Source organism: Prionailurus bengalensis, chromosome B2 (genome assembly GCF_016509475.1).
Source record: "Prionailurus bengalensis isolate Pbe53 chromosome B2, Fcat_Pben_1.1_paternal_pri, whole genome shotgun sequence".
In the NCBI taxonomy this organism is placed as follows: domain Eukaryota; kingdom Metazoa; phylum Chordata; class Mammalia; order Carnivora; family Felidae; genus Prionailurus; species Prionailurus bengalensis.
The window spans coordinates 71,424,666-71,568,844 of record NC_057349.1 but is presented as its reverse complement, the minus strand read 5'-3'; the positions used below and the strand labels follow the sequence as shown (position 1 = coordinate 71,568,844).

The 144,179-nt window shown below is 40.0% G+C and overlaps 1 protein-coding gene, 2 long non-coding RNA genes and 1 pseudogene across 3 annotated transcripts; 2 read left to right on the top strand and 2 right to left on the bottom strand.

The window, feature by feature from the left end:
* Positions 1–45,821: 45,821 nt before the first annotated feature.
* Positions 45,822–47,355, bottom strand: LOC122490491 (annotated as a pseudogene).
* Positions 47,356–74,194: 26,839 nt separating this feature from the next.
* Positions 74,195–135,026, bottom strand: SH3BGRL2 (SH3 domain binding glutamate rich protein like 2). The gene is made up of 4 exons (XM_043591875.1): positions 134,700–135,026; positions 99,423–99,608; positions 82,257–82,337; positions 74,195–79,302 (listed from the first exon to the last, which is right to left on the bottom strand). Exons 1-4 carry the CDS (start codon positions 134,742–134,744, stop codon positions 79,291–79,293), a joined length of 324 nt encoding a protein of 107 aa, XP_043447810.1. The 5' UTR covers positions 134,745–135,026; the 3' UTR covers positions 74,195–79,290.
* Positions 105,508–125,339, top strand: LOC122489721. The gene is made up of 5 exons (XR_006298980.1): positions 105,508–106,846; positions 112,730–112,799; positions 118,060–118,173; positions 122,835–123,123; positions 124,808–125,339. It is a non-coding gene; the product is annotated as an uncharacterized LOC122489721 (long non-coding RNA).
* Positions 135,027–135,032: 6 nt separating the features above from the next.
* On the top strand, positions 135,033–135,772 carry LOC122489722. Its single transcript, XR_006298981.1, has 2 exons — positions 135,033–135,149; positions 135,492–135,772. It is a non-coding gene; the product is annotated as an uncharacterized LOC122489722 (long non-coding RNA).
* Positions 135,773–144,179: the final 8,407 nt, after the last annotated feature.

Here is a 144,179-nt window from a genome sequence, read left to right as displayed (position 1 = left end):
AACCTGCATGAACCAAACTCAAATTTGTATACATCCAATTATTGAAAAAATAGCCCAGTCATGCAGATTTCCATTCATTTAGAGCATGCTTGCTTTGTATACCCCTTAAAACTGTACCTAAAATTTGTTGCTCATCGATAAGATAGGGGACTGTAGTTAGAAGGCCCTTCAGAGCTCTCTGACCCAGAGACTTTTCGCCATGCTGCTGAACGATATCACCCAGCCACATAAACCCCCTAAACTCCTGTTCCCTCCGCCCTGCCCACCTCCCAACCCCCACTCCATCCCTGGAGCTTCCTTTGCCCTCCTTTCCATCTGGGTACTACTCCCCTCACCACAAATCTCTGGATGGTCTCACACTGTGAGGAACCTCCTTCTCATGCAAACCCGTCTAAGTGCCACCCAGTAGGGCTTGTTGTATGTATGCCTTGCTCACAGTCATCTTTTTCCTTGATCAGCCCCCAGATTCCTCTAATTCAACCCCTACAGCCTACTACCTTTATGTATTTTCTATCTTCTTTTAATAGAACATAAGTCTCGAAAAGCAGGACCTTTGTTTTGTTCAGTGATGTGTTCCCCCCACCCCATCTGCAACATGTCTCCACATTACTAGCAGTCATTTAATACATATTTGTTGAAGTAGCAAATGAATGCATGAGTCATCACTGTTCTGCATTTCCCTTCCACCCAGCCACATTCTTTTATACTCATGTATCATCAGCCTCCAAAGATCAACTTTTTTCACAAAATAGCAGAGGACGTGCCAGCATATTTAGTGGTGAAAGATAAGGGAATAGCAATAGGGAAACCATTCCCAGGTAAAGAAAACTAGACCCAGGCCTCCCTATACACAGTTCTGGATTGAGATTTCTCTACTCCACCTTGCCCCTCCCAGCAATACTTCCTTCCTTAGAGTCAGGAGTTGGCAAAAGAGAAATGGAAGTTGCTAGCTCACAAACCTTCTGCTACACTTCTCTGTGACTTCAACACCTCCACACAGCCTCTCACCAAGATTTACATAAATATAGACAGGCATCATCCTTTTAGGAGAGAACAAAATAATCCACCTATTATTAAGAGAAATGGATAGATTGGTGGTGAATTTAAGGTCCCTACTATTTGTATGTATAATTTTATTTATTCTATAATATTTGTCGTCAGGCATTCACGCATTCCCAACTGCTTTAGGGAGCATGCTAAATTCTATTGTGCATTTGTTGGTAAAGCTTGAGAGAAATTTCCTGTACTATTCAATATAATCTGAAACTCCTTTCAGAAGAATGCAGTGGTAGTTGTGATTTGCTTGGGCATGCACCGTTTGTCAGCCCACATCAGGCCATTTTTAGAAATTCACTCCCAAGGGCACACTCTTTTTTTTTTTTAAGTTTATTTATTTATTTTGAAAGAGAGAGAGAGAGCAGGGGAGGGTCAGAGAGAGAGGGAGAGAGAAAGAATCCCAAGTAGACTCCGTGCTGTCAGCTCAGAGCCCAATGTGGGTCTCGAACTCACAAACAGTGAGATCATGACCTGCGTGGAAACCAAGAGTCCCAGATGTTTAACTGACTAAACCACCCAGGTGCCCCCAAGGGCACACTCTTGACTTTGTCGTCACTTTGAACTATTCCACTAATGACATCTCAAATTCTAACCCAGGTACCTATTGCATATCCACTGAATCCTCTCCCCTTTCCCACTCTGACAACTTCTACTAAGCTTCCTTTCCCTCTTGTCAAGACCTCCTGGTTCCTTCTGCCCTCCTTGTGTACTTGGAACACAGGATCACTCCCTATCATCAGTTCCTTGACTCATGCATCAATTTCCTTCAATTTCTTCCCACATTACCCCTCTTCACCCCTGCACTATACTACCCTGCCCAACCATCTCATCTTTTCTCTCTTTTCTTACTGAAGCATCCCATATTCTCTAGGAGTGACAGTAACATGCCAGGCAGTTAACTGGCTGCTCTCTCTGCTGGACTGCTTGCCACCCATGCTCCAGCACCGCCCCCAACCCACACCCCATCCCAAGTAGCAATATGGCAAACTCCATCACCTCCTTCAGGTCTGTGAAAACAATGAGGACTTCCTGAACATCTGATTTTGAATTTTAAGTCATAACTGCCTCACCACCTCCCCAACATCTGATGTCCCTTACCTTGATCTATTATTTTCATAACACACATCACCTTTCCTTTCCACTTATTAATGAATTATGTTCACTCTTTATTTTTAGTACCCCTCCCCAACTAAGAATATTTCCCAAGGACAGAGAGTATTTTCTACTTTGTTCACTAATATATCCCCACCTCTTTTTTTTTTAAACATGTATTTTTGAATTTTTTTTTAACATTTATTTATTTTTGAGACAGAGAGAGACAGAGCATGAACGGAGGAGGGTCAGAGAGAGGGAGACACAGAATCCGAAACAGGCTCCAGGCTCTGAGCAGTCAGCACAGAGCCCAACGCGGGGCTCGAAGTCACGGACCGCGAGATCGTGACCTGAGCCGAAGTCGGACGCCCAACCGACTGAGCCACCCAGGCACCCCCCCACCTCTTGAAACAGTATCACAATAGATGTGCAATAAGTAGTTCTTATATATGTAAATGAGTGAACAAATTGGTTTCCAAGATCACATGGGCCCTTGTGCAAGACTCAGCCAACTGGCCTCTCCCTCTGCAGTTTTCCTTTTCTGCAAATGTGCCTCATTCTTACTATTCTCCTCCTCATTTTTGGACATGACATCTATGTCCATTTCATAATGAAAATATGGAGGGAAACTGGTCCCAGGTCTCCTCAATTCCCTTTCTTTTGCCCACCTAACTTCCTTATCTCTTTTCTCAGAAGGAGAGCTATGTGTCCTTCCTTCTTTCAAAGTTTGACCCTTCTATCCAGACTATCTTCTGCCCTCCAAATTTTTTAGGGAAGGGCTTGATCAGTCAACGTTCTGACAAACTGGAGTTTGCACCCTGAAAAAACACCTTCCCTCTGTGAGAAGAACTAAAAAAAAAAAAAAAAAGGTGGGGGGAGGATTTCCTGTACTCTGGGGTTAGGAAGTAAAGCTCTAAATAAGAAGGGGGCAGCGCTATGGGGCTCAGAGTTTATGCGACTGAGATAGGCTCCCTGAACCCCGCTAGGATTGGGAAGTCCTCCTGGGGGCAAGTACAAGCCTGGAGGTTTCATAGTAGGATTGCTGAGAGCAGGCTGCTCAACCACAATGGCGCAAGTCTCAGAGAGAGACTCCCTGAATGCAGCGAGTCAGGAGAGCCTCCAGAGAAAAGAAGCAGCAGGACCCAGATCTTCAGACATCCTTTCTTCCTACAGTGGCGGCTGCACAAGAGTGGGGACAGAGGTGGAACCTACCAGCAGCCTCCCAGGAGTGTGCTGCTTCTACCCAGCCCCACTTCCGCCCCACCCCCCAAGGTCAGGGATAGCGTTGGCCGCCGGAGAATCAGTGCCACCTTGTGGCCACAACAGCAACAGCCACAGAGCCCAGGATGGCCCTGCAGACAGCTGGCTGCTCCTTTGTTCCCTTTGCTTCCTGCCACTGTACCCAGGCTTGGTAACCCCAAGTTTGAGTAACCCCTGGAGAGTTTAGTTTGATCCCTGGAGGTAGAGGAGGAAAGGGGAGGACCTGGAAAGGAAGAAAGGCATTATTGTAGTAGCCAAATGGAGACTTAAGCCATTTTGAATATTGAAGGAGCAGTGACATTTTGTACCAGTCGCTCTGGTAACAAATGGAATAATTTATAGTTCCATCTTTCTCTCAATCTGCAGTTTCTCCTTTCCACCAATTCCTCCCATCCCGCCTACCAGGAACATAAGCCAATTCCCTCCACTCTAAAAAAAGAGGGAAAAAAACCAGACTCAGATGACTACCACTTAAAACTGCCTGGTCTTCTTTAAAAAATATATATATGGTAAAATATACATAACATAAAATTCACTATCTAACCATGTTTAAGTAGAGTTCCATGGCATTAAGTACGTTCACACTGTTGTGCAACCATCACCACCATCCAGCTCCAAAACTTTTTATCCTCCCAAACTGAAACTCAGTACCCATTAGACACTAACTCCCCAGTCCTTCCTCCTCCCAGGCCCTGGCAACCTCCATTCTGCATTCTGTCTCTATGAACTTGACTACTCTAGGTATCTCGTGTGAATGGAATCATGCAGTTTTTTCTTTTATGACTGGATTATTTCACTTAGCATAACGTCTTCAAGATTGATTCATGTGTAGCATGTTTTTAAATTTCATCCCTTTTTAAGGCTGAACAAAACCTCCGTTTTATGTAGATACCACATTTGATCATCCATTGCTGGACATTTGGACTGTTTCTACCTTTTGATTATTATGAAAAATGCTGCTATGAACATGGGTGTACAAATATCCGTTCAAGGACACCAAGGTCAATTCTTTAAGGTATATACTCAAAAATGGAAATCATAGAGTTAGAAACATGATAAATCTATGTTTAATTTTTTAGGGACCTGTCATACTCTTTTTCTGCAGTGGCTGCGCTGTTTAGCATTCCCACCAGGAGCTCACAAGGGCTTCCATTTGTCCACATCCATGTCAACACTTGCTATTTTCTTTTCTTTTTTTTTTTTTCAATAATTGCCACCCTACAGGTATGAAGTAGTACTGCCCTCTTTTATACTTTAAAGCTGAAACTTCAAAATGCAATCTACATGAATTATCTACACCCCCTCCTTGCCATTCACTTACTGTAGTTTGGACTCTGCCCTTACTACTGTGCCCCATCCTCCTGTCCCTAAAACCATCTAGCACTTGGATAACATCAGTCTCTGGTTTCTTCTCAGTTCTCTCTTACCTGACCTCTACTGATTTGGCAGTTTTGATCACTCTCTCCATTAAAATTCTTCCCTTGGCTCCTGCAATACCTAATACAGTACCATTTTTCAGTTTATTCCTCACTCCCACCCCTGTAAACTTCTTTCTCTAGATTCCCTTACTCATTAGCTTTGGCTTCACTATCCAACTACCCTTCCAAACTAGAAACTGCCATCCATATTCAATTGCTCATCAAGACAACTGGCTTCTATCCACAAAATGCTTTTGAAATCAGAACCTTTCTCCCTATTTGCAAAGTAAGTGGGCTCATCCAAATTTCCTTGAGTCCATCTTGATTGCGCTCAAACCTCTCGAATCATCTCCACGTGTCCAATCTTATTTCACTATGTTTATCTACCTGCTGCAAGAGGTATCTATATAGAAGAATCCCACAATTTCATTGCTTAAAAATCCTTCTTCAATTCCTTCCTGGCAGAAGGTGGCAAGGCACCCACAGCTATTGACAATCTGGCTCTACTTTCTCACCTCATTTCTAGTTACTCCACTCCCTGCAGCCCACATCTCAGCTGTACCAACCTACCATGTTCCCCCCAGCTTGCCATGGTTACTGTGACTCTGCCCCTTTGCTCCTGTTCATCACTATGTCTAGAATATTTATCTTCCCTTCTCCATCTCATGAGCTCTTATTCATCAATATTGCCTAATCTTCGAAGGTTTCCTGGAGTGTCTGAGAGTTATTAAAAGTTTCCCCTGTGGTAGTCAAAATTATCCTTGATACAGAAATGGATTTATTAATTTAACAAGCGCTTATGAGTGATACTGTATGTTAAGCATGTTCTAGGTCCTGCCATTAGGAGACAGGTGAAGCATTTGTCCTCAACTGGCTTGCACTATAATAGGGGTGGAGGGACAGCTAGAAAATAAACAAATAAACACAGAGTGCAACAGATGCTGAGAAGTGCTATGGAGGAAAAAGAAAAAGCAGGGTGCCAGTGTGGGAATGTTGCTATTTTGTAGAGGGAGAGAGGCTCCCTGATAAGGCTGAAGGAGAAGCAGGAACAATGCACACAGATTCTGGGGCCAGAGTGTTCCAGGCAGAGGGAACAGCAAGAGCCAAGGTCTGTGTGGCACAAGGATGCTTGTCATGTTCATCAGGGCCAGGGTGGCTGGAGTAGAGCTTTTGAAGGTAGAAAGGTAAAGCTGAGGTCAAGGAAGGAAGTGATGCACAGAGAAGTGCCCAAGGTCACTTATAACAAAGAGCTGAAAGTCAACCTCAAGTTGGCCTGATTCCAAAGCTTATATGCTGCATGACATGGCGGCCATTTGGCCTTTGATCATTCAAATATTGAAACAACTATTGGGTGCCAGGTGCATGGCAGGTTGTATTTTAAATGTTGAAGACACACTGATGAAAAAAATATATAGTGTTTTCTTTCAAGAAGCCTAGCATAGGAAGGCAGATATACATACACATTCATGTGGCATAGTTTTAGTTACAAAGGCCACACTGTGTCCAGTGGACCCATAGAGGTAAATTCTACCTAGTATGTTCAGGAAATGTTTCCTGGAGGGGTCAGTACCTAGGCTGATCTTGAACAAGATTCAGGGAACTTCTTGAAATAGTTGTCACACTGTCAATGTGGTTATTCCTTGAGGCCTATGTATTCATTTCCAGGGCTGCCTTAACAGCATACCATAAACTGGGTGGCTTCCACCAATGGGTGATTTAAAATTTATCATCTTACAGTTCTGGAGGTTAGAAGTCTGAAATCAAGAAGAGCCAAGCTCAGTCTTCAGGCTCTCGGGGAGGTTCCTTTCTTGACTTCTGGTGGTTGCTGGCAATCCTCAGCATTCCTTGGCTTATAGGTGCATCATTTCAGTATCTACCACGGTCTTCACTTGGCCTTCTGCCCTGTTTGTGTCTGTGTCTGTAGATCATTCTCTCTTTGTAAAGACACCAGCCTCTGGATTTAGGGCCCATCCTACTCCATTATGACTTCATATTAACTGATTATATCTGCAAAGATCCCCTATCTTCAAATAATATCACATTCACAGATTCCAGTAGTTAGGATTTTAATGTAGATTTTAGAGGGACAACACAATTCAACTGATAACAGCCTGTATGGTTTGGTGTTTTTTACAGTAACGAGTATGCATTACTTTTATAATCTTAAAACATATTTCCATTAAAAAGAACATGAGAGATCTTTTTTTAACCTATTGGATTGCTGAAGATTAAAAAGACTGTTGATACCAACTAATGATAAGCTAGGATAAAATAAGAACTCTCATACACTGAGGAGAGAATAAAGATTGCTTTGATCATTGTGAAGGACAGTGTGGAAACAAATTTAAAAATTTTTTATTTTAAATGAGCACATATCTGCCCTTCAACCAGAAATGTCACTTCTGAAAATTTAAATTAATTAAATAAACAAATGTTCAAAAGAATGTGTACAAGTCTATCCACTACAGTGGAGTTTTATGAAGCAAGTGAAAAATTGGAAGCTACTTAAAATGGTTATTTTTTTAATTTTATTTTTAATTTTTTTTAATTTACATCCAAATTAGTTATCATATAGTGAAACAATGATTTCAGGAGTAGATTCCTTAATGCCCCTTACCCATTTAGCCCATCCCCTCTCCCACAACCCCTCCAGTAACCCTCAGTTTGTTCTCCATACTTATGAGTCCCTTAAGTTTTGTCCCCCTCCCTGTTTTTATATTATTTTTGTTTCCTTCCATTATGTTCATCTGTTTTGTCTCTTAACGTCCTCATATGAGTGAAGTCATATGATTTTTGTCTTTCTCTGACTGACTGATTTCACTTAGCATAATACCCTCCAGTTCCATCCATGTAGTTGCAAATGGCAAGATTTCATTCTTTTTGATTGCTGAGTAGTACTCCATTGTATATATATACCACATCTTCTTTATTCATTCATCCATCGATGGACATTTGGGCTCTTTCCATACTTTGGCTATTGTTCATAGTGCTGCTATAAATATGGGGGTGCACTTGTCCCTTTGAAACAGCACACCTGTATCCCTTGGATAAATGCCTAGTAGTGCAATTGCTGGGTCGTATGGTAGTTCTATTTTTAGTTTTTTGAGGAACCTCCATACTGTTTTCCAGAGTGGCTGCACCAGCTTGCATTCCCACCAAAAATGCAAAAGAGATCCTCTTTCTCTGCATCCTCGCCAACATCTGTTGTTGCCTGGGTTGTTAATGTTAGCCATTCTGACAAGTGTCAGGTGTATCTCATTGTGGTTTTGATTTGTATTTCCCTGATGATGAGTGATGTTGAGCATTTCTTCATGTGTTGGTTGGCCATCCAGATGTCTTCCTTGGAGAAGTGTCTATTCATGTCTTTTGCCCATTTCTTCACTGGATGATTTGTTTTTTGGGTGTTGAGTTAGATAAGTTCTTTATAGATTTTGGATACTAACCCTTTGATATGTCATTTGCAAATATCTTCTCCCATTCTGTCGGTTGCCTTTTAGTTTTGCTGATTGTTTCCTTCGCTATGCAGAAGCTTTTTATTTTGATGAGGTCCCAGTAGTTCATTTTTGCTTTTGTTTCCCTTGCCTCCAGAGACTGTTAAGAAGTTGCTGCGGTCAAGATCAAAGAGGTTTTTGCCTGCTTTCTCCTCAAGGATTTTGATGGCTTCCTGTCTTACAATGAGGTCTTTCATCATTTTGAGTTTATTTTTGTGTACGGTGTAAGAAAGTAGTCCAGGTTCCTTCTTCTGCATGGTCACTGTCCAGTTTTCCCAGCACCACTTGCTGAAGAGACTGTCTTTATTCCATCGGATATTCTTTCCTGTTTTGTCAAAGATTAGTTGGCCATTCATTTGTGGGTCCATTTCTGGGTTGTCTATTCTGTTCCATTGATCTGAGTGTCTGTTCTTGTGCCAGTACCATACTGTCTTGATGATTACAGCTTTGTAGTATAGCTTGAAGTCTGGGATTGTGATGCCTCCTGCTTTGGTTTTCTTTTTCAAGATTGCTTTGGCTATTCGGGGTCTTTTCTGGTTCCATACAAATTTTAGGATTATTTGTTCTAGCTCTGTGAAGAATGCTGGTGTTACTTTGATAGGGATTGCATTGAATATGTAGATTGCTTTGGGTAGTATCGACATTTTAACAATATTTGCTCCTCCTATACAGGAGCATGGAATCTTTTTCGATTCTTTTGTGTCTTCTTCAATTTCTTTCAGAAGCTTTCTATAGTTTTCAGTGTATAGATTTTTCACCTGTTTGGTTAGATTTATTCCTAGGTATTTTATGGTTTTTGGTGCAACTGTAAATGGGATCAATTCCTTGATTTTTTTCTGTCACTTCATTGTTGGTGTATAGGAATGCAACCGATTTCTGTGTGTTGATTTTATGTCCTGCAACTTTGCTGAATTCATGAATCAATTCTAGCAGTTTTTTGGTGGAATCTTTTGGGTTTTCCATATACAGTATCATGTCATCTGCGAAGAGTGAACGTTTGACCTCCTCCTGGCCAATTTGGATGCCTTGTATTTCTTTGTGTTGTCTGATTGCAGAGGCTAAAGCTTCCAATACTATGTTGAATAACAGTGGCAAGAATGGACATGCCTGTCTCGTTCCTGACCTTAGTGGGAAAGCTCTCAATTTTTCCCCATTGAGGATGATATTAGTGTTGGGTTGTTCATATATGGCTTTTATGATCTTGAGATATGTTCCTTCTATCCCTACTTTCTTGAGGGTTTTTATCAAGAAAGGATGCTGTATTCTGTCAAATGCTTTATCTGCATCTATTGAGAGGATTATATGGTTCTTGTCCTTTCTTTTATTGATGTGATGAATCACGTTAATTGTTTTGCGGGTAGTGAACCAGCCCTGCATCCCAGGTATAAATCCCACTTGGTCGTGGTGAATAATTTTTTTAATGTATTGTTGGATCTGGTTGGCTAATATCTTTTTGAGGATTTTTGCATCCATGTTCATCAGGGAAATTGGTCTATAGTTCTCCTTTTTAGTGTGGTCTCTGTCTGGTTTTGGAGTCAAGGTAATGCTGGCTTTATAGAAAGAGTTTGGAAGTTTTCCTTTCATTTTTATTTTTTGGAACAGTTTCAAGAGAATAGGTGTTAACTCTTCCTTAAATGTTGGGTAGAATTCTCCTGGAAAGCCATCTGGCCCTGAACTCTTGTTTTTTGGCAGAATTTTGATTACTAATTTGATTTTCTTACTGGTTATGGGTCTGTTCAAATTTTCTATTTCTTCCTGTTTCAGTTTTGGTAGTGTATATGTTTCTAGGAATTTGTCCATTTCCTCCAGATTACCCATTTTATTGGCAGATAATTGCTTATATTTTCTTATTATTGTTTTTGTTTCTGTTGTGTTGGTTGTGATCTCTCCTCTTTCATTCTTGATTTTATTTATTTGGGTCCTTTCCTTTTTCTTCTTGATCAAACTGGCTGGTGGTTTATCAATTTTGTTAATTCTTTCAAAGAACCAGCTTCTGGTTTCATTGATCTGTTCTACTGTTTTTGTTTGTTTGTTTGTTTTTTGTTATTTTTGGTTTCCATAGCATTAATTTCTGCCCTAATCTTTATTATTTCCTGCCTTCTGCTGGTTTTGGGTTTTATTTGCTGTTCTTTTTCCAGTTCCTTAAGGCATAAGGTTAGGTTGTGTATCTGAGATCTTTCTTCCTTCTTTAGGAAGGCCTGGATTCCTATATACTTTCCTCTTATGATTGCCTTTGCTGTGTCCCAGAGGTGTTGGGTTGTGGTGTTATCATTTTCATTTGACTTCCATATACTTTTTAATTTCCTCTTTAACTGCTTGGTTAGCCCATTCATTCTTTAGTAGGATGTTCTTCAGTCTCCAAATATTTGTTACCTTTCCAAATTTTTTCTTGTGGTTGATTTCGAGTTTCATAGTGTTGTGGTCTGAAAATATGCACAGTATGATCTTGATCTTTTTGTACTTACTTAGGGCTGATTTGTGTCCCAGTACATGGTCTGTTCTGGAGAATGTTCCATGTGCACTGGAGAAGAATGTGTATTGGTCTGCTTTAGGATGAAATGTTCTGAATATGTCTGTTAAGTCCATCTGGTCCAGTGTGTCCTTCAAAGCCATTGTTTCCTTGTTGATTTTTTGATTAGATGATCTGTCCATTGTTGTGAGTGGGGTGTTGAAGTCTCCTACTATTATGGTATTTCTATTGATGAGTTTATGTTTGTGATTAATTGATTGATATATTTGGGTTCTCCCACATTTGGTGCATAAATGTTTACAATTGTTAGGTCTTCTTGGTGGATAGACCCCTTGATTATGATATAATGCCCTAGATTGTCTGATGTAAGTATGGCTACTCTGGCTTTCTTCTGTTGACTATTAGCATGATAGATGGTTCTCCATCCCCTTATTTTCAATCTGAAGGTGTCTTTAGGTCTAAAGTGTGTCTCTTCTAAACAGCATACAGATGGATCTTGTTTTCCTATCCATTCTGTTACCCTATGTCTTTTGATTGGAGCATTGAGTCCATTGATGTTTGGAGTACTAAAAGATATGAATTTATTGCCATTATGATGCTTGTAGAGTTGGAGTTTCTGGTGGTGTTTTCTGGTCCTTTCTAATCTTTGTTGCTTTTGGTATATATATATATATATATATATATATATATATATTTTTTTTTTTTTTCCATCTTTCTCCCCTCAGAAAGTCCCCTTAAAATTTCTTGGCAGGGCTGGTTTAGTGGTCACAAACTCCTTTAATTTTTGTTTGTCTGGGAAACTTTTTTACTTCTATTTTGAATGACAGTCTTGTGGATAGAGAATTCTTGGCTGCATATTTTTCTTTTTTTTGTTTACCGTTTATTTATTTTTGAGACAGAGAGAGACAGAGCATGAATGGGGGAGGGTCAGAGAGAGGGAGACACAGAATCTGAAACAGGCTCCAGGCTCCGAGCTGTCAGCACAGAGCCCGATGCGGGGCTCAAACTCATGGACCATGAGATCATGACCTGAGCTGACGTCGGACGCCCAACTGACTGAGCCACGCAGGCACCCTGGCTGCATATTTTTCTGATTCAACACACTGAATGTATCCTTTCTGGTCTGCCAAGTTTCTGCATATAGTTTCTGCAAACCTGATCTGTCTTCCCTTGTAGGTTAGGGACTTTTTTCCCTTGCTCCTTTCATGATTCTCTCCTTGCCTGAGTATTTTGTGAATTTGATTATGATATGCCTCGTTGATGGTCGGTTTTTGTTGAATCTACTGGGGGTCTTCTGTGCTTCCTGGATTTTGATGTGTCTTTCCCCAGGTTAGGAAAGTTTTCCACTATGATTTGCTCACATAACCCTTCTACCCCTATTTCTCTCTCTTCCTCTTCTGGGACCCCTATGATTCTGATGCTGTTCCTTTTTAATGAGTCACTGATTTCTCTAATTCTTAAGTCATACTCTTTTGCCTTCATCTCCCTCTTTTTTTCTGCTTCATTATTCTTTGTAAGTTTGTCCTCTATATTGCTGATTCTCTGTTCTGCCTCGTCCGTTCTTGCCACTGCTGCAAGGATGGATGCCTCTGCATCCGTCCGTGATTGCAGTTCAGTTATAGCATTTTTTATTTCATCCTGGCTATTTTTTTACTGCTTTTATCTCTGTAGAAAGGACTCCAATCTATTTTCGACTCCAGCTAGTATTCTTATTATTGTGATTCAAAATTGTGGTTCAGACATCTTGGTTGTAACTGTGTTGGTTAAATCCCTGGCTGTCCTTTCTTTGTGCTCTTTCTTTTGGGGTGAATTTCTTCATTTTGTCATTTTGAAGGGAGAAAAGGAATTAATTAGGTAGAAAAATTGAAATAAAAAATTAAAATTAAAAAAATGTTAAAATAAAAAATTAAAAACACAAATTAAATAGCTGATGCTAGATCCTAGGTGTGTTTTGGTCTGGGTGTTGAAAGTGGTTTGACAGATTATAGAAAAAATAGGGGGGGAGGAAGAATAAAAAAAGAAAGAAAATTGTTTGAGAATTTGAAAAATATGAATACACTGAAGTAGACTAAAGTGAGATGATGGGGGTAAAATAGAATTTGAAAAAATATACACAAAAGTAAAGAATATAGTAGAAAAAATTAAAGATAAATATTTTTAATAAAAATTAGAAATAAATATGAATTTTTTCTATTTCTGTATTTAAGAAAAAAGAAAAGAAACAAAAAAGATTAAAAAAAGATAAAAAAGAAAAAAGAGAAAAAAAGAAATCGTTTGAAAATTTGAAAAAGTGAATACACTGTAGTAGACTAAAATAAAATGATGGAAGTAAAATAGATTTTGAAAAAGTTTCCAAAAAGCAAAAAATATAGTAATAAAAATTAAATAAAAATATTTTTAATAGAAATTGAAAGTAAAAATGAAGTTTTTCTCTTTATGCATTCAAGAAAAAGAAAAGAAAACAGAGAAAAAAGGAAAAAGAAAGAAAAAAAGGAAATTGAAAATTTGAAAAGGTGAATACACTGAAGTAGACTAAAATAAAATGATGGAAGTAAAATAGAATTTGAAAAAATTTACACAAAAGTAAAAAATATAGTAATGAAAATTAAAGAAAATATTTTTAAGAAAAATTGAAAATAAAAATGAATTTTTTCCCTTTCTGTATTCAAGAAAAAGAATTGTAAAAGAGAAAAAGAAAAAAAAGAAAGAAAATTGAATAGATGAACCTGCTAACAGATTGAAGTAGGGCTGAAATTATTTTGTTTTCCCCTAGAAGTCAGTCTATGTAGTTCTTTATAGCCCATAAACTAAGCAGGTGGTGAGACTGTGTTCTTGAAGAGCAAGGTTGGCCCAGCTGGGCGGGGCTCAGTGTAACAGCTCTGTTCTCCACTAGATGGCACCGCAAGCCTACTGGGGTGGATTGTTGCAGCGCTTGTAGGTGTGTATGCGCATGCGCGGGAGCGGTAAAAAATGGCGCCACCTACCAAGTCTGTTCTCCCAGATCAGCAATCACACACCTGTCCTCTGTCTTCACTCTCCTTCACTCCCCACTTTGTCACTCTCCGTGACCAGGCCCCAGGCAGTACTTCTCTCCTGAGTTTTGTCTTAGATGCGGCTGTTTTCCCTGGCCCCTTATTTCTGAAGGACTGCGGCTTTGACCCGTTCCGTCCCCCTGCGGGAGGATCTCGCTGAGCAATGCCGAATGCCGGCTGCACCCAGGAATGCCTGCTGGACCCTGCTACTGCTGGTGCCCCAAGACTGTGGCCAGGTGCCAGCCTGCCCCAGAAAAAGTTTGTGAGATAGTGTAGCAGCAGCGTTTCAGGGACCATGGAAAATCACAACACACATCTGGCACCAGGCTTCACCCTCAAAGACCTTGCCCCAGCACCAGCGAATGTGGCCGCCTTCCGGGGTCTGCTGGGACCAGGTGGCTTCAACAGTCCCTACCAAAGTCCCTCCAGCAGTGAAACCGCTTTTCCCCGTGTGGCCCGAGAACGTCCCGGACCCCAATCTGTTCCTGGGGATTCATCTTTCCCACCAGAGCACCGCCAGGTATGGAGCTGTGGAGTTGCAGCCTTTGCATTTCCCTTGTTTACAGTCTTAATGGAATTTAAACCCTCTCCTTTCTCCTTTCTCCCTTTTTAGTTTAGTCCCTGCGGCTGTTTCCAATTTTCCACTTTCTCTCCAGCTGCTTTTGGGGAGAGGTGCTTTTCCTGTATTCTCCCCTCCTCCCCAGTTTCCATCCTCTCTCTGCCCGCAAAAGCGGTCCCCTACCTTTTGCGGCTTCTTGCTCCTCAAGTTCAGTTGTCCGCGCCACGTACCTGCTGAATTCTGTGGTTCAGGTTGTGCAGATTGTTGTGTTAATCCTCCAGTTTTCTAGGTGTGTAGGATGGCTTAGTGTTGGTCTGGCTGTATTTCATGGATGCAAGACACACAACAACCTTCCATGCTGTTCTGCCATCTTGGCTCCTCCCCTACACCTTAAAATGGTTATTTTTTGAAACAGGTTATCAAACAGCATTTTGTTAAGAGAGGGAATACGTGGCATGAGTGTGTTTACAGAGAGAATGGTATAGAAGGATATCGATTAGAATATAAATACTCACAGGTGTGCAGTAACTAAAGGTTAAAAGTGGGGTGAGAGGAGCGAGGGTCCAGATTACCTGATCCTTACCTGAAGTCATTCTGTGACTCACTTTCCCTGCCCCCTCCCATGCACGTCCTGCTCCGGAAGGCTGGTCCCTGTCCCTCTCCCAGGGCAGTCTACTCACCTGCCATGGCTTTGCTGCAAAGCTAGGATGGGAGAATTTGCTCACCCGGTTCTAGGTTTGTTTCTGGGTGGTGGGTTTAGGTGATCTTTATTTCTTTATTATACTTCTCTGTACATGTTGAATTTTTTTGCAACAACTTTTTTTGCTATTTTTGTAATAGGAAAAGCATGATGGTCTTTGGAAAAAAGAGATGGGTAGGTGTTTACCAGGCAGATGGCTGGGGACAGGTGGGGGAGGGCACTCCAGGCAAAGGGATTGGCAGAAGCACAGATGGACTGGAGGAACAGGGAGAGTGGGGTGACATTTTAAGTAAAGTGCAATTTGATCCAGGAGATTAGAGTCTAGGGGATTACAGTGGGGAAAGAGGGATGGGGTAATCAGGCAGAGGTAAGACCTGGGAGGCTTTGTTTGCCATGCAGAGTCTCCCTTTTACCTAGGCCATAGGGAAGAAGGATTTTAAACAGGAGAGAGAACTGATCAGATATTGCTTTAGGAATAAGTCTCAGGTGTATGGATTGGTACAAGTGGATGGGGAGGGAGAGGAATGTGAGAATGGGGGGAAGTGGGGAGGCTACCGTAATGGACCAGGCTGTGAGCGGGCTGGAGGCAGGGAGAAGTAAATGCATAAAAGAGGTAGTAAGAGGGGAAATCAACAGAATCAGGCAAATGCTAGTCTGGTGAGGACGGGGGGGAGAGGAGGAGGTGGGGTTTGAGTGACTGAGTGGATAGTGTCAATCACTGAAGTAGAGAGTAGAGGAGGGGAGGGAGTAGATTAGGGGAGAAAGTCTCCAAGTTCACTTGGGATGTGTTGGGTTCTGGGTTCCTGGGAGCCATCCAAGAGAAGCAGTTAGGTAATCATCCATGCAGGTGGGGAGTTCATGAGGGAGCTCCAGGCTGAAGACACACAGGAGGTGTACAGGACATACAGGAGTGGCTGAGGCCATGGGAATTGACGGGTTGTCTGCGTGCAATGAGGAAAGACCTCAGGGCAAAATCCTAAAGTATCAATTAGAGTTCTTCAGCCGTAAGGAATAGAAAACCCAATCTAATAAATGTAAGCAATAGAAAACAAAAGAGCTCATTGGATGCATGCTGAGTAGGTCACGGAACAAATAACTGAATAAGTAGCCCTCGAGGAGGACAAGAAAGAAGGGCATTTTTGGGTCCCAGGGTAGAATCTGAGGCCTGCTGGCTTTGTTAGGTCGGGCTGCTATACAGGAATATCAGAGACTGGTGGCTGAAATAAGAAACCTTTATTTCTCACAGTTCTGAAGGCTGAGAAGTCCAGGATCAGGGTTCTAGTGAGAGCTCTCTCCCTGCTTGCTCACACAGAGGAGAGAAAAAGAGGAAATAAGCGCTCTCCCTCTCTTGTATAAGGGAGATGTCTCTTCTTCTAAAAGTGCTCACCCACTGGGCAGCCTGGAACTCCCCTGCACAGGCTGAAACTGCCGTCCATATGCAGGATTTCTTCTTGTTGCAGGGGAGCCTCAGCCCAGAGTTTAAGGCTTTTCAACGGACTGAATCAGGCCCATTCAGATGCTGTAGGATTATCTCTCTTCTTTAGAGTCAACTGATTGTAACTTTAATCACATACAGAATACCTTCATTATAACACCTAGATGAGTGTTTGGTTGAATAACAGGCCGTAGCCTAACCAAGTTTACTGCATCAAAAAGATCATCACATGCATGTTCTAAATATTTAATATTTAATATTTAAAAATGTTTATTTATTTTCGAGAGAAAGAGAGAGAGCATGAGCAGGGGAGGGGAAGGGAGAGAGGGAGAGACACAGAATCCAAAGCAGGCCGTGAGCTGTGAGCACTGAGCCCTGACACAGGCCTTGAACCCACGAACTGTGAGATCATGACCCGAGCTGAGGTCAGGTGCTCAGCCAACTGAGCCACCCAGGTGCCCCACGTGTTTTGAATATTTAACATACTCTAAACATTGTTCTAAATATTTTAGCTAGAAAGTTCTTTTGAAGTTCTATGGTGACCCCACTTTTGCAGATGAGAGAATTAAAACCGTGAAGGAATTAACAGCTTGCCTAACATTTTGCACTAGTAAAAGGTGGAACTGAAGTTGGACCCAGGTAATCAGACTGTACAACCAACCAGGTGAAGCCCTTGCCCTGTTGTCTCCTTGGAACAGAAGAGAATTTAAGGCCTTGAGAGCAGAGACCAGCTGTACTCTCACTGTTGTATGCTTAGCGCCTCGCCTGGAAAATAATAGGGACCTAACTGTTGGATTAACTAGTTAAGGTATAAGATTTAAAATAGCCTGTGTATACTCAAGAGAATGTCAATAAAATCTATTTAATGCGTTCCTCAAACTGCAAACTCCTAAGACCAATTTTCTTAATTTCTATTTAAGTGTTCTTTGGTTATCTAAAGAAATTAAGCAGTTATTTAGCTCAGAGCTGAAGATTTTAAGTAAAATACTTCAAGCGAGATTTTTTTTCTAAATTGCTCCTTTAATTTTCTACAATGTGCTTTTATCCCTTTATGCATGATATGAAGCCAAACTCTATATTTAATTAAAATTCAACACCTTTATGAGAATACAGGAGGTATTTTCTTCATAACTTCTTTCTTTGGAAACTAAATAGGACATGTTTAAATTTACTTAGTGACAAAAATTAAATTTCTGTGTTCAATATTTAACTGTTTTACTGACATTAGATCCAAACATAATTAAATTGCAAAACAGAATCTGTGTAGCCCATAAGATTTTTTTTTTGATCAAGAAAAGTTAAAAAAAAAAAACTACAATATTTCAAAATTTTGGGTAATCCAAGTAGAAAAACACTTCACAAAAGAAGTTAAGAAATGGAGCATGTAAATTATATTGTATTCGTGAGGCTTCTCTTAAAAATCAACAATAGCTGATGTTCTGTGATAATATGAATCTGAAAGAAATGAAGTGGATTTGAGAGAATCCAAAACTTTAGCACTTTCAAACCAGAAAGGGACCTTAAGTCTACTTGGTCCTTTCTAGGGCATTTGGCACATAAGACATAGAGACCCAGGAAGGTAAATTAAGTACATTCCCCAGAGGCATGGAGCAAGAGCTATTTGAGGGGTATCAATGTATACCTTCCAGTCCTGCCCTGCGAGCCCTCTGGTCCACCTAGGATGGCTCCTTTGGGAGACAATGTTGTAGGCAGGTGTCCACAACTTCCCCACCAACCAGCCATTGGCTCTTAACTCATCTGTAGCTCCTCTTTCCCCCCTCCTTCAGATTCCTGGGCCTACCCCAGCCTTACAGAGACTCCCACACCTCCTCACTGTAGGACTCAGCTTACCTGTTTATGTTTTAGCTCTGTTTTCTCCCTTGGCATTTAGGGTTCCTAGAGGCTTTGGATGTGAATTCTCTGCTTCCTCCTCTGAACTTATGGACAGAATCAGACCTTACAGGGCATGGGGAATTAGAAGTTCAAACACAGTGCTGTAGCTCATATTTGAGATTAAACTTGGTGAGGAAATCTATTTGTGAGCTAATGCCCGAGCTAGTTTCCAAAGGGAATGGCTATATTTTCAGTGTCTTGTGCTTTATAGTTACCACAGAAACCCAGATTTAAATGGGCCTTTCAGTCTGTCTACACCTTGTGACACATGATTTATAGCATACAGGTTGAGGGGTCAGTCAGTAGTTGTTTGAACAAACCCAGTGTCCAGGAACATCAGCCGATTCACCTTCAGAAAATTCCGGCTCTTAGCAACTTAACCTTGAGCTAAAAACCTGTCCCTCTGAGGGACAGATGATGTTGAATTTTACCTGAGGCCTGTGCCCCTAGAAATCAGTTCCCTTCTCCCCTTTGCAACAATTCTTAGGAATAACCTCTGCTTTCTAAGTCTGGATTTGCTTTTACTTGAGAGAGTGACTCTAATCACCTCAGCCTATCCCTACCTCTCAGTGGGGGTCATATGGCCTCCAAGGAGAGGAAAAGTAGTTCTTAGGGAGAGACAGCAAAAGAAGTCTTGTTCTTTTTATGTATCAAGCACAGAAATACATAGAGTACATAAACACATGCATCGTGTATATGTGGTACAAAGATTTCATGGTGAGGGTGAAGCAGTTAGTATAAAAATCTTTAAAAAGGCGGTTATGAAAAAAAGGGAGGTGGTTATGAAAAAAAGTTTGAAAAACACTGATCTGCTCTAACTCTTCCACATGAGAACCCTTCACATGTTTTGGGACAGCTCTCCTATTCTCATAGAGGGAGGCTGGGAAAGTGTGTATCGGGTCAGTCTGCTTGGTCAGTTCCACTCTTATCCGTACTGATTTCTCTCTATTGGCTTTGAGTGTTTCCTTCTTTCAAGAACTTACATTTGTTGGAATCCTGCATCGCTTAATGATTAGTTCTATCAACAATAACTATATATGTCCTTTAAGTCTTGCATATTTGAAAACACAGACTGTGGCATAGAAAATATCTAAAAAAGAAAGCAAGAAAAATGTTTTTCAATGAAACTACTAAACGAACGTGGAGCTCCACTCTCTTAAGTAAGGACTATGCATTTCTTGTTGCTGTTCTAATTTATAGGCTATGAACCAACCTTATATGTTGTATATGTGAAGGCTAACTCTTTTTTTTTTTTTTTGGTCGAAATGGCACCCAAAGATTTAGAGACAAAGTCAGTGCCATCTCGGTTCAGAATGTAAAATTTCTTTTCTTAAATATCTTGACTTCAAAGGTGATCAATTCCTATTCTATCCCAGCGCTGCTACCTACTGATCCAAATCATTTGAAGGTGGAAAAACAAGTCTCTTCTGTAGCCACTCAGTGAAGAAGCCTCCATCTCCTCATCCTTGGCCACAGCATTTAATCTCCATCCGACACGATAATATGTGTTGGGATGCATTATTCTCTGAGAGAATAGACGCTGAGCTTTTCTCTATTCATAAACACCATCACACCACCACTGAATTATCTCTATTTTCTTGACTTCCTCTACATTCCCCGGGAAGGGACTTATTATTTGTTAATGTTAGGCACAATTCAATACATATGGTGCTTTTGATGATAAGAAACAGGACAGAGTTATAATTTACCTCAAGATGGAATGTAATTAAAATTACTACATCATTTTTTTACATGTCTAATCTATGCCATGTGGGGTTTTGAAACAATCGATAATTCCAAGAAAATCTGAGATAGAAGTCTGAATTACCACAGCATTCATTTTCAGGGCTGCCAGAAATTACAATTTCAGGTCTTGGGTCCATGGGTGCAACACATTTATGAATAGAGAAACTTATTTAAGGCCCATCAGTCTACTTCCCAAAACATGATCCCGTGTTTCTCTTTGGACTGGTCCTGTCTACATGTCACTGTAGAGAAAAGCAAACCTGTCTGCGTGCAAACCTCTGAGGAGAGAAATGCCTTCCAGGGATTCCTATGCTTTACCTCAAGGGGCGCTGAGGAGCCAGTCATCCAGGTAGTCGATCAAGAGGGAACCTGAAGACGTGGTTGAAGGCTGACGTACCTCACGTAAAATTTGCCAAGTAATTCTGCAAATAGCCAGAAACGTATGACGCTCTTAAAGCAAAACCCTGACAACTTAATTTTTCCAGAATGAAGTGCTTTTCTCATGGATTTTTTTTTTTTTTTTTTTTTTTTTTTTTTTTTTTTTTTTTTTTGCACAGAGCCCATGCACATGAAGGCTTAATACCTTTCTGGCATTTTAACAGACTTCCAAACATTTATCTATTTAAACGTCTATATCCTTTAAAGTAGCAAAAGAAAGAGTCACTAATTAGGTACGCTGAAGGAAAATTCAATTCATTACAAATTATCTAGTTGCTGTATGCGCCATTCTGGCTATGGAGAATCAATCCTTCTCAGGGAACTAATGAGTCCTGGCTTCTGCATTAAATTGGTGCCTGTCATTTAAAATTATACACGGATGTATACATACCTGCATGCAGGGTGAGTTATCTACATGCAAATAGCACATAGATCCAGTTTTTCTAAAAAGCAGTTCTTCACTGCAGACTTTAAAATTTGTCTTCTTGTACTTTTAAAAATATTTTATCAGAGCCTGAATTTAAAGCTATTTTTTCGATAGCCTAGTGACAGTAGCATGCAATCCTTGAAGTGACGTGTGATGCATAAATAACACGACTTTCACATAATTGAATCATATCTGTGTTTTTGATCCCAAGCTTACATCTACCTTCAAATAGCAAGAGAACGCCACCCCACCCCTCCACCGAAGAGTATTAATGTGTTCTATTCTTTTTCCATTTTCCTTCATCAGCGCTGACACACAGCTTCCATCACGACTATTAGGGCCACTGAGCACAGCCACATGACAGAATTTGTAGACTCCCAATGACTCAGACGAAAACAAAAGCATAAATTTAAAAAGTAGACTGCAATTTCTTTGGTCGGGATGGGAAGGCTGGGTCCCTTCACGGGAAAATTGGAACAATTTGGCACGCTGATGTTAAGATCAGAGTCCCCCAAATCGAGATTGAAACCTCTCAGAAATGGATGTTTTTGTTTATTTGTTTGTCGGTTGGTTTCCATTCCCCTCTGCTTAAAAATGCATACAACTCCCTCTCCTCACCATATTTTTAAAACAATTTTAAAATGCCTATAAATGGGGGTGGGAGGGAAATGCTGGTCAGTGCTTCTTCCTCCAGGGAGGGAGCTAGCTAGCTATCATCTATCTATCTATAGAGAGAGAAATCTGTGCAGTTGCAATATCAATCATGTGCTTCCTTTATGGGCACTGCCACATGATTGGCCACATGATTGGATACAATGTGTATCCACCCAGATGTCCAGGCAAATATTTATTCCCATAATTTACAATATCTTTGAAATGTGAAAGCCTAAAAGTGAGAGTGAATAGAAATATTTAATGTAATGCCTCTAATGAGAAAGCCTGGGTCCGGGTAGGGGGTGGAAATTAGAACAAAAACGTATAGGGCAATTTTAGGAACAACCTGAATTCTCAAAGATCTATATTCAGCTGACTCTGACTTCACAGTCTTCACTGTTACCATTTAAAAATATCCTTTGATAGTGGAGTGACAGGTTGGTGTCAATATACTAAACACTTCTGAAATACTTGGGTCTGCGTTACACAAAATTTTGTAGGAGTTAAGTTTACCTTTGGGGGCCCCAGCTTCTTCTTTTGGGGGCTTTTTCTCTGTAGGTCTGTAATGTCTTCTGTTTTCAAGTTTATTTATTAATAAATCTTAGAAAAGGAGCTGATAAATTCCATCACAGTAAGGTATAAACAACTGGAGATTTACCCCAACACTAAAAAAAAAAAATAATAATTCTGATAGTGGAATTTTAACCAAAATCATGATAACAACCAGAATTTAAATTTAAAAATATTAAAGACTGACAGTTTTGCCCCAAAGTATAAATAATGTACATGAATAAAATACCTTGGCTAAATTCTATAATGATAAATGAATGTCATCTAAAATTCATATTAGCTAGGACTGGTCATTTAAAATTCATATCAAAATTCCATAGTGAGCCAAAGCCATTTTAGAAAATTATCTCTATCCTCAGTCAGATGCATGTGGTAACATATAAACGTATGTTTAGATTCATTACAGCAGTATTTGTAACAGAAAAAAAAAAAAACCTGCTAACAGCATAAATGTCCATCCATAGAAGAATGGTAAAATGATCAAAATATAAAGAAATACCATGCAGAGCACCTGGGTGGTTCAGTTGGTTAAATGTCCAACTTTGGCTCAGGTCATGATCTCATGGTTTGTGGGTTTGAGCCCTGTGTCAGGCTCTGTGCTGACAGCTCAAAACCTGGAGCCTGCTTCAGATTCTGTGTCTCCCTCTCTCTCTCTTCCCCTCCCCCACTTGTGCACATGCTCTCTCTCTCTCTCTCTCTCTCCAAAATAAATAAATATTAAAAAAAAGAAAGAAATGCCATGAAACCATTTTTTTGTGATTTAAAAAATTGAGGTAAAATATACATAACATAAATTTCCCATTTTAATCATTCTTTTTTTTTTTTTTTGAGAGAGACAGAGAGACAGAGACAGAGCACAAGTCAGGGAGGGGCAGAGAGAGAGGGAGACACAGAACCCAAAGCAGTCCCCAGTTCTATCAGCATAGAACCCACCACAGGGCTCCAATCCACAAATTGCAAGATCATGACCTGAGCGGAAGTCAGATGCTTAACCAACTGAGCCACCCAGGCACTCCCTACTTTAATCATTCTTAAGTATGTGGTCCAATGACATGCATACACTTAAAACTCAGGTTGATTTATATATGCTAAAATGATTTAAACTCTCCAAGATATATGGTTAAATGGGGGGGAAAAAAGTACAGGGCAGAGCAGAATGTATATAATGAATCTACTTTGCTTTAAAATCTTTTTTGAAATGTATTTAAAAAAAAGTAATGGCACCTGGGTGGCTCAGTTAAATGTCTGACTCTTGATTTTGGCTCAGGTTATGATCTCACGGTTTATAAGATCAAGTCCCCATTAGACTCTGAGCAGACAGTGTGGAGCTTGCTTGGTCTTCTCTCTCATTCTCCCTCTCTCTCTACCCCACCTGTGCATGTGTGCTTTCTCTCTCAAAATAAATAAACATTAAAAAAATAAATAATGTACAAAGAATAAATTTCACCCATGAACATATCCCTGAAACTGGTAATTCGTAACATTGGTCATATTTCCTTCAATGTGCCTGTATGTAAAAAAATTCCAAATTCCCTTTGTCTTTCATCCTTTATCCCTTGAACCTTATTCATCTCTTGGGAATTACATGAATTTAGTGTGTATCTGATTAATTTATTTTTATGCTTTTTCATGCATACATAGGTAACATGAATTCAGTATTATTATTTTTTGTGACCTTTTAAATTTGCCTAAATGTTATGACCTTATCAACTTGCTTTCTTATTCCTCTATCACTCTGAAGATTGTTCTCTTCACTCAACATCACTTTTGAGTGTGAATTCCCCTTGTTTCTCTTGTTGAAAGGGCACATGCCTATTCTTGTTTTTGCAAGATAGCTTCCTAGAGATACACATGAGACAAAGCAAGGAACACTGGGAATCAATGGAGGGAAGTAGGATTTTTACTTTTCATTTTATACCCTTTCAAAAGTGTTTGAAATTTTACTAAAGTTGTTATTTTGTAATGAATAAATAGTGTAGAGATGTAAAATTTATCCTGTTCATGTGGCAAGGGATACAAACATACCATGGCAGCTTGTGTGGGTTAAACGATTTTTCCCGTTTGACACACTATATTTCCCAGGTGAAATGGGACTGTACTGATGTCATGCATTATGATGAACTTTTATAAAAGTTACAGGTTTTAGGGGATAGGAGGCTGAGAGGTTACACAGAAGAAGACATGTAGCTCAATGGGTTTAGGAAAAGTGAAGGAAATATGCCATCTGGAAATGCACTGAATAGGAACAGAGAAGATGACCTTAAGGACCACCAACACAATGGAATGAGAAGTCAGAGGAAACACATTGGAATCGAAATAAAGAAATCAGATTTCAAGTCCTGGTTCATTCACTAACAACCACATGTTTTAACAATTCACTCAAGACTCATTATAATAGTTTCCCTCCATAAAATGAGAACACACAGATTTCTCATTCATTCATTCAGTAAATACTGATAGAACTTCTAGTAGGTGCCAGGCACTGCTAGGAATTTCACTACTAGAAATACAAAGGTAAACAAGATGGAATTCTTAGCCTCACAAAAAAGGCTGCCTGACATTTTAAGAGTCTACCACTGAAGGCTAGAAATAGGCAGAGTGACAACCTACAGAGGCTGTCAGTTCTGGGTATTTCCCTGGACAGACTCACAGGTGCTAAGTCAGAGACCAGATGACCTATAAGAGAATAGTTACCCCAACGGCCTTAGTGGGAGCCCTAATGCCAAAACAGAAAAGGTCCCCATTTTTCTTGGGACTTGGGGAACTTGACTTCAGCTGAGGATCAGTACGATGAGTCAGAAGAATCACAATCTGGACTATACAGGGCATCTGGAAGAAGAATATAACCATGAGTGAGTAGAAGAGGATATTGGCTTCTTTTAACTGGGATCAAGTTGAAAGAAGATGTGAAACTTACTCTACCTCTTAATGGTTTATACTTTGAACTTTTTAAAGTTTATCAACTTTAAAATGGTTGACTACCTAAATGTCACAATGGATCATATGGGAGATCGTGGAACTTTTGGGGACAAAATCTCCCTTTTCATATGCCAATATGGTCACTATAGCAATACCATCAGCCATGCTGAGGTTTCTGTGTGCTGGGGCTGAGGAGTATTCCAGGAGGTTGTCCTAAAGTTTCTCAGGGAGAGATCTATCCACCAGAAGTAAAGCCAAAGTTGTGGATGATCAGAAAAGCACTGACTGACCTAGGATAAGATTTTGAGGGATACCATATTAGGAAAGTAAATGAGTATCTCATAAAGTAAGGATAATAATACCTACTTCAAAGGGTTACTGTGAAGAGGAATAAATGTTAAGACATGAAAATATGATGTAAACTATAAAGGACTTTACAAGCACGAGACAATCATCATTATTTTATTTGAAGATCTAGAAGATATAGATAGTATATTTCCTAGAAATTGTGTCATTCCCTAAACTTATGAAAAGGTGCCAAAAGCTCAATTGGCCCAATCTATCGTAAGTCTTATCCTGTAGACAGTCACCTTGTCTCTTATTTGTGAGAGGAGTCTCATTCCTAAAGAGCGTATTTTGTGATCAAGTTTTACAGAGGTCTGACCATTAGGGAAATATGATCCTTGACGGAATCCAGGAGGGGAACTCAGATGGGCATTTCAATTGAGAAATACACACACACCCAAGCCTTAAAAGCCCTTATGCCAAATGAGGAATGACAAACTCTGCCTTCCTTGGATCCTCCTCTATCATTCCTAATTGGAGCAAATACATTGTCATAAGTATCTAAAAAATAATTTTCAAAGTCTTCCAAACTAATAATGGCTGTGATAAAATTTGCCTAACATCTCTTTTAGAATAGCCTTACAATCTTTGCCACAAAAGATACAGTGCTCAACAGCTACACATTTAGAGAGAAATAAGCCCAAAGATAAAACACTTTGAAATAGCATAGTTCTTTTTTTTTTTTCTGTAAACACATACAAGAAAAACAACTTCTTAGCCCAATACAATCAATAGCCTCAAAAGATTTTCCAGTGTTCCAATGATGGAATACTTTATGCATACATAACTCAAATTTAACAATTTCTAGCCATTATTCAAATGAGAAACTTGAGTATGTTAACAATTTAGGAGATGTTCACATGAAAAGAACTCATTTAGACTTTATAATTATCCAGTTCACAAGAAAATTATGGGGCACTCCTCTGGGAAATACAGAGCAGAACAAATAAGAAAAAGAAACAGAATATAACAGAAATTTGGAAAACAAAAAGGGGAAATCATGTTATTTGAAGAAGGATGAATTGCCATGATTCATGCAATAGCTTTTGGCTACTTTTTCAGAGATTTTTGTGCCTGTTGGACCCATGCACATATCTTTGGAAACAGCTCCTGAACTAAATGGTTCTCCACTGGGATTCTTGAAACCTTAGGTGATGTGGGGATAAACTCAAAGCTTGAAAGTTAATGTCAAAGGGAGCAGAGCAAATCTCTGAAAGAGAGTCATGGGCCATGTCCTAGAAACAAAAGACAGTTAGAACAGGAACCCAGTCAGGACAACATTCTCTAGGTTTGCACCAAGCAGTGGCAAAGGGACAGAAGTGTGTCAGCACAACAGAATATAATTGTTATTAAATGGCCCAGTGAGGAATCTTATCCAAGTACAAAAAATTTTTTCCCAAAAACTTCTACTAATTCAGCTCTATTGACATCTGGCTTGCATATACTTATCCCAGTAGGTAATAGACTCCCTCAAAGACATCTTAGACTGATTCTATAACTTGTCAAGCATTCTTGGTTATTAAGACAGGGTCATTTTCTTTGTTAAAAGTTAATCCTTCCCCACTTAAAATTTCAATCTTCTGTTCAATTTAAAAGTCTCTTTCCACCCCTCCCCCTTCTCACCCCTATTACCTAGCATAGACCAGCTTGAGGCTCCAAAGGCTTAGATGGGAGGGCATGGGAAAGCTGTTCCATCCTTATGATGCTACATGAGCTAGTTGGTTTCCTTTTTTTGCTACAAGGGGGCAGCTCTTTGTCCATGGTAGTGAGGTTGCTCTTCCTATTCTTTTGCTAATATAGTTGCATTATCTAGACTTATTCCAAACAACTTCCCTAGACACCATGACCCAACTCTGAGGCCTCAGTCACAGGCACACACCTGAAAGTATGGGGACAGTCCTGTCCTTTCTCCAGCAGGCATGCCACTATGGCAACTTTCTTTCTCGCATTTGGAAACATCAAAGCATGTTGGTCAAGCCAACATGCAAACAGGAAACAACAAACCAGTTCTGCCTTTTTAAGTAAGACTACAGGACTTTAAAATGATTCTCTTGGCTAGAGAATCACTAGAGACCAATGCTGTTCCAAGAATAAAATCATGGGAGGGGTCACCTCCAGTGCAGGAAATAAAGAATACATTAACCATAGAGAATTTGAAAGCAATAATAAAACCAACTGTAAGTCAGTATGCATTTTATCATCACCTCACACTGGCAATTGTAAATAATATCAATGATAAAATATTTCTCCTTGTAAATATCTCTTGTTTGCATAAATTCTAAACAATTACTGGTGTGTGTGTGTGTGTGTGTGTGTGTGCGTGCGTGCACATGCATGCTTCAAATTGATACATTTTTAAAAATTTTTTTTTTTTTCAACGTTTATTTATTTTTGGGACAGAGAGAGACAGAGCATGAACGGGGGAGGGGCAGAGAGAGAGGAAGACACAGAATCGGAAACAGGCTCCAGGCTCTGAGCCATCAGCCCAGAGCCTGACGCGGGGCTCGAACTCACGGACCGCGAGATCGTGACCTGGCTGAAGTCGGACGCTTAACCGACTGCGCCACCCAGGCGCCCCCCAAATTGATACATTTTTATTGCTTATCCTTTAATAAATACTTATTCTATATGGAAGTTAATTGGGAGAACTCTCCACTGGTCAGCTAGCTGCCAACACACAGGGATTTTGTAGCGTGCATTCCTTTTGGGAATAAGGTTGTCATGGTTCAATTTAGAGACAACCACTATGGTACTCCACATTCCTACTTTTAACCAGTGACTCAAAGTTGAACAATGATAGCACAGAGACTGTAAAGGGAAGGAAACAGAATTGGAGAACTTCAACTCTGTTACTCCATGCTGCCACTTGGAGTTTTTGTTTGCTTAAAATGTAAAACAGTGAAACTGCAAAGTGTGAGGTGTGATGTAGCTGTTGGTATGTGCACATCTTAGTGGGTACATACAATAATTTACTGAGTTTGAATACTATCTTTACAGAATTGAAATAAATTCCCCTTTTTAAATTGTTAAGTAAAGAATGAATCAAGAAAACAAAGCATTCAATCAGTTGTACCTTTCAGTAGAAGCAGATATGTAAAAACCATAATACTTAGGAATTAATTTTGCTAGCAGTCCCCATGTTTCACACACTGATCAAATGTGTAAAGTGGTCAGATACATCCATACTGAAGATGATAAAGTTTAAATAAAGGAATAATTCTTGGGCTTCTTTGCTATTTCTGGAACACTGTTGCTGAGCCCACAGAAGCGTTGCTGAAACAACTAAATGGTGACAGATGGGCATCATCATGGTCAATCTGTCATAGTCGATGATACGACAAAGCTGAAACTATGACACATACTCACAGTGATGTCAGGCACCAATCAAAGAAATTACTCCCGATCCTTATGTAAGTCTTGTGTAAAGCACTCCTTGAAACTCTTTAGAGTTCACTTCTGTTGGAATGAGTGCTTTATGTGTGAATCTTTTGGAGCTTTGAAAAAAAAAGTATTCATTCATTAAATTCTCACCTCACTGATGGAAAACAGAGCAGAATGTGTGTATAACAGTGAAAAGATATTCCAGATTAGATGGCATATTCATCATGGAGCTACACAATCAAAAGGAGTTTGAAAGTTCATTTCAATCCTCAAAGTACCATGTAATCCAAAAGAAAATGTGGACCCAAGAGGATTAGTTTAAAATATATTTTTGCTGCATGCCATTTTCCTTCCTTGAGTTATCTTTTTTCCGGTTGTGAAGTTTTAGATGAGGTTAATCGGACTCCAAAATATTTGTAAGCAGCCAAAATCAGCCTTGAACAATGTACAGGGAAATAGCAGGCTTTAAAATTGTTGCTTGAAGGTCAGCACACAGAAATTCTGAAGAAGGCTGTGTTATGCCACATAACACTGAAAGGACCAAAGGCCTACCCAAATGTTACTGAAGTGAAAACATCTGAGCTACAGAGATGCAGAAAGAAATCTTATCTGAATTTCCCTTATCTGACTAAAGCAGAGCTTTATGAGAATCATTTGTCACAGAGGCAACTCTCGTTTGGCACAGTTGCTTTTGGAATTGTCCTTTGGAATATCCAAAACATTGTGTAAACAGCCCTCATCAGAACCTTCCACTCTTTAAAGCTCTCAGTCCCCCTCCCCTTATTAAGCTGGTAGGTAAATCTTTATCCCTAGATGTCTCTGTAGAGCACAATACATTTTTGTCCTATTCATCTGTCTATTGTCAATTAATTTGCAAACCCCTGACCATTCAGACCTAAGCTGGTAGAGAAAAAGGTTTTTCTCCCAATAACAAACACAAAAATATATGGATATTTACCTAGAAAAAAGTCAAATTTTAAAGAATATCAGGAGAAATAACAAAACATGTTGATCTTACATTGCCAGGAGATATAAAGAGGCTGGGATTGAACCACTTCATTATTCTTTCCAAGACCCGGACATTTGCTGTAGAGCAAGGGATAAAATAATGTCCCTGATTTTTGCAGATGGAAAACTTCGTAAGTTTTTATGGAATATGATATAAATTCTTGTTGAATTTACCAGTAAAGACAAGTGAAATTTTTTTGATTGGAGACATTTAAAAGCTGCTAGAATAGATCCCAAAGAAACAATGACATGTTTATTTAGTATTGCAATTGCTGGAATTTTATTGTGAAATGGGATTTTTATGAATCTCTACTGAACTTATGCTTAAGACCTTTCACTGCTATTTGTATATGTATTGTTTCATGTGAAAAAAGCTTTTGAAATTAAAATCAACAAAAAAGTAGTTCTTCATCCAACCATGAGGGAAGATAGGTCAACAATCATGAATATGTGAAGATCTGTTTCGACAAAATTAAGGTTTGAAAACAGAAACTGTAATGTTATTCTTTACTGTGCCAGATCAACATGAAGGAATAAATTTTTCCCTTTTTAAAAAAATGCATTATTATAATTAAAAATATATTAACCCATTACTTTTCCCTTTTTTTGCAATATTTTTGTTAATTTTTTTATTATTTTTTACTGGCATGATTATATTTACAAAAATCAATAAAGCGTCTTTCATTGTTTACATCTCCTTTCTGTTATTATTACTAATTCCAGTTTATGATGATTACTGAAATAATTTTGTGATAGCGAGGAGGGGGGCGTGAACTATTCATTCTGGGTGTCAAATACCCTAGGTGGGCCTCCAGGTACACCACTGCTTGAGCCCCCTCCTCCTCAGCCTCTCCTCACAAACTTGCCTTCCACCCAGCCTCTCCCACTTCCCTCTGGGCCAACTCATCTCACCTCAATCCGGAGGCCAAGGTTAAATGGAGATTTTGTATCAGTAAAGTCAATCAGTGAACCCTTAGATACACCTCTAATTATTCCTTGAACTAGAATGTGGAGGTACTTAATAGCATTTGTTCTCAGAATTGGCCTTTGTCTTCAATTCTGAAAAAGAAAAAGGATTTTGATCACCCCCCTCACAATGGCCACACATTTTAGAACCAGTTCTTGAATCACTTCTATTAAACATGATCATACCAGATTGGCATTGCTTACTGTGAATACAAAATGACTTTTCCTAATAACATTTTATTTTTTATTTTTTATTTTTTATTTTTTTCAACGTTTATTTACTTTTGGGACAGAGAGAGACAGAGCATGAACGGGGCAGGGGCAGAGAGAGAGGGAGACACAGAATCGGAAACAGGCTCCAGGCTCTGAGCCATCAGCCCAGAGCCTGACGCGGGGCTCGAACTCACGGACCGCGAGATCGTGACCTGGCTGAAGTCGGACGCTTAACCGACTGCGCCACCCAGGCGCCCCTTCCTAATAACATTTTTTAAAGTTTTCAGCTTTAACTTTAAATATTCTACATCCCTTAAACTTGTAGTTTCAAAATAGACTAGTAGAGAAATTTAAAATATGTGATAATATAACTTTATTGCACAGGAGAAAAAAATAAGATGGGGATTAACTTCTACCCAGCTGTTGTAATACTGACAGGATTTGCCAGTAACGGGAAACTTTGTTTCCGTTTCCAGTTGGAAAAGATAAAAACGGTTCTGATATGCACAGTGTTATTTTGCAAAGAAGACGTATACTTATTAAATTAGGTTTAAAAACTTGAGAGTACATGACATAAATCCTCTCTGAAATTGTTCAGAGTTGCTCTCAGGCAAGTCATATTCCAATTTCTTCATCTGCTTCTGCTTCCCCAGGCTGGGAAGTATGAGAGTTTGAGGGTGAATGATTCTCTTTGTGGTTCCCTCCTGGGAAGAAGTCATCAATGCAAGACCGCGAATGAGCAGCCGAGGCTGTGTTTCTTGGTCGATGAGCCAGAAGGCTGGGCAAATGGAAGCCAGCTTTTGTTTTTCTTTCCCTCCTGATAAGGTTGGTAATTTAGGCACTTGCGATCAGCGTGTTTGTGGTCTACTCTGTGCAAGCTAATCCCTTCAGGTGGAGCCCTTGCAGTAATATTGCAGAATGGGAAAGAGAAAGATGAGATAACGAAGCTTATGTGTCTTGCTTTGGAAGAGGATTTATACCTTGTTTTATGATTTCTTTATAACATTCACTGCAAGAAAATAGAAAAATTAACACTTTTGAATATCTGTCTTCTATTTAAAGAGAATGGTTCTAATTCATTGACACAGAGGCAGGAAAATTAGTAAACTGAGTTCAATCATCATTAATTAATGATAAAGCTGATTAATGGCTTCCTGGGAAAATCTTTAAAATTAAACATCTTTTATCTTCTAACAAGAGAGTCTATCTAGATTTGATTTTTTTAAAAAGAATTCCAAAATGTTTAAAGATTGGTACTTCAAAGGAAAAAAGCTTGATTACAAAGGTGATTCTACAGGGCTTGATTTACATAATTTTTATTTGAGCTTTTAATTTGTCTTTTAATTCCAGTCTTTTAATTTGAGCTACACAAACAGCATTAGGCTATTTCCCTTTTATCGTTTTTTTGAAATATCAATACTTCAGTGAAATCCACTGGGACCTGAAATAAATATTTTCACACTTAATTAAGATAGGCTACCAGTCCTACAGACCTCATGGGTGAAGTGCCTCAAAACCTTGTTTTAATGCCTTTGACCTGCCTTTCAAATCCAAGTTTGCCTTGTGTAAGGAAACAGTTGTGAAAAGAGATGTTCGCTAGATATTGTGTTAATTTTATTAATAATCTTAATAATTTAATTAATGATTTATTAATTTATAGTTAAGCCTGCAACTGGATTTTGCCTGCCCAAAGAGCTTTCCAATCCCATTCTTCTCCAAACAGACCCTAGTCCTTTGACCACAGAGCTGGGATTAGCTATCCTTGTGCTTCTTCCTTCTTGGCTACAGTGATTGATCAAGGTGTGAGCCTATGGCCACAAAGGTCATCGTCTTTCCCTGCAGTTGATAAATAAACACTTAGGGGGGGAAAAAGTTCTCTCATTCTCTGAGTTACTAAATTGGGACTGCCAAGGGACAGGTTTCCTGCCACAAGGAGATCGATAGGAGAGAGAAACCAAGAATGTAAGACCCGAGAGCAAGGCAAGAGAAAGAATCCTGGCTGCAATGATCTGTGGGTCTCATCTCTCAGCTCTGGTTTCTGAAGGCCAGCCTCTGGGTTTGTCATTCACCAAAGTAGCTCTTCCAGCTGAGCAATGAATCATCTCTTTCCTTTTCTACTTAAAAATCATTTGAGTTCCTGCAACTTGTAGCCAAAAAATCCAGACTAATATATGTGCCATTTTTACAGCACTTATTTTTGCCTCTTTTTTTTTAAATTTAGTTTTTAGTTTACATACAGGAAAACTCGCTTTTTTTCTTTTTTGGATGTGCAGTTATATCAGTTACGTTAACTTTAGCAAATGCAGACAGTTGTGTAACAACTACCATAATAAGATACAGAATAGTTCCATCACATCCAAAAATGCTGACTTATTATATAGTCAATCCCTGTAACTGGGTCCAACCCTTGGGAATCAGTGATCTGTTCTCCAACCCAATAACTTTGACTTTTCCAGAACTTTGTATAAATGGAACCATATTACATGTAACCTTTTGGGTCTATCTTCCTTCACTTAGCACACGGATTGGTAAGCATTTTCTGTAAGGGCCAGATAGTAAATATTTTTTGCTTTGTGGGCCATATGGTCTTTGTTGCAACTATTCAAATCTGCCATAGTAACACAGAGAGACAAAACACAAATGAATAAATGTGGCTGAATTTGACCTAGAGACCAAATGGTTTGTTGACTCTTAACTTAGCATAATATATTTGAGGTTCATCCATCTTACTGACTGTATTAATCATATTAATAGTATCAACAGTTATCCATTCAACTGAAAGATATGTGTGTTGTTTCCAGTTGTTGGTGATTATGAATAAAACTATTAATGTTTGTGTACAGGTGTTTGTATGAACTTGTTTCATTTTCTTAGGTAAAAAATACTCAGCTGGGCTGAATGGCTCTTGCATGTGTAGTTTTATAAGAAATTGCCAAATTATTTTACAGAGTGGCCGTACCATTTTGCATGCCCACCACCAATATATGACAATTCCACTCTCTCCTTTTCTTTGCTAGTACTTGATACTTAGGTGTTCTTTTTGGTTTTGTTTTTTTGCCACCTTAATAGAAGTATAATGGTATCTCTTTCAATTTGAATTCCCTAAAGAATAATGATGTTAAAGTATCTTTTCAGGTGCCTATCTATCCTTTGGTGAAGTGTCTACTCAAATCTTTTGCCAATTTTTTACTGGGTTATTTGTTTTCTTTTTGTCAAATTTTAAGATTTTTTTATATATTCTGGATACAAGTTATTTGTCATATGTGCACTTAATCAACATTTTCTATCAGTCTGTGGCTTGTATTTTCAGTTTCTTAACATTGTCTTTCAGAGGGCAAAAGTTTTTTAAGTTTTGATGAGATCTGATTAAAGATTTTTTCTTTTGTAGTCATGTTCTTGGGGGTGTATCTAAGATATCTTTCCCTGATTCAAGGTCACAAAGATTTTCTCTTATGATTTCTTCTAAAAGTTTCATAGTGTCATATTTTACATTAGGTTTATAATCTATTTGGGGTTACTTTTTGTATTATGTGTATAATGTCCTGGTTCTTTTTTTTGCATATGGCTGAATGACTATTCTTTCTTTGTTGAATTGCCTTTGCATCATTGCCAAAAATCAGTTGACTATATTTCAGTGGGTCTATACCTGGCATCTCGATTCTGTTCCACGGATCTACAGGTCTATCCTCTTGCCAATATCATACTGTGTTGATTATTGAAGCTTTATAGGAACCTTGAAATCAGGTAGTATGCATCCTCCAACTTTGTTCTTCTTTGACAAAATTGTTTTGGCTTTTCTAGTTTCTTTGCCATTCTATATAAATTTTAGAAATTTTTTTCTATCTTAAAAAACTCCTGTCAGAGTTTTGTTTAGGATTTTGTTAAATCTATATATCAGTTTGGAGAGAATTAACTTCTTTTAAAAAAAATTTTTTTTTAATGTTTATTTATTTTTATTTTATTTTTGGGACAGAGAGAGACAGAGCATGAACGGGGGAGGGGCAGAGAGAGAGGGAGACACAGAATCGGAAACAGGCTCCAGGCTCCGAGCCATCAGCCCAGAGCCTGACGCGGGGCTCGAACTCAGGGACCGCGAGATTGTGACCTGGCTGAAGTCGGACGCTTAACCGACTGCGCCACCCAGGCGCCCCAATGTTTATTTATTTTTGAGAGACAGAGTGGGAGTGGGAGAGAGGCAGAGAGAGAGAGCACAGAATCCGAAGCAGGCTCCAGGCTCAGAGCTGACAGCACAGAGCCCGATATAGGGCTTGAAATCTCCAACCGCTAGATCATGACTTCAGCCGAAGTCGGACGCGTAACTGACTAAACCACCCAGGAGCCCCATTAACTTCTTAACAATACTGAGTCTGCCATGAACATGACACCTCTCTCTATTTACTTAGGTCTACTCTAATTTTATTTATTAGTGTCTTATAGTTTTCAGCATAGAGAATCTGTGTATATTTTGTTCAATTTATACCTAGTGTTTTATTTTTTGGTAAAGGACAGTTTTCTGTAATTTCGATTTTCTATTGTTCATTACTAGTATATAGAAATACAATTGATTTTTCTATATTAACTTCCTATGACATTGTTAAACTTACTTGTTCATTCTAAAATCTCTTTTGTAGATTCCTTGAAGTTTTCCACAAAACAATTGTTATCTTTGTATAGAGAGAGTTTTATTATTGCCTTTCCAATCTGTATGTCTTTTATGTTTCTTGCTTTATTACACTGTTTAAAACTTACAGGATGATACTAAGAGTAAATATGGTGAGAAAAAACATCCTTGCATTGTTCCTGATCTTAGGGAGGAAGCGTCCAGTCTCATGTCATTAAGTATAATTTTGCTGCAGGGTTTTTTGTAGATGCTCTTTACCACGTTGAAGTTCCCCCTTTACTCCCAGTTTTATGAGAATTTTTTTTATGAATCATTTGTTAATACAGTTAATTACATTGATTGATTTTCTGATGTTGAAACAGCTTTGTGTCATAATGAGTCATCCTTTTTATATAATGCTGGATCTTATTTGCTAATACTTTGTTGAAGATTTTTTACATCTTGGTTATGAGAGATGTCATTCTGTAGTCTTATGTTCTTATAATGTCTTTGTCTGGTTTGGTATCAGGATAACACTGGCCTTGTAAAATGTGCTGGGAACTGTATCTTCTTCTATTTTCTGGAAGCAAATTGTAGAATTGGTATAATTTCCTCTTTAATATTTGGTAGAATTTTCCAGTGAAAGAATTTGGACCTGGAATTTTCTTTGTTGGAAACTTTGCAAGACAAATCCAACTGTTCAAAAGATATGGTGCCATTCCAGCTATTTATTCTTCTTCAATAAGTTTGTGTAGCTTGTGTCTTTTGAGCCATTGGTCTGCTTCATCGAAGTTACAGAATTTATGGGAATAAAGTTGTTGACATAACTTTTTTTATTTTGTTAATGTCTCCAGGGTCTGCAGAGATACATCCTTCTCTTATCTTTATACTGGCAATCTTTATATTAGAGGCTTATCAATTTTATTCATTTTTTCTAAAAACCTAGCTTTTCACTGCATTGATTTTTTTTCTTTGTTTTATCTCTTTTCAATATCACAGATTTCTGCTCTTTATTATCCCTTCCTTATATATGCTTTGCATTTGTTCTTTTTAGTTTCTTCAGGAGAAATTATAGAGCATTGATTTGAAATTTCTCTTCTAATATAAGATTCAATGCTATAAATTTCTCTGTATGTGTTACTTTTGTTGCAGTCAAAAAGTTTGACATGGTATCTTTGCATTCAGTTCAAAATATTATCTAACTTCCTTTGAGATTTCTTTTTTGATCCATGTATTATTGAGAAGTGTTTTTTTCTTAATTTCCAAATATTTGGAGATTATCTGTGTCTTCTTATTAGTGATTTCTAGTTTAATTCCATTATGGTCAGAGTACATATTTAGTATGATTTCAATTATTTTCAGTTTGTTATTTTTATGTATTTACTTATTTTTGGCCAAAGATATGGTCTATCTTGGTGAAGGTTTCACGTGCCCTTGAGAATAAAGTGTATCCTATTGTTGAGTATAAAAATATTTCACAGGGTATAGAATTCTGGTTTGATAGTTGCATTTTTTTGGCATTTTTCAATGAAAAATCTATAGTTCATTTGGATTATTCAAGTAGTCCAAATGAACTATAAATTTTTCTCTATAAATGTGTCATTTTTTTCTGGCTCCTTTCAAGATTATTTTTCTTCATCTTTGGTTTTTAGCAATTTGATTATGATGTGGTTAGGTGCAGTTTTCTGTGGTTTTATTTGGTTTGGAGTTCACTGACCTTCTTAAATATGTAAATTTATGTCTTTCACCAGATTTGGGAAGTTTCCAGTCAATTTTTTTTCACATATATTTTCTGTACCCATCTCTTTTTCCTTTCCTTCTGTCACTCCATTGGCAATAAATTTGACCATTTGATATTGTCTCACACATTTCATGAGGATTTGTTAAGTGTTTTAAAATCTTTTGTTTTTTCTCTCAGTTCTGTCCTTTAATAACTTTTTTTACTTCAGATATTGTATTTTTTAGTTCTAAAATTTTCATCTTTTTTATTGTTTCTATTTCTCTGCTGATAATTTACATTTTTCTATTTATTTCAAAAATGCTCACCTTTACTTCACAGTACACATTGGCTATAGTAGCTGTTTTTAACTCTCTAATAATTCCCACCTTTTTATCTTTTTGGGGTTAGTGTCTGTTGATTATTATTTCCCTTAAGAATTATTCTGGTTTTCTTGGCTTTTTACATGTTGAATAATTTTCTAGGACATCTGTGTATCCTGGACATTTTGAATATTATGAGACTCTATCTAGGTCATGTTAAAATTCTTTGGATAGTGTTGATTTTGTTTGTTTTAGCAGGTAAACAACCCAGATAGGACCTGATGGCAAGTTTTGTCTCAGTCTGTGGATAGTAGGCCCAATATTTGTTTTTTAAAGCCTATGTGCATGAACACTGAAGAGTCAGTCTGAGACTAGGGCAGCAATTATAGATCATAGTTTAGCTCTCAAATATTCTGCTAAGCTTCTCTGAGTCTGGTCTACATGTGCACAGCTTGTGGAGGCAGCCTGTGACTTGTACACACAGAGAATTAAGGGGTCTCCTTCTCTCAGGGCCCAACTCTTGGTGTATTTCAGATATATATCTTAGCATGCTTTAGCTATTCATTGGACAACTCCTTTCTCCTATTATTTTTATCTGACTTGCATTTTTAATTTTTTCAACAAAAATTAGTAGATGCTGTCTATTGAATAACTATTTCAGAATTATCTTAATGCATTTGTATGGTAAATTTTCTTTCTTATAACTCAGGCCTTATGAATTCATTTCTTTTTTGCATAGTATATCCTTTAATAATTCCCTAGTGAGGGTTTATGGGCTGTACACGTTCTTAGTTTGGGTCTAAAAATATATTGACTTTTTATCTCAGTGTTATTAATTTACCTAGGCTTAATAAAATTCTAGGTTGATACTTATTACCTCTTTAGCACTTTAAGGATATTAGTATATTATTCTCTGTCACTCATTGCTGCCAGTGGCAAAAAAGCTGTCAACTAGTTGCCATTCCTTGTTAATAATAGCTACCATATTTTGCTGTGTGCTAGTGGGCTAAATACAAATATGAACTCACTTGTACTTCAAAACAAATTTACGAAGAAAATATTAATATTTTGTGGTATATATAAGGAAACCAGAGCACCTAGAGTTGAAGTATCACTGTCCGTGTCCACAGCCAATTAGTGATACAGCTGGAAGTGTGTATTTTTATCTTTATCATGCTCAGTACTCTGAGTGTGCTCTTGGGTCAGTAAATCATGTTTTTCAACTCTGGAAAATGCTTGACTCAAACCTCTTCAAATACTGATTTTCCACTATTCTCTAATCCTTATCAAACCCCTGTGTTGGCAAAGGCACTAGTGTATGGTTGTATGGGTAACACACAGCACAAATCTAGCACCATTCACACCAGAGGCTTTGAGCTGTTTATTTTCAACTTACTTTCAGTCAATTCACCTAGAGAGATTTTTGTCGATTTTCAGTCAAAGAATTGATGTTTAAATACAGACATTTCTACCATATGTTTGTAAATTAGCTATTACTATCTGGTGCTCTAGGAAGGAAGATTGTTTCTGAATTAGTTGCCAAGTACTTAAGGTTTACCTCAGCTTTTAAATGATAATCATAATCATAATGTTAATGATAATACTTTTATGTGTCATGCTCCACTGTCTTAAAAATGATTTATATAACATTATTTAACCTAATTCTTACCACAGTTCCATAAGATGGTTTGGGAGTATAGTATCATTACCACATGGTAATGGACCCATGACCGGACCCATGACTAAAGTGTGAAGCAGAGGCACCACAGATAAGACTTTCACATCTTGGCTCCTCCTCCCATTTCTCAAGTCACTTTTCTTATCTGCTCCAGGCACTATAATTTTTCAACATTCCTAAATACCTCAAGCCATTTCAGAGCTGACATTTCTCTTCTCTCTGGTTTCTACCTCCTCTGCCCATCTGTGGAGCCCTGGGGGAGACTACCCATGAGGCTACCAGAGAGAACCTCATCTATGACTTCTTTACCAAATCTGTCCTCTTCTGTGCCTGCTTCTTTCCCACTAAACTGTGGACTCCTGAAAGGGTGGTGGGGGCTGAGGGTGTTGTTCTTATTTGTCTGTGAATTCACACTTCTTACCACAGGGCTTGGGCTGTACACAGTGAATGCCTAACATTTTGTGAATGAACGAATAAATCGAAACAAAAAGGACTTTCAGGTATAATATTTCTATGAAGATTTATAGTTTGAAAACACTTTTATATGTCAATGCTTAACTTTTTACTTTCAAGCACTCTGAAAAATACCAAATGCTGCATTAACATGTATCAAATGAATAATGAACAAATTATTTAAGGAGTTAGTGTATCATAATAATAAAATAATACCCCCATATGTGTTTAATAATAACCACTCTCACTTTAAAATTTAATGCAGTCAGTTTCATGTGCAATTAACTCTTAACCTTTACTGACATTTAAATCTATAAACATTTGTGCAATGTAAAATGTTTTAAAATTTGTCAGGGAACCCAAATGAAAAGTATGAGCAAATATAAACTTGCCATGTTAGATATTGATTTCATCACTCCTGACCTGGGAAAATAAAATCAATATTTAATATAGCAGCTGATGACAAATGTGGGGGGGGGGGTTAAATGAGCTTCCTGTGTGCATTCGTTCAGATGATAAGTGAAACAAAAGGGATCCACTGTGAATTACGTGTGTGGCGAAGTTGATTAAACCTGCCTGTGCAGTCGCAGCGTGACTGAAATATCACTGGATCTGTGATGAGTTGCTCCTGCGGATGCTGTGTGCCTTGCAGGAGAAACAGGCAGGCAGATCTTCCTCAGTTCAGTGATTTTACTGCATATATACAATTTCAGCCAAGTGCAACAGAAAATAGTTAGAATAAGGGTAGCACCAGAAAGACACCCAAGCCGTAAATGATAGAATGGCTGCTCCAGAGAGCCCTGATGCAAGGAACAAGGCAGCCTGATAAGCGTTAAGAAAGGAGCAATGGGCGTCAGGCATTTTATTACACTGTCAGAGCCAGACTAAGAAGATCACGTCTCTGCTGGCTTTCGTAAGCATGCAAGGAAGGAAAACTACAAGCAAATATTCAAGAAGAGGAAAATGTAAAGGCACTCGTTCCACACCTGACCCACGTACATCATGCTACATTAGAAGAGGAATCTAAGAGTAGTCGGGGGAGGCACTACTGCAGAGATAGAAAATTCCATCGTGTAGCTGTTTGTGCCCGTCTACTTCCCTTCTCCATTCAGCAGTTATTAATAAGGATCTTGCTGAGATATGTAAAGAATGCAAAGGGAATAGGTCACATCTGTGCTCAGGTAACCTTGTTCAGTTAAAAATGCCCTTTGCCATGATTATGTTGACTGTAGTTGGAGATTATGATGAAGAGCGTCTGGTTCTTGCATGAACACATTTCCCAACAGAATCAGAGAATTTTATATGACACTGGATTTCATTATTATTATGTTGTCATAAAAATATTTACTTTAGGAGGCATTTAGCATATTTTGGGCCATAGGAATGTTGTTTAAGAAATGATTTCTTCAAATGCCTGCGCATGAGTAGCTATTTCAGCAGAAGGTAAGAGTTAGGGGTGTTTTATTTATTTATACTGTGTGTTCAAATTCAGCAATTATTTCCTAAGGTAATCTGGTATTCTCCCAGGCTATTTTAGAAATCTTTTTTAGACATGTCCTTTAAAACTGAATTATACTTCTTCAGCAGGCAGATAAGTGACCAGGTGTCACTTATTTATAAAGCTTTTTCAGCTTTGATTCTATCATAAGCATGAAAAGAAACATGGGTCCAGAAGATCATAGGCTAAAATATCTACCAAAAGGAAATGGGGGGGGGGCAGTTGCCTCTTGTGGGGCTCTGTATTTGTCAAAGGTTTTCAGAGCAACTAGCTGCAAGCAGGTTAATATAATCACTTCACAAGTTGAACATGAGAACTGGGGGAGTTGTGGGGAGCATTAGCAAATGTAAGTATGATGCATTTTGGATAGCTTATGCTGTTTTAAATAATTCTCTGAAATGTTATTCTAAGCTTAATAATGACAAGCAGCCTCTGTCTTGACAATATTTGCTCAATTATTCGGCATTTGGAACAAATGCTCCATTTTACATTACATTTCACTTGTTTAATTCAATTCAATAAACATTTTAAAGCTTCTACTTAATACTCTTTTCAACTGAGAAAAGTGTATCCCAAGGGCCATGTGCTAGAAAGTCTAACTGGATAAAGCATAAACTGTGAGGTGGTTTCTGGAGTCTAAATTTTATGCGGGAGTCAATTTAAACATTTTTATATTAAAATTACCAATACTACATGATAGATTTGAATGTAACATTCACATGAATTTTTAAGAGAAATCACAGCTTCAAAGAAATTCCATCTTAAAGCAGTCTGAAGACATATACTCTTCTGCTATAAGTGGTACCTAGGGGGAAAAATGTGAAAACATTCTAGGCAGGACAAGTTATTAGGCACGTAGCAGTGGGATGTACACAGAGTCTAACCCTAGTCCTTTTACTCGGGGCTTATTGTTAGGAAGCAGAAAATGTGTTCACAATGAACACAAACAGAAGATGTAGAAAGACATGAAGGAAAGATCAATTCTAACTAGTAAAAGTGCCGTGTGACTGTTAATTCTTGGAAAGGGCCTAGAAATCCAAGTAGAATTCCAACAGGTGGGATGTGTGTGAGAACTTTTCAGGTGAAGGGATCAGCCTGTGCAAAAGCACAGAGGCATGAACTGGCATGGTGCATTTAAGAACAAGAAACCATGTCATGTGGCTGGAACATAGTTACAGGGAAGAAGGAAGAAGATGTATCAGAAGTTGTGCTTATGTATGGTTTTTTCCGTGTTATTTTAGATAAACCAATGTCCAGCCTTTAAAGGAATCTTCCTGTGAAGAATTAACCTTATGAAAGTGAAAATAATTTCCCCATTTATCTGCAAAAAAGATTGGATTTTAAATTCTTTTAGATTGGGGCATAACTATATATGATCACCTTTTATAATAGATTGGGTGAGCATTTTTCCCCTCATTTACTCACAGAAGGATTTTGCTGATTTTCACATACGTGTCTACCACTGGCTGGAAACAACTGGTAAAGATTGCCTCCATACTCCAAAAATAAGATAGAAAACCTTCTCTGAAAAAAGGCACTAAAACCAGTTTTATCCAAACAGTCTTGCTTCTCTGAGCCTCAGGGGAAGGCCAAGGTCTGTCTCAGATGTTGGGATGATCTGAGAGAGAAGCTTCTGCCCTGGGTGAGGCCTGCTGTATTCCTTTTACTAACACATCGCAGCAAAGTTCCTGAACTTGAGTCACCAGAAAACCAGTCATCGTGATGCCACCAATTATAGATAAGAATTCCCAGTATTCTCACAAACTTGGAATAAAGCAAATAAATCTCATTGACTTAATACCAGCATTTCTTCCCCAGCAGTTGAAGGATTTCCATAGAGGTCTCTCCTTATTTCCACTTCCCCACACTCAGAAATGAATCCTTCCTTTCCTATGAATGCTATCTAGGAATTCTAAATTGTGAAAAATCTGGAATCATGACCACATTTAAAACTCTTCATTGGAGTGAAAACAGCTGTGGAGATGGGAAATTATGTCAGTGTCAAGAAGAATATTAACACTGACCCACATTAAGGTCATATGATGACAGATAGAAAAATAAATCGGGGCCTTGTCAGAAGAATTTTGTGGTGTGTGAGACAGGTCAAGAGGGATGAGGTAGGAAGACTGAGCAGGCCAAAGGGCAATGCATAATGTGGAGATTCCTTGTTATGGTCACCACAGCTAAGGTCTGTGCACCAGCTTGCCAGGGTCAGGAACTGAATTTTGCCAGTGCTCCCAGAGTTCTCAGGATTGAGTGATACAAAAGATAAAAAGGCACAATGTGCCTTATGTATTAGGCACAATGTCAATTCATTAATCGTGGGCTTAATAGTCAGGTCACATATTTCTGCTACCCAGAGCACCCCTTCTCACGCCAGGATCCCAGGAATGCATTAGAAGCCTGCACAGCAAGCTTGGAATTAGAACAAAGGAAGGGGCAGTCATAAAGGTAAATCATGAGAGTCTCACTGAAGTCCCACAAAAATGCCCTTTGCTGCAAAAGAAGCAGCAGCATAGGGGGCACCTGGGTGGCTCAGTAGGTTGAGCATCCAACTTCTGCCTAGGTCATGATCTTTCAGTTCCTGAGTTCACATGGGGCTCACTGCTGTCAGTGCAGAGCCCGCTTTGGATTCTCTGTCCCCCTCTCTTTGCCCCTCCCCCAATTGCATTCTCTCAAAAATAAGTAAACATTAAAAAAAAAAAAAGCAGCAGCATAGTGTTGAGTGTATGGATTTGGGGGTCAATCAGATCTGGGTTTCAGCTCAGCCTGGTCAACCTCTGGTGGTCTCTCTTACAGCTTCAGTTTCTTTATCTGTAAAATGTTATGTAGATAAGAGCAACAGCTAACTTTTTTTTTTTTCTTCAATGAGTTTATGTAGACAAATTTCACATCCAAGTCCAGGGCAGAGGGGATGGGGCTTATAAACCTGGAAGAGAGCCCAAGAATTTAGGGTGACAACAACATGGGTGAAGGTGGGCTACATTAAAATACTATTTATTTATGGGGCGCCTGGGTGGCGCAGTCGGTTAAGCGTCTGACTTCAGCCAGGTCACGATCTCACGGTCCGTGAGTTCGAGCCCCGCGTCGGGCTCTGGGCTGATGGCTCGGAGCCTGGAGCCTGTTTCCGATTCTGTGTCTCCCTCTCTCTCTGCCCCACCCCCGTTCATGCTCTGTCTCTCTCTGTCCCAAAAATAAATAAATGTTGAAAAAAAAAATTAAAAAAAATAAAATAAAAAAATCCTATTTATTTATACAGATTTATTCATAAAGAGCTATGGGGGACCCTTCTCCACCCTCCATGTCCTAGGAGGAGACAAGAGAAAGCCATCTCTCCCCATTGTTGGCCCCATGGGAGTTGCCCTTGGAGAAGTCCTGGGGGAGGTAGAGATGAGCATCTCCCGTGAGGGCATCACCTGCTCCCTAGGCAGTTACTGGCCTAGAGGCATTGGGTAGTTTCTAGAAAGCTGTGTTGAGGGAACTTGAGGGAAGGGTTTTGGTCTGGGCAAGCTTCCTGGGTGGACCAGGCCTGGTACGCCCACTGAGTACAGTCCAGGATCCAACTGGCTTCATGGCATCTGGGGGGACCCAGAGCAGGGGTGCCTGGAGCTCCTCACAGCACAGCTCCCACCCAGGTCTGAGGAGATGGAAAAGAAGAGTTGGGGGTTAAAGAGAGAACCTGGCATCTTCTGGCATCTTGGAAAAGCTGACCCCCAAGGACACCCAGCCCCAATTGTGCTGTGCCCAAGAAGGCAGCTCAGATACCAGGACTGGGCACCAGGGCCCAGAGAGGAAACTCCCAGAGGCCATTCTGGAGGGTGATTCCCAAAGGAGGCCACTCCCCAGGATGCTTCGGGAAGGGTAGGCCATGGGGAATGGTCTCCTGGGGGAAGTACCACCAGGCTCTGAGGCAGGTGGGAAGAGGCTGGGCCTCTGGGCCTCCAGACTGAGGCTGGGAGTCATCTTAGTTCCACCTGCCTGGCCTGCTCCCCAGTCAGCATGGCAGTCAGGGCTGGGCCAGGTAGGCATTATACGAAGATCTTGGCAGGGGTGTCAGTGTCCACACTGGCAATGAAGGCCTTGTTGGGGTGGCTGGTGACAGACTGGATAGCCTCCTCATGCTTCTTGTGATAGGCCATGATCTCCTGCTCACATGTTTTGTTGTCCAGGCTCCACAGCGATTGGTCATGACTTCCCAGCATCAGAAATATGCCATTAGGGGCGCCTGGGTGGCTCAGTTGGTTAAGCGGCCGACTTCGGCTCAGGTCATGATCTCGCGGTCCGTGAGTTCGAGCCCCGCGTCGGGCTCTGTGCTGACAGCTCAGAGCCTGGAGCCTGTTTCAGATTCTGTGTCTCCCTCTCTCTGACCCTCCCCCGTTCATGCTCTGTCTCTCTCTCTGTCTCAAAAATAAATAAACGTTAAAAAAAAAAATTAAAAAAAAAAAAAAAGAAATATGCTATTAGGGTCCATGGCTAGTGATCATGTCCAAGTGGGAGACCATGGAGTGCACAGATTTCCCTGTCTGGTTGTCCAGAAAGCAGATGTCTCTGTTGTCATGGCAATGATGATGAGGGGTTGCTTTGAGTGACTCACCACCTGGTTGATCTGGATTGGGCTGCTGCTTCTCCTCAACTCCAGTATGAGGAAGACACTACCAACCTCCAGGTCATAAAAGTGGTGTTTTGGGGTTCCACATCCTCTTAGAGACGTCTTTGCTGTCAGAGAGATCACAGCTGAGGTCATTGTCATTGGTGATGGTAAGATCCGGCAAGTTCCCCAAGCTACCTCCCTGCCCCTGATCCTATTCATGATGAAAACGTCTTCATGTGGCTGGGGACTGGGGTGTGCCAAGAGGCGAACCAGTTCCTTTGGGGGACACCCCATCCACATCCCAAAGGTTGGCCAAAATTCCCTGGAGCTGGGCTCCTTGGTTTTCCGACTCATGGTGGGTCCCTCTCCAGTGCATTGTTAAGGGTCTGGAAAGAGCTCCCAATCCTCTCCTGAGCCCAGAAAATCGAACTCATGGACGGCATCCTGGGAGTCATACTTCCTCTTCATCCTCATCCTCATCAGGCTTTGGAGGGCAGCTTCACGTGCTGCTTCTTGTGCTGCACACTGTCCAGCTCACAGTTGTTCTCATGGCTGTAGTCCTCCTCATGGTCCTCATGGCCATCCTCCTCCTCCTCACAATTCTACAGAAAGGGAATCTGCTCCAGCACCCAGCCACCCAAGTGCTCTTTGCCATCTTTGCCTGTCACATTCCTCTTGGTCTATTCGTGCTTCTCTTTCACCATCAGTAACTTGCTACCACGGAGCCCTCCAGGGGCCAGCGTGGCCCTGCAGCCCCCTTCACTGGACTCCGTGGCCCTGCTGAGCTCCAACAAGTGGCCCAGTAGGGACTGCACTCGCCTGAACCACATGTCCAGGATGATGTCTGTGTAGCGCACCTATTCCAAATACTGTCGGAGAAGGCGCTGACCGTCCTACTGCACCAGCGGGCTATTCTCCAGTGCGACTGACTCCAAAGGGCCATTGGACACTTGTTCTGACAGTTCTGGTTTCTTCTCCCCGTGGTTTAGGTCTGCACTAACTTTATCATATTTGGCCCTCTCCTGCTTCAGCGCACATTTAAAGTCTTGATCCACTGCACCGGGTCTGGACATTCCTTTGCCCTTTCCCTTCCTCCGGAGGAAGGTCACCTGAGTCTGCAAGGGGGCACTTTCCACGTGCGAGCGGGCCTTCTCCGCTCCAAGCGCGTGGACTCTTGCTGCATAAAGGGCGGGATCCAGCGCAAGCACAGGGGTCTCTGGCCGCCGCGGTGGGCCCGGGTTGCCTCCGCCTCCGCCTCCCTTACCAGCTGGGCCCCAGGACAGGGGCAGGAGGCCAGAGCCACCCCATCAGACCAGCCTGCGCCAGAGCCAAGCCAGTGGCAGGAGCTGGCAGCCGCCACAGTGGGACCAATCCCTGCTGAGTCACGGAGGCGTGGACCGCCCGCACGCCTGCTGTCGGCATTAGCTAACTCTTAATGAACAGCCACATGGACCAGGCTATGTGCCCAGTGCTCTACAGACCTCTCTCAGCTGACAATAGTCCTCCGAGCTGAGTGCTATTTCCTTAGCAGATGAGGAAACGGAGGCACTGTTGCCCCTACAGAAACGGTGAAGGGTCGTCTCCGCCCTGATATCTTGTAGCCATCCAGTTTCACGGTGAAGGGTTTTACTTCTCCAGGTTTCTCTTGACTTGCAGAGAAGTGAGTAAGCTGTTCTCTGGATCCATTGACCCTTGAGGGGCAGTGGGGTCTGGTTCTGTGACACAGAGCAAGGAGGATCAGTGGAGTATTCCAATTTAGCTTGGGGCTCCTTATCTCCTAAACTATGTAAACTGAAACACATCACACTGTGAGATATAATTTATTCCTGCCCCACTCTCCAGATCTCCATCTGGCCCATGAATGTGATTCATATTCCTTGTATTTAAATATTGTTACCCTTATTATGTGCCAACTAATACTCCTGAGTTCAGTTTATTGAGTGCATTCACACCTTCCCTTCTCTGTGATGCATTCTTAAGCATTCTCATTGACTAGCAGTGAGGGGATCATGCCCAAATCATGGCCCACTTCTCCTTTTCTTTCTCTCATGGCTATAGAAGAGGCTTCGATACAATTCTGTTTCATCCATTTTACCCTATTACAGAAATTCTTTATCTAGTGGCCAGAATATTAATATTTGCATAAAAACATGTTTTTGCTCTAACAGTATGGGACAGTATGGACAGTATGGGAAAACACTCGTAAGTTCCTTTGTAATGTGCATCCCAACACAGATAAGAAGAAACCTGGCTAAGGTCTCTTCTTAAACATAATCACCAATCATTTTAAAATAAAGATTTTGTTATTATTCAGGTATGGCAAAACCAAAAGATCAGGGGAAAAGTGCCATAGAAAAAAGTTTGTATACTCACAGTTCCCAAGAGGAGGGGGCATACCACGCCATGGGGGGCCACGTAGGGAGGCACCAGATTTGGTCAGAAGGTGAAGGGGTCAAGGGGAAAATGTGGGGAGTAGCCTTTGTTGTGATTTCCATGGAAAGGAAACAGGATAAATAGCTTTAGGGTTGACAAGTTTTAAAATTATCAGGCTCTAGGGGGTGCATAGAGGGGTGTTCCTGGTTGTCTGTTATTTGACTGGGGGGTGATTAGGGCAGAGGATAGTGGCCCCGAGTGTGAGAGCCCAGTAAAAGATATGGTTGAGGGCTGTGGGCACTAAATTGGCTGGTTTGCATGTGAAGTGTTTGCTCACAGGCAAGTTGTTTGCTATCTCTAGGAATTATCTCCCTCTGGGGTCAGCAAGGTCCCAAGATGTCAAACTATCAGAAAATAGACGGCATGGTTAATATGCCAACTGAGTGAGGTCAATCTGATACAGACATTAATATTCCTAGAGTATTAATTAGAGGAGTCCATTAATCCAACCCTTAATAAAGACCACAAAAGAAGTAACTGAGGGGAACCTGGGTGGTCCAGTTGGTTGAGCATCTGACTTCATCTCAGATCATGATCTCGCAGTTTGTGAGTTCAAGCCCCACACCGGCTCGCTGCTGTCAGCCTGTCAGGGCAGAGCCCACTTCAGATCATCTGTCTCCCTCTATCTGCCCCTCCCCCCCTTACGTTCTTCCTGCCAAAAAAGAAGAGATGGTAATGATCATTAAAGGCATCGTTAAAAAAAAAAAAGTAATTGAGAATAACTTAATGAAGACCATATTAAATAAGAACTGTAAACAAATTACTCTAAATTAGCTTGGACATAGTTCTTCACTACAAACTATGAACACTATGTTCTGTGGTATTTATACTAATTTCCACTGTTATCCCACTGGGAATCCCTAGAACCCTTAGCAGCATGGCTAAAGGAAGCTTTTGGGTTTGGTCTTCTCTACTTCAGTCCTGATATCTCCTCATCTGCTGGCCCTCTCTTTTAGGATTCCTTTCAATCTGTTGGAATGGCCATTCCATTATATTTCTTATAACTAATTTCAAATTTTTAAATTCTCTTGATCTATAACCATTGGAAACTTAGATTTTAGGAAAACATGTGTTCTCCAATTGTACTTCTACACCTTTGTAGAAGGTAATCTATTAACTTTTTTTTAATTTCAAAAGTTTTTTTTTTTTTTTTGTGAAAAATCCCATTAACAATTTCCTACCTGAGAATCTTGCTGAAAGGCAGAGTGACAGAATCCCTCTGGTTTGTGTTCTAAGAATTTTTTTATCTAATACTTGGTCATGAAATAAATAACATTTTCTTCGATTAGCCTTCAAGTTTTACCTTTCATCTTTAGGATTAATCCTCTTGGAGTCTACCTTGTATGATCTGCTTTCCTATGATCCATATAGACTCACTCTACCTGTGCTGAGCTGTGCTAATACGTGGAGGGTTGAGTGTGCTTTCACAGGGTGACAGGCTTTTGTTGGAACATTATTGTGTTCTCCCAAGTCAAACTCCATATTCCAATTCCATTTCTGCTATTTACCAAATGTCTGACATTCACCAAGTTAACTTAATCTTCGTAAACCTGTTTATTCCTCCATAAAGTGAGTTCATAATAATACCTTATAAGGTTGTTGTGAGGATAAATGAAATAGTGCGTATAATGCACTTACTACAACACCTGATACATCATAAATGGTCAATAATGGTTATAATTACTATCACAGATATCCTAACTTGTCTCTTCCTGGAAGCTTCCTGCATTTTAAGTAACTTCTATAAATTATTGTTCTCATTCACTGTGTTGATTTACTAGTTTAACTCTCAATTGTAACTTTATTTCTATGTGTCACCACTAAGTACCAACTACTGAACCTAGAATGAAAAGGCCCTTACAGACTTTCCTAAGTTTTACCTATTTGGAAGTATTATAAATTCCTATACATCAGAATCTATAATGGACAGGGCTGCATTACAACCATGAGCCCTTTCAATTCTTTTAAACAAAAAAAATTAAAATTATATTTTATGACAGAATTGGTATGAAAACTATAATCCAAAAACAAATCAAACAAGTTATTATTATAATTCATCATTATTTTGTTCATGTTTTATTCTGATTTTAAAAGAAATTAAAGCTGAAACATTTTAGTTTTAAAACATTTTCATGAGGGGCGCCTGGGTGGCGCAGTCGGTTGAGCGTCCGACTTCAGCCAGGTCACTATCTCCCGGTCCGGGAGTTCGAGCCCTGCGTCAGGCTCTGGGCTGATGGCTCGGAGCCTGGAGCCTGTTTCCGATTCTGTGTCTCCCTCTCTCTCTGCCCCTCCCCTGTTCATGCTCTGTCTCTCTCTGTCCCCCAAAAAATAAATAAACGTTGAAAAAAAATTAAAAAAAAAAAAAACATTTTCATGAGCCCTAAAGGTGTTACGAACCCTAGTGTCTATTATGTGTAAAAGATGAGTCAGCCCTGATTTAACTGTGGACTCAGACCACAGTGAAAGTCAAGGAATCCCAGTGACACTGTTTCCTCAAATGCAGCTAAAGATAGGGCTAAAGCTGTTTTGTTAATAGGGTTGATAAAGCTATTACTAAAACCATTCTTGTAGTGAAATATTATAGAATGACAAAGTGTCATACTGCCTTGAGACCACCTGCTTAAAGACCCATTGTTCATAAATGAAAATTAAGACTCAGTGTCCAAGTGTTCAGTTTGGATCCAGAGTTGGAGCTAGAACCCAGTTCTCCTGATTACCAGACAGTATTTTTTCTACCACACTATCCATTGCTCTTTAAGGCTTTATTTGAGCTTGGTTTTTAATTTAAGGTCATGTTTCCTAGAACCTTTCCTATAAGAATTTTTGTGTTCTGGGTTTATAATACTTATGGTAGAGAGGAATACCATTTCCTATTGCTTGTGACCTTGTTTGAAACAGTTTGGTTAGAGCCATTTCTCATCTCTGTCCTGTCTCACAATCCCTCCAGGGCACCTCTGCTCCAGGGAGGTGAAATTTATGGTCACAGCAGCCTTGGGAGAGGGCTCCTTTAGATAACCACCTCCCTGGGAACTAAAGTCTCAAAGGCCAGGGAACAAAGTAGGGGAAAGGGGAACTAAGATTTGTCAGGTGCTTATTATAAGACAAGATCCTAACTGTGTATTGTATATCTACTCTATCTTTTAATGTGGAAAGTAGTTATCAATATCTTGTATCTTGAGTCCTACCAATTGCTAAGTGACTCAAACAACTAGGGAAGGCTAAATATAACTGGTCTCCTGAATATGCTGGCCCTCTTAGATTATGTCTTATTTTGAGCCATACTTTTAGAGTGCATTCCAACACTAACTCAGTCTTTGGGGCTGTAGATCCAAGCTTCTTCAAGATCTACATGTATCTGAATATTATACTCTCTGGCAGAATGTTGCAAGTGACCTCATAACTATGACTCCAGCTTTGCTATAATGCACAGGTTAATTATATCTTTGTGACCATGCCAAAAGTGTGGCTTCATTGCCCAAGGGATTGTTTATCTCTGGTGATTAAATTAAGTATCCATCTACATTTCTGAGAAATGCTCCAGCACTATTTTGAGCCTTCCTAATCTAGCTAGATTAATCCTCTTTTGTACAAACCATCAGTATTTCCATAGGATAGTTTCCATATGGATCGTTCCCATGTTAACATATTAAAACGGTATTTAGGATGAAATATTTAGCCTAAATGGAGAGGCATTAAAAACAAAGACCAGCTGTTGTGTCTATGTACTTGGTAAAAAAAAAAAAAAAAAAAAAAAAAAAAAAACAGCTGGAATCAATATAGCATTTGGACACATGGCTGAAGATGTGTTTTGTGTGAGGAATGTGCCCTTGAGGGAAATGAACCTTTGCATTTGTGTGCAACTGAAGTGGAAAATAGGGGAGAACCTTGAAAGCCAGGGACTATCTTCAGTGACATTACATGAGTGAAGAGCGAAAGCTTTAAACATTATTGATTAGAAGACAGCTACGATAAAACATAGCATTTTAATTAAATCCTGCATGCTGGCAGTGAAGGCCCAGTCCCAACTATGTGCTAAATTTTAGGAACTGAGTATTAGTAGAACCTCTTAGGGTATCTAAGTGGCCTGCACATATTAGATCTGTGCTATCTAAGATGGTAGCACTAGCCTTTCATGACTATTTAAATTTAAATTAATTTCAATAAAATACAGTTTCATATTCAGTTCCTGGTCTCACTAGGCACATTTCAAGAGCACAGTAGTCACGTGTGATTAGTTGCCACTGTATTGAATAGTGCAGATATAGAACATTTCCATTGTTGCAGAAAGTTTCTTTAGACAACACTGTAGTACACGTTCAATAAATACATGTTGAATGAATGAACGAATGAATGGCCAAAATTTGAAAGGGGAGATAATATACTGCTCTCGTAAAAAGTTGAACCAGTCCTCTTTAAAGAAGACATGATATGGGACGCCTAGGTGCCTCAGTCGATTAAGCATCCAGCTTGGGCTCAGGTCATGATCTCACTGTTCGTGAGTTCGAGCTCCACATCCAGCTCTCTTCTGTCAGCACTTTGGATCTTCTGTCTTCCCCTCTCCCTCCTCTTCTCCCTCCCCCTCCCATATGCAGACTCTCTCTGTCTCTCAAAAATAAGTGTTTTTTATAAAGCATAAGGCTTTAAGAAAAAAGACATAGTATTTATTTGGGGATAGTGGGGAGTGATAAAGGGATAGAATGACCTTTTAAGAATTGCAATGTCCAATTCCATTGGCATAACTTAGATTTCTGTGACAAACTCCTCCTCTAAAACCTTCAGTAAAGTCTATTTTGTTCATGAGGACTTGTGTGGGTGGAGATTTTTGAGGAGCTCAGCAAAGGGGCTTTATTTCCTAGGGAGGTCAGCATGGTATACAACAGAGACCAGACATAAGGAAGAAGGAACAAGAAGTAGAGGATATCGTATGTCCATCAAGAACAGACAGGACCCTTAGGGACAGATCTGAAATTCCATAGGCCAGGAAACCAGGCTCAAGTCAATTTTACCTCTAATTAAAGTAACCTGGCTGATGATGTCTAGGTTGCACTTTAATATACTCTACCGATACTGTGTCAGGAGTTGGCAGGCCAACTCTGGCCTACCATCTGTATTTGTAAAGCCTACCAGCTAAGAATGGTTTGTACACTTTTCAGTGATTGTAAAAAAAAAAATCAAAAGAATAATACGAACACATGACACATGAAAATTGTATCTAATTCAAATTTCAGCATTCATGAAAAATTTTGTTAGAACACAGCCACCTCATTCATTTACGTATCGTCTATTGCTGATCTTGTGCTACAATGGCAGAGTTGAGTGTTTGCAACAGATACCAAATGGTCTGCAAAGCTAAAAATATTTATGCTCTGGCTTTTTATAGAAAAAGTTTGCCAATCCCTGTACTATATCACCAGTATAGTGAGAGAAGGGATCTACATATCAGATATTACAAAACATTCAGGCCAGGAATGGGTTTCACTGAAACATGGCTGCCTCATGGGGAACCATAACAAAAGAGGTTTTGGAAAATTAGGGATAATGAGAGGAGTAGAGAATTACTTAACAGGAAGAAAACCTCTACATCAAATATAAACCACTACATTTTTATTGCTGATGATAGCAGGAAATTGGGCAGATAAAAAGAAAACTGTTCGACCTAAGGCAATCAGTCGTCTAACCTTTCTGAGGATCAGTTCACCATCAGGCAAGTGTCCATCTGTGATACAGAATAGTCCAGCACCAGATGGTTCAACAAATGCCTATTTAGTGCCTCCTATAGGAAGACCCTGTGCTAAAGTAAATGTGGAGTAAGGATGGGAACCCTAAATTTTGGCCCTTATTCTCCAAAAAATACATAATATCCTAGGGGAGATAAGGAAAGATATTGGATCATTGGTTATAAATGTGGCAAATGAGAAATTTTGGAAATAAGTTTTAGAACCATTCAGAAAGAGATGAGCTAAAATCATCAGAAGTCAAGAAAGACATCCTAAGAAGGAAGGAAGGAATTGGGTTGGAGCTTGAAGGCTGAGGGGGAGGGGAGGGAAGAAAGGGATTTCCAGATAGGGAAATGGACAAGCCATGGCTGGGCATTAGGTGGGAGAAAGATGGCCTCTTTTGATTTCTCCAAAAGAGAAGAGATCAGCTAGGCTGAAGCAGGTGAATATGATGAGAAGCTGGAGATAAAGAGAGTAGGGAAAGGACAGGGATCTGGGAGGTTTTTGAAAGCCAGGATAAGGGGTTTCCCAGATTGACAATGAGAAACACAGTGTGTTTGTATAAAGAAAAGGGGTAAGAAATTGGTATTTGTCAAAGCAACAGCACAGGAAAAAGTTATGTGAGCACAAAGAAATCAGACAAGTTGGATGACATTCCAGTAAGAAAGAGAAGAGCAGTAAGAAAAAGTGTATACCTTAGACCTTACAAGATAGGAAAGATATTATCCTAACAGACCCATCATCTAGAGCTTCCAAGGACAAAATATAACAAGAGTCCAAGAATAAAGTTGGAAATTGTGCAACCAGATCTGTGAATTTAGGCACATTATGGAGTAACCAACTGCTGGCCATACAGCTAATGGCTTTATTTGCACAAAGATCTGGTGAACTTCTTTGAAAAGATCTTTGAAAAGACAATAAGCATTGGCACAGACAACTGGCTCCTTAAAAAGTGCCCTAAACAACTGAGGAAACACAGATGTCCCTTGCTTTTCTGAACAAAGAATCAGAATAAAGAAAAGAAAGTCGTTCAAGAGGTGAGAGATTCAGAGAACATTTGTTAACGCTATAAAGCCTGAATGGGGGAAGAGAGACATTTTGAGTAGAGCCCTGAGTAATGTTATTATCTCCTGACACAGCCTTTCCAGAACTTCTCTCCAAATTCCTGGAGAGAAGGCAGTAGAAAAAGTGTAATGATCCATAGTGAATCAAATAAAATGTCTTTACTATTGGTGACACTGCTGAAAATACACCACATAGTTACCATCTTTTTTTTTTCTTTTTTAATGTTTATTTCTTTTTGAGAGAGAGAGACAGAGACAGAGACAGAGACAGAGACAGAGCATGAGTGGAGGAGGGGCAGAGAGTGAGGGGGAAACACAGAATCCAAAGCAGGCTCCAGGCTGTGAGCTGTCAGCACAGAGCCCTATGTGGGGCTCAAACTCACTAACTATGAGATCATGACCTGAGCTGAAGTTGGATGCTTAACCGACTGAGCCACCCAGGTGCCCCCATCTTTTTTTTTTTTCAAACTTCTTTCTTGACCATTTCAGTGTGGCAACAATGAGAGTGAACTAGTGGTCACAACAGTGACCTCTGCAGCTAATAGTGAGCATATCCCCCTTGATAATGCTGAGAAACAGTAAACAGAGCCACCGATCTTGGAGAATACCATCATAAGGGATGCTCAGTGCACATACGAAAGTCCATGACCCCTTGTCTGTGCTGATGATAAAAGGAACCAAAGGACTTCCATTGCAGAGACTGCACTAAAATGGCTACTGGCAGTTGCTACTATCTTTATATTGCCCGTAAGTACCAAGATTTTTATAATTTTGATTGGTGACCAACCCTAAAAATCTTGACTCTTACAATAAAATAAAATTACTTTTAATAAACTGAACAATAATAATTTTGTTAGTTTTACAGGTAGCTGTAGCATTGTGTATGTTTTTTTACTAGGAGTCACTGATTCCCAGTGGTGATGCATTGAAGAAGAGTGAGCCCTGATCTGAGCAGATTAGATGGGCTTAGAATGAATAACTGAAAGGCAAGGTGTATCTAACCTGGAGGTTCTTGTCAACACTGAACATAAACATACTTATTGTTTGCATGAGAATAAACTGACTGGAAAAAAATAAATAAGTAAAAACTATTGCATGATTAAGATGGCTTCTTGTAGGTGTAAAATTGAACATACCTCATTACCAGATTGACCTTGCACACTTGAGAAAGGGTCTTGTTAAAAAACAAAAAGTTAACAAACACTTCAAACCACTATTTCTTGGTAAACAGAATTCATTGTTTCTATGTATAAGTGAATTTAGTGTGGACGGTGAGAAGACATAGACTACATGGTTTTATATTTACACATATCCAATATATTACGGATATCCCAAACATCTAAATCTGTTGTTAGTTAAGTCACAACTACATGAGTGACAAGAATAAACAGGAATTGATGGCACTGAAATTGAAACGTGTTCCTAGACTAACTTCTGTAGAATAGAGTGGTTGCACTACTAAATAAACTAAATTCTATAAAGAATAAGGATATAATTATCTAATTTCACATGATTTATTTCTGCCAAAAGTGAGGGAAGGTGGATGGATAAACTTAAAAATAAAATGTAACCATGCAACTGGTTTCTTGTAAAAACTCTTCCATTTTCCATAAAAAAAAATAACTTCTGGATTAAATTTTTCCCACTACATTTTGATGTAATTCTTAGGCAATTAGATTATAAAAACTCTAGGAAACTCTCCCAAAAATAAATAAAAAACAAAACTTCAAAAGAAACCACAAATTGCTAGCTCAAAAAAAATTATCTGTGCATCTTTCTGATGAAAATAAAACACATTTAAATATCCAGTTTATTTAAAAGGTTATTTTAAAATCATGAAGTTCAAGGCAGTTCCTGCAGTGAATACTAATAAGTGGTGAATAGTTTTTCTGGTGCTTAATCCAACTCCATAAATTCAACAATGGTGCAATGTCAAAATAAAGGAATATTTTACTCGTCTACTGGGAGCACCACTTCCTGAACCTTAATTAGAGGGTGATGCATAAAACATTTTTTGTTAACTAACCTAACATATTTGGAGTTGAGATACTGTCCAGGGAATATACATTCAAGTGAAAAGAACTTATTTTGGGTAATGATTATTTTTGATAATTAAATGCCTCTCCCTTCTCTGCTTAAAATTGAATTACTCTGAGACAAATGCTCTTTTAAAGCAGAAAATCAGGAAAATGAAGGTAAAGACAGTAAAGTCCACTGTTTGTGGGGTGAAGATATACTTGTAGGTGGAATTTTAACCTAAAACGTATTTAATGCTCACTTTGGCCAGGAAAAACTAAAAAAGAAAAAAGGAGCACCATCTTTCCTTTCAAGTAACAAGTGTTTTGAACACATGTGGCACAATTGCCGAACACACTCGAGATCTGCATAGGACAATGTAGTGATCTGGCCAGCCAGTGTGATGGCCTTCTGCACAGCCTGGGAGCCTCCCCTCCTACGGCTCTGGGAGAGCTGTATCTGTAAGCCCAGAAGGCACCATCTTTGAGCATCAGTATGACAGTTATACACCCTAACATAAAGCTTTGTTCTTTTGGGGGAACAAGTTATTTTTATTTAGTTGAACTAACTGAGATTTTCTTCTACTATTCAGGGGCTGAATCAAATATTATGGAGCCAAGAGCTCATACAAAATTAGGTTTGAAAGTAAACATTGCTTTGAGTAAGGGAAAATACCACATAAAACACAAATTTTTAAAAATTAATACCAACATTCCCAAATCTAAAAGAAAAGCCTATTTCTTATCATTAAATGTGTAACACTTACCTGTAATACATTTTCCTACATTTTTGGTTGTATGTTCTTTGATCACTTCTTTATATGAAAATTATTTTTTTAATTCAACTTTCTGTAGAAAAATTAGAAATAATTCACTCTTTATTCTGGCATCATTCTTTGAACCTTTAAAAAAAATTATAGTTTAGAAAAGCTTTTTCTAACTATAAAACCCGTTGTTAACGGCCTATATATTTGTAGAAAATTTCTAGCAAATTTCTTCCATATATGTGCTGTGGAATTTCAGGGCATTTCAAATTTTTTTATGCAGTGAGTGACAATCTTAAATATTATTTGAACTGATAACACTCAGTTATTTGGGTCATTTTGTCTGGAACCACCAGACTATGTCAGGACAGCCTGTATCAAAATTGCTAAGACTACATCTGATATGTCAGGATGAGTAAAATATGTAATTCATGTACAGATATCCTCACTAATCTGCTTAGGTTTGTACTTTCGAATATAGGAATTCCATTACCTTTCATTTTGTATAATTCTCATCAAAAAATGAAAAAAAAGTGTGTGTTGCTTTTATAACTATATGTGCTATTTGTTGCCTACTTTCCTGACCAGAAAGAACTTTTTTGGCAAGGTATCAGTGAGAACTGAATCCTCTGTATGCCCTGTTACACAGTGATGATAGGAAAAATTTTCCACAGAGTAGCTTATGGCTCTGTATATCACAAACCTTGTTAATTTTTGATTCTGTGCCCATCTGATTCAATGGCATCTGCAGTAGGACATGTTTATAGCATGATTCCACCTCTGGTCCTGCATCATTGTGCTGTGATGCAGTGAATCAGCACGGTGGGAAGTAGGAGTGTTCTCGGGGCCCATCCCACACCAAGCCGGCTAGCAGTAACTTCCCCACACAAAGAAGTGACTGCCAACCACACAAATATTTCTCAAACTAAATGTATCCCCAATTCAGCTTCCCCTTAGCCATATTTTAGCCCCATGCCCACCTGATAAATTTGACACAAGAGAAAGAGTGACAGAGAGTATGTCAGAAGAGAAAGAGACAGCAGACTTGGCCAGCCATATGGTTATTTTTATACAAATATATGATATGGTAGCACATTGCTATGGCCCCTACCCATCGCCTTGAAAGAGGGGTGTGCAAATGAAAGGCCCTGAAGCTTAACACTTGTGACTAAATTTGCCTCTGCAATTATTGGACGATCCAACCAGAGCCCTCTTGGTTCTCTAGAAAGAAACTTATTAGTCAGTCTCTCTTCAAGCCTGAGTGAAGTTGAGCCTAAATCTGAAGAGCTTTCTCCTAAGGTGTTCTAAGTTAACATCCACTTGTACTTCTATTCAGAGTTAGTGTGGGACCAACCCTGAAAGAGTAGACATCATTTTAGTAACCTGAAATTGAGAACGCCAACTGGGGGGAGGGCAGATAAAGTTAGAGCATTACTGTTCTTGACCAAAGTAGAAAAAGTTGTTGCACTCTATGCATTTTCTGACCAGTTATTTTAGTGTCTCTAGCCTTTCACATGACAGAGAAATAAACTTTCATGTTGTTTAAGCCACTGTAACTAGGGCTTCATCTAGTAGTTGCAGCCCAAACTATTCTTATAAGTACCACACACTAACTGTGCCACTGGAGCCGTGCTAGCCCAGACTATTCTTAACGGAGACAAGGTAGTATCAGGATTACCTAGAGAGATTTCCTGAGTTATTCCTTCCTCCGTTCTGCTGTCTTCCAGTGCAGGACAATTTGCTTAATAATTTAGTAATAAACAATTTATTATTTCCAGTGATTCTATGGGATGGATCGGCTCAGCTGGGAAGTTCTGTCCACACAGTGTCATTTGGGATTACAGGGGTGGCTGCATGAGCTGGGTACTCAGCTGGGGCTGGAACACCCAGGAACACCCAAGATGCCTTCACTAAGTGTCCCACATCTCAGCCGAGCGCTGGCTGGGTCTCACCAGGTGTTCTGTCATTATTCAGTACTGTAGCCTAAGTTTCTTTTATATAGTATCTAGATCCCATCAGAGCAAAGCAGAAATTTCCAGGCCTCATAGAGCCTATGCCTGGAGCCAGTCCAGCCTTGTTCCCCCCACATTGCGCTGGGCACAGGAAGTCACTAGGCCAGCACAGATGTAAAGGCAGCGGAAACAGATTCTACCTCTTGACAGGACAAGTGGTCTGGAGGTAGAGGGCTAGAAAATGTGTTGGTAGCCATTTTTGTAGACAGTCTACATGCAAAGAGATGGATAGAGAAGTAAGATGACTCCTAAAAGGACAAAAGAGTAGGATGGAGTAGGAACTCAGGCGTTTTCTCTTTTGGCACATAGAACGCAATGCCTCTGTCAGGTTTCAGCCAGTCTGTCTATTCAGTCACTTCACCCATTTAATCACTTGACCCCATAGAAAACTGATACTGCTGGGAAGAGGGATGCTCCGTGCTTTCTTAGACTGGGAACTCAGGATGGAGCAGCCTGTGGGGACCATGTTCTAAGATCTAGCTTTCATAGTACAAGTCCCCACACTAAAGTTTTTCAGCATATGCTGAGCTGAGCTGATTCACTGAAACAAACACATTACACACAAATACACGTACATGTGACAATCGGATTGTTAGTTTATTAATTTGAAATTGGAAATAGCTGCTAAGTATTACAGAATATTGTGTCTTCTGATCTGTACATTTTTTCCTAGAAGTTGGACAATGTCCTTGGAAAGCCAAATCATTTCTGGAGGTTGCATTCTGATTAGAATCAGAATGGAGGAGTTAGATTATCTTAATATAGTGTCCTCTTCTATGAGGCTTGAAGGAAGTGCCTGCTAAGTGGGCAGTTAGCTAGAATGCTGGTCCCCTGGCTAAATCAAATCTGTAATCTGTTTATGCACAACCTTTGAGCTAAGAATGAAAGTGTCATAAAGAAAAACAAAGAAATACACAACAGAGACCATATGTGACCAGCAAAGCTTAAGATATTTACTATCTGGCCTTTTACAGAAAAAGCATACTGAGCCTTGAGCTAGATAGTGAATTACTTGGCAGAAGGTATTCTCTATTTCTCCTAGAATAGTGTTTACAAAATGCATGACACAGTCCAATATGGGGCTGTGAAACTAAGTTACTGGGTAGAAATCTGTATGTTGTAGGCTGAATTGTGTACTCTAAAATTCATTTGCTAAAGTCCTAACCCCCAGTACCTCACAATGTGATTATATTTGGAGTCAGGACTTTTAAAGAGGTAATTAAGTTAGTATGAGACCAGTAGGGTTGGTCCCAACCCAATATGGTCAGGGTCCTTATAAGAGGAAATTTGGATACAGACACATACAGAGGAAAGACCGTGTGAAGACACAGGGAGAAGATAGTCATCTACAAGCCAGGAGAAAGGCCTCAGAGGAAATCAGCCCTGCTGATGCCTCCATCTGAGACTTTTAGCCTTCAGAGCTGTGAGAAAACAAATTTCTGCTGTTCTAGCCACCAAGTCTGTGATAGTTTGTTATGGCAGCCCTGGCAAACTAATGCACAGGAATTTTAGAAATATGCAATAGACTGAATGGAAAGTGTCAGGGAGCACTGTATATTGAAAGAGTGAATATTGTTTAATATAGTTTTATTATAATTATATGGTGTGGGGGGTTGTGGGTTGATATGTATTTCTCAATGTAGCACATGGTCAAAAAGTTTGGGAGCTACTGCCTTAGAATATAGTTAGGTACTCAGTGTGTTTGCTAAGCAATAACTTGTATCATCCTACCAGGGTCCTATCTGGGACTCACTGATATTTCTGCTCTTTGTCTTTCTTTTTCTGTGAGGACTTGTCTCTTTCTTTTCTTCTGGTATCGTGTTGTGATCACTTAGGCTATGATCTTTCACACTGTCACATCCCCTAAGTCTACCTTAAATCACTGCTCTTCACAAGGTCTTATTGCTTCTTGATTTGTGTGGCTTCTGATCATTTTCAGAACATCTCCAAATGGCTAATTTCACTCATTATTTGGGGTATATCAGACATCTGTTTTTTTCATCTGACCAGCATGGCTATTGACAAGTGGCAGTAGGCCCCCAACTTTTCTTTTGGGGAACCATCTCTCCATACTCCACGTGGTTCTGATGGGCTGTTCTGTAGGGTGGATATGTGACCCAGACTGGCCAAGGTCTTCCCTGAGATTTGACATATGGTTTTTAGTTGTAAGGATTATGGGGACCCAGAGTTGTTTCTCCTTCAGCAGGGAAGACACTCTGTGAAATGAAGCCAGACACAGACTCAAGCAGAGAGTTGGAGAGAAAGAGCCCTACCATCATGGCTGGAGTCCCAAGACCCAGCCATGCCTAACATGTTAACTTCAGTTCTTCAATCAGTATTCTGTTATCACTGCTTGACTTTAGCAAGATGGGCTGGTCCTAGTTGCTTCACATCCAGGTTATCCTTGGGCTATAGTTGGCTACAAGCACTGGTTACATGCGCTGATAATAAACACCAGGTTACCCAACGAGGAGCACTGGTGTGACGATAAACATAGGTTTAAGGAAAGATGATGGAATCTGGATTCAGTACTGAGTGAATTCAATTATGTACACTATGCAAGTGGAAAGGAGACATGTAAACTGGGGAAGATGACCGTAAACAAATAGTGTTAAATGAATGAAGACCATGTATGGGAGGTCCTCCTGCACAGCTAACAACTGGACCGAACCAACTGAAACGAACCGGCACATTAAAAATCTTTCAGGTTTATGATGTTTTGGTTATAGGAGGAAATTGTTGTAATAATTGAGTAAAAATAAAGGCTCCTTTAATTACTCTCATTTTCAGATTTAATTACTTCTAAAAAAAAAAAAACCCCACGAAAATTATGGAAACAAAAGTGTAGCTTCAAAATCAAGTTTTAATGAGCTATTCTAGAATAGAAGGTAAAATTAGATATAGTAGTCACCCATGTGTCTGTAAGGATCTGCCATTCACCTACGTACATGTCTTTCTGTGGGCTTTGATTCCTGAATAGAACAAATCCCCAGAAGCATATATTTTTTGACAACACTAAATAAATTACCATGATAAAAAACATCTCTGTAGCTCATGGACTTTGAAACATTAAGAAAGTACAATAACTTGATGAAACCCACCCCACTTCTAGTGCACTAAAAAATTATACCTAGGGGCACCTGGGTGGCGCAGTCGGTTAAGCGTCCGACTTCAGCCAGGTCACGATCTCGCGGTCCGTGAGTTCAAGCCCCGCGTCAGGCTCAGGGCTGATGGCTCAGAGCCTGGAGCCTGTTTCCGATTCTGTGTCTCCCTCTCTCTCTGCCCCTCCCCCATTCATGCTCTGTCTCTCTCTGTGCCAAAAATAAATAAACGTTGAAAAAGAATATTATGAAAAATTAAAAAAAAAATTACACCTAGAGTGAAATACAGAAGAGGAATAGGGGGCCTCACGTATGGAGAGCTTCCAGAATGTTGTATAGCATACCTGGCCAGCTGAGAAGTTATTAGTGATGCAAGGCAATAAACAGGCTTAACTCCATACACTTAATGAGAGAGCACAAAATTGCACACGCTTTCATTGACCACAGTTTAAAATAGTCACCCCTGTCTCCATCACTTATTTCCAACTTTCTTCTCTGTTTTCCTTCTGTAAAAATCTCCATAGAGCCTCTAACACCTCTGATCTCCATTTTCTCAATTTTATTTCTTCTTTTTGGGCTCCCTGTGCTTCAATTGGTTTTTATAAGATTTCTGCTGAAGTATTCTCCTTTTCAAGTGGCTTGCCTGCTCCCGTAAGAGTCCTTAAAATCATACTTACTACTACAAGTCCACTTGGCCCAACTTACGATTTTTTTCTTTAGTAACTCTCTATACTCATTCACTGGTCCTATTCCATTTCTACTATCTCTCAATTTCAGCTATTTTTGCCCACATTTTTTTGGCATATAGATTACTTAAAGAGCTCACCCAAAACTTCCAGAATGTCAGAGCCAAAGGATGTGTTTTAGTGTTTGACCTTTCTTTGAGACTATTCTCCCTCTCAGCTTTCCATATAATGTTTTCCACTGTTGTTCCTATTTCTTCGGGTGGTCATTCGTTTTCTGTTCTCCAGGACTTCCTGAGCCATCTCATCCCAGCCACTGTGCTGTCCAATGGTGAATTTAATCACCTGGGTGTTTCACCACCTCAAACCCAGTGTCCAAAAGCAGCCTCATTATTTCCCCTATTTCAGTTAATTGCATCCACCAACAAAACCAGAAAATGTGGGTGTTACCCTTCGCTTCCTCTCCTCAACAGCTAATGAGGCCTCTCCATGGCCATGACCCTGGTTCTAGCCCTTATCAACCCTGAATTAACTTTCTAATTGGTCTCCCAGATCACCCTTCCCCACAGCCCATCTCACTGCCAACTCTGTGATTTTAAAAATGCAAACATGACACTTTGACATTCTTGCTTTAAATCTTTCAGTGCCTTCTAGTATCTACAGCGGTGCTTCTCCAAGCGCAGTGTAGCTCTGAATCATGCAGGAGTTTGTTCAAATGGGATTTGGACTGGGGTTGGGGTGCGGCAGGCTCCGTGTATTGCTGCTGCTCCTTGGATCACACTTTGAGTAGCAAGAGTTCTACGTTCGTGTCCAAATCCCATAGCCCCTGATAGTCTGGTCCCTGTTTGCCATCACACCTATAGTTCCTGACATTGCCAGGAAACACCCATGATGCTGCAGTCACTCCAAACCTTCATTCCACCTTGATCCACTGACCCTCACAGTTTTCTAGCCACATTTCTCATTTCTTTTGTAGGCCAATGAAATAAGCACCAGCTGGGGATTAGTCAATATTCAAAAGATAAAAATCAAATAAAATTTCCATAATAGCAGGGAAATACATGTTTTACAAGCTCTTTAGTGTGAAATGGTTCAATAATATCACATTTGTTTCACATTTCTTAACAATTCACCTTTGGGTCTTTACCATGGTAATCTTTTTTTCTTAATGAAAATCTCACTAAAATTTTCATGAAGCCAGCTGTGAGAGAACAGAACTATATTAAGAGTCTTATGAAAAATATATTATACATCTTACTCTAGATATTGTCTTTTAATATTTTCATCAGATTATCAATTGCTTATCTTCATTCTAGCTTTATAGCTTTTTCTTTTATCATTAGTAGTGGCTAATAAAAAGGTAGATTAAAATACATTTGGCTATTTGATCAGGGTTGAACATAATTTCCTACACCACAGACACGGGGAAGTAATGTTTGTGTGAGAGAAGATCAACCTCCTCTTTCTTAGAGCCCAGAAAAGGTATTATCGTAGGAAGAAGAATCTCTCATAATGTGGTTGAGCCATTAGGTTCAGCCTCATCTCCTGCCGCTTCCAGCAGCACAGACCGACATCTTATTAATCATGGAAACTGCTAAGCTATTTCGTTTCTGTACTTTTGCATATGCTATTTGCTTTGCTTAAAACTCCCTTTCTCACTCCCATAGCTAAGTCTCCTTTTCAGAATTAGGTCAAATGGCACCTGGATTAGGAAGCCTGAACTGATTACCTCAGCTGAGCTAGCTTCTCATTGAGTTACTTACAATAACCACTTGTTTGTCCTGCTGAAAACTCTGATTTGTGCAACCCCCATCCCCACCCCATTAGAGATGGGGTCCTTATATCTCCTGTACCTGGCTAGCATGTGTTCACCTAGAAGATGCTTGTGGTAGGCAGAATAATGCCCTCCTCCTCTCAAAGATGTCCACGTCCCAATCCCCTGAACCTGTGAATGCGTTGCTTTATATTGGCAGAGGGGAATTTGCAAATGAAATTAATGATCATGAAATGGAGAATTTGTTTTAGATTATTATGAGTGGGCCCAATGTAATCACATTTTAAGAAGGAAGAAGGGTCAGAATCAAAGGAGATGTCAAGTGAAAGCAGAGGCCAAGTGATGTAGCCCTGAGCTAAGGCATGCAGGCAGCTTCTAGAAGCTGGAAAAGGCAAGGAAATGGATTTTCTCCTAGAGCCAACAACAGAAAGGAATGCACTCCTACCAACACCTTGATTTTAGCCTATGATAACCCATTTTGGACTTCCGACCTCCTAAACCCCAAGGTACATTTGTCCTCTTTTAAGCCACTAAGTTTGGGTAATTTGCAGTAACAGCAGCAGTAGGAAACTAATACGGTGCTCTATTAATGTTCTTTTACAGAATGCATGAATTAAAAAGCGCCTCAGGGTCTTCTTCTCTGTCCTTGCATTCTTTCCATCTGCTCTTTCTCCCTGAGAAGGCTGCAGATAATGGCCCCTAGGAACTAACCAAGGGTCCTTTTTACACCCAGGACTTGTGCTGGCCCAGCTGGGTCAGGGGCTCCCTGCTATATCACTCCACCAAAATGCAAAGTCATGTTTAATTACTTTCTACCACCTATTGGTGCAAGATCCTGTGGTTGGTGCTATGCAAAATCTTACTTGGTCTATAGCTTACTTACTTTTAAATTCCCTAGAACCCTTGGACAATGAATACTGCTATAAGGTAAATTCAAACACAACACCTCTGGTTATCCGCTTCTGCCCTTCCCCAGGTCTCCCCATGCTCCCTCCCTGCCCTAAAGGTGCAGGAATGCCTACCTCCTTTGAGATAGCATGTTTCCGGACCCACTTAGGTAACTTGCAGTTTCCCCTTCCCCAGGCCTTCATTTCCAATTTAACATATGTAAATATATGCTGAAAAAGGCTTTTTAAAAGGTAAATTTCCTTTTCACCATTATCCTCACAGGTCTTTTTTTTTTTTTTTTTACGGCCAAGTTAGTTAGCATATAGTACAACAATGATTTCAGGAGCAGATTCCAGTGATTCATCCCTTATGTATAACACCCAGCTCACAGGTCTTTGTAAACCACTATGGTGACTACTCTCACTATGGTAAAATTCAAGTCTACTCTGTAACTTGTACTCAGCTGTCAGGCCTCTAGGTGTCGCCACCACCCAAGTCCTGCTGAAAGGTGCCTGGCCCTGTATATACACTTACTAAGCATGCAGTAGTTTTTCAAGATGATCTAGGGAAAAAAAACCCACAAAACATGTGTGTGTGTGTGTGTGTCTGTGTGTGTGTCTGTGTCTGTGTGTATGTATGTATATTTCATTCTAGCTCTAGTTTTCTGTGCAGAATTCAAACTAAGAGAATAAATGATACATGTGGCTACTTTTTAATTTTATTCTTTTGCTCTATTTGCCACAGCAGCACTGGAACGTGCTGGATTTTGTCTGAATCTCAGGATATTTATTAAAGGTGCACCCAGTTCCATAAACACACAAAGAAATTGTTTTTCTTGTACAACATTGTTTTAATGTTTTCCCTTCCTTTAGATTTGCATACAGTTTCGGAGACTCCTGTGACTTGATTTGACTTTCAAAGTGAGTGGAAGGCAGAAAGCACATGGAAGAGCGGATGCATTTAGAGTTCTGGAAATACTCTGAAAGTTTACTAGTCACTAATACTCGGTTCTTCCCCATTCTGAAATTTTGCAACTTATAAATGTAAATGTATGGTATTTTAAATTTGAAATAAGAATTCTGGGAAGGAGAATTTAGAAGGGTTCAGAAAGATTGAAACCCTGCCCTCCAGTACTGTTTCTGATTTTATAGTTTTTTTCCCCATATTGCCAGAATCCAGATTTATCTGTCTTGACAGACTTTTACAGAAATTGTCCGTTCAGTTGTTTTCTTTTTTTTTAATTTTATTTATTTTTGAGAGAGACAGAATGTGAGCAGGGGAGAGGTAGAGAGAGGGGGAGACACAGAATCTGAAGCAGGCTCCAGGCTCTCAGCTGTCAGCACAGAGCCCAATGTGGGGCTCGAACCCATGGACCGCGACACCATTACATGAGCTGAAGTCAGACGGTTAACCGACTGAGCCACCCAGGGCCCCCCCACATTTCCTCCTCTGTTCATGTGCCCTTATTTGTGCCATGGGACTGCCACCACTTCTGCTATTCTATTTGTGGCTCTCTCCCTACAATTCTTGTTCCTGACTTTGTAATGATTGCAGCTTACTTTTGATGCCTGCTAGAGGTCACAGTTCATAGGCTAGGCCAAGACTTAAATCGAATCACTGGAAAGAACATTCTGTCTAAAGATACTTCTTGCCTCTTCTTTCTTTAGGCTAAGATTTAGTAGGACTAAAAATTGAGACAAATCTGCACTGAGATATATATGGATGGATGTGTATACATATAAAAAAACCACACACATACACACACATACACACACACACACAAAAGGAGAGGTTTCCAAATCTTGCATTTAATATTTATATAGGCATTTTCTGAAAGCTTTGAATCTAACCGAAGCTACCGGTTAGGCAAAGAACTTTGACTATAATGAACGTTATTGTAAGACAAGAGAACATGCTGTTTTTATCATCCACCCACTTGCTCTCCCCAAGAAAAATACTGAACAGCAGTTAGCTCATTTCAAGGGCTATATCTAGTTACTGCTAAACTGGCAGACTTCTGCCAGGCTTCTAAAAGCAATTCGTATTGATTTCTGACTTTAGGGCTAAAATTAATAAGGAGCCCAGGAAGGCCAGGGTTTTTTCTTGAACAGAGAAACAACCCAAAGGTTATGTTAGTGACTGAATTTGCTGTGCTAGTTAGGGATTTAAAAAAAAAAAAAAAGTATGTATATAAAAGAACATCAATCACATTGGAAAAATGGGTAGTTATAATAAAAGTGTGTTTTGGGTATGTTTGTATTGCAAGCCAGCAGTGACCCTTCCATTTGCCTGTTAGAGAGATTAGAATGTTTTGTTAACTAATGCTTTTGTAAAATAATAGTCCCAAACCTCTCTGGCATATGTATTCATGAATGACAACATCGGGTTTGTGGGGTGAGTGTAATTACTTCCTAGAACTAAGACCAATGTTACTAATGATTTACAGACATTTGTAAATTCTGTACCATACAACCCAATAATTAAAAGGGTTTAGAGTCTCTCTAGTGTGGCTCCTGATCGCTGCAGAAATTCTTTCTACAGGTGGGCTTGGTGGCAATATAATGACATCAACACTGTAAGCTCCTAATATGACAGAGCCACACTGGAAGCTGCTTTTATATTCCCAGCCAAGTCCAGAACGGTGTTGGTACTCTGAATACCTATTCATTATTCTTGATTTAGTATATATGTCTCGACACACAAATCCCTCAAATACTGATGAGAAAATCAACACAGAAAACAGGGGCCAGCCAACATTCCAGCAGCAAGACTGGAGATGCAGGTAAGGAACAGTGTCCTGGACCAGCTGTCTTTTGAAACCAATTACTTTCTCAGAAAAATTAATTTTTCTTTCACTTCCAGCTCACGTAAAAGTTAATAAAGGAAGGATATCTGGCAGGATCATCTCTCTCTCCATCTACCCACCCGCTTAATCACTAGCCACCATGAAATGAGTCTGGGAATGTACATAACCATTGGATTTAATTGGACCTGGCATGTACTATTTCCTAATAACCTTCTGCCTTGTCTCCCATTAGAAGTGAGATCTTTTAGGGTGAGTGAATAGGTCAGACCTTACAGAAAAGTTTTTCAATTTTCTGTTTGCCACAGGAGTCAATTAAAAGCAAAAAGAGAAACAGCCAATAGCTAGCTATGTGCTTTAGGGGAGTACTGGGTTCTGGGTATTTATTGTTGAGGAATTAAAGAGAAATTCTACTTTGAGGCTAAGACCAATGTTCTAAACACAGATTGGTGCATATCCTCTGATAACTGGTTACATCAAGAGTCCTTTCTAGAACATTTAAGCACATATTTCAGCTTTATGCTTTTTTCTTTAAATAATATTTCATTTTCAGCAGCTTTATAAAACTGAGAGCCACAAAGTAAGGATGACTAGAAGTCATGGTTACATCCTGAGATCTGCATCTTCCTGTAACATTTATATTTGTGACATGACAGCACCTTACTTAACAACTGAGTAGCCAACTTCCCACAATGAAGTTTTGGATACTTGACAGCAAGCCATCAGTATTGCTTGTAATGCAAATTTTCACTTAAACTGCCTAAACTTCACAAAACACTGATAATCCTTTTGCTCTTACTGAACATGGCTAATTCCAGATGAGAATTCTTCTATGATACGTGCCAGGTATCAGCTTATCATGCCTTACCTCCAAATTCACCCTCCACCACATGCTAATAGTGGACAGAATTCCTTTAAGCAGGTGTCGCTCACGAGTAGGACGTGAAGCTTTCTCAGTTGGAGGGTGAGGGAGGGACACCACAGGAGGAAGGCGGCTCTCCTGTGCAGTTGCTGCATAGTGGGTCACTGGTGTGGGTCTGATAGTGCCGCCTTAACTCAAGGCACGTGGCCCCAGAGCACATGGCCCCACATCGACCCTGGGCTCTGGCCTGGCAATAACCTCCCTGCAGCCCCCTGACATGGACATGCTCCAGGTCTTCTGTCTGCAGTGGCATCTCCACTCCCTCTGCAAGCACACATGCCTGGCCATAACTCAAGGTAGCTTCCTGTTGCGTGGTGACTGTAGACTTGGGGAAACCAGTGAACCTCTGTGCCCTCTAGTGAGCTGCAAATATAACTTCTCCAAGGAGCTCTGAGGCCCAGCTTCTCTTCCGAGTTTGTCCTTCCTTGGGTATTCTCCCTAAGCCACAGGGTACGATATGCTTTCCTTGTATCTGATAGTCACTCCTTTATCACTGTTTGGTGATTCTTTATATTTAACTTACTGTTTAAATAACCATGTGGTGTTTATCTCCTGGTTGGTAACGGACTGATAAAACACATTTTACTTAGCAACTGGTAACTGTCAGCAGAAAGGACACAAGGAATAGAAGTTACTAGTGATACAATAAGAAAACTAGACTTTTCAGTTCATGGCCATGTTTTTAATTACCAAATAGACTAAACACATACTAAAATAGACTAAAACACATACTAATAAGCCATGTATTTTATTTGACTGAAAGGACAGGTTTTATATAACAAATTTATTTATACAAGTTAAAAAGGACATACACTAATTCCTCTCTCTCTTTTTATAATTCCTCTCTAACCTGACCCAAATCAAATGGTATACAGTAGAAAAACACTGGGGCGTCTGGATGGCTCAGTGGGTTAAGCGTCCGACTTCAGCTCAGGTCACGATCTCACAGTTTGTGAGTTCCAGCCCAGCATCAGACTCTGCTTGTCAGTGCAGAGCCTGCTTTGGATCCTCTGTCTCCTCTCTCTGCCCCTCCCCCACTCATGCTCTCTTTCTCTCTCTCTGAAAAATAAACATTAAAAAAATAAATATAAAAATAAAAATAAATAAAAACACCAAGAAAAGCAACTTCCGAGATACTAAACAGTGAACATTTACAAAGAGTTACAAAGAGTACCACACTTTCATCATCATGCAAACGTAAACACTGAGTCTCATCAAACTCACACACTGGTCTTAATACAGGATTAGAGACAACGGATCTGGTTTTTATAACATCGTATTTGGGCTTAACTGGTGACTGGTGGTTATATCAGTGAGATACCCTCACGGAAACAGGAAAGTGCTATTCTCTCCTTTCTCAGATGTTTACCAGGTGAAAGATACAAGCTGACATACCAATTAAAATAACAACAACAAAAAAATGACTTCCTAGCACACAGAATTCTTGGGCTTTGGCTGGACAGCTTATTTGGTGACTCTTAGTTCAACACAAATCATGCAAAGGATACTCTTCCAATCAGCAAAAAATTAGAACGTAAATTAGAACTATACTGAAAATATTACCCAATAAAAGGTTATTTGCAAAGAGAATGCAATAAACAGTTTTCAGCAATGGTGAAAACATTGGGGAAAAACAGACCTTCACCAACATTTGAAATCTATTTTCTGCTAAAATTACCCATTTTCAGGAAGACAGCCAATTCTTTAGGTAGATACCACTTCCACCCAAATTCCGCTATCACAACTTGTCATTTTGCCTGCATATCCATCTACTACTAATTCCAGTAGTACCTCTGTCCACCCTCCCTGTAGATGTTTACGTTTTGGGGTTCTAGAGGACTGAGTCCTTATGGAATCGTCTCAGAGGTACCCTGGTCCCCAAATGAGTTAATGATAGGGAACAAGTTTCCAGTTGTCATTCAGCAACCACCCACAAGTCTGGATGCTGTAGTCATTTCACCTGCCAAATATGTAACTGTTACAATTCTGTTTGCCCAGTCACCTCATGACGAGGCTGGGAAATCTGTCAATATTCAGTTTATCATTTATGATTGCCATAGTGTAATAATAAACGCTTACTAGGCGTGTAGCATAGTACAGTGAGGGAAGCTGCAGCTGGAGTCCCTCCTGGGGAGTAAAAATATTGCTGTCGTCATCACTTCTGCTACCCATACCAGTTGGCCATATCTGTGGCCAGGAGCAGATTGTTTAAGAGTGATTTACCACTAAAGATAGGCAGGGAGAGAAAAAACGGTAAGTCTGGTCTAGGATAACAGAATCAATGCCAAATTACTGGTCTTTTTGCCCCAGCTATTGATCTCAGAGTCATCTTTGAATCTAGTTATAGGCTGTCCCAGAGCCCAGAATCTGTATTGCAACCTAGTGATGTGATCAGTACATGGAATGAAATGGACTGATAATGGAGAAAAATACTATCCCAATTTAACAGACTTGGGATAATAACATCAATAAGCTAAGTCAAATTAACATGAAAAATGTTCATCTATAATGCATCTCAGACAAATTATGGAGTTATTCCATCCATCCTCAAAGGATAAATCCTACATAGGTATTGTAGTTCAGGAGAATGACAAATAATGAGCCCCAAGGCAACACACAAAGCAGCTACATGAAACACAGTTGGCATCTCTTGACTTGCAAATTCTCCTACTTAACAACTGTCACCATCAATTATTTCAATAACAAATAATACAGGTTTTCTCCAAAAATTATCTTGCTAAGAGTAGAAACAAGAAAATGGTTTCAAATCCTGGGCAAAGAAAGGCAGATCTTTTTCCTTAATACTCCCATTCTGTTTTAACATTTGGCAATGAGCCCAGAAAGAAACTTTCAAAAAGCAGATTATCCATATATTCTTATGAGCTCAAATGAGTTTTACAGATACAGACAGTTAACATTTTAGGTAAACTAGGATAAAATCCTACTGATATTCATCACTGTTTTGCAGATTATAGATGCATCTGTCTGGTTCATTAAATTCCCTCTTAAGAAAAAGAAAACACACACACAAACCACCATGCCTTTGTTCACAGATGTGAACCAATTCAATATGAGACACCAACTTTGTAAGACAATAAACGAACAAGAGGTTGGATACACAGAGAGATGCCCCCATATTACAACACACACAGATTACTCCTCTTCACTACGAAAGTGCTTTAAGCTAGAAGGGCAAAAAAGCAAAATGAGAAAAACATTTCTCTTGGCAGAAGGATTAGAAAATTCTATTCCAAAAGATGTTCACATTTTCTTTCATTTTACAAACGAAGGAAGGAGATATTTTGCAGATTTTGTAAATTCTATTGTAAATTCAGGTAAAGAGGCTGGTACAGAACAGTACTGTCCAATAGAACTATGATGCAAGCCATACATGTAATTGAACATTTTATAGTGGCCACCTTAAGAAAAAGTGAAATTAATTTTAATATTTAATTTAACCCAAAATATCCAAAATATTATCATTTAAAAATGTAATCAATCTAAAAATATGATAGTTTACATTCTTTTTTTCACACTAAGTCTTCTAGTATGCCCAGGTCCTTAGTCTATTAAAAATGCTATCTACTGGTCAGCAGAAGCCTCAGAAGACAAGACTACATTGTAATTTCTTGTTCTTAATACCCACCAGTTTATACACACAAAAACAAGATATACAGACAACATACTGGGTTATATTCACAGGATACAGATCTATCTCATTCAGCTTAAGGATTATTTAATTATGAGTACAGGTTCGAAAACAATCTCCTGTGACTTAAACCTTTCTAATGTCCTTTTAAGTATAACATCATTTTGGCCTAGTGTTAAGTCTCTATATGTTGGTATACCAAGGAACTGTGCATATATAAATATGCAGTCTATATAAAGATTTCCTTTTGATAAAATCTTGTAGCAGAAAACCAAATAGGACATTAATTTCCTACCAAATAACTAGAATTGATGAGCCTTAAAATAGCTTCAGAGAAAGAACCCTGCTAGAGCATAATAGTGGTTTCCAAGGTATGTCTTCTCTTGGCTAACATGTTGACAAGCTGAAAATTAGCACACAATCAGAACACACAATATATACATTTAGCTTTATTTTTTCCAAATAGAATAAAATTTCACATGCTTTTCATACTTCTGTAAATAGCTTCAGAAGATTTTTCTACTCTAAATATAGTTTCTCTTTACTTTAATAGTTAAGTAAGTGTTAACTGATAAAAGGTAAGTATAAAGAACTTTTAAAAACAATTAAAAACAGAACACAATAGGAAAAAGGGTAAGAGACATGAAGAAGAATTTCCAAATTCCTACTTAGGAATTACCATAATAAAACATGTTCAGCTTATTAGTAATCAAATATGTGCAAAATGAAACCACAACAAGATACCATTTTACACTTTTCGGCTTGTCAAAAATTTGATTCTGATGATCCCAAACACTGGCAATAATCTCGAATACTGAAAATTCTAGGATACCAGTGAAAGTGTAAGTTGGTACCATGACCTTGGCAAACAATTTGGCCTTATCTATTAGAGTTGATAATGTGCTTTATTGTACGACACAGCAATACTACTCAAGGTAATACATTCACTCTTGGGTATGTGCACCAGAAGTCATAAAAAAGAATGCTCCACTGCCTTTTTCTTTTTCAAAGAAAGATGTAGTTCAATATCCAGCAACAGGAGAAGGGAAAAACTTTGATATAGTCATACAATGAAGTAATACATAGCAGTGAAAATAAACAGGATACTTGTTACAAAATGATAATGCCCAATTGCAATGAACATACAAATGACAGAAGAATACAGTTTAATGCCATTTATTATTATTTAAAGGTATATACATGTAGGTAAAATGATAAAGGACAGAAAGGCTATGATCAACAGAGCTCAAGACAGGGGACCCACTCTCAAAACAGGGATGGGATAGGGCCAGAGAAGAGCACACAGTGCCTCAAAGGAGAGGCAATGAGCTGGTGGCAGGCACACATGGGTTTTTTTTATTACTCTTTATGTTTGTGTGTGTGTGTGTGTGTGTGTGTGTATTCTATTGCAGGAAACAATTTTTAAACCGGAAAGCATTCTAACAAACACAAAAAATTGCACGTAATGTTTCAGAAGACAAACTGTCATCTGGAGCGCCATAAACTGACCTTGACTCTATCATTCACCACTTGTAGTAACTGCTGCTCTTGCTTCTCTGTTTCTCTCCTCCTTCAGGATGGAGACAGTGCCACCCAGATAGTGCCCATTACATTCCAGGGGCTCAGCAAATGCTGACTGAAAGAATGACCAAACTAACCTGACCTGCATTTCTAGAAAGACCAGGGAAACTGAAATGTGGGCTACAAGTGGGCAGTGATTACTTTGGCTTATTTGTTTTCACAATTTAGCACATTTCCTGCAAACTGACAGCCTGTTCTCTTTTATCTTCTCCTTCACCCTCCTTCTGTCTTGGTGTTTAAGGTTTGAAATAGCTCAGAGATGAGATCAGCCTCAGACTCTGCCTTCAGAATGCTTTCTTCTGCTTTCAGAGAGGGCTGTATCAGAGGGGGCGTGCTATTTAAGGGTTGCAGCAACACTGTACTTGGTTTTTTGCACCCAATTAAGGGAACAAGTCCACCAATCCAGCTTCAGTGTATTAAGGAAACCACAGTCATCTGTTGGAACCAACCAAGGGAGCAAGAGATTTAATGCCGTCCTGGGTCACTGTCGGAGATGATTCTGTGATCACCTCCCAACACAAACACACAGAGGACCACAAACATGAATGTCTCCTCGAATGGTCAGATGATCCATCTGCATTTTCCCAAGTAACCCATAGCATTCAGGTATGAGATTCACAAATGGGGGTAGAAATATAGCATCCCAACTAAACAGGAAGTCTTCAACCAAATACAGAACTAAAATTAGAAAAGGTATAAGAAATGGTAGGGAAGGGGTGCCTGGGTGGCTCAGTCGGTGGAGCGTCCAACTTTGGCTCAAGTCATGAACTCGTGGTTCATGAGTTCAAGCTCTGCATCACGTCAGGCTCTGTGCTGACAGCTCAGAGCCTGGAGCCTGCTTCTGTGTCTCCCTCTCTCTCTGCCCTTCCCCCACTCGCACTCTCTCTCTTTCTCTCTCAAAAAATGAATAAACATTAAAAAAATGGTAGGGAATAAACACTCCATTTTCAGAATACATGTTTCCTGGAATTTATTCCTTTTTAATGCTGAATAGAAAATCTAAGATTTCACCAATGCCTTTAGAGACAAACACATACACATTGAAATCTAAAAACAATAATTATGCAGATCAAAGTAGGCCCTGACACTTAAGAAAAGCTGTTAAATGAAAAGCATTTCTAGAAAAAACAAAATGCTATGTAGCAAAATCAAATTAAAATAAAAAAACAGAAAGAGGCTTTGGTACCTTTAAATAACAGAGGACAAAAATAAGTTTAGTTCATTAAATTCATGTAATATAAAAACATCTAGGTGTTTGAAGGAATCTATAAAACAGAAACAAATCTAAAATGTATCAGAGCCTGAGAGACAAAAAAAAAAAAAATCTTCCTTTTATCCCTTTGATTTTAATAGAACACCAGAATTTGGAAGAATTTATTTTCCCAACTAAATTTTCTTTTGGTCTGAATATACCTAGCAGGATGGCACTCTGTATTTGATCTAATTTTAAAATGGCATTTTATTTTTAGCAGCACATTTCCTTTGTCCCAATAAGCCTACTACAGGAAATAAAAATTCTGTCTTGAAATGCCTTTGATACTACATCTATGTCTCCAATATTCCCACCTAGTTCTTTCCTAGGTTTTCAAGACTGTGAATATTCAAATCTAAAGGCAGTTAGTTAAAGAAGGTAACAAGAATCATTACATGTTTGGAATTTAGCTGGTAAAACAGTACAAGTAAAGAAACAATATTCTCTGAATACAATGTGGTCCCAGAGGACAATACGTCATTACTCTGCAGAGCCCAAGTATTGCGGTAAATGCCATACCGTGTGCTTTTACCTCACTCATAACAAGTACAATACCAGCCAGGACTGGTCTCTCCTAGTTCTGTGCTGATTAAAAAAAAAAAAAAAAAAAAGGTGGGGTGAGCGTTAGACGATGTATAACTGGTAGCAATTTAGCACTACTATCCATCTAGTCCGTTCAGGAGAGCCATTCTGGTCCTACTGTGACCACAGTAATTCAAAAGTTTCAAGATGAACAAACGTGAGTAGCTGTCTTAGTCTAGCAAATATCATGTTGATCCCACAACCCCAGAATTTCCCTCAATCTTACCAAGTTGGTTCTTAGCACTCACTGGGAAGAGAAGACTAATGTAAGTTAGCTCACTGTAGCATTAAACTTTGAAAATTGTTGATATCTGAAAATGAAAGTCTAGGTCTTATCAGAAGACTCATTTACTCAAACACAGTATCCAGTTGAAAAAAAAGTTTCCTGGATAGTCCCTGGGATTTAGCAAACGGAATATGACCTGGAACTTATTTAATAATGCCAACTAAACAGTAATACCCATAATTTCACAACAGCTTTCCTTGGAGAGAAAATCGTGGATCGTGTATTTGTTCTAGTCAAGTAGAAATCTGTGGCATGCTTTTCTTCTGGTTGTAGTCCTGGGCTGCAAATCTCAGGCTGGGATTTCAGCTTTAGCATTCAACAAGTCCTTTAGAGTAGTCCACATTTAGTTAGTTGGAGGATGAAACAACACATGTGACAGGGCTTTCTTCTATTCTTTCAATTTCTTACATCCTGCTCAGAATCTGACCAACAAGTCCTGCATTGGGATGCTTAGAACAGCAGGATATTTTAGGCAGCCCTCTTGGAATTTATCCTATTTAAGACTGCTCATGTTTGGCAATTAAAAACTCTAAAGACTGTAAGCAGGGATAAGGATGGAGAAAAGCAGCCTCTGCCCTAACGGAGTAGACATGTTCAGCATCCACTCCAAAGGGAGTAGAGATTTTACATGCCAAGTACAATTCAGAGCTACTCTCTGACAGCCTCTTTCTCATATACACTGCTCTGAAAGCCCACTGGAAGCCATATATGGAATGAGAACATGGATCTACATTACTCTGAAAAATCTGGGACCGTACATTGGTCAGATATGTGAGCAAAGCTAGAGGTTCAATGAAAAGCAACACAGGAAAAAAATTAAATTGTACCACAATATTAGTATCTTTTAGTAAACCTCATCAAGGGTTCACAAAATATATCCAACCAAGATCTTCCTTTTCTCAAAAAAATATAATCCATTCACAAAATAGAATAAGCAGCTATTAGTTAGGGAAACTGCATTTAAAAATATGCTATTTATGCATAAATAAGTTGCTAGAGCTGAAAATCCCTTCAGATAGGAGTCAGGTAATTTCCCTATAAATTTACTATCTAATTAATTTGTACACCTTCTAAAATATACCTTTTAAGCTGTCTTATATATTTAAATGAAATTTTTCTCTTGCAAGAGATAAAGAAGCCTATCTTTTACAAAATAGCAACTATTTTTATCCCTGTTAACTTGGTCCCAATCACACATAGTTGCAGCAGTGATTTTTGGAAACATCTGTAGGAATTTGGAGGATTTATGGAAATCAATGTCCATCACCAAAGGCGGCCAGAACATCTAACTTTTTCTATAGGTGCTATTACAAAGCACCAGAATCGTGACATTTGTGATTTTGCAGCAAATTTTTCAGCTCTTTGTCAACCAGCAAATCTTTCTTTCTGATCAAAAGATTTCTAATAGCCTGGCAAACTAATTTCGAGGATACAATCCAGGCAGCTTAAAGAGAGGCCAGTCTGAACAATACTGGCATCAAATACAGCAGGGGGCAGATCCAACATTTTCTCTCCAGTGGTCCCACCCACTTATTTTTCAGTCATTAAGGAAGCACACCTGTAACAGGTAAAATCTAGTACCTCCAGGTGAATGAGGCAGCTGCAGGCAATTCTGAAAATAACAAAAAACCCACCACAGTCCTGATTTGGTTTTAAGCAATCATGCAATCCCCCATTATACCCATGTCTTCCTAAAACACCTCTCCATGGCAAGCAAAGTTACTGATGATGCATGTGGCTTTAGTCACAGTGATGCATTAGGTAAGCAGGTGTGTGCTGAGTACCAGGGGGTGCTCCAAAATGCATCTCCGTCATCTTCCACTTGTCTTCTCTAAGACTCTGTCTATTTATTAAAAAAAAGAAAGAAAAAAGTCAGTTATTGCATTGGGTTGACAAGAAAATTAACCCTGGCAATGACATTTTAAATGTCAGGAATGGCGATGTTGGAAATCATAATAATCACCCCCATGTGATTGAGGAATGCAAATCCTAGGATTCAGGATCAGCACAGATTTATGATATCCCACCGACCTCCCACATATAAAAGTGGAAAGAAGCCACATGTTTCCAGAGACTGCCGAGACTGCTCTCAGAGGCACTGTTCCACTCGTACCCAGGTGAGTGGGGCGTGCATGGGTCCTCCACTCAGGGGGCCTGCAGAGGGCGACCATAGCTGAAGAACAGCACCAGCATGGCCAAAATATGCTGCCGCTCCAACTCCCCAAGTGCCACCTCTGGCCCTCCCCCCGTGACAGCTCCATGTTTCAACCACAACACAGACACCTGGCATAAGGCGGCTTCCGAGGCCTGCTCTAGGGAGCTGGGGCTGCTCAGTGCCCAGGATTTAGTAGTTATGACATATTTTGAGGATCACCCCTGAATAGCAGGGATCCCAAAGCAGAAACTTCTCCAGGCCCTGCCTTGAGTCTATTTAAACAAGAAACCTGATGGTGTTCTACCTGAAAATTATTGGTGAAATGGCCTCCTTTTCTCCTAGGTACCATCTTAAGAAGTTGTGACGTTCTTTTCCTATCATCTCTCTTCTCTGTCACTGTGTAAGAGCAATCACAGATGCTAACGGTGTTTTTATACGTTCCTTGGCAGGCTTTCTAGCCCTATTGTTTATGTACATATACTGCAGAGAGGGTAGGGAAGGAAAGGAGAAAAGAGGGCTTCCACCTTTTAGTACATTCTACCTGTGAATGCTCTGTCTAGGCCTTTGAGTGTGGATTGTGGACTGAGTGTGTACTACTATCAAGGAAAAAAAAAGGGGGCACCTGGGTGGCTTAAGTGTCAGACTTAGGCTCACATCATGATTTTGTAGCTCATGAGTTCGAGCCCCACATCGGGCTCTGTGCTGACAGCTCAGAGCCTGGAGCCTGCTTCGGATTCTGTGTCTCCCTCTCTCTCTGCCCCTCCCCTGCTCACACTCTGTCTCTGTCTCTGTCTCTCTCTGTCAAAAATAAATAAACATTTAAAAAAATTTTTTTAAATAAGTAGGAAGGGGGAAAAGGTTGAATTACTCTTAAAGATATTTTTCTTTCTCCCCTCTGCAGATAAAGTGTGAGTTGCTATTAACCATTAAGGCCCTGAACGATTCACAAGACAGGATGGTACAAACAATGCACCATGGACTTGTACTCTACTTCCATGTGCTCCTGCTCATAGGACTGATTCGGGGGCCTGAATAGGTGGGCTGAATGGGTGGAGCTGGCCAGGGCCTTTGGAATGGTCTACTGAAATCAAGTAAATGTCAATGGCATCAAGACCAAGTTTAATACTATGACCACAAGTCATGTGAAAACGCATGTTTTATAGATCATGGGCTTTCTGAGAAATTCATGAGAGAATAAATATTTTTAAAGAGTAAAAAAGTCAGCCCTCAAGTCTCCAAGGAATTTACATCTTCAGGAAAAATGAGAACAAAGATGGCAAACACACAGTATTTTTTTTTAAAGGTTTTTGCATAGATAATAATGTCCACTAGATTTATGTGTCCATTAGATTACTCCCACCCCAGTTTTTTCCAGTTCTTTGAAGATAAATCTGGATTGTTTAATATCTTTGGATGAGATATGTTATAAAAATACTACAATTTTCCTAACAAGTATTCCAATGTTCCATCTTTATAAAAATAGTTTTAAGAACCTTTAAATATTACATGTGTGGGTTTTGCCACTGTTTAAAACATATGCATGGAAACCACCCACAACCATCTGTGGACTTACTAATGTAAAAACAAAGCAAGATTTCACATTGGCTCTGAACTGCAGGTGCTGGTGTATAATTTATATTATTCATGGTCTCTGCTTTCCTTCCATAGGTGTTCTAGAAAGGGTACAAATCCTGGGTAGCCTCAAAAGACCTATTACTTACAGACATCAAAGTACCCAGTAATGTACTCTCATTTCAATTCAGTGTTAAAAATAGACATTTTAGAATTCAGTCTCACTTGAAATACAGTCAAAACCTCAACTGCTTTGTATATAAAGATTGCAAGGAAAAACACACACAAAAAGTTAACATGCTGATCTCTGGGTGACGGAATAATGGGTGATTTTTATTTTCTACTCTAGACTTGTATATTTTCCTAATCTTTCTAAATGAACCTAGGCTACTTTCATGATCAGAAAAAAACCCAGTATTTTTTAAAGGGGGGAATAATCAAAATATTATCTTATTTCATAAAGAAATGCTATTTCTTATTTTGAAAGTGAATCTATGTGCTTCACAAAGTTGTAATAATACATATAAATAACTTCTGGTCTAAACATTAGAAAAGCTGAGGCTTTTATGTTCCATAAAAGACACAGGACATAATAAAGTAGCTTTAAAAAACATGTTGATTAGTTTAGGAACTGTAGCGTTTTTTTTCAAGTTGACCATTTGTTATTACAGACCATCTCCTTTCCAGTGTAAATGAGTTAAATGTGCAGAAAACCTTAAAAATATGGCTTTGATTCTGTTGTTTCAAAAAATGTAAATCTGCACTTTGAAACAGAAAGCACTCACTCCCTTAAATTCTTCTTGGAAAAAAGGGGTATAGATTATAAATAAAATAAATTATAAACAAAAATAAACTCTAATGTACAACAACAGTTGAAAATTGGAGGAAAAAAACAAAAAACCTGGGCTTCTTTGTGCGTGTTTACACTGGGCAGTCCCTAATGTGCATTTGAGAAAGTGAAACCTACAACTTTAGGAGACTACACGTGCATTCCCCTAACACCTTCAGTCTCAACCCCTAAGGACAATTCAAGAGAGATGAATTTTAAAACAAGAGAAGATTTTACCTACCTTTGATGCCAATCGTGATTTCAGGCCTAAGAACGAATAGACTGTGTTGCTTTCCTTTGATTCAAAAAAACTGTCATAATCCTAGAAAAAAGAGGAAGAGACAACAAACAAAAGCAAATAATTATTGGTATGTGGTGCTTTTGAAAAATTCTTTATGGAAACAAAAAAAATGTACCATTGCTTCATCCAGGCCAGGGAAGAGCTACATAAATCTACTGGATTTGCTCTGCTTGAGCATAAAACTTTCTCTGAGTATGATGATGAGGTAAGCATGTTGTTAATGCAAGGCCTGTGATAGGACTGAAATGTAAAACACTGACAACACAAGGGAAACCAGAACATGTTCCCTTTCTCTCATGTGCCAAACTAACATTTGTGTAAAATCACTCTAAGATTTTACTCTAGTGCATCAATAGGAAAGGCTGACTCCCAATTCCATTCTTGATATTTTGTTATCTAGGGCTTTAAAAAAAATCACTGGGTAAACACAAAGCCATAAAGGTCTCCATGTGTCAATGCAAGTGCTTCTATTCTGCTTTTGAAGTCTGCCACATTCTTTCAGACTATGTCTTCAGAGAGAATAAAAAGATCAAATAAAAACTAAAGGAAAGCAGATTCTCTATAACATTTATCTTTGCTTCAGACCTGGAATCATTTTTCTCTTTCTACTTTCACAAGAGAAGCCATCAAGAAATTCTGACCAATATGTTCATCAATTGTTTCTTTTCAAAAGTTTGCATATGTGTTATTGTATGGTTTCTCAGTTAGTGTAAAGCAGTCTTAAAATCTGTAAAAGTCCCTTTGATAACTTGACCCTAAGGATAAATATTGCAAGCAGACAATGATCAGAATCATTTTTAGCCATCTGCTGTATAACAGGTGCCTTACAATCAATACTTCATTTACTCCCACCACAGACCACCAGGTTGGAGGCTGGCTCAAAGCAAAGAAATATTGTACCCAAGTTTGATAGGCAATCTGTGAAAAAGCTGAGATTTGGGGCCAATTCTCCCTGACACTGAAATCGATGCTTTTTGTCTTCTGTGATGCTTCTTGGCCAAGAGGAAGCCAGCTATGGGGCACCCTGTATACCAGAGTCATTAAGCCCTAATGAATCCACTGCTGAGCCAAGCCAATGGCATCACAAGTACTCCTGAAATCTGTCTAGCAATCTAAATGAGAGACTGTGACTTACAGAATAAAGATCTGCTTCTTGCAAAGGATGCCTCAGTGGTGAACAATCTTTTAATTATTTCACTCTGTATAGAGGCTCTCTTGTTCAAATGCTTTAGCAGGTTGAGTCTCATGTGGTTTTGAAGGTAGCTTCATTTTCATTCATGATCATCTCAACCTCGGGCCTTACACTCGATGTTCCTTCTGAAGATCTTCAGGTGGTAGCTCCCTCTGCCATTTAGGATCTGGCCCAATACAGTTCACCTCTAAAGACAGGCCTTCCTTGACATGCTAAAAGGAGCAATCCATCTGAAGAGGGAGGCTCAGCAAAAACCTACTTCAAAAATGGCATTTTAAGTTGAAATCTGAAGGATACGTAGAGGTGACCAAGTAAAGCACTGGAACAGGGGATTCAGGACAGGGAACAACACTGATGAAGAGCAAAGCTGGCAGGTCTGACAGGAATAAGCACAGGTCAGACTATGTAAAACCAAGAAAAAGATTTTGAATTTTATCTTAAGTATAAAAGGAAATCACGTGTGGGTTCCAAGCAAGGGAGCAGAATGATCTAGTTTCCTTTAAGAAAATAGAGAATTTAGGGGCGCCTGGGTGGCTCAGTCAGTTGAGCGTCTGACTTCAGCTCAGGTCATGATCTCACGGTTTGTGAGTTCAAGCCCCACATTGGGGTCTGTGCTGACAGCTCAGAGCCTGAAGCCTGCTTCGGATTCTGTGTCTCCCTCTGTCTTTGCCCCTCTCATGCTCATGCTCTGTCTCTCTCTGTCTCTCAATAATAAATAAACATTAAAAAAGAAAGAAAGAAAGAAAGAAAGAAAGAAAGAAAGAAAGAAAGAAAGAAAGAAAGAAAGAAAGAAAATAGAGAATTTGGGGTGCCTGGGTGGCTCAGTCGGTTAAGCATCCAACTTTGGCTCAGGTCATGATCTCACAGTTCATGAGTTTGAGCCCCACATTGGGCTCTGTGCTGACAGCTCAGAGCCTGGAACCTGCTTTGGATTCTGTGTCTCCCTCTCTCTTTGCCCCTCCCCTGCTCTCACCCTGTCTCTCTCTCTCTCAAAAATAAATAAATATTTAAAAAAAAATTAAGAAAATAGCGATTTTAACTGTGTGGAGAATGGCTCAGACAGGCCAGCAAGAAGGAAAACGGGGAAAAGTCAGAAGAGTACTATGGTAATCCAGGTAAGATGGTGGCAGCCTGAACCAGACCAATGATGGTGAAGAGAGAGAGAGAGAAATGCAGACAGACTGGAGACATATTCTATATTCTGGAGGAAGAATTTTTCGTTTATGTGCTGCTGAAGCGAGCAGAAGGAGGAAGAATTGATCATACTCGACTCTGGAATTGGGGGACAGAGCTAGGGAGAATTAAGACTTGCAGCAGCTCTGAGTTTTGTAACTTGATGGGAAAGACCAGAGAGAAACCAGATGTAAGAGTAAGGTTGAAGTGGAGTTTCAAAATGTTAAGTTTGAGAAACTATACGAGACAATCAAGTAAAGAGGACACCAACAGGGCAGTTGGAGGTTATAAGAGTTTCTAGTGGCTCTAGGATATTACAGATTTCATAGAATTTTACAGAAAATTTTACAATTTTTTGTAAGAAAAACCACGTCACAATTAATACAGGTCTAGCAGACCTTCTGCAAAATCCTATGAACCAAAAATGTCATAAGCATTCTTTGCAACAATGGTATTTTCGAACAGTTGAGTACCATTTCACTGATCGGGGTTCAAGAAATTATCCTGTTTGGTGCATCCTTTCTCTGCCTTTAACATCACTATGGCAAGCAGGTTTCTTACCTGAATATTGAATTGGATCCTTCCAACAGTTTACAAATTGTCATTAAGGTAATTAACTCCTTCCAAAGACACAAATATAAGATTTGGTAATTAACTTTAAAAGGAGAAAAACTGAGGGGTGCCTGGGTAGCTCAGTCAGTTAAGCATCTATTTGTCTCAGCTCAGGTCATGATCTCTTGGTTTGTGAGTTCAAGCCCCACATTGGGCTCTATGCTGACAGTGTGGAGCCTGCCTGGGATTCCCTCTCTCTCCCTGCCCCTCTCTCTGCCCCTCCCCTGCTCACTCTGTCTCTCTCTCAAAAATAAACTTAAAAATTTTTTTTAAAAAAAATAAAAGCAGAATAATTGAAAGGAAGTAATTTTTCTTTATTAAAAAAATTTTTTTAACATTTATTTATTATTAAGAGACAGAGAGAGCCAGAGCATGAGCAGGGGAGGGGCAGAGAGAGGAGGAGACACAGAATCTGAAACACAGAGCCCGACCCGGGGCTTGAACTCACCAACTGCGAGATCATGACCTGAGCTGAAGACAGATGCTTAACCAACTGAGCCACCCAGACTCCCCGAAAGGAAGTAATTTTTAGAGTGAATGTTGGGACAGTGCCTGACAGACACCAGGTTAAGCAGATGAATGAGTTGTGTTTGCTAATTAATGACTGATGTTACGTGTTTTATGTAATCTCATGTGAGTAACATAATTTGAGTAAACCCTATTTCTACTCTACTATGGGTTTTTAAAAATTATGTAAATTTGTTTTCTGATATTTAAAAGTCTGATGAATCTCAAAGTGTAAAAGGTTTAATAAATTATTTTTGTCATATTTAGGCAGAGTAGGTGATGGATAATTTAAAATCTAGTATTTTTTAATTGTTAATACCTCCTTTCAGAGACAATACATTAAACAGTATGACTGAAATAATTTAAGAGTAAAATAGTATTAGAAATTTTAAAATCATGTCCTATTAAAGCTGTAAGTTCTTATGCCCTTAGGCACTCCCCAATATAAGAGAAAGATCCACTTTCTTATCAAATCCATTTCACTTATCAGGCTTCTATTTTTAAAAAATATATTAAGACTCTGTACTGCAAAGTTAAAAGCATTGTATTTTAAAAACCCAATATGAAGTTTCTAAATAGGCTTGCTGAATTCCTTATAGTTAAAGATGCTTTCTCTAAAGTGTTTGTAAATACACCTGCAAATTACACAATCAACCTTCTATAACTATAAAATATAATGATCAGTTAAAATCATCTTTGGAAAAGGGTACAAACATACAAAGCATATTCAAGATAAAATTGCCCAGTTTTAGAAGCTGGAACATTTTTATCACACATAAGACAAAAGATGAAAAACTCACGTTGTTTTTAGTGCTAACTGCCTATGAAAAGAGAAATTTCTGAACTATACAGGTATGTTATCAACATAACTGAGCACTGGTACTAACGGACCATCTATCTAAATGCTGCAATTTTAAGAAAAATACGGCAAGCTAAACAGCTGTTAAGAAGTGGGAGGCGGGGGGAGTTTCTGTTACCTATACTTCTGTTTGCATTCCAGGAAAAACCAATGTTAAGAGAATTTATGAGCTCATGATAAAATTTACAACAGGTAAAATGCACAATGGTCTCATTCTTCCACAGAGCTTACTTAAGTACGTTACCCGCACACCATGATTAGACTATTATGGACTAGACAAGCATTTGAGACAAAGACCTTAAAGTTCTTTGCCCTTTTAGTGTTCCCTAAGAGAACAGTGAGGAAACCCACAGCGGCCACGCTGTAAAGCTGTACTGCTTCCCACGCTTAGTCAATGACAAGTGACAGACTCATATTATTTCCACATGCCAAGGGCATATCCAAACAGGAGGCTGTGGGGAATAAAAACAATACAAGGCCTACAAGGAAACGGCAGCAATCAATTCTAAATGAGCGAAAGCAAATCTGGTTTACCCAAAAGAAGAAAAAAAAATTTTAATTTTTTTTTAAGACTACGAGAATTACTGCTGCTGCTGCTAAAAATGGGCAGAGGCTCATTCTTCCTAAAATTTGTTTCAAGCCTGAGGGTAGCCTCTGAGCAGAATGTCTTGATTTAGTGGGTAAGGACTATTAATGCTATGTTCTATTTTATAAAATCTTGACATAGAAGGAAAAAATAGTTGACAGTTGCAATCCTGGTACAGTATGTAAGATGTATTGTCTGAAACAGCTTCATTCAGCAATTTCTGTGCCAAACACCAAATATGGGTAAGCCCAAAGCAGAGGATTTTAAATTTCTTTTTTTTTTTTAAATGTTTATTTATTTTTGAGAGAGACAGAGGCAGAATGTGAGTGGGTTAGGGACAGAGAGACAGGAAGACGCAGAAGCAGGCTCCAGGCTCTGAGCTGTCAGCACAGAGCCCAACACAGGGCTTGAACTCACGAGCTGTGAGATCATGACCTGAGCCGAAGTCAGACGCTCAACTGATTGAGCCACCCACACGCCCCAAGGATTTTAAATTTCTAATTCATGTTTAACATTTATTTCCTTTTTAATTTTTTTTAACGTTTATTTATTTTTGAGAGAGAGTGCAAGCAGGGAAGGTACAGAAAAAGAGGGAGACAAAGAATCCAAAGCAGGCTCCAGGCTCTGAGCTGTCAGCACAGAGCCTGACAAGGGGCTCAAACCCACGAACTGAGAGATCACGGCCTGAGCAGAAGTCAGACGCCCAACCGACTGAGCCACCAGGTGCCCCCGATGTTTAACATTTCTGACCATACTGGTACAAGATAGCAGGGCAAGAGGATACATCTACCCAGGCACCAACTGAAACTGGATGGGGAAAAAACTTTGTACTAAACATAGGAAAAGGAACCAGCAATAACATTTTAAAAAATACCCAGAGGAGTTAAGTGAAAAGGCTAAAATTAATTAAGAGAATCTCTTGGCTATTGACATTTATGTCATTCTCCTTTAAGCCACAGGGATTTGGTAAAGTAGATACATACCCTCCTCTATGCTCACACAACTAAACAGCTCAATAGAGATACTAATATCTTTAAAACAAAATAAATATTAAGTATGTTTATATATTTTATAATAGTTATTACGGTCACAGAGGAGAATGTGGCTGCTATAATCTTTGCATGGGGGAGAAATGAAGAAGCTGTAAGAATGCAAATTTCTCTTCATCTTTCAAGGAAACAAATGCAGTCTAATTTTTACATCAAGGAATATAGGTACAATGTGTATTCACACAGAGTGGTGGTAACTCAGAGAACTACAAAGAAGAACCTCACAAGAGAGGCTATATCTCATGGGAATCACGGGAGGGCGCATATAAAGAAAGGGCAGAGGAAAAAGTGTCTTTGCACTTTTGACCCTCTTTACTGTTGTAACACTGAGAGTATTAACATGCCCTTGGTGTCTTAATAGTTTTGTTTTCTTTTCATTAAGTCTAACTGCATACACTCAGAAAGAGAAACATTTTAACAGAGAGAAAACCGCCCATGTGGACACTATTTAAGATCTCCTATTAAACATGCAACTGGGGCAGCCTCAACCTGTCTGGATGAAGGTCTTCAATATTCACGGCACAAGCCATCGTTTTCATGAAAGACGTGTCCCAGGGATTCATCACTGTAGAATACTGCGGCAAACATCTCAGTGAGGTGAAAATGGGAGATTAAACATTTATAGACAGAAGAATAAAAACTACAGCTATATAAAAGAGATAAAACCGCAAAGAATATCTAATTAAATTGTTATGCTTCTGGGCATACAGCTGATCAGCAAGTGATAAAGAGGAATTTATATCACCCCTTTCCCCACCACCCAACCTTCTTCCTTTCCTAGTATCTGTGAGGATGTCATATAAGATTATTTACAGTAAAACATTTGAAGATTCTCCTTGATTAGATAAGTTATCTTTTAGAAAGAAGCCTTTGAATAGAGATCTTCAAATTCAGATTTCTTTTTTTTTTTTTTTTACTGTTTTTGAGAGAGAGAGAGAGAGAGAGAGAGAGAGAGAGAAAGAGAAATAGCAGGGGAGGGGCAGAGAAAGAGGGGAACAGAGGATCAGAAGCAGGCTCTGCACTGACAGCACAGAGCCCCACATGAGGCTCAAATTCACGAACTGTGAGATCATGACCTTACACTTAACTGACTGAGCCACCCAGGCACCCCTCAGATTAAGTGCCTAAGAAAATTCTACCTGTGAGATAGGTGAGTTTCTAATTGAGGTGATTTTCCAAATAGATTTCATTGTAAAATTTATTTATTTATTTTTAAATTTAACGTTTATTTATTTTTGAGACAGAGAGAGACAGAGCATGAACGGGGGAGGGTCAGAGAGAGAGGGAGACACAGAATCTGAAACGGGCTCCAGGCTCTGAGCTGTCAGCACAGAGCCCGACGCGGGGCTCGAACTCACGGACCGCGAGATCATGACCTGAGCCGAAGTTGGACGCTTAACCGACTGAGCCACCCAGGCGCCCCTCATTGTAAAATTTAGAAGAAGGTTCAATAAGCTTCCCTTTGAGACATTTGCCTTTGACTTTTATTAATAAAATGGGAATGCAAATGCTCAGAACTGACAAGGCGGGGCTGAACAGAACCGGTTAGCTACCTGCTCTGCTGAAAACATCTGTGCAGCCATTCACCCATTCACATGACTAATTCTGGTAAGTATGTTCTGGGTTCCTAACATTATGCAGATACTAAGATAGACATGCCTGCTGAGGTGAGCACAAAGAAGCTTGGAGACTGGCTGAGGGGAAAGACATGAAAAAAAAATTTATGACATAAAGGTCATAATAGGAATGAGGCACAGGTTTGCTGGACCTGGGGGAGGAGCAGTGATAACCAGAGCCCTAGTTAATTAGAGAAAGCTCAATAAGAAGGCCCATTTGAATTGAGTTCTGAGAGAGAAATAGGGCAGAATTAGATAGGAAATAAAAGTCACGGGATTTAGTAACCAAGTGGGTATTGAGGCAAAGAAAAGTGAGTTTGGGGTAACTTTCAGGGCTTTCCCTTAAATATCATGTAGATAATGTAGTCATTAAGCCTACATAAATAACATTCACATTTTAAATGTTTATTTTCGAGAGAGAAAGAGAGACAGAGAGAGTGCGGGGAAGAGACAGAGAGAGGGAGACAGAGGATCTGAAGCGGGCTCTGTGTTAACAGCAGACAGCCCAATGGGGGGTTGAACTCACAAACTGCAAGATCATGACCTGAGCCAAAGTTGGACGTTTAACTGACTGAGCCACCCAGGCACCCCCAAAACATCCATATTTTAGAAACAGAGCACAATCTCCTGTGAATAACAATGAAAATTTTAAACTTTAGTTTTTTTTTTTTCTTTTCCTTATTAACTCCAAGCAGAGTTCTAGTAACACAAGTCACTGCCAGTCAGGCTTCCACATAGGCCAAAATTCTCACTATGTTCCACTCCATATATCCATCCTGCCAGATAATATACTTGATTTTCACAGAGGAGACTTGGAAAACAGCTAATCCTGTGTTTCTCAAATGTGACCACTAAAGAACCCCAGGAGGTGGAGGAAGTATGAAGGGACCATCTAGAACAGGGGTAAACTATGGAGGGGCTTCTGTGCTGAGTGTGGTTTGACATTTTTAAATGGTTAGAAAATAAAACAAAGACAACCAAACCAAAAAAGAAGATGAGGCATAGAACTGGTGGCCTGAAAAGCCTAACGTATTTACCAGGGGGCCAATCCCTGATCTAGAATATTGGAGAATATATTTTGAGGCAGCTTCTATGAAAGCGAAATTCTTTGAAGTCTTGTTCCATCTTAAAATTCATGGAAACCCAGCATCCTGCCCAATAATATATCAGTGTTTCTTCTGCTATTAAAAAATATGCTTTTGGGGGCGCCTGGGTGGCGCAGTCGGTTAAGCGTCCGACTTCAGCCAGGTCACGATCTCGTGGTCCGGGAGTTCGAGCCCCGCGTCGGGCTCTGGGCTGATGGCTCAGAGCCTGGAGCCTGTTTCCGATTCTGTGTCTCCCTCTCTCTCTGCCCCTCCCCCGTTCATGCTCTGTCTCTCTCTGTGCCAAAAATAAATAAACGTTGAAAAAAAAAAAAAAGAATTTAAAAAAAAAAAATGCTTTTGGGAAGTGCCCGGGTGGCTCAGTAGGTTAAACATCTGACTCTTGATTTCTGCTCAGGTCAATCTCATAGTTTGTGAGTTCGAGGCACTGACAGTGTAGAGCCTGCTTGGGATTCTCTCTCTCCCTCTCTCTCTGCACCTCCCCTGCTCATGCTCGCTCACACACACTCTCTCTCTCTCTCAAAATAAATAAACACTCTTTAAAAAATATGCTTTGGCAAAGTACTCAAAAATCTCCAAGCGAAATGCTGCTCTGGGCAGATAGGCAATCTTATTCTAGAACCTTGGGCACCCCTAAGAAACTTAACTTTGCTTTTACTATCAATACATGTAATAATCATCTCATTTTGACTTTTACTAGTTTTCATTTCACCAAGTGACTTTTTCTTTACTTTGAACCCAGCTTCTGGGTTCAACAATAACCCTTCACATCTTGATAACAGTATACCCCCAAATATTTTTGCTGTTTGACTGATGACTCTAAGGGAAGAGAGAAAAGTGACTATAAGGAAAGGAGAAAGAGTAGAATAGCTTAAATGAGAATGTACTTTATAAAATAACATTCTTCAGAACAGCTTGCCAGTTGCAAACAATTATTTCAAGTGACTGGAAACAACTAAATAGTCCACAGTGAGGGAATGATTAAGTTAATTATAATTATCCAACCCAGAGAATAATATGTAACCTCTAAATATATGCTTACAAAGACAGGGAAACTATTTTTTTTAGAGAACAAAGCAGGGCACAAAATGGTATATATAGTATGATCAAAAATAGGATTTTAAAAATTTTAATCAATTTGTAAGAAAAGAAGTTGCATTGACCAAATGTTTGCAGTTGTATTCAAAAGGCAGTATTCATTGTCCCCCCTTCCTTATTCTCATTTTCCCAATTTTCTCTATTTCTATATTCATTTTAGTGCTAAGAAAAAAAGAAAAAACAATAACACTGGATAACCAACTCAATATGAAAATCTCTTTAAATATCTCTTTCCAACAAACTTCTTAGGAGACTTTTGCTGAAAGTCATTTCTTATACTTATGTGTGGAGATGTGTGTGTGTGTGTGTGTGTGTGTGTGTGTGTTCATGTGTTCAAATTCAATATATTCAGATATAGACATATATGTGCGTGTTCAAATTCAATATGTTCAAATTCAAATATATTATTTAAAAATATATAATCATATGTATGAATCAGGGATTTGAAAACTGACAATTAAGGCACTTGGTTCTGCATGCTTCAAAAAGATGTCCAAACACACTTAAAATATATTATCCCAAGACAATCTTCTCAGAAGTCTTACATAACATTGCATTTGGAAACAATACAACTACATACATTTAGGTGCTCTGTGGTTCTTTTAAGCTTCCACCAATGGTAAGAAGCCACTAACACATCTCCTTGTCTCCTTTCACGGGAAAGAAAAAGATGCCACAAGGAACCACTGCTGGTCATTTAGCCTTTCTGAAACTCCTTAAGAGTAATCTAACCCATCTCTAGTCTACTTTCAGGCTCCAATTAAATCAAGGTAATATGAGGAAAGGCAGTCAGAGTTGGCCCGCAAATCATTACTTAACCAAACTAGTCAACAGCTTTAATGTAAACGTTATTTGATTAGCAGTAGACCCAATGCTTAGGTACAAATTTAACATCTTACAAGTATCATCTAAAAGTACCCAAAGAGTAATTCAATAGTTTTAAAATATAAACAATCTTATAAGTTGCCCCATGGAAAATGATCAAAATGGTTATTTTTCTATAAAAATATTCTTCCATTGGGGTGCCTGGGTGGCTCAATCAGTTAAGCATCCGACTCTGGATTTCGGCACAGGTCAGGATGTCACATTTTGTGCTGTAACATGGACACTGCTTGGTATTCTGTCTCCTCTCTCTGCCCCTCCACTGTGAGTGCATATGCATTTTCACATGCTCTCTCAAAATAAATAAACATTTAAAAAAAAAACCCTCAACAACAAAAAATCAAATAGCCTGATTAAAAAATGGGCAAAGAACTTGAATAGATATTTCTTCAAAAATGATATACAAGTGGGCAATAAGTGTATGAAATGCTCAACATCACTAATCATCAGAGAAATGCAAACCAAAATCACAATGAGGTATCACCTCACACCTAAAACATGACAAAACAAACAAAAGAAAATAACAAGTATTGGTGGGGATATAGAGAAGTCAGAATCCTTGTGCACTGCTGACGGGACTGTAAAATGGCACAACCACTATGGAAAACAGTATGATGGTTCTTCAAAAAATTAAAAGTAGAACTACCATATGATGCATATATATACACGTATATATTGTGTATGTGTACACACATATATATTGGGACATAGATTGTGTATATCTACGCACATATACATTGAGATTGTTGCATTTTATACACACACACACACACACACACACACACACACCTGAAAGCAGAATGTCAAGGAGTTATTTCCAAACCTATGTTCAAAGCAGTACTGTTCACAATAGCCAGGAGACAGAAGCAACCCAATTCATCAACAAATGAATGGACAAAAAAATATGGAATATACACACAATGGAAGACTTAAAAAGAATTGAAATCTTCTCACATGCTTCAATGCTATAGGAGAAATGTTTGTATCTTCCCCCAAAATTCACATGTTGAAATCTTCATGCCCAAAGGCCTTTAGGAGGTGATCAGGTCATGAGGGTGGAGCCTTCAAGGATAGGAGTAATGCCCTATAAAAGAGCTCCCTTGTCCCCTTTCACCATGGAAGGAAGTTGGCAGGAAGTTGGCAGTCTACAATCCAGAAGAGTGTCTTTGCCAGAACCCAACCTGTCACCCTGATCTTAGACTTGCAGCTTCCAGAACCATGAGAAATACATTTCTTATTTGCAAGATACCCAATCTGTATATATAACCCAATTTTTGTTAGAGCAGCCTTAATGGACTAAGACATACAACATGGATGAACCTTGAAGACATTATGCTAAGTGAAGTGACTAGTCACAAAAGGACAAACATTGCATGATTTCATTTCTTTTTTATTATAAAAAAAATTTTTTTTAATGTTTATTTTTGAGAAAGAGACAAAGCATGAGTGGAGGATGGTCAGAGAGAGAGAGAGAGACACAGAATCCAAAGCAGGCTCCAGTCTCTGAGCTGTCAGCACAGAGGCCAACACGGGGCTTGAGGTCATGAATCTCGAGATCATGACCTGAGCCAAAGTCGGATGCTTAACCTACTGAGCCATCCTGGCACCCCTGTATGATTTCACTTCTGTGAGGTGTCTAATGTAGTCAAATTCACAGATAGAAAGCAGAATGATTGTTATCAAGGTCTGGGGAGGAGGGGACAAACAGGAGTTATTTAATGGGTATAGAGTTTCAGTTCTGCCAGATGAAAAAGTTCTGATATCTGTTTTACAACAATGAATATATTTAACACTACTAAACTGGACACTTAAAAGTAAGACACTAAGTATTACAATATATGTTTTTCCACAATAAACGTTATTAATAAAAAATAAAATAAAAATATATTTTAAAAATCCAAAACTTTTTTTTTTTTTCCTGAATAGGAAGGAAGAAAAGAAATGAACAGGTAGTAAACATTTTCCTTCCGTGCAGATGTGTGTATTTCATTTCTGGTGCACTCCACACAGGCAAGTTCCACAGAGAGAGAACAAAGTTTAAACCCTAGACATGAGGACCTGAGCTTTCCAAAATCCAAATCAGACACTAAAGCCCATCAGAAAAGTCTAGGTGCTAGGATGTTTACCTTTAGGTTACCCATTTCCAGAGAAGACTCTTGCTCATGGCACGGCTACTCCCAGAAAATAGCAAGAACAACCAGTCTGTGCAATTTGGATTCCTGACCACAAACAACCGAAATGGACATTAGCAACTTAACAGGAAAAGAATTTATGGCAGTACAGTGGGAAGTTCTAAACCCACATTAAAGCTGGAGAACCAGTTTATAAGAAGAATTTCTATGTCTGGGTAGCCAAGAACACACCCAGGCCACACCCCAGGGTCGGCCCCATTAGCACACCAGCCATGGCTATCCCTGACCCCAAGACCCCTGTCCAACTGATCCTGTGTTTCTACATTATACCCTCAATGTTCAAATTCTGGGGTAGGAAGAACTGACTGGGCATGCCCATGAGCTTCTATTCAGTGGGGAATTCTTACAACAGACAGATATTCAAATACTAAAGGGCAGAGAAAAGGAAATTACCTACACTGATTACCAAGTAGCTTAGCAAATGTTTATGTCTCATATGCCTAGCTCACCCAGTTTAATATACTACAAAGTAGTAAGTTTCCAGCCAATTCCAGGAAATAGGAGACTCTTCATGCTCACTGGATCCTGTCACTTGCAATGCAGCAGGTTTCCACGAGTTATCCAACCAGATCAGACCACTCATAAACTATCACTGGGTAAAAAGGTGCACAGGGGTGGGTAGGATGAATGTGACCATGGTTAGTTGCTCTCTAATGCTTTTGCTTTTGTCAAAGTCGAATTTACTTGACCGTGATAAGAGCAGACACTGTCTTCAAAACTCCTGCTAGAACAGACTATAAAGACAGAGCGTGGACTGGCGTTGCTGTCACTGTCACCATAGGACTAACATTGCTCAAGCAGAGAAGATGCCATTTATCCAACACAGTTTAATCAATGTGTAAGCCTCTAGTCGGCTCCCAGACAGTCTATCTGAAAAAATTTCCATAGACTCTGTAGAGCAAAGATACACAGAGATTTAGAAAGTCGTAGAGAAGTGAAAGCAAGGTTAAGCAATTAACTTTACTTCACACTACAGTCTTTTATTCATTCATACATTCCTCTATCCAAAGGGCTCTCAAGACTTCTACTTTCACAATGATAGAGCAAAGATGTCTCTTCCTTTATCTTGAAAAATCAACAAGAGTTTTTTTAAAAACCAGAAACACAATTTTTAAAAAATAAAACAGGAGACATCTTATAGCTCTGAACCACAACATACGCAGGAAGTGGGGAGAGAGACAGGGGCATCAGAGAGCAGAAGATGGGTCGAACCTCAGTGTTTGCAAAGCAGCATCAACAAGACACAAGCTTCAGGGCCCCAAAGACTTCAGGAGCTGGAGGCATCAGCTACTGTGAGGGTGGGGTGAGTGGGCAAAGACAAGAAAACAGGGAGATGGTATGAAAGTCTACATAAGCAGCAGTTAGATCCCAGGGTGCCTCACTCTCCCCCAAAGGAGCTAGAAGGTACACCCTTAATAAACATGGCTTCTGGAAGCAACAAACTTAGAAATGCCAGAATGGAAGACAGTGGGGTTTCAACAGGGATATGAAGAGAAACTGTGCATGGCAGAGAGGGAGAGCCTCCAGTGTCTCACCTACAGGTCCAGAACTCCAGTAGCCAGGCTGATATCCCCAAAGCAAGAGACTGAAGGGCCATTCTCTGGAAAAGCTAATCTATCATCTGAGAAAAGACCCACAGATTTTATTATCAGTATCTGCAATGAGAATGCTAACAGCCTACCCAGTCATCCCTACAGGGAAGTAGGGGAAGGGAGAAACAAGCCCACATGGGTATATAAGGACACCTGCAGCTTCTAACTAGCTTTCTAGTGCCTCACCTCTTAAATAAACAAAATTCCTCAGATCACCAGAGATCTGAGGAAAGCCTACCACACTTGAGAGAAAAGACCAAAATAAAGTGAAAACAAGGGAATTAGTAGGACAGGGACAGTACTGGTAAGAGAAGACCGCAAAGAAATCATATTTAATATCTCACTGAGCTAAGATCTGGTATTCATCTCATAAAGGTGCATTATTAAAAAGAGAAAACTAGAATGTAAGGAAGGGAAAAAAAAGATGACATAAAAATTCAATGAAAAAATTCAGAGGTAAGCTAAAGAAATCTCCCAGAAGTAGAAACAAAGAGGACAATAAAAAATATATATATATATTAGAAATTCACTGTAAGAAGTCCACTATTTAAATTAATGTGTATTCCAGATAAAGAGAACAAGGAGAAAAAGCAGGGGAAATTTTTTCAAAAAAAATGCTACAAAAACATTTAATAATCATGTAGTTCTTGGAGAAGGACCTACTGAGCACTCAGCGCTGTGAATGAAAAATAGATAATAAAATTTTAGGATACACATATGATAAGAGATTAAAAATCTGCATAGAAGAAACTGGCAAAAACAAACAAATGATCAAGAAAAATGTCACCAGACTTCTCAACTGCAGCACTAGAAACCAGATGATAATGATGCAAAACCACCAAAATTCTTTCCAACCTAAAATTCTGTAATGAGCCAAATTACCACTCACCTACAAGACCACAATAAAGGAATTCTCACACCTGCGAAGGCTGAGGAAAATAAAGCTGTGAGATTTTTGTTTTAAGCCTTCTAGCCCTATTTGACTCACAGTTTTGTGTTGTTTTGAACTGTACAGTTCACACACATTCTCAACTATGCCTCATTCTGGTTTGCAGGTACAAGAGTACATTTTCTAGGCCTTGTAATCATGAATGGGATGCACCCTCAGTTACCACATACTTCCCCTAATAAAATATGAGATCACAATACTAAAAAATTCCATAAAAATAGTAATCTTTATTCTTATATAATGTACTTAAAAAGTATTTTATAGCCACAAATATCATGTGAAGTAAAATACATATTATCATCCTTTGCTTCAAGATGAGAAAACTGAGGGACTCCTGGGTGGCTCAGTCAGTTGAGCATCCAACTCTTAATTTTGGCTCAGGTCATGATCTCACAGTTCGTGGGATCGAGCCCCACGTCAGCCTCTGCGCTGACAGCATGGATTCTCTCTCTCCCTCTTTCTCTGCCCCCTTACCTACTCAGTCTCTCTCTCTCAAATTAAAATTTCAAAAAAAAAAAAAAAAAGATGAGAAAATTGATTCTTTAAGAGAAAAATGACTTTTCAAAGGTGTCAAAGCCAACATAAAGCACTAGAACTCAAATCTAAGTCTAGTGCCATGTTTGGGATTCTCCTCTGACATGAATGTAGGAACTCTGTGCACAATCTTTATCTCCTTCTCTCCTATGTACATGGGAATGGTTTCATCTCAAGGTATGATAAGCACTATTGTCCCTTTTCTCCACTCTTCTACAACCCAGCTATTTATTTCACCGTAAGCACCTCAGCACTATTGGCCCTTCCCCTTCTCCAGGCCATCCTTAAAGAACTGGAGTACAGGTCCCAAAGTAAATACTTACGTATGTACTGAGAGTATAACAAAAGGCAAACCTTAACTACTCATTAGAAAGAAATTTCTCAACTTTTTTTCTTAACCCAGTGAGAAGGAAAAGAGATAATCAGACAAAAGTGACTTCATCTTCTCATATGCTACATACAGGAAAAAAGCACCTAATAATGTATTTTTGATGTTCATAATGATCCATCTGGCTCATTATCATAAAAAAAAAAGAAACTCTGGTTTATAATCAGTCATTATCAGTTTTTTATACCATACAGGGATAAAGATTCAAGGATAATTATCCCGTCCACTCTGCTCCCAAAATGTATTAATCAAGAAATATGCTTCAAGGGGCACCTGGGTGGCTCAGTCAGTTAAGCGTGCGACTCTTGATTTTGGCTCAAGTCATGATCTCACGGTTCATGAGTTCGAGCCCTGCATATGGCTCTGCATTGACAGTGCAAAGCCTGCTTGGAATCCTCTCTCTCCCTCTCTCTTTGCCCCTTCCCTGCCACTCTGTCTCTCTCTTTCAAAAATAAACCTAAAAAATCTACATGCTTTAAAATTTAGAGCACAATAAACACACACACACACACACACACACACACACACACACACCCCTTCCCTTTTCACCACTCTACCACTTTCCCCAAACAGACAGGAACACTAAGACATGTATGTATTCACATTCACACACAGTCTGCAACCTTGGACTCATATACCCTTCTATTAGACTGTGGGCCTGAATGGCCCAGGGTGAAGAAGGCACAGTCCTCACTGAGAAAACCCAACTTCACTCTGGTTAACTGTGTTTTCAATCAAGCAAAGAAATAGCGTGGTAACAATCCAGCTACTTACTCCACAGTATCGGTCACCATTAAATATCTGAGGTGGCAGAGGATTGCCCTGAGCAGGCTTCTTTTCTGGGGGGATGTTTTTGTACATCCATTGTCTTTGTTCTTCTGACATTGTGATATCCACCTCCTCAAATTCTATCTTGTTGGCTTCCAGAAATCTAACCACATCCTGCTGTTTCTTCTTTATCTAAAGAGAGAAGACAAACAAATGAGAAATGCTTATCTGAAACAATATGCAGATATTTCCAAATTGAACTAGACTTGATTTCTCATGGTCAGAGGTCACCAATGCAAAACCAAGAGGCAATTTTCACAGGCACCAGGCACCGTCCACTCACTGGGTATCCAGCAGAAGTCTAGACAAGTCCTGACACGATGATTTCTTCACCTAGACTCCCCAGAACACTGGGGCAAGCCCTGATCACCTGGAAGGATCAGATTATGCATGAGGTGAGGGACTTCGTTCTCAGAGGGACACAACCACTGCCCCTCCCAGTTACAGAAGCTGACATTTACAGTCATGAAAACTCCCTCTGCAGAAACCATTTGAAAACCAGGGAGAGCCCATATGAGATGTCGACATTTCACTGATTCCCGGGAGCAGCAACATTTCTATTCCCCTCAGCAGTCTCTTTCAGGTATTCCACAGCGGTAGCCACTGTCATGAAAGCATCCTTTCATCAATTCAAAAGAGAAAAATGTTCTCCACTTCTAAGGTGAGAGTAAACAACAAGCATCAGCTGACTTTGAACTCTGTATTCCTTAACTCTCTTTGTTCCTCTCACCTTCATGTTTCCTTCTTCAGTCACTAGGGGTCAGGTGTGCTCCTGAAGAGCTGCAAACACATCTGTAGGTTTTCAAAACCTTATCGGTTTTATTTCAGGGTACATATTAAATAATTCAGATGGGGCAACAATATTCAATATCTTAAACACAGCATGTAAAACAGGAGACCACACGCCTGCTTTTTCTAAATGATTCTAGGAAATGTACACAGAGACTTAACACAACCTAAGTGAAGTAAATTTTATAAGGGCCAAAGAAAAGAATCATTTTGAGAGGGCAAGCAGCCAGAAAGACCTCTCATCTAGAAAATGAAATGCTTGAAGAACAAACTTTCACATACTGATTGCCTCCACCAATTTCCTCCAACTTCCTCTCAAAAGCCTCAATGACATGTGCTTCTGAGATGGAAATTTGTTGTAGGTCATGAGCAAAGAGATTCTGATCACTGGGTTGAAGTCTATGAATGAGTAACAAGGTTGTACAGTTAGCATGGACAGAAATACAAAGCTAGCAAAATAGAGTATCTTTACCCTCGATGATATGAGAAAACAAGAGACCTAGTGTATGGTTATAAATCAAAATGGATACATTATCTTGTTTCTTGAACCAAGCTATTTCTCATTTCTGAAAAAGTTAACTTTTTTCCCCTGATACACAATTTTCAGAAATGTAGTTATGTTATTTCGAAACTTTGGCTTGCAAAAAAAGTATTATCCATACTACTTAGTTTCCCCTTACAACCCTACAAGGCAGATAAACAAGGTTGATGCTGAGGTCAAAACTGGTCACCTATTTTGATGGAGGTCTTAGTACGTATTCTTGTCAAGATAATCATGTCATTCTCCTATTTAAAATCCTTCTTTAATGAGTCCCCATTGCCCTTGGAAGAATACATACATTTCTTAGCATAGCACAATGTCCTTCATGATCCACCTCCTTTGATTATAAGAGCAAATGTATTTGCATTTTTAAAAGTCTAGAAATTGTAAAACAAGCAAACTGTCAGCATTTAATTAGAGGAAAGGGTCAAAAATTAATTAGAGGAAAGGGTTTGGATTTAATGTCCATAGGTAGAGCTTTACATATCCAACATATTTCAAATGTTCATGAGTGATCAAAAGTGAACCTGACACAGTCAAACCTTAGTTTTCCATATGATGTATGTACACATAATATCCACCCCACCTCCACATCTACCTCGAAAGGTGAATACCCTAAAATTCACATACTCTTAATACTAGGCTATATCAAAGACACACAGTTTCTCTACATCCCAGCCCCCTAGCCCTACACACACACACACACACACACACACACACACACACACACACACACACAGCATTTATTGCTTAACTATAATCCCCTACTGCTCACTGGTCATTCCTTTCATAGGATCACACTCGATAAAAAGAGCTGGGTCTTGCCCCTTTCATTCAAGAATGTACCCTGTGTACTGTCCTGTCATTACAAATTTTTCAAGGGCACTTAGGTGGCTCAGTCAGTTAAGCCTCCAACTCTTGATTTCAGCTCATGTCATGATCTCACGGTTCCTGGGATTGAGCCCCTGAGCACACTCTCTCTCCCTCTTTCTACCCCTCCCCAGCTCACATACACACACACACTCTCTGTCAAAATGAACATTGTTTTTTTTCAAAAGCATGAATTTTTATATCTGCCTAGCAACCTATCATGTAGATGTTTTCAGTCAACTACTATTCAATTATTGGTATTTAGCATATTTGCAACTTTCAGCACCAGAAATATCATGTAGTGAACATCTTTACTTAAAAATCTTTGACAGTATCTCTCAATACTATTTTAGGACAAAACCCTATGAATGAAACTCAGATCAAAGGGCAGAGACGCTTTTCAGGCTCCTGGTGGACCCATGCTAACCTGCTTTTCGACAAGTCCTTGTCAATATGTTCCCATTAGCAATGTATGAAAGTGTCCATGTCTCAACACCCCTCCCTCCTTACAGCCAATATTTGAAAGATGTATCACAGAATATTAAAATCCAAACAATGGGAGGTGACAGATGTGTTAATTAAACTAACTGTGGTAATCATTTCACAATATATACAAATATCGAATCATTGTTATATACCTTATACTTATAGAGTATTATATGTCAATTATATCTCCAAAAAATTGAGGTGGTGGAAAACAAACTGATTGCTGTTAAAAAAAAAATTCAAGGGGCTCCTGTGCAGCTCAGTCAGTGGAGCGTCGTCGTGCTCTTGATTTCAGCTCAGGGCAGGATCGCAGGGTCACGGGATTGAGCCCCATGTCGGGCTCTGCACTGCACATGGAGCCTCCTTAGGATTCTCTCTCTCTCTCTGTCTGTCTCTCTCTCTCCTTCTGCCCCTCCCTGACTCATACATGGGCTCCTGCACTTTCTCTCTCTCTAAAGTAAAAAACAAAAAAACAAAAACAAAAACAAAAACAAAAAGCATCATTACACACTAACACTGCTCAAGAAGCAAAGGACAGTTACTAACAAAGGTCAGAATTGACAGCAGCATATGGAGTAAAATGTAAATAATTATATCTCTGTTTTAAAAGAGGAAAGCAGGGGAGGCACCACCAGGTTTGGGCTTCAAAGAGATCACTTTAATACTATGCAACTTAAAAAGAAAAAAGGAGGAGTTCTGTACATACTCTTAACACTGCTATGAAAAGATCTCCAAGACAGATTAGTAAGTGAAAACACAAGGAACAGAACTGTGCATAGACTAGGAACATTTTTTAAAAATAGAGAAAATAAAAGAACACATTTGTACTTACGTTAAAATAAGCTCTGGAAGGTTATATAAAAAACCAACAGAAATAGTTGTCTGGGAGCTAGGAAAGTAGGGACTGGGGGGGGACGGAGAAAAAATGGGAGCAAAAGTCTTAGCTCTCTACGTGTGTAAACTAAACTTTTTTGCACAGTGTGAATATGTTAGTATTCAAAAGATTAAATACAAGAAAATTATGTAGAGAAAGAGAGCTTCACGTAGAAGGGAACAGGAGTATGTAGCCATAGAGATGTAGTATTTTATATAAATTGGGTTTTCCAACAGGACATGGAAGCCCCACAACTCAGAGCACATTGTTACTCGTGGACCTTCATGTTTACTCACACTTCTTCTAAGAAAGGCCAGATGATTGATGAAAAATCTTTTTTTTTTTTTTAAAGAGCTAAGGCCACAGAAAACTAACCAATACTACAGCAAATCACTGAAATAAACAAAGGACAAAATTTAACCTAGGGAAGGAAGTTTTCAAGTGGATATCTGTGGCATTAGCATGAGGAAGGAAGAAGAGTCATGAGCAGATACCACGAGCTATTTTGAGATCTGCGGAGGTGAACGTGGCCTGGAACTGTGGGAGCCCAGGCGTCCGTGGCAGGGGGACAGGCCACCTCAGGTGGCAGGGACTTGGGTGAAGAGATGGGACTGCTGGGTGGGACCCCAGGTAATAGGCTTCCCATGTGGCAACAGGAAGCTGCCAGGGATGCTGCATGTGCTAGCATAAACCCAGAGTTCAAGTAGCAATAACATATACCATCATTTCCTTGACTCCAAGGGCTTTTGCTCCCCACATTTCAAGTATCCTGAAACAAAATGTACCTTAAATCAATATCAAAAGCCATCTAAGGAGCAAATGGGAAAAAAGTTAATTGTGGGGCAACAGTAGCTGCCTTCACCCATGTCAATTTAGCTATGAGTGCAAGGTACCTATAACTCAGGGGGTGTTTGTTGTTGTTTCTTTCTTTTTCTTTTTTTTTTTAACACACTTAGAAGCCATGGAAGATAATGCTAGGTTTTTACCCAGTAGCCAATTTCCCTTTCTTTTTTTTTTTTTTAACGTTTTTATTTATTTTTTGAGAGACAGAGACAGAGCATGAGTGTGGGAGGGGCAAGGAAAGAGGGAGACACAGAATCTGAAGCAGGCTCCAGGCCCTGAGCTGTCAGCACAGAGCCCAACGCGGGGCTCGAACCCACAAACTGTGAGATCGTGACCTGAGCAGAAGTAGGCGCTTAACCAACTGAGCCACCCAGGCGCCCCAATCTCCCTTTCGTTCTTAATAATAGAAGGCTGGTATTGTTTAGGAAAGCAATGTGCTCTCCTACAAAAAACTTGTTTTACCCAGACTCCTCTGCAGCCAGGGGTCATGACACAGAATGAGACAGAAGGCAGATGTTCTTGGGAAGGCTCTACTTGATGAATAAAACCACAAAGCCCAATTTGTCCTCTCTCCTCTTGCAGAAATGCAGAAGTAGTGCCTGGAGGTGCAGAAACCATTGTGCAAATGTGAAAACAAACGCCATATGCTAAGGATGGTCAAGCAGAAAGACAGGAGCTTGGGTCCTTGATATTTTATAGCTGCCACACCAGTCTTGCACAGCCCACTCTAAACCTTTCTGTATTAGACAAATAAACATTTAATTGCTTAAGCCACTCGATCAAAGTTCTTCTATAGCCTGCACTCAAACACAATGCTACCTGAAGAAATTCTTAACTGCTACTTAAAATGTCTTCAGAAATACTATAGTATGATGGATTGAAAATAAAAGCTATTACTGCCTAGCAGAGCCTAGAAATAAATGCTGTAAGACATAAATTTAAGTGAAATGAATATTTGTCACTGAATAAACATGAATTTTCATTATTTTCTTCATAAAACAATCACAGGAAAAAAAAAGAAAAAAGAAAAGAAGTCGTTGGACCCAAAACAGGAAGATATCTACAAAAGCATTAGAGTTAGATTTTATTATGTTATTCACACACACACACCATTACACATCATCCAAAGCAACTAAAGGGAACAAGTGCTTCAAAATCTCTTAGGCTAGATCATGGGAAGGCAAACTATGGCCCACGCGCTAAATCTAGCTCACAACAGGTTTTGTATGGACCATGGCCCCAAATGGGATACTTTTAAATGTGGCTGAAAAGAAAATAAAAATAATAGTATCACATGACATGTAAAAAATACATTAAATGCAAATTTCAGTGTCCATAGATAAAGCTGTATCGGAAGATAGCCACACCCACTCATTTCCATACTAACTGTGGCTGCTTTGGCCCTGACAATGGCAGGGCTGAGTGCTGCAACAGAGGCCTCATGGTTCCCAAAGCCTAAAGAAAAAGTCTGTCCTTTACAAAGTGTGCCAACCCTGGACTAGACCACAGATCTCCATTTCCGGCTCAAAGTTCAATTCCTTAGTGAGGCCTTCCCTGACAACCAGATTTTACATTTTTACCAGTGGCACTCCATACACACACACCCCCTACTTCCTACTTCCCTTCAAGGCTTCATTTTTCACCACAGCACTTAGTATCTGATATACTAGTGGTGTTTTCAGTGTTTTCTTTCTTTTCAGTATTTCCTTCTCTACCTGCCCTAATAGAATATAAATTCCATAGGGTGAGGGATGTTGTCTGCTGTTTTGTTCATTGCTGTACCTCCAGGGCCTAGGATGGTGTCTAGCATATAGCAAACACTCACCAAACAGTTGTTAATACACAGGAACTTCACACATGGAAGGGCTGGCGTGACAGGAAGGCTTCATCCTGACTCAGCAATGTTGGTTCTCTCATCGTTTACCTTACATATCACCTCCTTGGAGAGTCCTCTCCAACCACCTTACCTGAAGTTTTATTGTCTAAATCTATTACAATTTTATTTACTTATCTGTGTACTTGATTTTATGCTCATCTCTCTCCCCACAATGTCACTTCTGTAAGCAAGAGACTGGCAACGCAAGAGGCGTTCAGTAAATATTAACTGAATGGATGATTAAAGAATTATCACCCCAGCCCTGACATCAAAGATTTCCAGGTGATGTTCAAGAGATCAAACTGAGTTGGTAATTTAATTTAGGAACAAATGTAACTGAAGTTTAGCCAAAAAGGAATGTAGATCAAATGCCAGTATTTCTCAATTAATGCTAAAGCTGTATGATTTTAAAAAGCAGTGTCTCTAGGACGCTACATGTAACTGTAAATTGCCTAAATAATTCAGAACAATCTGTAGACCCTGAATGTGAAAAAAGCTTTCCTTTAACATTGACAATGATACTGAAGAAGACAGTTGTATGTGACTATATGTTTAAATAAATGCTGTTGTCAGTTCATTTCAAAAATTGCAAGTGCATAATGTAGTGTTTTGTTTGGCCCAAATGTTTTAATTAAACTGCTGATATATTTGCAAATTGACGGCAATTGCGAACTAAGCAAATAGGTCAGTATTTCCCTGACTCTGCTTCCAACTGCCACGATAGGATTCTATCACCCCCACCCACTTCCCCCAGGATCTCCAGCAGCTCTGAAGCAAGCTTCGAGGCAGCCATCTTGGTCCAGCTGCTTCAATAAATGGTCTGAATGTGTTCCCCTCAAAATTTGTATGTTGAAACCTAACCTCCAAGGTGATAGTATTACAAGGTGGGGGCTATGGAAGGTGATTAGTTTAGTAGGACAGGACCCTCATGAATGGGGTTAGTGTCCTTATAAAAGAGACCCGAGAACATCCCTGCCACTTTCTGCCATTGAGGACACAGCAAGGAATCCGCAGTCTGCAACCAGAAGAGGGCTTTCACCAGACCCCAACTGTGCTGGCAACCTGACCTTGGACTTCCAGCCTTCAGAACTGTAAGAAATAAATTTATGTTGCTTGTAAGCTACCCAATCAATTTTGTTACAGCAGCCCAAACAAAGACAATGAACCTTTACCCTTTCAACTCCAAATCCTGGGCCTGCTGAGGACCCCAAAGCCTGCACCCACGCCTTGGTAACCTACCCCCACAGGCGCCTGGGTGATAAACTGTCTGGGCTGGTGCTGCTGAATTGGCTGACCTGGCATGAACACTCAGTGACCCGTGAAAATCTTAGTGAAGATGTTTGTAGCTCTTTCACTGGCAACCTCCTGGCTCCAGGAATCCCTAGGGACTGGATCTTCGGCCAGGCTAAATAAATTACATTGTACTTCAGTTAGATTTACCCCTACTCTGTGGCACTTTTAAGTAAACTTGCACTCCTTCACTCTCTCTTCTTGCCGGATCAGTTCTTTCCCAGACGGCTGACAATTTATGTAATTAAGTAGCCCTTCCAGAAGAATCCTTCCATATGCTTCTAGGCATGCCTGGTCATGTTTGGATTCTGGGGTATACACAGCTGTTGCTGCACCTTGGGACCTTGAGAGTCACTAGCAAATAACGAGAAGTAATCAATTTGAATAAGATAGTTGTTTTTTTTAATTGAGATTTAATGTGCACAATTGTGGGAAATCAAGTTTAAAGACAACTAATTGTGGGAAGTCAAGTTTAAAGACAACTGAAGTACAGGCGGATGACAGCAAGGAAAACTGGGGGTGAGAGGGGAGTGTGTATTTTTGAGTTAGACTGTCTGGGTTTTAATCCTGGCCCTATCTGTTGGGTAGCCTTGAAGAAATTACAAAGCTTCTCTCAGCATTAGTTGCCAAATCTGTGAAATGGACCCAGTATCTTTTTGCATAGGTTCATTGGGAGGATCAGATACAAAAAGAGCTAAGCAATCGCAGGCACTTGCTCAATTGTTCCATTCATTCAAACACACGAGCTTTTCTTTCGTGGCCCTAGATGGGGCCCTCTGCCAAAAACATGAAATGACTTCTGGGTACTTTCAAAGGTTTTAGGTATTCAATGTAACAGTTCTTTATTTCACTTACTTTCACATTTCAAATACACATTTTTCTTTTTTCTGACTTACAGCAGATATAGGACTCATTAGGACCTTTTATGTATCTCACATGGAAAAAGTCGAAGGCAGAGGAAGAAAACCAAAAAGTAAAAATTTTCTTAGAACAACACAACTTACAATGGAGAGACTGGACTAAGGGGAAGTAGAGGGAGGGCTCTAAGACAACCCCTTTCCACTACGGAGGGAGAAAAGGACTGATGACCTTTCCCTTGTAAGAAGACCCTTGCTACTTCTAGCAATTAAGCAGAGTATCTCAAAGATACATAATTTCATGGCAAATTCTTTAACAGTTCACTGTTGGACTCACTAGGCATTCTACTGTCATAAAGAGGATGCAAATGGCAGAAAGTATTATGGCAGACACTGGACCAGTTACCCCTTTTCTGTGAAGGCCAAATTCCAGAGGGAGACACAGAATCTGAAACAGGCTCCAAGCTCTGAGCTGTCAGCACAGAGCCCGACGCGGGGCTCGAACTCATGGACCGCGAGATCATGACCTGAGCCGAAGTTGGACGCTCAACCGACTGAGCCACCCAGGCGCCCCCCAGCCACTCTTGTAGCTGGGCAGCTCTGTGACCCAGATCTAGCCCCTGAGGTGTGAGCCAAAGTCTGCTGGGTAAAGCTTCTGGTCAAGGCTTTGCTCTCCTGCTCAAGCATATGGATTCAGGTGTTAGGCCCTTTGTCCCTGCCCTTCCACCTCCTTTCTGCTTGGAACCTCAGTGTGAGGGCTAGAGACGTGCAGGCAGCTTTTCCACCATGAGCCAGTAAGCATCAGGAAAAGGCCAAGAGAGTGCTAGAAACACAAGCCCTGAACAAATCAGCCTCCAGAATTACAAAGAGAGAAAACTTCCGTTCTTTTGAGATCTCATTGGCCATGTTCTCCCTTACCTGCAGGTGAACACATTCCTAACGAGAACGCTCACCGCTAAGGTTTCATTGTTGGGGAGTAGGGCAGGGTGTAGAATAAACCCCAATAAGCCATCTGCTAACCGTCAACATTCTAACACTGTTTAACTAAACAGGAAGTTACACATAAAGTACTGTGTGTCTGGTGTCTATTGCAGTTTATCTTACTAGAAAGCAAATACCAGGTTACCAAGCCAAAGATAGCAGTGCAAGAGGCTGTCTAGCAAGAGATTGAAACCGGAGTTTTAAGGAATCAGAGTGTCAGAAAGAGATGGATTATGCAACATAGGACAATTTTTGAAACAACCAGTATTATATGTTGTATTTTAAAGCAATAAAATTTTAATGATGGAAAAACTTGTGCTTTTTCGCCTATGTACCATTAGCACAATCCATGCTACTCAACAGGCACTCAGTATGTTTATATTAAACACAGAAACATTACTGAGTTTGAATAAATACCTTTAACATATTTGCTTTTGAATCAGTCAACATTTTCCGTGCTGTTTTCTTAACCAATTTGCATTAGTTTCTTTTTCCTGTTTTTGTAAGTCATCTTTGCAATATAAGTATTTTTTTATTTAAAAAAAAAACACCATAATCTCATCATCCTGAAGTAATTATTTCTTATAGTACCTTCCAAGGACACAACATTTAGAAATATACTTCATAGGGGTGCCTGGGTGGCTCAGTAGGTTGAGTGTCCAACTTCGGTTCAGGTCATGATCTCACAGCTCTTGAGTTGGAGCCCCACGTGGGGCCCTGTGCTGACTGACAGCTCAGAGCCTGGAGCCTGCTTCAGATTCTGTGTCTCCCTCTCTCTCTGCCCCTCCTCCACTCATGCTCTCTTTCTCTCTCAAAACTAAACATTAAAAAAAAAAAAGAGCGGGGCGCCTGGGTGGCGCAGTCGGTTAAGCGTCCGACTTCAGCCAGGTCACGATCTCGCGGTCCGTGAGTTCAAGCCCCGCGTCGGGCTCTGGGCTGATGGCTCGGAGCCTGGAGCCTGTTTCTGATTCTGTGTCTCCCTCTCTCTCTGCCCCTCCCCCGTTCATGCTCTGTCTCTCTCTGTCCCAAAAATAAATAAACGTTGAAAAAAAAAATTTTTTAAAAAAAAAAAAGAGAGAAATATACTTTATATAGTTGCCATAATAACATACACATTTGGGGTAGGATGTTTCAGTTTTATTACAAATATTTTGTTTTTATAATCTCCATAGTTATCTTATTGCGTGCATACATTCTATTAAGTACTTTAATGTTTAGAACATTATCCTACCATTGGAAATTTAAGTGTGTTCCAAGGATTTTTTTTTTTTAATTAAAGAAGAAAACTTGGGGCACCTGGGTGGCTCTGTCGGTTACACATCTGACTCTTAGTTTCAGATCAGGTCACAATCTCATGGTTCATGGGTTCAAGCCCTGCATCAGCACAGAGCCTGCTGGGGATCCTCTCTCCCTCTCTCTTTCTGCCCCTCCCCTGTTTGTGCTCTCTCTCTCTCTCAAAATAAATAAATAAACTTAAAAAAATTAACAACTTTTGCATGACCGATGAATGGAACCAGAAAAATGATTACCGCTGTTCTTTAATTATAATGGTGCTGGTCCTCCATCTGCATCTATGTATTTTTGGGTAGTTACCTTTTCAACAATGACAACTGTTACAGCAGACCTGCAAATTGTAGTATTGATTGTTAGCTCACATTGTTCTCAGTAAAAAAAACTGTTTCTGATGGGAGAAAAATAATTTTTTATCATTAAAAAATAAAATTAATAATAATATTGTTTGAACTGTGCCCATGACATTTATTGCTATTTTGTGGACATTTTATGATTTACATCTTTTATTGGCATAGGAGCATATAGACAGCATTTAAAATACACACATATGGGGATATGTACTCAAAGAATTTTTAAATTTTTTTTAATGTTTATTTTTGAGAGGGAGAGAGCAAGAGCGAGCGAGCACAAGTGGGGGAGGGACAAAGAAACACACAGATTCCGAAGCAGGCTCCAGGCTCTGAGCTGTCAGCACACAGCCCATCGTGGGTCTTGAACTCATGAACCGTAAGATCATGACCTGAGCCAAAGTCAGACACTCAACTGACTGAGCCACCTAGATGCCCCTCGAAGAATTTTTAAATTATTATTGGGGTATGTGATCAAAAAACTTTACGGACTACTTCACTTAAAAAAAAACCGTTGGCGGGGGAGGCGCCTGGGTGGCTCAGTCGGTTAAGCGTGACTCTTGAAAGTTACCAGACTGATAAAGAAATTGTAAAAATCTAACCTGAGCTTCACTGTAAATATGGCAGCACACTATACTGCTAATATATTTTCTATGGGTTAACATAAATAAGACATGGTGCTAAATCTAGACTCAGAAAAGACAGGAATATAAGCATATACAATTGAATCAGGTGAGGGAGAGAAATCTTAACATCTGGGCAATATCCTTTATAATCTGTTTTTTCTTCATACTAGTCCTTTTGCCCTTGAAGACATCACATACTTCCATGACTTCAAATCTCACCTGTAAGACTTAGAAATAGATATCTAAACTATATCTAAAACTTGCATTTCAAAATTGGCATCTTTCACAAGGGTCAATCCCCCAGTTCCAGAGCCTTTCTGGAAATGTATGCTTAAATGTCCCACCATCACCTCAAACTTGATGGCTAAAACAGAACAAAAACAATGTTGTCACAAAGTCAACCCACCAATCCACCCTTTTCCCTGAACTTCCTGTTTCTATCAACAAAACAACACTTTGTTGATGACTCATCCTGACAGGAGAACTGCCTATACAAGTCCATAACTTAACATCATTACAAAAATAACCTACCTAAATGAAAACCACACACTCTGTTATTAAACGAGATGAAGGGAGCCTCTCTTGTGCTCAGTTGGGTAGCACTAAAAATGGGACAGTGTAAAGAATAAAGAAGGTGGGTGGTAAGTACGGCCAAAGCAAGCTTGGCTCTGAGGTCTGTAGGGGCCCTGGTCCATCTGGGACTTTGCTCATGATGCTTAGAACACTGTGATAAAGATGCCAAGGGCAGTGGCCTGATCCTCATTTGGGCCACTTAGTTCTGAGTCATGAGCTAGTCCTGGACAGACAGAAATGCATGGATCGGTATCACCTTGGACAAGTTCCTTATTCTATCAAAGCCTTAGTTTCCTCATCTGTGAAATGCAGATCATAATTCATCTCAGAGGATAGCGATGAAAATTAAATGGCATAAGGCTCACAGAGTTGTACACGGCCCACTGAAAGAACTCAGTACATGTTTTAGTTATTATTATAACTTTTATTCTAGGGCCACAAACCTCATTCTCTATTCTGTTCTTTAGCAAGTATATTCTGCTAGTCAACTGGGGATACCTGGACCCAGTACAACTCCACAGCCACCTGGCTTCTCTCTCCATTCGTTCCTTGATTCACTTGTGTTCATTCCGCAGGGATATTTTGAAGGTCTAGGAGGTGTCAGGCCTGTACCAGGCCTGCCTCTGCCTTACTTCAGCTCATTTGCAAGTGAGCTGTGAGTTACAGGAAGTCAATATCCAAACTATAAAACTTGATTCAAATGGACGATCCACTCTTTAGGATTGTACATTTTAGTAAGAATGGGTTTCCCTTTAAATATGAACATGCTTTCTCACCAGTAGAACATGCTCTTTGAGGGTTTATTTTCCACACAGGTTCATGTTCATGCACATGCTCCCATCCTTGCCTGGACAGCAGGCTACAGCGGACTGAGAGGGATGAGCACAGAGGAGACCCTTGCACAGGGGCTTGTGGTGAGCAGAACAGAGTTCCACAAATAGATGCTATTCATTGTTGTGTGCTCACAAGAGTAACCTTTTTGATTTTCCCATCTCTGCTGCATACAGGAACTGAGAGGAGGAATGGGAAAGTTAAAATGACAAAGTGGAACAGGGAGAACAGGAGATTTCAGCCAAGGTAAGAATTGACAGATGTCCCCACACTATACTCTCAGACTTAAAGTCAGTACCGGTGTATTTATTTTTAAACTGGTGGTCAATGTCAATTTAAACACCTTTTTATTGTGAGTCATAGTTGTCTCTCTTTTGGAATCACAGATTAAGATCAAGAAGTTTATGTGTAATTAAATCCAATCACTTCATTTAGTTCCCTAACTGAAACTTAGGAAGGGTGTCAGAGTGTATGGTCTACTGTCCTTGAGTTGAAATAATTCAGAACAGATGAGAGAGAGGTTGCCACTGCCCTGCCACTGGCAGAACAATTGTTTCCATGAACTTGGCTCTAACCACCATTAACGAAAACGTCACCCGTACGTATTTCCTGATTGGGAACAAATATTTTCAGAATAGCTTAGTCAACTCCTTTCACATTCCGGATCATGGGCTGGTGAGACATTATTTGCTTCTAATTCTTGGCATAATTTTAAAAGATAGCTGAGTAGGACAATACTAGGACTGAATGAAAATTTAAAAGATAAGTCTGTAAAATCTGCCACCTTAAGCTTAGTCGTTTCATTTTTCAAAACCATGCTTACATGTTTAATCCCACACGACTACTTGTTCATGTTAAGAAACTAAACCAGTTATCTTTCCCAGCCCCCCTCCCTCTCTATGACTGCTCCATCAGGAGCTCCAACAGCCAGACCTTCCTCCAGTTTCCTACTAACCATGAAGTCATCAACTCCCTTCTTTCCTTCAGCTGCTAAGTCCTTCAAATTCTCCTCCTCCTTCTATCTTTCCTATTTCTCCCCATTTCTAAAGGCCTATTCTGCTGCTGGCCAGCCAGTAAAATTCTGGGAGTCTCCCAGAAATTTACTGTCCTACCCACTCCTACCCTTCTAAAGGCAGACAAGAGTGTTCTTCTCAAGCACATATCACTGTCTTTTCAGAACTTTAGAATTCCTCATTGGCTCTTGATAAACACTGTAGAAAGACAGCTACACAGCGTCACACTCTTAGATTTCCGGGCCTCTCACCTTCAGAATCCTGGAATCTTGAAGTATACTGGATCACACATGATGCCTTCCAGCCAGAGAACCTCAGCTCACACCCTAGACCCTTTGAGAACTGAATACAGCCTGTAATCTCTTCTCTTACCATCTCTTTTCCCTAAATTAGGCAAGTTTACCTTGTTTGGCAAGACTTTTACACACATCTGAGTCCAAAAACCTTGCTTACATCTTTATTTTCTACCTTCTCAGACATTTTATACTTTTTGTAGAGCTACACACATATTAACACATATTGATGTCACTTACGGTATTAGCTGTGTGTAGCACATCTCCCAAGAGAATTATCCACATAGCATATACTCAAATATCATCTGATATGTTGTCTCTGGGGCTTGTGGGAAAGAACAGATTCTAAGGGGAGGACTGGGTGCTTAAGATTTACTCACATTTCAGAAAACCAGAAAATTCAGAAGATCTTAGTGATGGTACCACTACCCACTTACCTGCCCAACACAGAAACCTGGACTTCATCTTTGATTCTCCCTGATGATGCAATTAATCAAGTCATGGCCTTTCTTCTTTCAAATTTTTTCTTGAACCCATCCACGCTTCTCCATTTTCACTCCTACTAGCTCATACCAAGTCATCGTCTCTCATCTACAGCTTCCTGTGTCTTCTCGTAGCCAGATTTCCTTAGCCAAACCGCTTTTCACAAAGAAGCTAGTATTTTTATTAAAGTATAAACCTAATGGTTTCATATCTCTGTTTAAAAACCTCTCAGTAACTTCCCATTAACCTTGAGATGAAAGGAAACTTCCATGCCCAGGCCCACAAGGCCCACCTCTCTGGCCTCATGCCCCTCCTCCCTCCCCCTGCAGCAATGGCTCTCGACCCATAGGTACATCTAGATCACCTGGAGCGCTTGTCAAAACAGATTGTGGGGGTTCCTGGGTGGATCAGTCGGTTAAGCGTCCAACTTCAGCTCAGGTCATGACCTCGCGGTTTGTGGGTTTGAGCCCTACACTGGGCTCTCTGTCTGTGTGACAGTTCAAAGCCTGGAGCCTGCTTCGGATTCTGCATCTCCCTCTCTTTCTCTACCCCTCCCTGTTTCATGCTGTCTTTGTCTGTCTGTCAAAAATAAATACACATTGGGGCGCCTGGGTGGCGCAGTCGGTTAAGCGTCCGACTTCAGCCAGGTCACGATCTCGCGGTCCGTGAGTTCGAGCCCCGCGTCAGGCTCTGGGCTGATGGCTCGGAGCCTGGAGCCTGTTTCCGATTCTGTGTCTCCCTCTCTCTCTGCCCCTCCCCCGTTCATGCTCTGTCTCTCTCTGTCCCAAAAAAAAAAAAAAAAAAAAAGTTGAAAAAAAAAATAAATACACATTAAAAAATTAGAAAAAAAAAACTTGTATTACTTAGCAAGGTGAGGCCATAATAAAACATTATCAAATGGAATGAAAGATGTGGTTGGTTTGATTTTATTGTTTTTACATTCTCTATCAAGATTACATGTTTAGTTCCTTAAAGAAAAAAGTCAGTCAAGTATAAAATATGAATTCAGAATGCCACTATTTTATAAGACTATGAAAATTACACACAATTGCTCATACACGTGCCTCCTATTAATTAAAGGATACTACATAGAAGAGCTAGTCTAGCAAAACTTGCTATAATAGTCAAAATCCTCTGTAGTAAGGAGGAAATCCTGCTGAGGACAGTATTTTCCACAGGCAAGAATCACCGGCCTTCAGCCAAAAGCCATGCTGTTATCGATGGCCGGAGATACTACTCCATACACACTGTGTTGTTGTTTTTTTAAATGTTTTTATTTATTTTTGAGAGAGAGAGAGAGAGAGAGAGCGTGCATGCACAAGTAGGGGAGGGGCAGAGAAAGAGGGAGACACAGAATCAGAAGCAGGCTCCAGGCTCTGAGCTGTCAGCACAGAGCCTAATGTGGGGCTCGAACTCATGAACCACGAGATCATGACCTGAAGTCAGACGCTTAAATGACTGAGCCACCCAGGTGCCCCCACACTGTGTTTTTGAATATGTTATTCTTGTTTGCATATCAGTTAATCCTCAATTGTGTAGAAAGTGATCCTAAGAGATGATCGAGAAACTACTGCCACTTAGGTATGAAAAGCAATTTGGGGGACACTAGATCGTTTTCACAATTACATTTTATAAGGCATCCTATAATTAGTCCACATTTCCTTTGCAGGCACAAACTCATACCTCTATGAGAAAGTCTGGATGCTCTTACCTACATTCTGTGCACCTGTCCTATGTTGGGTTGACCATGTCATCAGTTCAATCCTCCCTCTTTGGGCTACCAAGGAAAGCTATGTGCCATTTCTGCTAAAAACTCCAACCATCTAGCTTCAGCCACACATTTGATTCAGTTTCAGTCCCACACAACTGCCACTGGGAGCTCTTATAGCTTTCTCAGATCTCCACAGGCATGCATCTTTCCCACAGATGACCCTAACTAAGTCCTGCATCAGGTAAGATGAAGTCTTAAAGAGTACTTCCAAATTGTGGTGTTTCCACCTCAAATTTCTCTGTATCTTCAGCGATATAATTCTCCATTCCATCTTGACTCAAGAGTGTAAGTGGCGAAATTAACAAAGGAGAATAAGAGAGAAAGAGAATCTTGGGGGGTGGGGGAGAAACAGAGAGGGAGCACGCCATCCACAGAGAGCCAGAAAAAAGAAAAACCAAAGTCTCCTTAAAAGGTAAGAGTCTTTGTTTACTCACAGATGTTTATGAGACCTTGTGGAGACCTTGCAATGTGCTAGGCTGCCCTAGGAACTAAAGGAATATAGGTGACAAAACCAGGTCCCTAATTTGCTGCAGTGCACAGTCTAATGGGGGAGGGGGGGTGGAGGAAGATAGGGCTTGTTAATAACTAACTTTCATACGAAACTGTCAGTCATGGAGGGGTGCCTAAAGAGCCAGGGCAGTACTATGTGGGAAATGTAGAGGGCAAGGCCATGAAGCTCAGGGATACATATGCACAGAACAAAAGCCCAGTATCAGAAATCTAAAAAGGAGGAATATATGGGGTGCCTGGGTGGCTCAGTCGGTTCAGCGTCCAACTTCATTCAGCTCAGGTCATGATCTCACAGTTCGTAAGTTGGAGCCCTGCGTCCGGCTCTGTGCTGACAGCTCAGAGCCTGGAGCCTGTGTCGGACTCTCTGTCTCCCTCTCTCTCTGCCCCTCCCCCACTTGTTCACGCAGGCGTGTTCTCTCTCAGATAAACATTAAAAAACAAATTTAAAAAGACTTAAAAAATAAAATAAATAATAAACAATAACAAGAAGGACTATAAATTAAATGGCTCCTAGGATGATAGGGGGAAGGAGCCTCCAGGTGGGTATTCTATGGGAAGGTAGAGAGAAAGGAAATGGAAGGCAAAAGATGGGGGCAACAAGGGGACAGAGGTAGGAGCAAATAAGCTACTTTCTCCTGGAATTAGAGACTGTGGTTTTCTGGATAATTGAAAGCTCATCCCTTCAAACACAAATTTATTTTGACTTTATTTTAAACTATTTTTAGTTTAGAAATCTTTCTAAAAGGCACCACATGGGTTCCTGCATTGTTTAGCAGAATACATCAAAGCAAAACATGCCAAACCTGATTTAATCTGTTCTGGATGAAGAATCATCATTATAATCCATTTTTCGTACTTTGATGTGGTGCACTGACATTCTCAGGGCCCACTTATGTGTAAAAGTCTGTTATTTTACTCTATACCAGCTAGAGCCTGCAACTGTGCTTCTGGAATTCTCCAGTTCTGCCTCCAGGAGGCAGTTGTCACTTCTCAGAGCTTCCCTTGGTGACTCCTCAATGGAGCTGAGAACACTGCTGTGGCCTCTGTCACTCGGTTGTCTGAGGTGAGGCTCTGAAGGGCAGACCCCCGGGCCCACAGCCCAGCCCCAGCCCCAGAGTATGTGGAAGAGGCCCCTCTGCTTCCTGCCAGGGCTCCAGCTTCATTCCACATGGGGGTTCTAGAATTCTGATACGTGCATAAGGAAAGTAATACTATAATAAAATTATCTCTAATAACATCGATTCTTCATGCCACATATTTAAGAAGCAGTGAAGTACAGGTATCCCCAGTTTTTGAAAGTTCACACTATGCCACTTCACTTCTATGAAAGACCTACATTAGTACCTCTTTTCACTAACTGAAAGGAATCCAAAGACGATTTTCACCTTTATGAAAAAGGCAAACGGCGAAAACAGCATTCAGCAGTTGTTTTGCAGGAAGCCTTTACAGAAGCAGAAGGCACCCCAGCAGCGAGACCAGCACCCCCAAGCTCCTTGCCCGGAACTACATACACTCAGCGGCTCAGCATCAGGCCGCCACAGCTTTGAACCGTGAGCATCTGTGCTTTAATCTCTATTTATTTTGTGCATCTGTTAGCAAGATGTGTCGTAAGGTATCAAAAAAGCCTAAGAGAGGTTACTTTTTAGGGTTTGGGAACACTCAAAGTTTTTTCACATAACTTAATGGTAATTAATTAATTGCTTCTTCGCTGTATGCCATTTCAGCTTATGAAAAGTTTCATAGGAATGCTCTACTTTGGGAGAGCGGGAGAAACCTATAAATCCTGTCCCTCACAGCCTTTTGTTTTCCAAAGCAGACTTCCAAGTACATGTTCCATACCAATCCCACTCCCACATGGTCCTGAACTCTTGATAAGCTTGATATTTGATGCAGAACCTACAGAAACAATATTTCTTTTTCATTCATTCAATAAATGCTACATGCCAAGTTTTCTAATAGGAAACCATTGAGGTATATAAAAAGATGAATAGAACAGCCCTGACCTCCAAGAACTTAGAACTTGTAGTTCAAAGAGCCTGGGTACAAGATAATTCTAACCAAGGGTGGGAACGTGTTGAGGCCCCAGGACAGCAGTTCCACAGGCTGCACCGTGGAGGGCTGCTTCTACAGCCAAACTGGAGGGAGGAGAAAGGGAGGCCAGGGGAAGACTTCACCGGGAAATGGGAGGGCTTCAAAGAAAGGAGGGGGATCTGGTCACAATGCAGGTTGAGCACAGGCAGAGCAAATGTTATGAAAAAAGGCACAGAAGGCAGAAGGTAAAAAAGCCTAGTGTATTTTTATAGTAGTCAAAGGAACAGACAGAGAAAATGCTGCAAAGGTAGGTGAGAATCACATCACAGAGGGCCCAAAACGCCAGGCCAAAAAGCTAAGCCTTGAAGCTGTAAGCTGAAAGGAGCCAAGAAGATTTTTAGAAGCTCTCTGCACCTAACACACAGACTTAATCTTGTTAAAAGGATGAAGCCTATTTCTCCCCTTTAATGGAAAAGGAATTCAAAAAGTGAATTATTAATCATCTCACCCCTGTTAATTATTTCTTAAAACCAAGCTTGCTAATAAAACAGTTCTGTGGAATTAAGTACAGTGCTTCCGTTTGTCTTGATCTCACACTATAGGAAATACATACAGGTGGAAAAGGAGTCGTCTAGTCTAAAACAAAGGGCAGCACAGATATACAAATCAAATTCACTCTTTTGACAAAAAAGAACAGAGAGGGTAACATCTATTCCAGTTCACAAGCTTATACAAAATATTTTAGGGGAAAAAAACTTAATTTTCCACTTTATTTATTTAAGTGAAATTTTATTTTAGTGAATAAAAATAAATGAATTTTATTTCTTTTTATTTAAGTGAAATTTTCTAGAATCTTAAAAACAGCCACCTTCCCAACTCAAAAGAGGATGCTATGCACTGATATGACTGTCTTTGTCCTCATCCAAATAAATATACCTGCCCTTGAGACTTACCTACAAGATAGATAATTTCAGCATTATATTCCATATGACTCTGTGTTGCCTCTGTTTTCCATGTTCATCTTATCTCCCCAGTCAGATTAGTTGTTATCTGGGATGGGAAAGGACCATGCCATATACTCATTCTGCATCCTGAATATGATCAAACACTGTGCAATATAAGGTACTCATAAATATATGGGAACTGATTAACCAAATTAATTTCTAAAATATATATCCTTAAAGGCTCAATTCCGTATTATTCATATTGGTTCATATGTGGAATACAAGAAAAAAATTCAAAATTCAAAGCTAGAAGAGCTCTTCAACAGAAGGATCTAAACCAGTTCTTAATAAGTATCAATATTAGTTATTAGAGAGATGCAAATCAAAACCACACTGAGATAACACCACACACCCACTAAAATGGTTATAATAAAAAATGCAGACAATAACAAGTGTCGGTGAGGATGCAGAGAAACTGGAACCCTCATACATTGCTAGTAGGAATACAAGATGAATAGCCACTTGGGAAAACAGCTTTGCAATTCCTCACAAGGTTAAACAGAGTTACCATATGAACCACCAATTCTTCTCCTAGGTATATGTCCAACAGAATTAAAAACATGATTACACAAATGTTCATGGAAGCATTATTCATAATAGGCCAAAAGTGGAAACAACCCAAATGTCCATCAACGGATGAATGAATGAACAAAATGTGGCATACTCAGACAATGGAATATTATTCAGCCATAAAAGGAAATGAAGTATTGATACATAGTATGACATACATGGACTTTGAAAACATTAAGTGAAAGAAGCTAGGCATAAAAGGCAACATATTGTGAGATTCCATTTATATGAAATGTCCATAATAAGAAAATCCACAGAGACAGAAAGGAGATTAGCAGCTAACAGGGGCTGGGGGAAGGAAGGAATGGAGTGACTGCTAATGGTCATGGGTTTCTTTCTGGGGTGAGGAAAGGTTCTGGAATTAGACAGTGGTGATAACATAGGAATATACTAAAACCCACTGAAACGTAGACTTGAAAAGGGTGAATTTTATGGTATGTGAATTATATCTCAATTAAAAACAACAATAACAGCCTGATGAGAAACCTGAAGCCCAGAGAAGCTAAGTTTCTTGTCTAAAAACACAAAGCTGATTAAATGGCATAACTGGGGGTGGGGGGGGGGGGGTAAAAAAAGAAAAAAAAAAAAAAAAAAGAAGCCTGGCTGGCTCAGTCGGTAGAGCATGTGATTCTTGACCTCGGGGTTGTGAGTTCAAGCTCCATGTTGGACACAGAGCTTACAAAAACAAAAAAACAAAAAACAAAAACACACACAACTATATCAAACAAATAAACAAACATGCCATCACCAGAACCAGATTCAGTCTCCCAACTCCCAGTGCAGTATTCTAGGTCCATGTTGCATTGTTCTAGAAATATTAGGACAAGCAGTGGAGACTTGAACAAGTAATTTAATGGCTCATACCACATCAGAAGAGAAAGATGAATGAAATGACCTCTTCAGTTCCTCCTAGTTTTAAAGCAATGTGAGTCTTCTCTTTGTAACCATTTCCCCTCTGCTACTATAGATTAGAGCAGAGGTTCTCAACCAGGTATGATTTTGCCCCCAGGAGATATTTGGGAATACATGGAGACATTTTTCATTGTCACAACTGCAGATAGAGGATACTCCTAGCACCCAGCAGGTAGAGACCAGGCATGCTGTTCTGTGTCTGCAAGGCACAGGATGACCCCACAATAAAGAATTACCTAGACCTAAATGTCAACAGGGACACTGGTGATAAAACCTGGCATAGGGTGTGATCAACTTCATTTTTAAGCTTTTCCAGGAAGTTCTGTCCTAGAGTTTAATGACTTCAAGCAGCAGTTCTGAGATTAGAGTGACTGAGAGGTCATCACCAAGTACAGACAGGAAATAGACACTTTTTACTTCCTGGAATAATTAGGTTACATAGAGTCAAACATTCAAATGCCACAGTAGTCAGGTAGTCAACATAAAGGAATAAAGTCAACAAGCACCAAATAACCATTTAGGACTATTATTTCCTTTTTTCCACAAAAGAAAAAAAAAAAGAAAGCAAAAACAAAAACCTTTCACTGACTTCCATTCTTCATGAAACAAATAACCCTCTCAATATAATCTTGTGGTTTCCCACTTTTGATAAACATACATGCCAAAAAATACTTCCTACTACAGGCAAAAGAACAGCACAAGCTCAATAACAAATGGCTCAGAGTTGGGAGGAGAGGGAGAATGGCAGGGGGCGTGGAGAACCCCAAGGGCACGTCATGATGAAGGGGCAACTTTGATGGATCCATGCCATGATGGAGTGAGGCAATGGGTGAAGAAATCTTCAGATGTCTCAAGAAGAGTAGGAATTCTAGATTGTGTATGTGGAAGAAAGACATCACCCAGTATTTAAAATCTTTGGCTCAAAACCACTTTAAAATACTGTGTTAACTCAAAAAAGAAGGGGTTCTAGCCTCTGCAACTAGACTGTGACCTCTAGCCTACACTAACCCTAATAAACAATGTCAGTTTCAGGTCTTCCTACAGATGTGTTCCATCTAACTCAGAACCTATTGTCTAACAATAATCTTTTTCCTTAATTAAATCTTAATAGCTTATTCAGAGTTGAAGACTCACAAAAGACCAGAGAATTACTATAGACTTAAATGTAAATGAAATCCATAATATTATTAACGGCTGCCTCGTCATTAAGCTCCGACAACTTTACAAGTGGGGATACTGAGATCCAGAGAAGTTAAAAGACCTGCTAAGCCACCTTGCCTCTTAGGAGCCATTATCTGAACCCAGGTCTTCCTACTTCTAAAATTCACATTCTTACAACTTATCATCTTGCTTGTATCACACAAATTTCTTCTACCAACTATGCTTATGAGGTTCCCTCAGTAAACTGCATGTACAGAATCTGATCTTAGAAAGAGGGATGGCTGACAATAAGCAAAGCACAAAGATTAGAATTATTAAACTGGGCAGATGAGGTGTATGAATGTACTCTCACTCCCATGGGCCCCTCCTGCCTTCCCATGCATGGTGACTGCATCCCCACAGGCCCTCCTTCCCTCCCCTATAACCACCAACAGCCCTGCCTTTGGCCTCCTGCTTTCTACCCACTCTTTGCCTTGAACTCCGACCGTAGGCTGCAATATACTGATAAACTCTTTCCACCCAATTATTTACAGGGAAGAAAACAAGGAATGATCAGCCTGTGGAGAAAATGTCTCCCAAGAACCGAGAATCCCAAGCAGAAAGAATGAGAGCACACACTTGCACCACCACCATTTGTTCCAGTAGATCTCATGTTGCCCAAAAGGTCCCAAGAGATTAAATATCTCTGCCCTCGACCCCATCCCGGCCAACCTTTCCTTCCCCCACATCAGCCCATTACCTTCCCACCCATCCTGCTCCCTCCAGCTCAACACATCAAGTCAGCTCAACTCAATCACACAAAGCAAGAGAACTGCATTTGAGGTAAATCATGCAGTTGGTTTCAGGACATTCAGTGAAATATTCAACTGTGTCTTCGGAGCACTGTCTGTTCCAATTTCTCTTTAACCTCTGACTCCTTCCTCTGGGACATGACCACTAGGAAAATGGATGGCACAAATCTAGTGTCTGGAGTTTCTGGATTCTATGACAAGGCAAGTTATTTGAAATTTCTGAGCTTCAGTTTCCTATTCTACTAGAGAGAGTGAAGGGGGCAAGGGGATGAATATGAATGGCTACCATGCCAAGTTACTTTGAGGAATACAAATTAACAAACATAAAGCCTTGAGTATTTCCTGCACATGGTGTGAATGGTAGTTGTTGTTCTTGTTACTATTAAAATTATTATGGGGGTGCCTGGGTGGCTCAGTCGATTGAGAGTCTGACATCGGCTCAGGTCATGATCTCACGGCTTGTGAGTTCGGGCTCCGTGTCGAGCTCTGTGCTGAACAGCTCAGACCCTGGAGCCTGCTTTGGATTCTGGTGTTTCCCTCGCTCTCTACCCCTCCCCCGCTCATGCTCTGTCTCTCTCTCTCTCTCAAAAATAAACATTCAAAAAAATTTTTTAATTATGAAATATTAGCTTTCCATTCCAACCATATTCCTTATATCTTTTTTTTTAATATTTATTTATTTTTGAGAGAGACAGAGACAGAGCTTGAGTGGGGGAGGGGCAGAGAGAGAGGGAGACACAGAATCCCAAGCAGGTTCCAGGCTCCAAGCTGTCTGCACAGAGCCCAAAGTGGGGCTTGAACCCATGGACGGTGAGATCATGACCTGAGCCAAAGTCAGACGCCCAACTGACTGAGCCACCCAGGCGCCCCTATATTCCTTATAGCTTTTATTCCTTATAGCTTTTTTGCAGAAGCAAAGCCATTGCTTTCACGTGCCGAGGACACTATGGCTACATTTACCTGCTCAACAGCTGAGTGGGTACCCCTGGAACTGCTCCTTAGCAGTCCTGCCCTTTCCCCTTTCTTTAGCTTGAGCTTATGCACCGTTATCCTAGCCTGTTTCTGGGTGTCCAAGGCACAGGTTCTCAGTGGCCTCCAAGCAAGCGCTTTTCTTGTGGGTAATGTGGGATAAAAGTACTGGACAAAAACTCTTATGACAGGGAGGGGTTCAAATCTGGATTCACTGAACCAAAGGATGCTAGGCATGTTAATCACCCTCGATATTCTCAGCTGAAAAATGGGTATAGTAAACACAGTCTGTAGGGCCATTATAAGGATTAAATAACCTGTAGGAAAAATCCTACCACATTCTGGGCACAGGTAAACACTAACTTGTTCACCTGACCTTCCAGTGCTCCAAGGCTCAGCAAGGTGGACAGGCATATCTGAGGGTCCACCTATCCAGTGTCTTTCTCCCTTTCTGTCTCCACCAACTGTTCTCACAACCCCCCCCCCCCGCCACCTCTTTTACCGCCACCTACCTGCCCATCTGCCACAGAGGGAAGCTCCCCACAAACATTTCACTAGCATCAAGATTCAGTGTTCAGTTTCACAGTCATGATAATCACTGTCTTCACTTACTTTTATTAAACAGAGAGATCCTGGCCCTTCTCTACCACCCTGCCCCTAGATTTGGGGTGAGATGTTTGCAGAGAATATTATCTATCCATCAATTCAACTTGGTGTCTCATATTTCTTTTCCCTTTTACTCACAGACTCAAAACTCAGTTATGCATGGAAGAGCCGAAGATAGCACTGGCAAATACGTGGCATAAGCCCTGGTCCTCCCTCCTCTGGTGCCAGATCAGACATCAACAATCAATCACACTGTTTTCCAGCTGATCCCAGACAAAGCTCCAAAACCCCTCTCCCAGCTCTCCAGGCAGCCACCATCCATCAGTCAAAGCTGTCAGTTGAGATAAGATCTACTTGCTAAGTATAGGAAGACTTAAGTCAAACCAGGACTCTATATTCATGTATTAGGTACAGCAAAGAATAGTGACCAACTGCACAGTAGTAAGCACTCTGTAGGCAATGAATAAATATGTTCTAGTGACTTATGCACAACGTGCCATGCACCTATAAAGTGTTCAAAAATTACAGAAGAACTCTAATAGGGTGATTTGTTTGGGGAATGACCTCAAATTATAACTCTGTTATATTTAAATTTACTAAAAACTCTAAAATTATGGAAATGCAAACTGGTGGAGCCACTCTGGAAAACAGTATGGAGGTTCCTCAAAAAATTAAAAACAGAACTGCCCTACGACACAGCAATTGCACTACTGGGATACAGGAGTGCTATTTCAAAGGGGCAGGCACATGCACCCCAATGTATATAGCAGTGCTATTGACAATAGCCAAAGTACGTAAAGAGCCCAAATGTCTACTGACTAGTGAATGGATAAAGAAGATGTGATATATATCAATGGAATATTACCAGCGATTAAAAAGAATGAAATCTTGCCATTTGCAACAACATGGATGGAATTGCAATGTATTATGCTACGTGAAATTAAGCCAGTCAGAGAAAGACAAATATGATTTCACTCAAATGTGGAATTTAAGATACAAAACACATGAACATAAAGGAAGGGAAGAAAAATAATATAAAAACAGGGAGGAAGACAAACCATAATAAACTCTTACTAAAGACAGAGAACAAATTGAGGGTTGTTGGTGGGATGTTGGGTAGGGGGATGGGCTAAATGGGCAACGGGCATTAAGGAGGACACTTGTTGGGATGAGCACTGGGTGTTATATGTAAGTGATGAATCATTAATTTCTATTCCTGAAATCATTATTACACTATATGTTAACCAACTTGGATGTAAATTAAAAATAATAAAAAAATAAGAATCAAAAATAAGTAAATACTCTAAAATTATAGCAGCATGCATCTTTGGCTTAGTAGGTACTATGTACTATATATAATTATTTGATGATTAAAGATCCAAGGTTATAATTTAAAATTTTTTTATTTTATTATATTAATTAAAATTTTTTTTTTATTAAGCCCCTGCCTTACCCATGAAACTATACTGACTCCCAATGATAGCTAATCCTTGGATGGGGCAGAAGGAGGTGCTTGGCTTGAATATTAGCTAACTAACTCCAGAATTAAATAAATCAGCAAATATTCAATCCAAATAGTTACTTTGACTAGTAAGTAGTTTATTTACCAAAAAAGGTCAGCACAACCCAAAACTTCTGTCAGTTGGGGACCCAGGCTGATGGAGTGGCCAATTCCCATTCAAGGAACTATCATAACGAATATAATTAGGAAAGAAGAGAACTAACTAGTAAGCTTCAAATCACATAGGAATGCCATGAATGAAGACCATACTCCCACTCCTTGTGTAACTCCAAAAAGAAAACAAACTCAAAAAAAGCTCAAAAGTTACATTGGTTGTGTTGCTTTAGGGGTTTTTTTTGTTTTGTTTTGTTTTGCTTTGTTTTGTTTTTTATATAGGATTGGTCTGCTGACTTTAACTGTATTTGCATTTACCAAACACCACTGAACTGACCTGTCAAGCAAGTCACTTAATTGGGTCTCTCTTCTTCTCAGCCCTCCACTCCCAAAGCCACTAGGTCCAAGATGACAAAAAGCCAATTCCAGATCTGAGTCATCGCTGGTAGGATATGGAAGCACGTCCTGAAGTACCTAAAACCCTCTGCCCTCAGTCCCAGCCAACATTCCATTTCCGGCTTCAGGAGTGCTGAAGCAATGCTGGCAGAGAGCCACAAGGGTCCCACAACAAGAGACACACCCTGATGTACACCGCGCCCTGCCCTTCTAGTTTCAGGGGTCAGTTCCAGGAAACCCCATTTGGGGTTGTTCCAGGCACTGATCCAGCCCAAAAGAGTTCAGTACCTTTTAGGAATGAATAAGCTGTCAACGGTAACAAAGGGAACCAGACCCAGTTCTAGTTTCCAGGGGCTGCACCAGCCTAAAAGGACCTGGGCTTGTTGGTAGGGGGACCCCTATCTGGCAGCAAGCATCTAGCAGAGCTTCGAGTCCTACAGCAAAGCAGTCAGGAGCCCAGAAGGTGCTTTTCCTAGGTCGGCTGATTGTTTAGAGTCTGGAAAAATTAATCAAAGATGAAAGAAAGAACAACACTAACTTTTAGTTGCCATAGTTCCTGAGCAATTAGTCCGTGCTGCAGATAAAACTCAGATAAGCCTATTTTTGAAAGAGGACAGAAGGGAAGCTGCACTGGCTCAGACCACACAGCTGGGTTACAGCCGCTCCAAGGCTCCCAGTCCCCAAGCGCCACCTCTCGCAGCCGCCCTAGCCACCTCCATGCCAGGCAACGGTCTGTACTGGTCATTGCTGGTCTAAACAATCACTCAACAGAAAGGTTCCATGACATGTTTTTAAACTACCACTAAAAAGAGGACCCAAAGAAGACAACTGTATATGATTAGAAGTGGAAAATCTCCCTCAAATATTAATAAGCGTTTGCCAGTTCACAGGGAAAAAAGTTGTTTTCACTACATTTCTCATTTAGAAAGCTAGATCCTTTTTCTTTGTAGCAGTGTAACAAAGCTAATCACAGAAAAATAATGTACCTAGGAATGTAATTTAAAAGAGAATAACACGTTTCTAACTCACTCTGCAGCAAGGTAGCAGCCACTAAAGCAGCTCCTACTAAAAATTTGGGTCTCCTTTTAAGTTTAGAGTTTGGAGGGTGACTTTTTAAAAAAATGGACATTCAGCAATTAAAGCAATAATTTATTGGTCCCATTTTTTAAATCTGCATTTCAAAACAAAGTATTTTAAACTTTCGTATATAATGATCCGTAAGTCATGCTAATTTCTATTTTGGGAAAAATAAAACATTCACTAAGAATCTAGACCTTTTCTATTCTGTCACCCATTTCTAACTGTACTGGGGGGGAACATGATTCATTTCAACATTTTTATAAATTAAACATGAAAAACATCTAAAGAAATATTTCTTAATTTGGTATCTCACACTGCTTCTTATGGAACTGGCTTTCCCCCCCACTACAGTTGTTTTCCTTTCCTGTTTTTTTGTTTTTTATTTTTTAATTATTTATTTATTTTTGAGAGAAAGAGAGAGAGCATGGGGAGGGGTAGAGAAAGAGGGAGACACAGAGTCTGAAGCAGGATCCAGGCTCTGGGCTGTTGGCACAGAGCCAGACATGGGGCTCGAACCCACAGACCAAGAGATCATGACCTGAGCCGAAGTCAGATGCTTAACTGACTGAGGCACACAGGTGCCCCTTTCCTTTTCTGTTTTTGACTAAAAAACTGAAAAACACACAAAAGACAAGACTCAAATGTTCTTAAATTCCCACAATATGGAAACCACCTTAAATTTCATATTATAAATATTTGTCAAAATTTCATTTCCTCAAATAAATAGAAATGTTTTCTGAAAGTATTCCAATACAAATGGATAAAAAGCCCCTAATTTCATAAGAGTCCATGCCCTTGATTATACTTCTATTTCCAAGTTTAAAATATTATTGTAGAATGGGAAAATATCAAATTTGAGAAAGAGTAAAATGCACAAAAAACCTGAGGTCAGGTCTTCATCTGGGATATTGATAAACCTCCCTTTTTAGCAAGAGACCTTACACATGACTACAATTCCATACAATTCCACATCCAGCTGCTAACATGAAGATTCAAGAAATTTGCCTTCAGTCTTTCCAATTAAAGGGAGAAAATTCCATTAGTCTATTTCAACACTCATATTCCATGCTGTTATGGGTTGAATTGTGTTCCCTGAAAAATGTTGAAATCCTAACCACCGGTGCCTGTGAATGTAACTTTATTTGGAAACAGGACCTTTGCAGATGATCAATAAAGATGAAGTCATTAGGGCAGGCTCTATTTAATATGAACGTGTCCTTATAAAAAGGAGAAAGTTGTACATCATGACAGACACACACACACACACACACACACACACACACACCCACGCACACGCGCGCGCGCGCGCACAGAGACCATGTGAAGGCAGATACCAAAAAGATACATCTACAAGCCAAAGAATGTCAGAGATTGTCAGCAAACCATGAGAAGTTAGGAGAGAGGCATGGGGCAGTTTCCCTCACAGCCCTAACAAGGAGGCACCCCTGCCCATACCCTGATCTAGCTTCCAGAACTGGGAGACAAATTTCTGTTGTTTAAATCCTTGATTTTGATACTTTGTTAATGGCAGCCCTTAGGAAATTAACACACTTGCCTTCCCAGCCTGACCTTCCCTTAAATCACATCCTCCTCCTTGCTCCCCCAACTCATTCCTGCTTCTCCTGGTCATTTCTCATATGCTCCCATCTCCCTAACCTCACTCCACACCCTCACTCACCAATGCTCTTTGGCACTGTTTTCTCATCAAGGATACCCCTGGCATTTTGCATGGGCAGTTCTTATGGGGGACTATCCAGCCCACTGTAGGATGTCAGGCATCCCTGGTACTCTCATTGCCCCAGGGTGCCACCGTGCCCACACGGGAGAACTGCTCTAGAAACTTCAGAACTACCTGCCAGGTGGAGTTCAACTCAGGATCCCACCATCTACTGTGTATGATCTCATCAGGGCATTTAACTTCAGCTTCTTCATCTGTAAAATGAGAATAAATAACTACCTTGCCCTGTGACTCTGAGGATTCAATGAGTTAAAGAGGCTAATGAGCCCAGGCTTACTCTCACTAGCTTCTTCTGGCTTAGAATCACTTAGGAATTACTGCCCAGTCTTAGGCTGTTCTACATGGTCATATCCTGACTTTAACTGCTTGGAACTCCTTTGCGGGGCCTCCTCACAGTAAAGCTTCACTGAATACATTCAGTGCTTCACTGCTTACTGCATGCTTAAAAGTTGTTAAGTCATACAAACCAAAGGGTATGCCTTCTACAGCTGCAAAGATCAAAACAACTCTGAGCATAGTTTCTATGTGTTCCCCACCGCCACTCTCAATCCTACTTGAAAATATAATGGCAGCCCTGGGCAAAGCGCTGTATTTTCCAACTTTGTTTCCAATTTCTTTATATCTTTTGCTCCCAGTGATGGTCCCTCTCCAACATCCATGCACATACTGTTCATTTCACCCAGCTTCTCAGAAACACTGCCCAAGCCCGCATTAATCTCCTTGTTTAAATGGTTTGCATCCCAAGGCTCTGAGGCTGAAAAGTGAGCATTGACTTGTGCCCTAAGGCCAGAGTTTAAGTCTGTTCCTCTGACTTCACATACACCTAGCACCTAATAGCACCTTACACAGAGCCTGGTACTTGGTAGGTTTTCAATGATTATTTGATGAATTCAAGGGTCAATGGATGCATCAATGAATGCATTGCTGAATGAACACAAGAATGAATACATTCAGGAGTCAGGAGACCCAGTTTCCGTTTAACCCTTGGATCTGCGTTGAGTGACACAAATGACCTCAGGATAAGCCACTGAATTTCCAAGCCCAAATTTCCTTCTCTGTGATTTTAGGTGGTTGGACTTCACTAGAAAATTCCTTTAGGTTTTCTTCCAGCTCTAACAACTGAGCCCAGAAACTTTAACGAAGAGTGAAAGATTTTATTTCTTTTTTAGAGACATTTTACTCAAGACAAGCAGAGGGGTAAAGATTTTTTTTAAATCACATACCAGGGGCGCCTGGGTGGCTCAGTCGGTTAAGCGGCCAACTTCAGCTCAGGTCATGATCTCGCAGCCCGTGAGTTCCAACCCCGCATTGGGCTCTGTGCTGACAGCTCAGAGCCTGGAGCCTGTTTCAGATTTTGGGTCTCCCTCTCTCTGACCCTCCCCCATTCATGCTCTGTCTCTGTCTCAAAAATGAATACATGTTAAAAAAAAAAATTAAAAATCACATACCAGAGGTCCCTCCTTGCCAGAGAGCCCCTTGTTACCTGGGGACAAAAGACGTGGGACAACACACAAGCTGCAGATACTGAAGACGTCTCTGAGATGCCGAGCACTACAGTGTTTTTTATCAAGGGCTTCCTGCAGGAACTTAAAGTCTACCCTGTCCTCAAAAGAAGTCCACAGGGACATCTGCTGTCTGCCTTCTTCTACCAAAAGCTCCTCCCTTTCCAGCCTGAACAAGGTGGACCCTGCACTCTCTCCCTGGCTCCAAATCTAACTCAATTCCTCTCCCTGCCATCTGCCTAAGGCTCCCACATGCATATTTTATGATTTCTGGCACATTTCCTCCTTATCTGACATCCTGCAATGTATCCCTCAGCCCCTATATTATTTCTATCTCTGATAATGTGTTCTGAAAGAGGCAAGTGTCCTTGGGCTGTACTTTATTACTGGTGGTTTTAGCTATCCTATCTTATCTCCCCACCAAGTCCCCACCTAAATTCCTTGAGGACAAAGACTACATCCTCTATTCTCTTCCAATTGCCCACAAGACCAAGGACAGAGAGAGGCAAGTAGCAGACCCTTAGAAAATACTTGTTGAATGAATAAAATAATGAATGAATGAATGAATGAATGAATGAAATAATTGACTGATGCCAGTATTTTTAAATTAAAAAGCCGTATCAATGTATTTCCTGAATAAAGTTACCAGGACCCCTCCCCACCCCCACCTTTTGGGTACACAACCAGAATAAATTAAATTTTAAAATGGCACTTTTAGAATATACTGTTTTCTTAGGACTAATTAAATGCCCTTCACAACAGTATGAATGACAGCAACGTTATCACCTGCATATGAAATCTGATTTTTAGGTATTCATGGCATAATAATGTGGCATCTCTTTTATTTCCTAGAAAAAGCACGTTTTACCTGGAGCTGGGGAGGATAAAAGGGCAACCACCCCTTGGTGTTAATTATTACAAATACCACTATTACGCGTTGACGCTGGAGAATTCAGAGAAGTCAGAACAAGATGAGGATATTTTCTAAATAGATTGTTTAAATCTATTGCTGATTGGGGCAGAGAACCTTTTTGGAAATAACAGGAACCCACTTAGCAAAGTCAACTTCTAGTTACATTCCTTCCTTGTGGTTTAATAAACTTCAGCTAGAACTAAACTGACTTGGAAGTCAAATTATTTGTTCTCCCATGCACTTGCTAGTCACAGTTGGTCACCAAATAAACAGGGCCAATGGTCAACATAACACTGCTGGAAGGAAAACATTACGGCTATGCCATCAAAGCTTAATATAGCTTAATGCCATAAGCCCTATTAGCCTCCCCAGGCCAATAGTTAACCTAAACAATGTCATTATCTCTTAGAAATCATTATTCTTGCATAGAAGCATAAACTTATCATCACCAAAAGTATAAATATTACATAATTACAAAAAAGCTGTATTAATATAGGGGATGATATTATAATTGGGAATTACTCAATGACTAAGGATCATCTGAGACCTAAAAAAGTTAGGTCCATTGAGATAGAGAATTACTGTTTATGGGCTGTATATATAACAGATTATGTCTTCTAGCTCAAATCAAATCATGTCAGAACACATACTACTAGGCGGGGCAGTGAGGGGACCTGAGATATCCCAGTAGAACACCAAAGGAAAAGAACAGACTCACTTTGGGGTGGGGGGAGGGGAAAATGGGTGACGGGCATTAAGGAGGGCACTTGTTGAGATGAGCACTGGGTGTTGTACATCAGCGATGAACCATGGGAATCTACCCCAAAAACTAAGAGCACGCTTTACACGCTGTTAGCCAATTTGACAATACATTACATTAAAATTTTAAAAAAGGAAAACAAAAAGAATAAACTCACTTTGAGGCATTTAAAGTGCATTTAAAATAAAAGACACTGTTACATGGGTTTATCCACATTTACCCAACTGATGAAGTCGAAGCATTTAAAGCTAGAATGTAATTCTGAGCAATTCATCACCATCCTTCATTCTAACTCAGGAAGAGATGAAGCACCTTATCCAAGCTTACACCACCAGCCAGATTCTGCATTAAAACTTAGGTCTCTTAAATCTAGCTTCATGGACAAAACACATAACAGTAAATATAAAATTAAAAAAGGGCGTAGCAGGCAGGCAATAAATGTTAATGGATTTGAGGAAACAGAGATGCAAAATTCCAGAGCTATCTTGTATATTACCTGCTGGTAGGCTCAGCCAAATAACTGCCTGAAGTTTTGACTTTGACTTGTCCAAACTAACGTAGGCTTAATACTATAGATCAGCATTTCCATAATCAAAAAATGCTACTGGGACAATTACTGAGCATGCTAGTTGGTGGTGAAACCAAACAGTCTATAGCATTCTTATGAAGAAGTGCATATGAAAAACAAAATCTATGCACAAAACAATATGGGTTTCCAAACACATGAAGTGTAGTTCAGTAGAGAAATCTGCAAAAGACAGGAATGACTAAGCAACCACAAATAACTAGAAATACCAAAACTATCAGGAGTATGGGGACCACCACATGCCTGCATGTAAAGATAAGTTGGAGTTTCCCATCTATTCCTAATGAAAAGGGGTCTTTTTTGGTACTACAGTGTTGCTTTCTTTTTAAATAAAAAGTCTCCATCGTTTATAAGGATTTACAAACAATATTTTATTCCATCCTCCATCCCACCTTCTTCAGAAACAAATTTTGGGACAATCTGGTTGTTGCTGGGCAGACAACTGACCAAATTTTAAGCAACCAATATTGCAGTTTTGATGTTTCTGATTATATATCTCACCAAGGAACCTCGTAACAGCTTAACTCTTACTAAGGAAACCAAGTTTTAATAATCATGTAAAACATCCTGCTACATGTGTTATTACCCAGTGAGCTCTATCAAGTATACTACTGCGTTTTTTCTTTACAGTCTGACATGTAGCTATTTGTCTCTTCTTCCCAAAAACTTCTTCCTAAAAAAATTAAAAAGCCAAAATATCGACCAAACACAACTTAAAATAATTAGAGAAACCACACTTTATACATCCTCAAGATGAAATTGACCACTGCACTACAAGGGGAAAGAAACCAAGCACACACATTTACATAAAGAAAATATTCACAGCATTCTAAGGGGAAAAAAAAAAAAAAAGACAAAACAAGTAAGAAAACCCTGGCACGACAGGACAAACCTAGTTTACAGTTTCTCTTTGCGCAGGTTTAAACTAATGAACTGGGTGGAAAGGAAGGGAGGGTGAAGAGCAATTACTACTTAAACTTGTTTCATTCAGGAGCTAGGTTAGCAAACCAAGCAGCCTACATAAAAGCTGGTTATATAAAATATAACCAGGCCGAAGGTCCCACATCGGGAAGAACTAACACGAAGGGAAGCGGGACCCCCGAAGCTCTCAGAGTACCCCTTCCCCAAATTCCCAAATCACACGACTGGCGCTGGGGGTTTCCCGCTGACTCCATTTTCCCCGCTGCGCTGTCTCCCTCTCAGGCCGAGTTGAGTGGGCCTGTGGGCGAGCTGGGGTCCCCCACCCACCTTTGCTCCCCGCCCTTTTCATTGTTGTGCAAGTGTGATGGATCACCTGCCCGGCGCGGGCTCCCGCGTCCGGACGCGCAGCGCACCGAGACGCGCAGGGGCTTGCGCCGCGCACCTCCCGCAGGACCCGCGCTCTGCGCCCAAGAGCCCCCCAGACCCGACCCCCGCCCTCTGCCAGTCCCCACGGTGCTCACCGCCACGAAACCCGAGGAGGAGGCAATGAACACGCGGATCACCATCCTCTCGCACGCGCGGACGGACCGTCTGCCCCCGCGGGTTCGGGGCTGGCGGGGACGCGGAGGCAAAACCCGGCTAAGAGCCGCCGCCGCTGCCGCTGCCGCTGCCGCTGGGCAGATCGCTCGGGTCGGGGAAGATCGCGGGACCTGACTCCCTCCCGCCGGTCCGCAGATAAAAGCCCAGAGCCTCCCGGCCGCTGGCCGAGGGAGGAGGGGGGAGGGAAGGAGGAGGAGGGAACAGGCTGTGGGGCGTGATGGGAGTTGTAGTTTCGGTCTCTCCCTGGAGTGCCTGGTGGGCTGAGCGCCTCGCAGCCCCTCCTTACTGCGTGACAATAGCGTACACGCGCAGGTGGCTGCAGAGGACCCCGAGTCTGGGGCGAGGCTGTGACGAGGCTGTGACGAGGGGTGGTGAGGATTCTGGCGAAACGGGGAAAGAGAAAACTAGGCAAAAGGGCTTGGTTCAGAGTCCAAGCTTGGGTTCTGTGTTGTGGTTTAGTGATTTGGAGCATCCCCACGCAGAACCGCCCGAGAGACTGGTTCGAGCCGCGGAGACCCACGGTCTTAGGGCGGCTAGCGCGCTGGGCAAGCCCAGACGACCTGCGGCGGCGGGTGGAGCGGGCTGGGCTTTCAGGAGGTGGCCGCGGTGGGGGCGGTGGGGTGGGGCTGGGCGCTCCTCCGTTTTCCCCGAGGCTCTGGAGATTGCGGAAAGGTGATTCTTTTAGCTAAATGAGACGTTTTCTTTTTCTGTAGGCACTGCAAATTAGAAGCCTGATGAGAGCACAACTGATATTTTATTTTTCTTAGCAAAACTGTAATTGTAGTAGAAAAATGAATACCAAGCGAAATTGGAGTCCTTCTATCAACATTGGGAATCAGGACCCCACCCTCCCCACCCCCTACTCTGCACAATGGCTTCGCCTCTTTGCACCTAATATTTACAATTGAGCCAAATCTGCCTTTTTCAGACCCGCTGCACATTCCAACGCAGTCTCCCAGGAGGATGGTGTTAAATAAAAAGCTTTTATGTAGTTTGCTAATAGTTTAGGAATAGTTATTTAACAAGTGTTTTCTGTTTCAGAAAAGCGCAAGCCTTGCAACCGTTTCGTGGATGTGAACCAGTTTTCCCTGCAGTTACTGTATTTACTTTATTCCTTTCAGCAGGGGATTTTAGCACAGTTCTGGGAACAATGTTAATTAATAGTTCTAGAAAGAAAGAAATTAGATGATGAGATCTCTGGCTCTTTGGTAAATTTCTTGCACGAGTACTAATCATTTTGGAGCATTTGCGTTTTAGAGCAGTTTTTAATATTTCAAGTTTATAACCTTTCCTATTCTCTTAAGTTATTTCTGTAGTATTTTTTTTTAATATTTATTTATTTTTGAGAGAGAGTGCAAGCGAAGGAGGTTCGGAGAGAGAGAGACAGAATCTGAAGCAGGCTCCAGGCTGAGCTGTCAGCACAGAGCCCAACACGGGGCTGGAACTCAGGGACCACAAGATCATGACCTGAGCTGAAATCTGAGCTTAAAGCTCTGAGCCACCCAGGTGCCCCTACAGTATTCCTTTTTAATTTAGTACATTAACAGATGATACAATCCTAATGGGACTTTATTTCTTCTTAGTATATAATAACATTCAATGTAAGTTTTGCTGTAATTAATATCTCTCTGCATATGTACTTTAATTTAGCTACCATAAATTTGGAAATGGATACTTTTAAATTTTTAAATAATTTCCTTAAAAGTAGATACTATGTTTCCTGTATAACTGCCACTCTTGAAAGTCAACATTTTCTTTAGTTTGGAATTATTCAGCTTTGAAGGTATAGTTAAACTCAACCAATAGGAACTCAGAGCTATTCTCTGAAAGGTACCAAAGTGGATAAAAAGTTAAATAAGTCATTTCCCCAGCAGAGCACCTATTGTCTGCAAAACAAAAAGGTACAGAAATAGCAGCAGAACAAGACCAATAAATTGTTGTGTGGATTTAAAGGAAAGGGTGGCTTTTTAGAAGAGACTTTGAAGATGAGTAGAAGAATATCTACTGGCAGATAGGCGGAATGCAGGGTGAGAATATGCAGAATTTATGAGATCGACAAGGAGTTAGTTGTACTTCAGAAAGGGATAGGAGAGGTCTAGTAGGGATAATGTTGAAAATGTAGGTTTGAATGAATGCAACAGATGGCTCTCACTGGGTTGTCTTCCCAGCTCCTTGCTCTTTTCTGAAACCTGTCCCTCAGCTCTGACCTAAGATATTGTAGGGGTGGCTCCCAAAGCCCTGTTCATACAGCAAGACCCAGACCGCTGGCCACAGCTAATTGGTCTAGGCCCCAAACTAGGCCAGACAATATCCCTACCCTAAGGACTTGGAATTAGCACCGGCAAAGAAAGGGAGAGCTTAAACTTTAACTTGTGACACGGAAGCTCAGAGCTTTCAGAAGCCACGTTCTAACGTGGGAACCAGAGAAGCTGAAGAAGCTAGTCAGTAGGAAGAGAACAAAGCAGACTTGTGGATAGTGATGGAAATAAGTTTCAGCGAGTGCTGATAATGTTTTAGTCCAGGGGTCCTAAAATTATGAGCTGTGTGGCAAATTGTGTGTTTTATAAATAAAGTTTTATTGGAACTCATCTCTTTTCATATTGCCTATGCCACAGTGACAGAAACCATATGGCCTGCAAAGCCTAATACATTTACTATTTGGCCTTTACAGAAAAAGTTTGCCAGTCCTTGTTTATGGCTCAACTTGTTCCTATACCCCTACTCATAATGTCTGCATAATATCCCTGTATCCATATCATATATTTCTCATCTTACTTAAGCCACCTCAAATAGGTTTCAGTTTTGGGCAATCAAAACTACCCTCACTGAGAAGTTTATACTGAACTTGTAAGCATTCAGAGGAAGGAAAGAATATGATCAGAGCTATACTTCAAGAAGATTACTCTGGTAATAGTTCTGGTTTATTCCACACTGGTGAAAAAGTTTATATGCAGGACAAAGTGTTAGCAGTCCAGGGATCCACAACAGCTAGTGTGGAGTTGAGACCCGGAGTTAGTAAACAAAATGTAAGAATGAGTGAGAGTAGAAAGCAATCTGGGATATAAACTAGAGGCCCAAGATCAACACAAGGGTATCATACCACAGGGAGCATTAGGTGCCCATCTGACAAGTAAAGTCTGCAGATAAAGCAGGCAGCCAAAGCTTAAAGACAGAACTCAGAAAACTGAGTAGGTCATTAGGCTTTAAGGAAGCTGCCTCTGCATTGCCTAAGACTTGAACCTGTTTATAAGTCATGATAGGACATCTGGCTAGCGTGGGTTTTTTCTTCGCTTTATTGACATATAATGTTGTGTAAATTCAAGGTGTACAACGTGATGATTTGACATACATTTACATTGTGAAATTATCACCATAATAAGGTTTGTTAACAGCCTAGAGTGTTTTAAAACAGGAGTTTTTAACCTTTAGTAGTCTGGCAAAGTCTATGAACCCTTTCTCAAAAAAATAAGTTTCTAAATACAGAAAATAAAGGGGACAGGATTAGTGATATCGCAAAAACAGTTATCAAAATAAAGGAGTGCAGTATTTTTGTTATTTTTTGAATTTATTTCAGTTTAATTTGTTTTAACATACGGTGTTGTATTAGTTTCAGGTGTACAAGAGAGTGATTCACTTCCATACATCACCCGGTGCTCCTCATAACAAGTGCACTCCTTAATCCCCATCACCTGTTTCACCCATCTCCCCCACCCACCTCCCCTCTGGTAAGCATCAGTTTGTTGTCAATAGTTAAGGGTCTGTTTCTTGGATTGTCTCTCTCTCTCTTTTTCTCTTTCTCTCTTTCCTCTTTTTCCCCTGGCTCATTTGTTTCATTTCTTAAATTTCATATATAAGTGAAGTCATATGGTATTTGTCTTTCTCTGACATTTCACTTAGCATTATACTCTCTAGCTCCATCCATGTCATTGCAAATGGCAAGATTTCTTTCTTTTTATGGTTAAATAATATTCCATCGTGTGTATATACCACATCTTCTTTATCAATTCATCTGTCGATGGACACTTGGGCCGCTTCCATACCTGGCTATTGTAAATAACACTGCTATAAACATAGAGTTGCACATGCCTTTGAATTAGTGTTTTTGTATTTTAGGGGTAAATACCAAGGAGCGTGATTACTGGATCATAGAGTAGTTCTATTTTTAACTTTTTGAGGAACCTTCATAGTGTTTTCCACAGCTTGGAAACACCAGTGGCATTCCCACCAACAGTGCAAAAGGGTTCCTTTTTCTCCACATCCTTACCAACACTTGTTGTTTCTTGTGTTTTTTATTTTAAACATTCTAATAGGTGTGAGGTGAACCACTGTGATTTTGAAGTATAATGAGAAGAAATAAAATTTTAAGATATTTGCAACAGTTGGAAAATATTAAAATACCTATGATTTTTGTTGGTAACAAAGTCACAGATGTTTGCTGCTATTACAGTGGTTTGTTGATACATTCATAATTGAAAGGATTAGTAAATTTCTGTTGGAGTCTGGTGAAAATATAAAGATGTTATTTTTTTTCTCATTCAAGTTCATGAACTCCCTAAATTCTATCCACAAGTCTCTTGGGTGGGGTGGGGGACATGTGTGTCTAAGAACCCCAGTTGAGGAAACCATAGTGTCTAAGTGTATTCAAATCTGTAAAAACCTATGAATTTGCCTAAAAAGCACATACAGAAAGAAACAAGAAGGAGCCATGAAGAGTCCTTTGGAGAATTCCTACATGTAAGAACTGGAAGGAGAACAAGGAATTAAAGGGAGTGGAGGAGCCATGAGAAAAACACAAAACTGAAAGAATACAGTAAACCTAACAGCAGAGTTCTAGTTTAAGGAAGTAGGGAATAGCAAGAATGTTACTCAGCCTGAAAGTCAAGAAAGAAAATAAAAATAGAGGCTTTGAGTTTGTTAGCTGGGCAGCCTGTGTTCACATTTCAGCTTTGCCACTTCATTTCTTGGACAAATTATTTTGTACCTCTCTAAGCTTCAATTTTCATGTCTATAAAATAAGCATAAGTAATGGCTTTTATTAAATATTTTTATGAAGGTTAATTATGCTCAGGATATTCTCCAAATATGGCCTCTGGTATCTGTTTGAAGGGTATTCCCACTCTACCTGGTTACTGATGTTGGACCATATCTGTGTACTTCCCTCAGTGTGACCTATATTGCAGCTTGAAAGTAATTTATGACATATGTGACCAGGCTTGGAAATACATAAGGGGGATTTTCCAGGAATTTACAGTTGGAAAATCAAAAGACTAAGGCAATTGGTAGTAGGAACATAAAGGAGAATGCTGCAAGGGGGTGGAGTGGGGATAAGGAGCTTTGAGCAAGTTAAGGAATGAGGGAACAGAATGAAGAATAAGAGGAAGGTGGTCTGTAACAGGAGAATGGAGCCCCTGTGGAATGAAAAGTAGAAACACTAATGAAGAGCTGGCTGCTGTCTTCTAGTCTCAGCTTCCATGAATCCAGGTGTACCACAGTTCCTGCCCTTGGATTGCTGTTTTATAACCTCCATCTTTTATCTTGAGCTAGTTTAAGTGGAGGGGTCTTTTCCTGACTACTGTAAATCCTAACCAGAATATCCATGTAAAGTATGGACAGTAAATCACTTGCCTGAGGGGCGCTTGGGGGAATCAATCGGTGAAGCATCTGACTTTGGCTGAGGTCATGATGTCACAGTTCAAGAGTTCAAGCCCTGCCTCAGGCTCTGTGCTGACAGCTCGGAGCCTGGAGCCTGCTTCAGGTTCTGTGTCTCCCTCTCTCTCTGCCTCTCCCCCAACTCTCTCTCTCTCTCTCTCTCTCTCTCTCTCTCTCTCTCTCTAAAATAAAAACATCAAGATAATAATAATAATAATTTGCCTGAGGAGGGTCCAAGTGCAAAAGATTCATCATACGGATTGTAGCAAACAGCACAGCACATCTCAAAACTGGATTTTTGTCTGAAGTATTCTGATATTTCCATGTCAAGTTAATTTTTAAAAAACTGAGTTAACTAAGCCAAAATCTCCCCAAGACCTGTGCAATCCTCCTGTTCTCCAGGTTTCTCCCTCCAATGTAAATAAAACCTTGAGCCCAGTGTTTGGTGCCCAATAAATCCACAAGAAGCACTAGGTGTTATTATAATAATCATTTGTTATTATTGCTGACCTTTGCGAGAGCACTGCCAGTGGAAAAATGGAAGCATTAGCCAGACTGCAGCAGCTTGAGGACTGATGAGCCAATAGAAACCAGGGTATCGTCTTTTCTAATTGGAAGTTGGGGACTGATGAGAGGGGACAAGCAAGGACAGAAACTTGAAGGGGAATCAGGGACATTCTTCAGTAAGGTTTATCTACAGATTAAAGAGCTCTTCTAAACAGTCTGGAGTCTCAACTGTCCAGATTGTATTTTTAGAATGGAATTGAATCTGATTGATAATTCTGTTCTGTCAAAGCTGTCCTGTTTTTAACAGCATTTAATCCAATACTATCCAGCTCCCCAAGGATTTAACTTGAGGCACTCCAGTCACTACACCATGCCTGTCACAAATCCCTGCCCGGCTCCAGGCAGTTGTTCCTCTGAGAACTGAGTTGGCACATTTGGCTGCTGATGGGTGAAGGATTTGTGGGAGAGGAGGTTATAAGCTAGAGGGCAGGGGTAGGTCAGAGTGGTTAAGGGACAGGTCTCTGAGCCAGACCTGAATTAATGTCACAGATGTATAACCTTCCTTAGGCAATTCACTTAGCCTGGGACACCCCACCTTTCTCGTTGTTGTTGGGGGCTTTATGGAGAAGATGCGTGGAAGGTGCTTTTATACACAGTGCCGTAAACGTAGTTAGGACTCAATGAGTATTAGCTACTACTAATCACATAAAGTAAATCAGAGAATGGCCTTCATTTGCATAAAGCACATAAATTTCATAAATATTTCTGTTTCATGTCTGTGAGTTTAACTTTCTAAATAACAAGGATCTGGTTTGTATAAGCATCTTTGTACAGTGCCATGTTCAGTTAAAGTACTTAACAAAAACTTTTGATGTTAATGAAGTTTAGAGAAGGCCATACTTAAGATAAAAGGAATATCAGTGAAATGAAGCAGTAATGAAGTCAAATAATGGCAGCTTGAATTCCATAAGAGAATTCATCTGATGCTTTTATGTTGCTTCATCAGGCTCATTCTATTTTTAATAAAATAAAGGCTTAACAGGAACACGCTAATAGTCCCTGAACTGGATGGAACTTTCAGCGCTCATGTTTAAGAAATGAAGGGAAATCATAAAGTAGGGAATAAGCCTTGAAACCAATATTCAGGACATATTTTTGAATCTGTACATATTCAACCTAACCCAGAGGGCTCCCTATCCTCTCTGACAAGAGAAAACACTTTCATTTCTTCCATGCCTTATTCCCCCCAGAAACTGAAAAAAGGTATACGGGAAGAAAATTGGATGGCATAAGCCACCATCTTGGAACTATAACAAGGAGGTTTTGCGATCTGCTGGTCCACTTGGAGGACTAAAAACCTTGTGTGCAGTTGATTTCTTTCAGCTATATTCATTCAGTATGTGCCAGATGCTATGCTAAGTGCTGGGAATTCAGCAGTAAATCAAACACAGCCCCTATCCTCACAGAGATTATGGCTAAACTGGAGGATGAAACGTGAACAATATGCTTGAAGGAAATGATTACATTGTGGTGCTTTTTAAATTTTCTTAATCTGGAAGGACTCTCCTAATCAACTATTTTTGGAGACAGCGATATATAAAATTCTCCCCCCCCCCTCCCAAGATTACATTCCAGGTCAGAAGATGATATCACCATAACAAAATAAAGATTAAAAGTTGATATTACTTACATAGTTGTAGGCAACACAAGTTAGGAGAACTTCCAGTACTCTACAATGTTTTGGTTATTAGTTCACTGCCTTTATAAGTGATTACCATATTGTAATAAACAAAAATTTACATTTAGGTTATTGTTGAAACTGAAATTATTTTGATTCCTCATGAATACATTGGTAATGAGTTTTCAGTTCGGTATAATTTCCTATTATGCTAGGCATAAAGGCCATTTAGAATAATTGCAACAGAGGAAGTATAAGAAAATGTTTATATATAGCTACAATTAAAGAAAATGGAAAACTAAGGTTAAACAAACAAAGTGTTATTATTGTTGTAACAATTATTTTTATTATTTTTTCCTGTGATTTTCAAGGGCTTACTGAATGGAAATTGTGAACATTTGCTTTTAGTATATTTTAGTACCTTGAACCATAATGATTTCAACAAGAACAATGAGGTCTTTATGTTTATTTCTTGACTCTTTCCTTAAAAAAAAAAAAAGGATGAGAAAAAAATATAGAACACTTTAACATTAGGTTATCACTTCTTTTCCTCAGTTCTTTGCATCCATCCCTTTCCAATTCATTCGGGGCAACTTTCATTGTGGAAATCACTCTACTTCAGTCTCCACTGCAGTAAGTGCCTTTAGGTTTAAATACAGTCTTTCCAGAGGGAAGTCATTTTTGCATTAAGTGGAATTCCATTTAACAGTGATGTCAGAGGGGCGCCTGGGTGGCTCAGTAGGTTGAGTGTCCGACTTTGGCTCAGGCCATGATCTCACAGTTTGTGAGTTCAAGCCCCACATTGGGCTCTCTGCTGTAGGCACTTAGCCCACTTCAGAACCTCCATCTCCCTCTCACTCTACCCCTCCCCCGCTTGTTCTCTTTCCCTCCTTCTCTCTCACTCTCCCTTTCAAATTTAAACATTTTAAAAAAATCTAAAAAAAAACAAAACACTGATGTCAGGGAGCGAGACTTCCCTATTAATTCAACTCACCAGACCCAGAAGCCATGATCTGGCCAGATAATCACTAAGTTTATAACAAAATGAAGCACTTAATAATGGAATTCTAGTCCTTCTTTGCCCCCTAGTTGTAAACCAGACATATTTGAAAAATTCATTAAATTTTTCTTGCCCCAAGAACAGTGTAGTGGAAAAGTCTTATTTTACTTTAACTGCAGTTTACATTTCCCCAAAACATACAGCTTTTTAAAGAGAGTTTTATTTATTTATTTATTTTAATTTGAGAAAGAGAGAGAGACAGAGAGAACAAGCAGAGGAGAGGCAGAGGGAAAGAGAGAGAGAATCCCAAGCAGGTTGCAGGACTCAATCTCATAACCGTGAGATAACTGTGAGATCATGACCTGAGCTGAAATCAGGTGTCAGACACCTAACTTGCTGAACCACCCAGGTGCTCCCTTTTTTTAAAGACAATTTTAGGGGTGCCTGGGTGGCTCAGTCGGGTAAGCATCCGACTCTTGATTTGGGCTCAGGTCATGGCCTCGTGGTTCATGGGCTTGAGCCCTGCATCAGGCTCTGTGTTGACAGTGTGGAATCTGCTTGGGATTC

Coding starts and splice junctions, on each gene's coding strand:
- SH3BGRL2 (XM_043591875.1), bottom strand. CDS start 134,744: ATGGTGATCCGCGTGTTCATTGCCTCCTCCTCGGGTTTCGTGGCG. Junction 99,609..134,699: donor CCTCCTCGGGTTTCGTGGCG/GTGAGCACCGTG, acceptor TTCTCTCTTTAG/ATAAAGAAGAAACAGCAGGA. Junction 82,338..99,422: donor ATGGTGACCGATACTGTGGA/GTAAGTAGCTGG, acceptor TCTTTTTTCTAG/GATTATGACAGTTTTTTTGA.